Genomic DNA, 116,062 nt, shown 5'->3' with positions numbered 1-116,062 from the left:
TCTGGGAGTGTGGATGATCAAAAACCATCAAACCATATGATGAGAAAAATCTACAAAAAAAAAAAAAAAAAAAAAAAAAAAAAGACTTAGGATGTGTTCTTTGGGAGACAAAGCCCACACCAAGCCTCAAGGAATGCCAGAGGAATGGAGGAATGCAAGCTGGGTCTGTTCCTTTCCTTTATCTCAGAAGGGGAAACCCATCCAAATTAGCTTTTGATAACATATAAGATCAAGAGACAAAATTATAGGACACTTAAGGTTATAACATCACCTCTCTAAAGTGATCTTTTGTTCCACTGGTAAACTAACCTTCTATTTGCAGTAAAACTAAATGGCTTCATAATCTTGAAGGAGAGAAATGTAGCTGAGCTGGCCCAGTTCCATAATAAATTAACAGAAGTGAGATAGTACCTGGGTCCCAGTCTGGGAGGGACAGAAGTGTTTTTGTTTTGCTACAGTGGAATTCTTCAGGAAGGTTAAATAGCAGAGAGAACCCAAACACAGAGAAGTGTATATGGCATAGGCTACAACCTGTGCAATACATAGAGATTTGCATACAAGCCATGGAAATCATTAACACTGCAATTTTAGGCACCTAATTTAACCACCTAGTCTCACTTATAGCCTATAGTAAAAGACAGCTTTTTCTAAAGGGAAATCCAGAGTACAAAGCAGATATCTAAACTGCCCCTGGAACCTTCTTGCTCATGTCCTGTACTGACTATACAAGGAGAATGCAGAGAACAGCCAGCTACATTCAATAAAAAGAAATTTGTTTATATAAATATCCCCCAGTGTGCCTTTCCCGGCCTTACAGCTGTTGAAGATTTCCAAAACAGGGGGTCTATTTTATATACTATCCAAAGTAATCATTTCTCTGCTGGTTTGTGAGATAAGTCAGCCCAAAGAAGTTTTATAGAACTGGCTGTTGCTTTGAAAGTTAGGAGCATCCCAGAAAGTGAGGAAACTAAAAGCTTTTTGAAATGCTATTTTATTGTGCTGTGCACAGTTTCTTGAAGAAAAACTCTTTAAAGTAAGTAAGAAAAAGTTTTGATCTCTTTGGTTGCAGCTGAATTCAATCACAGACTATTTTAAGAGAAGGGTAATTAGAGTAGAATGATTAATTCATACTTAGATTGAGTCAAATTGACTGTTTTGCAAGTGTCTATGAACAAATGGACATTCCTCATGTTTTCTGAGGATTCAAAGAGAAAATTTACAGTGTTTACAAAAAGTGATGTGATGAGTATAAAATTGAAATTACTGAAAGATTCAAATATTTGTGGAAGTTCTTTTGCAGTATTTGTTCAGGCCTAATGAAAAATTCACTTCCAAACTTTTCTAAGGTTGCATTTTACTGCAGTCCTAAATTATGCAATTGTATATAATGCTAATGCACACTAGTACGTATTAATACCTTGGGCATAGTAGGACTTCCCAGTAACCTGAAGTTAACTCCACAGAAAAAACTTTCAAGAACTGAAATAATCATTTAACAATGAGGAGCTTAAAAATATATTTATGCTAACAACCACACTATTCTTTATGAATGTCTTCAAAAAGACATTACAGTTTAGATACAATTAAATATCTAAGTGTGGGCTATATAACCAATTAAGATGTCTGCTTTAAATAACAGCTCTTTAGACTAATTATGCAATGCATATATTAAGAAATGACATGTACATTAAGAAATGTACATGTAGGAAAGATTGTAAGCCTCTACTATGGCCTATCAGATACGTTCACATTGCCTTCTGAATTTGTTAAACATATATTTATTCATTAGATAAATGTGTTAGATCTGTTAAATATATACTTACCTGTTAAAACAGAAGAAATTATTCATAGCTGAATCAGCTTCATATATTATGAAATGTAGAACATGATTCACATAAGACCACCAGTGCACTTTATCAAGTTATCTATATCAGATAAGTGATCATCCTGTTGCTTCAGGCCAGGCTGTGCAGTAGGCAGTGATGGAATAAGTACAAATATGAAGAAAGCCCACTGCTAATTAACAGCACCTCCCTCCGGAAAAGAAAGCGAGAGAGAGAGAGAAGAGGAAAAAACATAATAATAATTTTAACTAAACAACTAAATATTTTATTTCTTCAAAGCAGGAGAATTTCACAGAAGTATATCAGAAATGAAGATAGGGAGATACAACAAAGCAGACTATGGCAGATCCCTAGGCTGCTCAAGTTGCAGTCCAGTCTCAGTCTCTCTCTCCCATACTTAATGTTACAGTATACATCAGTCTCAAGTGATAACCTCATTATTATTAAACAGATATGCAACAGATGCTGCGCTAGTGTATTTGCCTACATTTCTCAAGTGTAAGTACATGGAAATGATCTTTGAAACTTATTTCTGAAACTCGTAAGGAAAGTTAAAGAGGTGTTTTCCCTAACTGACTGATATCTACAAGCAGTCTTTGAAGTAAAATGTTATTTTTCAGTATAAATACTTTTTAAATGCTTCCTTTCAAGCTTGTGCATAAAGTCATGAAGTTTTTCAAGTGTTGCCTATTTTGAAACACACAAAACTCACAAGCCTCCTGGTGTGTGTATATTCTCTTTATCTACTTATAGTTAATTTCATATATTATACCATTTATTGGCATGAGTTTCTCTGCAGGGGTTCTGTTGGACATCCTTGGCCCCCTGCTCACATCCAGGGCTCGGTGCCACCTCCCTCAGTCACAGCAAACATTCCCTTGGCAGAAAGTGACTGGGTGGTCGTTCCTGGCTGCACTTCCCCCAGGCTAGCCCTGTGGGATGGGAAACAGCACTTCTTCCCAGCTCCCAACAAACTCTAGAAGAAACAATCTCCTTCCCAGCCTATGAACTTTGTTTCTAGCACTACCAGCCGGATTTACAATATTTTCCCTTGAGGGGACTTTTAGCATCAGATGTGCCAGGAACTTCATTAAAAGGCAACATTGACTTAACAGCTCAAGTCCCTGGCAGTTTTCCCCAGGAAAAGCTGGCAGAATTGATTCCAGGCTGCTCTTCCATTGCATAACACCCCTATGTTTCCTACACACACCACTGTCTTACAAGGATGCTTTCAACCTGAATTACTCTTCCTATTCAAACAAGACGACAGTTTTAATGTCTGCTAATAATAAAGAAGTATTTTGATGATTCAATGTGGCAGCTGATTCACAGTTCAGTTTGCAGTATTGAATTCAATGCAAATTGTGAGAGAGGACAAAAGTCCTGTGAACATGAGCTTTGAATTGGAAGAGAAGGTTTCCTTCTGGGAAGTGTTAAAGTTAGAAAAAAGCCTACTTTAACTTTTATGACTGAAGGAATGAATGAATATGTTGTTAATAAACATTTCCATGGTCAAGGAGACTCAAAGGCTGTCTGGTCCCTGTGGGGTTGGGGGTGGCAGTGGCTGCCCATGGGGTCCGGCAGGGTCTGGCAGCCAGGGCCCGTCCTAGGCCTCAGCCAGGAGTGGGGCAGCCCCAGGCACCAGGCACCTCCCTGGGGAGGAGAACAGGCCAAGGCCAGGCTGGGACATGGGCCCACATGTGGGCCCAGCTGGCCAGGGCCCATGACCAGACAGGGTAGGGCTGCGGGGAGCTGGAGACTGGCTCTGCTGTGGCCTCACTGGGGCTGAAAAGAAAGCTAACCCAATGATTGCTCCCAGTCCCATGCATCTGACTGCTCAGAGTCTCCATTGTGAAAATATCAGATAACAGCAACTATGGACTCGCAGAATAAAGAATTGCAACTTTGAAATTGGAAGCACTGTGTAAGAAACTGAATCTTGCATGGAAAAACAACACACCCAGATTTGGAGTGATATATGTAATATGTGCACTCATAATTGATTCAACAGACCTTGTTTTTAAATGGACATAAATCTTCCACACAGTGTTGACATTTGCTCTCCCAGAGTGCCTCAGAAACCATGCAGCTTCCCTGAAAGAAAAAAAGTGACACACTGATGGAGAGTTAGAGTTGTGGTTTTTTGTTTGTTTGTTTGTTTGTTTGTTTTTATGCTTTTAAACTAGGTAGTAAGCAGTTCAGAGCAGGGATCTGTAGACTGGAATAAATAGTATTTCGTAATCACCTACTCAAAAAGACATTAATCAGAAATCTCCCAATTTACAGATTAAACCTGTGAGAGAATACAAGCTTTACTTGTTTCATCATTCTCTCTGCAACTACCTGAAAGAAAGTTGTGGTGAGCTGGGGGTCGCCCTCTTCTCACAGATAACTACTGATAGGAAAAGAGGGAATGGCCTCAAGTTGCACCAGGGGAGTTTCATCTTGGAAATTAGGAGAAATTTCTTCTCAGAAAGAGTGATTTGGAATGGGACCATTGGAACGGGTTGCCCAGGGAGGTGGTGGAGTCACCATCCCTGGGGGTGTTCTCTAGTGGCTGTGCAGGTCAAGGACGAGGCTACCCCATGCATCTTCACTAGCCCTAGGGCAGGTGTGTCTGACACTGCTGCTCCTCAGTCCTTCCTGCTGCTTCTGCTTGGTAAAACCTGTAGGTCTGAGAGAGTTCTCCCTTCTTGCTTTCACATCACTGCAAGAGAGGGGAGGCAGGAAAGGAAGGAACAGCAGATTAATTGCAATGTGTTTTCCATGAGAATATGGGAGTAGACTTTCCCAAATTCTGGGCTCTTTCCACTTGCTTCACTATTCTCCTCAGGAACATGAATAGATAGATAGATAGATTAGATAGATAGATAGATAGATAGATAGATAGATAGATAGATAGATAATCCTGTATTTCTGTGTTGTTCTAAACATTTCTGTAAGAAAGCAGTTGGGAGAGGTTGAGAGAGTTGGGGTTGTTCAGCCCAGAGATGAGACAGCTCTAGGGAGACCATCCTGCATGTTTCCAACATATAAAGGTGTCTCATAATAAAGATGGGGAGACTTTTTAGCAGGGCCTGCTGTGACAGGACAAACAACAATGACTTTAAACTGAAAGAGGGTAGATTTAGATTGGATATAAGGAAGAAAATTTTCATCATGATGGTATTGAGACACTGGAATGGGTCGTCCAGAGAAGTCATAAATGCCCCATCACTGGAAGTGTTCAAGGTCAGGTTGGATGGAGCTTTGAGCAAGAAGTGCAAGATGTCCCTGCCTATTGCAGGGGAGTTGGACTAGATGATATTTGAACATTCCTTGCAACCCAAACCATTCTATGGTTCTGATTCAGTCATTTTACCCCGGAGGCAAGGAAATGCAGAAAGCAGACAGTTCTCTTGAGTTTTCTCTCTAAAATGACATGTAGGCTTTCAGCATCCTCACAAGCTTGAATAGAGCAGGAGTCAAAAGCTCATTGCAAAAAATATGTGGAAGTTAGGAGCAAAGATAGTAGATTGTGCAGCAGAGGGAGAACTCAGAACCATTGGGCACACAGAAATAAAATGCATAAAACTGCACAAGTAAAATGTTTAAGTGACTATACTTTCAGTCTAATTATTGTCTTTGGCATTTTATAGTTAGTCCTTATACTGTTGAATAACAGTAGCACCCAGTTCATCAAAACTTCATTTTTAAGGTCATTACCAATATCAATGTGGGGTACATGAAATGTTCCATAAAGTTTCAGAAACACTTCCCAAGTCTTGTAGGAGTACAGACTTGAATCGTCAGAATAAAAAATAAAAATTAAGAGGGTAGGAGGTGGAGGGAAGGGTTGGAAGGAACCTTAAAGATCATCCAGTTCCAACCCCCCTGCTACGGGCAGGGATGCCACCCACCAGATCAGGTTGCCCAGGGCCTCGTCCAACCTGGCCTTGAACACCTCTAGGGATGGGACATCCACGGCTTCTCTGGTCAAGTAGAATCAACACTAGCTTTGTACCATACATATTTGTAGCAAGAGTGGCACTATTACTAACAATTTTGAAGGGAGTTGCCTAGTATTAACTTTTTCGAATAGGGCAGTAATCCTGCTGTGATGGAAGACAATGTTTCTTCAGCTAAGACACATGTTTTGCAATTTCTGAGCTATGAGTCCTCATTGTCTGTCCTTGACAAACCCCATCCAAAGACAGGAAAACTGAGCTCTGCCATCAATTTACATTCAGAACAGACAAGCAAGTGCCCTGTTAAATATTCCTAAGATGAAGAAAATCTTAAAAATAACTACGGGCACTCAAAGGGAAAACATAAATATCAATCCAGATACTTAGAGCATGGAACCTTGTCTAAATAAAAGTCCTGACACTCTGAGAAAAATTGAGTGTACTTTTTCAGGAAGGGTCAATTTAAAATTAAAATATATTTTCTTATTTTAAAATTAATGAAGATCATGATATAAAATATAAGATCCTTCATTTTCTTTCCTAAAAATAGAACTGTAGGAGAGCGGAAGTCATTAACATCTATATAAAATATATAAAAATATATATAAAGCATTAACTGTAAACTAAGAAACAGATAAAAAGAATGCAAACAGTAGCAAGCACAGTCTACTCACTGTTAGGTTGGATACAATATTTGTTTAACAGACATGGGTGCAGAGTTAGGAGGAGAGAAAAAAAAAAAAAAAGAAAAAAAAAAAAAACCTTTGATTTCAGTATACCCAGATGGAAAGGTAGTCATAATACTTACATTTAGGATCCACGTTTCCCTCTCCTTTAGAAAAACCCGAATCTGAAAACTTGCTTCTATTTTATTGCAGATCACAAATATACCAAAACAATATATGTGAAGAGGAAGAAAGAGATTCTGGAATTCCTTCTCCAGCAATGTCTTTGAAATCAATAGTAGGTTTGATCACATAATTTTTTACTGCTGAGTTTCTTAGCCAGGAATAGTCTCTAAGTCAATTATGCAGACCTTTCATGAGCTTAATCAGGCATTTTAAGAACTCCTAGCTAGCAAGGGTTATCCCCACTTATTTATTCTCCAAATTTCTGCCATCTCTGCAGAAATACATGTAAATGTTTCAAAATGGTGACAATGTCACAGTGTTATCCACAAATCCTATCATTCATACGAGTAGCAAATCTTTAGCCAAATACACATTTAGGCGTTTTCAGATCAGCAAGTCTGTACATCCCAACAACATGTATATTTATAACAAAAATATGAACGAACTGCTGACAGTTCTGATTTAGAAGTATATATTTCTGTTGTTGAAATGCAAAAAGAAAAACACCCATTATAAATATAGGCAGTTATACATACAGAGACTATGTGATTTCACTAAATAATTTTCTCTTTGCTCAACAGCATAGTCACCCTTTTTAGTCAATATATCATCTCTCATCTAAAAAGTTCAAACATATACAAATGTTTCTGGTAGAAAAATGCACATATTTTTTCTGTTAGCAACATCCAAAACTAGATCTGTGCAGAAGATTAAAACCTGCAGTGCATCTCAGTATTTGGACAAATAATTGCCAAAATATTCCACATAATTGTCTCATTTGTATTTATTCATACTTCTAAATCCAATACAAGTGAAATAAGTCATAATCTTACATTCCTAGTGACCACTGGAATGACTGCATAAAATGTCATCAATGGAATAATGCATATGGAATAAGCATATACTAATCCCACATTAAAGGAGACGGGAAAAGTGCACTTTCAAACATTTTTCTTTGACATTCTGGCCTACCATACACTTAACCTATAAATAAATGGACGTACTTTTTTTGGAGATTCTATTTCCTCCTTCGAAAATGCACTGATTCATCATTACTATTGTCAAAAATATGTGTGTCTTTCCACAGGGACATATCAACTTGAGGAAAGAAAAAAGAAGCCAGTCAAGAACACCATTAATATGCCAATATCAGATATAAAAGTTTAAATTGAATCCGTTCTCCTTTTGCTTTTTGACCATTACTTAATTCATTGTAGGATTTAAATACACAGTTTTAAATACTCTTATTCTGAAAATATTTTACACATTCACGCAAAGCAACAGATCTTGGAAACTTGGAAATGGTGTACCTTTATGTTCATGCTTTAAATTTTCTAATTTAAAGGAAATTTAAATTTTCCTAAAGGAAATTTAAACATCACATTAGGAGGATTCCATTAATCAATATCATATCTTTCAGTTATGCAAATAGCATATGTTCAGATCTGTCCTGCTGTTATATAATGCATTCAGCTATTGCACCTTGGAATTAAAACATTTGTAAAGGATACCAATTTTGTTAGCTACTACTTCTTGCAGAGTTTTTATTTAATTTTGATTTTGATTTTTACAAATCAGCTTTGGTTTTGACTTCATAGAGGCACAGCAGCTGGAGCAGAATGAGATTCAGGCCCTTTAAATTACTTACACACACCCAAATGATTTATACAGGTGTCCACATACATGTTTTCAATTCTCAAGTTCGGGAATGGAGATTTTTACTGAGATCTAAGGTTTGGATTATTTTTAATGACTTCTTCCTCATTAAATATCAGGCAGACACTATGCTAGCAATTCCTTCTTTTTACTAAAAAGTGAAATATAGGCAAAGGCCCTGGTTTGAAATAGGCACTGTGCTTATAATTGAGAAGATATACAGGCAGAGGGTAATACAGAAGAGCTGAAAATTAGCCCTTTGCAGGAAAATAAGAGAAGGTTTGTGGCACTAAAAAGAAACGTATGCAGCACCCATACATTTTAGCAGATGGCAGCTATTTATTAGTGATCCACAGAACTGTGGTTTCAGCACTGAACTTGCATCTGATTTATCCTAGTAAGCATCTGTATGTGACACTAATTCCTCTGTGTAAAGAAGACTTCTTTGCTATGATAAGAAGGATGCTACTGTATCCTTCTCTCTCTATAAATACCTAGTGTATGCAGCAGTTCAGATGACAGCTTGTTCTGTGTGAGATTTACAATGGGAAGTTAGGCTACAGGAGCCCTAACACATTCTAATATTGTTATAGAAAACAAAAGCTGTGGGCAGCAAACTATAACATAAGGCAACTGGAGTGAGACTGTGTATTTAGAAGTATTTTGTTACCAAAATCTATCCCCTTGAAATTTCAGAACAACATGTATACATTCATTCTGTCTCTTGATTGATGAAAGGTTTTCCAGAAAAGAAAATCCTTGCTTTGTATGAAGCTTTGCACACCAGAGTTGGGCTGGTCAGATAATTTAGAGCAAATGGAATAAGCTCACTTTGAGAGATAGCTGTGTGTGGAGGTCATCCGTTGAGGAAAAAACAAAAAGCCAAACCACGAGTCAGCCTCAAAGGATGTTGAAAAAAGGGGACTCCTGCAGTCTTGTTTTGCATTTTCATAACCTAAACAAAGCTTTTTCTAAATGACGCAGTACAATTTCTCAGCCTTTTTGGTGGCAAAAAGGAAAAGTATGTACAAAAAATAAACTGGAAAAGCAGATCAGCTTCCTAAAGCACCACAAAAATCATGTAATTGTTGGCATTTACAGAAATGAGCTAGCTTGTTTAAAAGCATATATATATAATAAAGTTGCTTTGCAGATGACCAGTTCTCAATTCCTTTGTGTAACCATGCCAATGAAATTCTCAGCTAGTTGGATTAAAGCCTCTGAAAACTGTATCTCATTTACAGCCAGATTGTGCCCTGTTCTGAACCAGTGTCTCAGATTTCCAAGCTTTTTACATGCCTTTTCAGTTCTAGTATGGGTATTAGGCTCCTAGCAGTCACTGAACACAAGTCTGGAAACTAAAATCTCCTACTGAGTATCAGGAAGCATTTCTAGACACAAACTACAATGTAAGGGAATAGAGAGTAGAATAGAGGGAAATAGACATTACAGCATTCAGTTCTCCCACATTGCAAAAGAAAATGCAGGTGCTGGAATCCAGCAGCTCCAGAAGTTACAGATGAGGCACACATGGCGTCAGCTATGGTTAAAAGCTCCATTTTATCCTTCATAGCCTGACAAATGTTGAAAAATGAGTTTTGTTCTTATATTAAATGCAAGGAGCAACAAGCTCCTGACTGAGGTACTAAGAAACAGTTAAAGCTCTAGATGGCAATGACACCACAAGTGCAGGAACAAAACTGTGAACAGAGCATTCACTACTTCCACCATATCCCGGTGCTCTCCTAGAAGTGGAAGATTTTTGATCCTTGCTCTTGACAGTTGTGACACAGATGTGTGAATACAATTTCTAGGACAAAGGAATAGAAATGATAAAATTATACAAAAACTAAATACAAATAAAAGATATAGTAGGTTCAAAAATTCTTCACAATCTCTTCTCTAACAGAGCAGGGAAATACAGCAGCAGAAACAGACTACTTTTCTGGGAGCCATGTCAGTGACATCAGTCCTTGAACCATTTACTCAAATCCTGAGTGATGTCAAAAACAAAAATAAATAAATAAATAATGTATATGCATTCATTATATTGCAAAGAATTTGGCTACTGATAAAAAGCTAAAATATTTTAAATAAATACAATTTAAGACGGAAATCAGGCTTACTCTTTCTGCCAGTAACATGACTTACTGCTTTTTCTGAATCACTCACTGATGATTCAGAAGTCACACTCGCTCCTGAGTGTGTATGCTCAGCTGCCTTAATGGAGCACTCCCAAATCGCTTCATTGAGCTTCTTGCCCAAATCCTTCTAGCCAGATTATGAACAAGTCAGATTCCTCTGTTAATAGAGATAGGGCATATTTTTTAAATGATTGCTGAATGCTGTTGCTCCTTCCCCATAACCACCTCAAGGTTTGATCTACCTTTCCTCCTGGAATATTCCAAGTCCCACATCCAATCCTTCTGCCTTGCTAAAGGTGCTGTTACTGCTCCAGTAGACAGAAAACTCCTTTTGACATCAGTGATTGCAATTCACAGTGCAGGAGATTTCCCAGCAGAATTTTAGTTGCTATAAAACACAAATGGTGAGCTCTTATTCACACTGAACGTAATAGAGAATGACTAAAGTCATCAATGCTTCACATGTTGAAGCTACATACTCTCAACAAAGCTGGCTGAGGATGGCAATGTCACAGGAAAAATTGATTGCATGGTTGTATTTCCCTGGCAATTTACAGACACAAGTGAATCCACTTGTTACTTTCAACACTCCTCAAAATTCTACCAACTGTGCAAACAATATGTCTAACGGCACTAGACTAGCAGAGACTGCTCGAAATTAGATATGTGCTCTGAATAAGATCATTGGAATGCCTGTAACAAAAACTCCTCTGGAACTACAACATAAAGTGAAGTGCGATATGCTCCCCACTATCTTCACTGGAATCAGAGCTACAGTGAGCCCAGCTCCCCAACATCATCAACGCTGAGGAACCTGAACCCGGCTCATACTTTGCAAGAAGTCGCAACCTGTGAGCTAAATCAAAACTGAATATCCAGGAACACTCACTCTGACCTTATGATATACTATTACATGAGAGGTAATTGTTCATGTAATTAGAGTTTCTCTGCACAGATTAAGACACAAGGCTGTGAGCAACATTCACTTTGTGCAGTATTGTGACTTGGATTACACGTCTCTGTAGAGAAGAAGCATCTAGCATTACTACAAGTTGCACATTTAAGACATAAATACAGCACCCTTTTACTCTGATTAAACACAGGTGGGGACACCTTCATTCCCCAGGGCAGGGAAATAGGAGACTGTTGATAAGAGTAAATCTCAGATTGTATACATTTTGCAGCACTACACACACACACACACACACAAAAAAAAAAAAAAAAAAAAAGTGGGAGAAAAATAATGAGGAAAATATCTACATTAGTGACTAGAAAATGCTAATAAATAGGATTCTGAAATCCCACCTCCCCCAAAATTAGAGATATCTCCCTGCAGCATGACTTGCTGGTTTTGCTTGACTGCAGCTGACTTGCTGGGAAGAATGGAATTCATAAGTTGTGAGTCCAGAAGAAGAGACCAAGGAGGACCCTAACACTACAGACCACTTGTTCACCTGCCCTAGAAGAACCTAAGCTTCTGCCATTCCTTCCCAGGAGAGCTACTGTTGCACAAAATGATTACTGAGTAAAATACATACAGGAAAAATACAAGGCTGTGTGCTCTTTTGAAAGGAGTAGCTTAATCACCTTTGAGCATCAGTAGGAATGCAACCTAATTACAAGCCATCAGAAACTACCCCAACAAAGCCTCTAAACTAACAAGAACAATTGCAGTACTACGAATGGAAAATAAGGTGCTGTGAAGTTAACGTTGATGGCAGGTATGCCAAGTTAAGCATATTTCCTAAACCGTAACACAGATACTTCAGTGAAAGAAAATCAATAAACTATACCATCCCACCTCCAATGGGAGGGTCCAGGCTACTTGACAGAAATCTCAAGGTCACTGTTAGAGTTATTCTGGGCTAAAATGATTACAAAAAGCCAATGTCAGGGAATGTTACCTGCTATCAAGTAACTATTGGTATCTAGGTGCAGTGAAAGCTGTTACTTAAAGAGAATCCACAAGGACAAAAGAATCCTAGTAGCCCAGACACAAGTTTCAAGCTTCTGTGTAAACTCCAACATGCTTATACTAGCCAGTCATAGAGCCAAGGAAGACAGAATTCATGTTATCCTGTGTATGTAGCTAAGTGTCCTTATTGGAATGCAAATGCAGAAGAATGTATATCCCAAGTTGTTCATAAAAGAATCTGAGTATCCTACAAAGAGGTATCTCTGAGAAGGCACACTCTTGAATCTGATGATAAGTCTGTCTTCTCAAAGTAAAATACAAACCACTAGGTTTTATCCATAGTTTAAAACAACACATATTTCCAAGGATATTCTCCCAAAGGAAATGAAAGCAACTGTGATCATCCACAGTGAAAAGCTTTAGTAGTCTAATTACAGTCTTTTTCCAATGAGAAATATATTTGATGGCAATTCGGTTTAATTTTAAATGCTTATCATGCTTCTCCAAATATGAGATTCACATTTGCTCATGCTGTGCATTGGATTTCTGTTTGAAAGAGAGAGACAAGAAATATTTATCAGAGTGAATTCATAACATGGACATGTTGTTCCAAAACCTGCAAGCAGAACAAAGGTGTTTCTCTGAAATGAAATGCACTGTCCTAATCAGGAAGCCTCTTTGAATTAAATCTAGGAATAAATTGTACTTTCCGTCCCCCTCCTGTGTTTTCAGTTAAGAAAAAAAAAAAAAATCTTATTTTTTATGATGTCTGTATTTTTGAACTAAAATTGAGATTTAAATATTTATACAAATAGCATTGATATGAGCTGATGTGGGGGAATATTAGCATTTGGGAACTGCCATCGTTGTGTCAATAATTGTTTCAAACACTGCAGAACTTGTATTGCAAGACATAAATCTTTAATCAACAAAAAGTTTGTTATACATTAATTCATATTGAAAACAGCATTCCTATGTCAAAACCAGACAAAGACAGACCTATCACCACATGGAAACCATCTGCACATAACCCAAGTTACCATTGTTTAGCAACAGCCCGATAAACTAGAGGTCCACTTAAGTGTGGGTAAGAGCCGTTTCTTTTCATCACATACTAGTTCTGTCAGACCGACTTTATGACATGAAAAAATGTAACAAGATTATGCAGCACAGCTGGACAGCTCTTCTAGGCTTTCAAACAAAACACTGTGTAAAAGTTATTGTCAAACACACCTGTCCATTCCATTTGCTCCTATGTCAGTGCATAATCAGTGTCTACAAAGCTCCCACTTTGTAGAGCACCTTGAGACACAAGGCTATATTAGAAAGCCAGCTTCTATTTCATGTGAAGTTGATAAAATGATAAAAGTAAAAGCATCTTTCCTTTAAGGAGGTTTGCAGCTATTACAGCAGTGAACAAAGACAGTACTTGGTCTGAATTTGTGCAAGATCACATACTGAGAAATAAAGAACTGCAAGTCACATTCATGTGCAAATGTCCACATTAGCCTTTGTAGATCTGCACGTTACCCCTGCTTTCTTTTACATTTCCCCATTATAATTATTTATCATTCAAAACAGTAAGCATTCCTGCCAATTTTACTTTACCTCTCCTCAGTCTCTGATGTGGAGGTGCTGCTGATATGCCTGCAGGACCTGTTAAGGCTGAGCAGGATTATTTTAAAACAGCTTGTTTGCTCCTGTGTGGTTGCTACAAGAAGGTTGTGATGGACACTTGCATCTGTTCCTTAAAGGCTTTCATGAGTGAAGTCTTACACCTTTCACAATGAGGTTTTACATCTTTCGCTCTCATTCCCTTGCAGATTAACATCCTTGAAACACCAAGAAAAGCATTCAAGCTTTTGTACTTGCAATACAAGTAGATTCAAGGAAATAAATAATGAGCACCTCCTCCCCATATTGCAGACTTAGAGTATTTGAAACATATGGAAGTTGGAGTTATGATTATTTGGAAGATACAAGATCCCTGAGCTTCCAAGGGCCAGTTAAATTTCTGTCCCCTGTCTCCCAGGGAGAGTTTGAACTATTCCAGGGGATCCTTGAGTGTTGCTCTTAATCTCTCCTATTAGAGTAGGTCCGTTTTACATGAAACAAATATCCACCAAGGTAAAAAAGAGAAAAAAAAAATAAACAAAACAACTCAGTTCCTGTCCCTTCTCCTCCAAAAGGTTTAGTATTCTGTGCAACCCTGAACATAATTAACAAGAGTTCTTGAGAAAAATCCACTCTGGAGTAACACATACAACAGCGGTTTGCAAACTGTTGTGAGAGACAGGCTCAAATCCCCTTGAACTGCAAAGGAGATGAATCTGCATTTCTCACATGTTCAACAGGCATTACAGTCTGGAATGGTTAGGTAGGGAGAAGCAAGAGAGTCTTTTCACTGTCTGGATGATTACTGAATAATGTATGTCATTTCTTCATGCTTTTATCACAAATTTGCAAAGATACAGTTGTCAAAGCTTGTCATTTTCTTTTGGACACAATGTTTTGGTGAATCTGGGATTAAATTTGCTGATAGCTTTGACAATACCAAATCTGACAAATGAAATGAAACCCCAAAATATTATTCCTCGTTTCACTTATGTTATTAAAAAGAAAGTGTGCAAGGATTAGATATCTCAAATTTTACTTCTACAAAAATGTGTATGAAGGTAAGGACACTGGAACATATGCATTGCGAATGACTCTCACCTCAACTCCCTGCCCGGCTCTCCTCACATCTCTGAAGGACCAAGAATCTTCTTCCTTTGCCTACCTCAGTCTGGGACACATTTCAGCAGCCATTTTGAAACAAAGACCTACTGACACGCTCCAGCATCCATACATATATTTATCCTGGCACCAAATTGCTGTATTTCTATGCCAGAGCTGAAAGAGTAAGTTTCCAGCCCATCACAGAATTTGACTGTTGGAGATGCAGAAGTTAGAGCTCATTCCTTCTCTTCAGCTCATAGTTCTGCTATAGGACTGAGGCAGAATCACCCTCAGAGTGAGGTTAAAAAGCAGAAAGCAGTCTCCAGAGATCTCATAATTTCACCTTCTGTAATTAGAGCCTGACCTACCTCTTACTTCCAGTCTACACAGACTTAAGAAACAAGTGGTTGGTGTGCAATATGCATAACTGAAGAGCAGATGCAGAAAAGACTTCCAGAATAAGCTTTACTAATGTGTGAAGATTTCTGCTTTCATTAATTAAACTGTTACAACTTGCTTTCCTTTGCAGAGTACTCCCTGCAAAGGGAGTACAGTGGGAGACAACAGCATTTGTCATCATGCAGATCCAGATAAAACCCCAAGTACTTCCCAGAACCCTTTTGCCCTCCCTGGTTGGGCAGGACCTCGCAGCCAGGACCTGCTTCACCACCATGCGTTGAAATATTGACTAGCTGACAAGGAATATATAGTAACTAGTTAGTTACTGCTGCTTCTCAGATCAGGGAAAAATCAAAGAAACAACTTCAGAAACTCTTCTACACTCTCACAGCGCCTCCTGCTATGTCAGTAGTTCAGGGACCATCCCCACAGCCTCAGTGACTGTACTGTGGCCAAGAGACAGAGGGATGTAGCCAATTTATTTATCAGCTGTGCAGGGCCAGTGAAGACAGGCACTGAACTGAGAATAAAAAAAATATCATTTTTCTTACTCTTGTCTCTCCCAACTGCTCACAGCCAAACAGGGTTGAGGAGGAAACCACTAGATTTAAATATTTTCAGCTTTGGTAGTATATTAACTTTTTTTTGTATGTGTAGTTTTCTAGGATTAATAACAAACACAAAGAAAAGCTCCATCATTTAACTCCATATTACTTGCCCATATCAGACCTCACAAGGGTTGATGTATGAGTTTTTAAGTGTGCATCATCTTAAAGCTATTTGACTGCTAGTAATCTTTGGGATCTGTATGGGGTCAGAGGTATCTAAAGCTTCTGTACTCCCAAATACAAGAATATTCCTAAAATCTTTTTTTCCATCTTAGATTTCTTTTGTTCAGTACAATGAAAAATAGACTGCAAGATGGTTTAGTACTTACTATGAGTGCTACATACATTATGTGAAAAATAGGTTTTGCCTGGATTTGTGACCTCTGTAATTTTATTTCATTGTTCTTCTCTTTGCTAAGTCCCCAAAACAACATGATTTGATTTAATATCATTAAATGACTAGCTGTATTGCATGATTAATATAAGCTACCAATGTCTGAGGAAAAAAAATAACACCAGATGAGCGTAAACACCAGGGGATGATTCATTCTTGGTGTAATTTCAGTGTCAATGGAAAATACAACAGGGATAAATCTGGCCCCGTGACGCAGAACTTCCAGGAAACATGAAGCTATTGTAACTAGAGATCTCTGCTGACGTATAAATTGAAAAGCAAAATAGAAATGAAGCAAATTCAGCTGTGGGGAAAAAAAAAAAAAAAAAAAAAAAAAAAAAAAAAGAGTTAAGCCAGCTCTCTTAATTATCCAGCTGAAAGAAAATAAAAGCCTAGATCAAAATAACCTAATGTACAGAAAGAAAAAGATGAAAACATGAAGCAAGAACAGCATGATGACAGATCTGAGAAGCAGAACATAGTAAATAGAATGACTAAAATGGAAAAAGGAAGTGTTTTCCATGACATTCAGCGCAGAAGACAAATCTTTGACTTCTGAGAAATTCAATTCGGACACTGTTCAATGAACTACATCTTTCAATAAACATCTTTTATTTCCATTAATAACCAAAGCAATACTGCATTTGCTAACACCACTCTCATACATAAAATTACGAAGAGATAGCTTTTGATTTGATGAAATTAGGGTAAAGGTGATCTGTTCCTACATAATTGGTACTGTCATTTTCATCACTTTATAAGGGGCACAAGTATCTCAGGATATGCCTTACACTTTCAATTTAAACTCATGTTAGTGTAAAATAAGGGTGTTAGAGCAGGAGAGCAAAGGTATTTTTTTTACAGATAAACCCATTTTACTGCCCCCCCCCCCTTTTTTCTTTCCTAAATATTATCAGAATGTTTCATAATGATCCCCCTTCTGCCCTGTGGGATTTATGGGAGCATGTCACACCATCATACCTCATTTCATCCCTTACCTGCCTGCATTTGCTGCCTGTGGAATGTGGAAAAACGGTGCCACCCAAATCCTCCTCCAATGCAGAGCTAGACACAGCCAAGTGCTGAGGTCTGCCTCTAGCACTTATCCACAGATTCTGCTGTGAAGAGAAGATCATTCAAATCAGAAAACAGCGGTGAAGTTGATGCTATTTTTATGAGAATGGAGTATTTTATTAGGGTTGTTCCTAAACCAAGTAATTTATTAACACTGTCACCATCTATAGTATAAAGCCCTATGTTCCATGCAAGCTGTGACAAGTCAAACTGTAGATTCTCTTTCTGATAGCTTATTAAAGGCAAGAAATGGTATCATTAAAAACTACGAGTGACAAGTTCTCCGACAGCAGTCAGGAGAGGTTTAAGCTCACTTCCAGTCATGTATTACTTCTGTGAAGAATTAACAACCAAAAAGGGAAGGAAAGTGAAGAAGGAAAATAAATCCAAATCTTCATATAGCTTCTCTCATACCAATGACAAGGTAATTAAGTTATGGGTTAAGAATTTACCAATATTATTTTATTAATTTTTGTTAAAAAATGAAGCTGTCCTTCACAATGAAAGCTGAGTACATACAAATGATGTCCCCAATCTCCATCCTTACAGAACTATGCCAAGTAACCATGAGCATAGCCACTGCATGAGCTTAGTAAGCACAAATCAAATTTCCATGGACCAACAATCCCAAAGACACAAACTAGCTGCAATCCGATTTCTTCATGTTCTCCAATATGGGACTAACTTCCAGGGATCATCTAACCATCCCTGACAAGCAGGCATTTTTCAGTTGTATTATTTGAAATGGTGGTATCAGAGAACTAGAACTTTGTGATAGCCTCGTATCAGACTAATATTTACTAGATTGCAGGTCTGGAGTCTGAAATCATTAACAGCCTGTTCATGCCTATCTTTTGGCCTGTAAAAAACTTCTCCAAATAGACATACTTCAGGAGGATTTGGGCAGTAACGACCCTACATCTTTCAAAGTGCTAAAATGTAACTTGCTGTGAATTTGAGTTGACTTCTCAAATAATAGATTTCTAAAAGATAAAGAAAACAGACAGAGATAGAAAATACTGCAATTTTGATCATGGAAATGTTTCCTTCCATCTTGAACAATTAATAGTGCTCTTACTTGTTTTATTGTCATGAATTATCTATCTTTTATGCCATTTGAACTGCAAAACAGATTTCACAATGTTTAACAAGGGATGTTTACCTCTTGATTTTCCATTATCATGTTACTCTCACCTAATTTTTAAAATACTAATAAATAAGGAACAGATTATATTATTCCTGTCAGTCTATCTAAAATAGGACATTTCAGTCCAGCAGGAAAAAAAATATCTAATATATGTTATTAGCTTGGTTGATTTGTTCTCTGACTTATGTTTTACAAGGAACACATGAGGTGTAACAGGCAGTGATTTAGCAAAAGACACTTTCTAAATAAATAACAGTGAATTATTTCCCTGTGGAAACCACCCTAAAGAATATTATATGAAGAATCCAACATAGTTTGATGCTTCTTTTTACTTGATAAATGATGACCATCTGTCCAGGCAAGGATCAGTAGTACAGCTCCTCTTACAAAGTAAAGCAAGGTCAGAAGTTTATTCATCCATCTCTATGTGTCTGAGATAGCAAATAGCATCCTCAATGTACTACATCAGCTTGCACCCCGACCAAAAGTAAAAGAATTGGTGCAAATAATGCTATTTACTACCTGAACAACATGAGCCAATTTTGACAACGACTTGATCCTGAAATCTGTCTTCATGTAGACTCTTAGCATGCCAATGCATATTCATAAAAATATGAACTAGTACCTTCAGCAGCAAAGAACTTGAGGAATATAGCCCTTCTGAACACTTCTATCCTGGATATGACTAACTAACCAACAAATAATCGTTGTTTATATAAGCCCTAAAACCAGCAGTTGGCAAACAAGGGAAATAGTAGGATAGGAAAATAGAATCACAGAATCAGAAAATGTCTTGGGTTGGAAGGGACCTTGAAGATGCTATAATTCCAAACCCCCTGCCATGGGCAGGGACACCTCCCACCAGACCAGGTTGCTCAAAGGCCCATCCAGCCTGGCCTTGAACAATTCCAGGGATGGGGCATCCACCGCTTCTCTGGGCAACCTGTGCCAGCATCTCATCATCCTCACAGTAAATAATTTCTTCCAAATGGCTATTCTAAATCTTCCCACTTTTACTTTTAAACCACTCCCCCTGACAGAGTCCCTCCCCAGCTTTCCTGTAGGCCCCTTTAGGTACTTTAAGGCCTCTATAAGGTCTCCCTGGAGTCTTCTCTTCTCCAGGCTGAACAACCCCAACTCCCTCAGCCTGTCTTCATAAGAGAGATGCTGCAGCCCCTTGATAATCCTCATATCACTCCTCTGGACTCATTCTAATACTTCCATGTCCTTCTTGTGCTGGAGTCCCCAGAGCTGAAGGCAGTACTTAGGTGGAGTCTCATGAGAACAGAGTAGTGGGGGAGAATCACCTCCCCGTTGATGCAGTCCAGGATACAGTCAGCTTTCTGGGCAGCAGGCACATATTGCCGGCTCTTGTTGAGCTTCTTGTCAAGCAACACCCCCAAGTCCTCCTCCTCAGAGCTGCACACCTATCCTACCCCTTTGTAATATGTTTATACAGATGCTTCCACATTTGTTCCCAATACAGGAAGTAGCGGGTAGCTTCCCTACTTTTGCTTACTCTGGGAAGTCCTACATACATACAGATAACTTCTCTGACTGGCCATTTGAATTTTTCCTCCTTCTTTATCTTTTTTAAGTATACATAACTGGGGATGTTTTTCCTACAGTGAATTAACTTGCATTTTTCCAAATGTCCTGTGTTCCTGTAGTCAGAGAAAAAGATCCCATGTAATCTGTGTCAAGTTCTAGACAGAGAATCTTTGTTTTATCTTTGCTTTATCTTTGCTTTTAATAAAGATGTAGTGTTACCACCTTCTGTTTTGGATATGGGCTGTCCTCTTTTATTGATAAAGGCTTGAAGTAGTGCACTTTGTGTCAGAGATGATTCACAGTCCAGTGGTCTGACTTTCTGATGTAAATCAGCACAGCAGTATTGTTGCCTCTTTGTATAGTCTCTTTCCCCTATCCTCACTCCAAAACACTGTCATTGCCAGATATTTTCAAGGCATTTAGCACACAGAGAAAATAATTCTCTCTCCCACGTCTTAGCCACACCTTTAGCTCAATAGATTTCATAACCATGTTATGCCAATGACTGCTGGAGAAGAAGCATCCTACAGCATTTGAGGAACTATTGCTCTGGTTCTAAACAGCACTTTTCTGTCTGAATCACTATTTTTTGTTGACTGCAGTCTCTTTTTTTCTTAGTTACCATATCAAATATCCAAGAATTTCTTCTCTCTGAGATTATAGTATAAACCTACAGCAGGAGATTAAAACCCAGGAGTCTGCCCTACACTGTTTACATCCCTGACATCCAGCAAGACTTTCTACAGAGCACTTATTAAGTGTCTGTCTAGAAAAACCTGCTATGTCACTGTGCAGGAGATGTGCTTTGAGAGACCGGGGATGAACAGTGAACAGAAGATAAAGGAATGGTCACATTAACAACAGATGCATCTCCTAATTATAAAGCAACATCCTTTATTTCAAACACAATTTTCTCTCTGTTAAATATAACTATCATTCTATGTAATCACTACATGAGTAGTGCTGCAGATGAAGCTACCCAAAGGGCTATTTTTCTGTATCTTAACTAATTTATTTTGCCTATATCTGATATTCCTAGGATATTATCTTGCCAACAGACATACAGACACACCATTCCACACAAATCTTGTTGATGGGAGAATCTGTGTCTGAACTAGTGACTGCTAAGAAGTTATCAGTATATTAGCCCTATTTCCTGTGCTTTTTTCAACTAAAGAAATTTATGCCACACTACTCATTAAAAAAAAAAAAAAAAAAAAAAAAAAAAAAAAAAAGAGAGAGAGAGAGAAAAATTAAGGGAGAATAAAACAAGGAAAACATGCAGGTAGAAATAGTAAAAATACAATGATTATTTTCCTCCAAATATAGGTGAATAAAAGGGTATGTGATTAAAATATACAAAGCATGATTGAGAGATGATCAGTGTCAAAGCACAAAATTTTGTTTTGATTTGTTTCAATCAAAACAGAATATCCTCTCACATGATATTTACTCAAACTCTAGAACTACACTTCCAGATGTCACAAAGACCAGCACTGTAGGAAGATGGAAAAGGAGATTATATGTTCAGAGGTAGTATAAGTATGGAAAAGAGCTTACAGCATTTCAGAGGTGATTAATCTTCATGAATCTGAATTCACTATATTCTGAGGTGTCTGAGCTAGCCACTGTAAGACAGAATGGCAGATCAGTCCACCAAACTAGATTGTCATGTTAGATTAAATCTTGGGCTAGTCTTCATCTGCAGGGTAAAAACTTTCTGAAACTGAGTCTCTTGCCTGTAAAAAGCCAGCCCAAACCTACCAATGCATTCACTTTTCCACCCGAGTGTTTTATCTGCCTACTGTCTCATTATTCACGTAGTGAGATTGCATTTACTTCTGTTCAAATTATTGCAAAAAATCTGTTACAAAGAAAAGTTAGAAGGACTAAAAGAATTTAAAAGATTAAAATTATATGCATATACAGATGGAATGAAGATGCATACCTTCACCTGCTGAAACTGAATTTATGTTGGACTCATAACTTCTGTAGGAAACTGGGAAGAGCTACATATGCAAGATATGGGATATAAAATACAGTGCTCTCCACCTTAGAGCCATTTGGTCTGAGTAAATCAGCCATGTGTTATCATCACAAAGAGCTGGAGGGACATCTAGTGGACTTGTTTACAAGAAGGAAGGCGTTGCACCATCATTTCACTGCTCTGCTCCACATCAGAGATTTTTTTTTTTTTTTTTAATGTTGGTCTTTCCACTAAATGAGCATGTGAAATGCTGGAACAGTACTAAAAGCCATGTTATACAGAACAGGCAGCCAGCTATAAAATATATTGCTACCAACTCTAGATATGTAGCCTGATTTTCATATCCAAACCAAACTACAATTTAATCTACAGTTTACCGACACTATTCCATCAGAGCTACATGTTTAAAATACAGACCTTAGGCATTTTAACTATAAATATATATAGCACACATTGTGCCAGTCTTCCTAAAGGTGTTTATGGTTTAACACCTAGGAGATTTCCTTTATAGGCTGCAGGCAAGAGATAATTCTACTTTAAATAGCTTCTTTAAGAGTAAGAGTAAAAACTATCTTCCAACTTTACCCTAATCCTATTGGCTTCAAGAGGAGTAATGCATTTTGGAAAGCTGAATGAGACACACAGCAACATACATTTTATAGAAAAATTATTCTTATCCAAGCTATGAATATTTACTTCCACTGACTTTGCTCAATAATATGCCTGAACATTTTCAAGCTTCTTAAAAATGGAGTTACAAGCATTCTTATATTGTTAGGGAAGTGGACAGAGCAGAGCTGGGGAATGCACTAATCTGGGGAAGTACTCCTAGTAATTTCAAGTATCTCTGAAAATCCAGGAGGCCCTATATTTAAATTTAACTGTTACAGTTTAAACATTTTTGGATCCTAAGTCCAATGGATATATTCCAAAATAGTTTATCAGCTAAACATATATGCATTTAACCATATGTTTTGGTAATCTGCTAATTCCCACTAATTTTATTTTGAGCCTCTTGACCTGTAAATATGTTCAGCTTTGTTCCAGACATGGAAATCTATTTTCTGTTTAACTAACTCTTCAAGTATTCTAGATTAAGAAGCAACTGAGAGAGAATCAGGCAAAAGTGATTTCTCCCTTCTCTTCACCTCAGTGAAAAGCTAAAACTGCTTTACCTGTGTTAAAACTATAGAAACAGAAAAATCCTCCAAATGGTGAACTTCAGTAACATTTTCAGCTTTTCAAATTTAAAAGTTATTTTATTCAGTGGTCCGTTGTGATTAATGTTAAAGAGGCCAATATGAAACTAGAACATTTTTTTAATGGAAATAGTAAGAATGCACTGCAACAGGAACATTGCAACTTCTCCTACCACATTGCCTAATGTGGGGTAAAATTGTATAGACTATAACAGTATAGAAATTAAGTAAGTAGACAGCATTCCTACAGAGAAAGCTCCAAGATGCACATACAGACATTTGCTTTCAACAACATTTTGACTAATTTCCTTTTAGGTTCTTAGATTTGCTTGAATCCAAACATGAAAGCAAAGTTTTTGCAATGTGTACATAAAACTGAAAACAAACTCATACAAATAATAATAATTGAATAATAATAACTTGGAAAAGGGAGGTGGGGGGACAGCAGCCAGATTTCCATAGCTGGATTTCCTAGATATTTTTTTTCACATTTTTCCCTGAATAGACTAATAACGCATGTCACGAATAGAGGCAAAATATCTAACAATCCTTTTTTCCACTGTATTGCTGTCAGACTTTTTGTCCATCTCTCAGTGTTTTAACAGATGGATTTAGGAATTTGCAACAACAGCAGCATTTGACCAATGGATTTTCTAATTAGATCATATAAAAGATGAAAGCTGAAAGCTAGATCAAAAGGCAATTCCATGTATTTAATAACTATGTATGGTTTATGGAAAAGTTATAAGAGGATTAGTAGTTATCCAAAAACTGAAGCTGAGGTTTTCCTTAGGTAAAGATGTTGCGGTGTGCAGTTTAACAGAGAGGCTAATTGTCTCCGTTTTAGAGAGCCTCCATTTGGACTGCAAGAGCATATTGCTGCACTCTGTATTCCTAGATGTTCTAAATCCAAGTCTAGACCTATACTTTATAAGTTAAATTTAATTTATGTGGCATTCAAAATATACAATTAAAATTAATTTTTATAAAAACTTGTAATGAACAAGCCCAAACAAATTGTCCAAATGGCAAAGGTTTAGGCCAGCCTGGAGAAGACAAATAAAATCTACTGCTGATAGCCTTGCTGAAAAAGGCAGCCAACCAGAGCATATTCCCAACTGATTTACAGGTCAGAAATGGTATGATGATGATGATGATGATGATGATGATGATGATGATGATGATGATGATGATGATAATAATAATAATAATAATAATAATAATAAAGTAGAAAATCCTTATCAGGCTTGCAATCCCCTTCAGTGAATAATAAGAGAATTATTATGTCTACCAGTGCACTTCCCATTTTTATTCACATTTCCACCCAACTCAATTCAACAACAAAGGAAAGAAAAAAGAAAAAGCTCTTATCTCTACAGTCTTTAGGATTTAAAGAGCAAAAGATATCTTGTCTCCTGCTTTTTCTTCACATTTCTTTTTAAAAGAGGGAAGATCTCTTTCCATAGAATCACAGAATCCCAATGGCTGAAGTTGGAAGGGAACTCTGAAGATCATCTGGTCCAACCTCCCTGATCAACGCAGGATCAACTAGAGCAGGTTTCTCTGGCCTGAGTCCAGCATTTTGTCCAGAGCAAAGGAATATGATTTTCTAGCCAACAGTATAAGAAACATATCTGGCAGTAAGCCTTGATTTTGTTCTCTAAGACTTAAAAGAGCCATGAAAAGCTCTGTGGAAGAGGCTTGAAGATAAAGACCTCATTTCCCAAGTGAATTCTGGCCAGCAGAGCCACACATCTGTTCAATGTACATGATTTTTCTCTCCTCCTAGTCTTAATTGTTAAATTAGAATATCATTATTCTGATAGGAATGAGAAATCTCATTTGAGGACAAGAGGAAATGAGGTTGGAGGCCAAAAAGCACCTTCTTTGTGACTTGTTCTTTCAAGAGTTACTTCTGGTGGATATGATGCTAGGCCAGTTTACTGCTGGCAGCATGGACATCTAAAGCTAGGTGGGGGGTTTAACACCAGTGGGTAACTAAACACCCCTAGAGGGAGAAAATATAATTTAAAAAATGAAGTTAATGGGTTGAGATAATGACACCCACCATGTTCTTCTCCACAGACTGCAGAGAAACTTTTGCTCCAGCATACGGAGCATTTTCCCTGCCTCTTTCTCCACTGACCTTGGTGTCTGCAGGGCTGATTCTCTCACATTTTCTCACTCCTCTCCCAGTTGCTATTGCGCAGCTTTTTTTTTTTTTTGCTCTTTCTTAAATCTGATCCCACAGCAGTGCAACCAACATCACTCATTGGCTCAGCCAGTGATGGATTCCTTTTTCATTCAGCTGTCTCTTATCTAAATCAGGGCAGCTTCTGGATGGACTCTTCTCACAGAAGACACCCCTGCAGCCCCCTCCCACCCTCACTATTAAAACCTTGCCATGTAAACCCAATAGAAGCTATTGGGTACACCCACGGAGATTTAAAACTTGGGTTGCACTGTGAAGTCGGCACTTAAGTCCTTTTACAGATCTGGTCTTTGTCTCTTATTTCTCCATCTGTAAAGTAGAATAACATCACCTCTCCGAGATATGGGAAGGTCCAGAAGATGTGTACTCCAAGACACTGAAGAAGGCAACATAATTCCCAAAGAAATCACATTGTCAGAGCCTCACTAATGGACCCCACTGTCCTTGTCCAGACACCCTGGAGCCTCCCCTACCTTGCCTATGGCCCAGGACTTCATTTCAAACCCTAGGACCATCAGTCCCTGTCCCAGCACTGGTCTCCAGCTCCCCGCAGCACGGATCCACCAGGCCATGGGCCCCACCAAGCTGGGCCCACTGGCAGGCCACATCCTGGCTGAGGCTCAGTCCATCCCCAGGGACATGCCCAATGCCCAGGACCAGGGCTGGGACATGGGACAGGCTCTATCTGCCTGGCCCTGCCCAGTCACCCTCATAGGGAGCCCCCACCACTCCCAGCCCCTGGAAGCCACCAGCCTGCACTGCACTGGGAAAGATAAATGTGAAGTGAGAGGACATAGGCAAGCTGCTACTGTCCGTTACACAATTCTACTTTATTTAACAGTTCATAGAAAATACAATTCTCTAGTGAACACCATGATATTTTCCCGTGCTTTCTGTTCAATCTTCCTGGTTAATTCACCGCAAATCTGCAAGGGATGATATAAATCCAGACATCCATCTTCATTGCCCGTAGCTGCTAACCACACGTCTCCCTCCGACCGCGGAGCGAAAGCAGCATAATCACCATCGGCGGGCAGCCCTGTGGGGATGCAGGGCGGGAGGGCGACTGCCAGCAGCGGGCTTGAGATTGATCACCCTCCAGCAGCAGCGCTTTGGGAGGGTCAATGGCCACAGGGCGAGCTAAGGAGGGTGTCAGCTCCCCAATAAACACACATACAGGGGCCTGGCTGCTGGATTCGCCTCCCCTTGCCCCCGCTGCCGCCAGGTGGCTCCCTAGGGCCGCGCCGAGGGCAGGCGGGGCCGGGGCCCAGCGGCGGAGGGGCCCCGGGGTGCCCGGGGCTTGGCTGTGCTGGGCCGCGGGGCTTCTCCGGCCTGCTTGTGGAAAGGGCTGGTCCCTCCGGAGCTGGCCAGCCCCACCTGGGAAAGGCGTTTATTTAGCTCCACTTGGCTGCTGTGTCAGCGAGAATCCGGGGAAAGGTCTTTTATTTTTTTATTTATTTATGTTGAATAAAGATGTAGCTGCGGAAAGGCAGTTAGCCTCACTAGGGTTGCTGAGACTTTCGGTTTATTTTCCTGGGCAGGAGCAGATGAAATCCCAGAAATACCATTTCAGATTGTTGCCAAATGATACTGTGCAAATCAAACTGTGGTCATGAGTTGCAACAGTAGGGGACTGTCTCTGGGACAAACCCCTGCAAGAATTTCTATGCTTGAGTAAACAGAAGTTCTGTGGTTTGAAAAAAATGAAGATAGGTTTCATAAAGCTGCTAATTTACAAAAAGATACATTTCCCCTTAAGACACGAGCTTCAGGCGTGATACGACACTACACTACTTATAATTTACTTTTTTTTTTTTTTATTATTTGATGTCAAAGAAATCATATGAACTCTGTCCTTTGTGCATGAGGTAACAAAACTAGAGACAGGTTCAGTGCCTCATTTTAGGTCATAAACCAAGTCACGAGCTGCAATTCAGACATGCCAAATTCCTGTCTTCTGCCCTAACAAATACTAAACTAGCACCTGCAGCTGTTCATGCCCTTCCACATCATACAGTTTGATGCTTTACATCGTGCAGCTTGAATCTCATAGCTACTACTTGTTTTGGCAAGATAACAACCTTGAAAACTTGTCTTTCAAAGGCAGAAAAGAACTGTTATCAGGTTGGGATACTAATTCTAATTTGAAATCTTTGCAGTCCTATGGCAGATATAAAGGTAATACTATGTTAAATCCAATTCCTGCCATTTCAGAGGTACCAGGAATTCATTCACTATGTTCAGTACCCCTGGCGACTGATCTTTTTCTCAGTGCAGAGATCAACCCCCCCTCTAAAAGCACAAATAAATGTAAACAAAATGGCTAAAGAAATATGGTCTCTGCCCATTTTTTTTTAATATATATTTTTTAATTTTTAATGGGTCACTTTTCTGACAAGTAAGGATGTTAAATCAGCTCAGGGTCTTATGTGCGCAAAATGATGCTAGGATGAATAGCGAGATCATGCAAAGGGGAAGCAAGAGGAAAGAAATGCAGGAAATGCTCCTTCAGCTATGATGACTGATCCAAGCCATCCTCAGCCATTAATTTCGCCACCAGTAGCTGTAAAACTGCTTATATAACCTCCTTCTCCATCAGTGAGGATTGGCTTTGGAGCCTGCCACATCTGAACAACTTCCCTTCTGTAGGTTATCTTTGCTTAAAGGTGTAAATGATGTCAGCAGGAGACTATAATATTCAGTCCTTTCACGGGGTCTTATCTTGACATCACCTATTAGAAGACAAAACTCATGTGCAAATAAAACCTACCCTGGCCCCAAGTACATGAAATTATCCTGACTTTAAATATATATTCTCCCCCCACTTTGATGGCAGAACAGTGTTGATTAAACCATTTTCAAAATAATAATAATAAATAAATAAATGGAAGCACTCACTGCTCCTGGATGAAGTAGTCCCATGTTGCAATGGAACTTCCTGTTTTTGATTTTTCTCCAGTTCCTCAGAATTCTGCTTGCACAGGAAGGGTAGCACATAACACTCTTGCTTTTGGCTTTTTTCTTAACCATTCTTGAGAAATCCTTTGGGTTTCTACCAAGACCATCTCACGTTCTCTTGGAAGACAGTAGTACACTTGGCAATGCCATGGATTCTCGTGATGGTAACCGTGACCTCCAGAAATGCAATAGTTTTGCTGAAAGCCACATTCTCTCACACATGGACACTAACCTGCTTGAGTGACATTTTTATTTGCTTGGATGGCAGTACTAACCAGCTACCAGAAGGAGGAACACCCTTTGCTTCTGCATAGCCATATGACTGCACCTAGCACCGTCAATTGTCAAGACACTGGCTGTTCATTAAGATCTGATGTACACTTAAACAGGCAATATCAACCAGAGAGGATCTGCAGAAACAATGGGAATATTGGCAGTGTGGGCTGAAGAATAGAGACAGCAAGTTCAGGCACATCCCTGCTCAGCTGAGCAAATGACAATACCAGCAGAGGGGCTAGCATAGGCCCCTTCCCTGTTGCTGCTGTGGGAGCATGTCCATGTTTTATGGATAAGTCACAAGAACATTGCCTTGTCATTCACAGGTGCAATTTCTGCACTTGTGAAAGGTAGAGCTCATTTACATGACCTAATTGTGTCTTCACCTACTTTTTGACCTATTATAAGGATATGTATCTATAAAAATCTATACCATAGTCTTAAGTGCAATCATTTTTGTCCCATACCTTTGCACATATTTAGATCCCCTGCATGCTTTAGTGGATGCAATAAGCATTTGTTTCATTAGGATCGTGTCTTGGTTTCATTAACCATCCTTTGTATTGCAGCTATAATTTCCATGTTCTTGGCAGCATAGACTTTGATGTGTAAATTCTTGAGAGAGGTTCTTGGAATAAACAACACAGCTTTCTGAAATAACCAAAAATATCTGTTCTGAGCAGAGTGTTGGAATATGTGTGAGAGGCTGGGAGAAGCGGGGAGGCAGCTCAGACTGGTCCCTGGTTAGGGGTTCCCAAACCATGTAAGCAAGTTGCAGTGCACAAGCCATTGCAAATGTTCCTATGTAGGACAGTGCAGAGAGAAAATGCTGCAGCTGCCAAAATGCAGAAGAGGAACTCCCAAGTTTAAACCATTTCTGGGATGATTATGAAGTCAACCAGGTAATTTCTAGTCACCACATAACATGAAAACTCCAGAGGGGGATTCCACTGTCACTGGGATTCCTGTACATAAGCTGAGACAGCCATGGCTTAACACTGCCGAATTTCCTATTCCTGGGAACCCAGCAGACACCCTATTTCTCCCATGTCTGACAGACAACACAGCAACATCACAATTTTTTTTACCAGGAAAAAAAATACTGGTTAATAGATCTTATGAAGGGCATTACCCTTTGTCATTTCCAGTGAAAGAAATTAGATCAGGAAGCTGGTTTATCCATCAAACTCACTTTTTAGCTCTTTTTGTTGTGTTGTTCTCTTTCATCCTCTTTTTAACATACAAAATGTTAATAATTTGCTCAAGTGACTTGCTGTCTGTCCAGGTGTCCTAGTATACAGCATAGCTACAGGTGATGAGGGGTTTCCTTATCCACTGCCAACCGGCTTGGAGAAAAAGAATTTTGTATGGTTCTCAAAAAAAAACCTTGATTTTCAGTGATGATCTGAAAAATAATTTCCAGAAGCAGAGAGCACAATCATCCAAATTAGTGAGCACACAATGTGGTGGCTGCTGTGTTTGTCTGAGGTGATCCCCTACCTCCTGCTTCCACAATTATAGGGGAATACTTGGATTTAGTTTGACACTAGTATATTCTGGCGGTGGTAGTTTGCCTCTGGGGATATTTTTGACATGTATTTTATTTCTTTCCCCCTCCCGTGTTTTCTTTGTCTTAGCCATTTGGTCAATGCATTGCTTGTTACTGAGGAAAAACCTTTTCTTCAAAGCCTGGAGAGCTTAATTTAATTTCCTCAATGTAATTTAATTTCCCCACAGTTCTACATGGGAGTGCAAAACAGTGTGTGCCTGTGCTCATTTGTTAGGGATCCCCAGGGGCTGAGTTTAGCTGAGAGGCTGAGTTGGGCCTTCCTTTTGGCCAGTCAACCCCTGACAGAAAATTTACATGAGTGAGGATACCAGAACTACCATCTCATTGGGCTGCCAGTCAACAGTGAGACTGAAAAAGAAAAACAGTTTTAGAAGTGAGAAGTCATTTTAGCTGCTTGTGTACTTAGGAGCTATGTAGCAGCTCTTGGCATCTCCATGGCCCTCGTACCCAGCCTTACAGTCTCTTTGCCATGTCTATTGGACAGATAACAGTGTGTTTATTTATATTATTTATATATATATATAAATATTCCTTTCTATATAGATATTCTATATAGATACATAGCAGGCATGCACTCTGTGATGGTTCATACCCCACAAGGGTAGACAAAGGACAGACTGTGCCCATAGCAGTTTTCCTTGCTGAGGACAACAGGACAGATCAGGGTAGGCTTCACACTGAAAAACTACCGCTACTTTCATGTGAGTTACCTTAAGAAAATCCCTCAAAGGGCTTCCCTTTTGAGGGATTTTCTGCTGTGAGCAAACTCATAATCTGAAGAACTGAAGGAGAGCAGTGATTACAGGAGTGCTTTGCCAGCTATTATGTCCAGAGGCTTCTGTAAATCAATGTGTCATCAGAGATTTAGGTTTGATCTTTCAAATGTCTTTTTTCACTGACTGCATAGAAACCTTTGATATTCTCTTACACTGCATATAAATAAGAAATGTAAAAAGCATAACATCAACAGAAAATGGTCCATTAAAATATAAAAAATACTCTTATAAACTTGACCATCTTGTAGGTTATGCAACCTGCCATCCTTATAGAGAGTTGATAAATGGTTGGAGACTGACATACCCTCCACTTCCCTTATGGCCATGGCAAAGCAAGGAGACAACCAAAATATGCGATCCAAAATGCAAAGAATAGGCTATGTCCGTCACCTAGAGTTTAGACTACTATGCATATATAGGATTTGTGGGATTTGAGGAAGAATATATAACTGAACTTTTTAAGTTTAGCTAAGAATTTCCAACCACTTTCAGCAAAGTAGATTTTTAAGAAATAGCTTGTCCAGATAGAAACAATGTAGTCAGGAGCTGCTAAGAGTAGAAAAAAAAATGGGGGCAAAGGAAAAAAAAAAGAAAGAAAGAAAGAAAGAAAGAAAGAAAGAAAGAAAGAAAGAAAGAAAGAAAGAAAGAAAGAAAGAAAGAAAGAAAGAAAGAAAGAAAGAAAGAAAGGAAGGAAGGAAGGAAGGAAGGAAGGAAGGAAGGAAGGAAGGAAGGAAGGAAGGAAGGAAGGAAGGAAGGAAGGAAGGAAGGAAGGAAGGAAGGAAGGAAGGAAGGAAGGAAGGAAGGAAGGAAGAAAAAGAAAGAAAAAGAAAGAAAGAAAGAAAGAAAAAGAAAGAAAGAAAGAAAGAAAGAAAGAAAGAAAGAAAGAAAGAAAGAAAGAAAGAAAGAAAGAAAGAAAGAAAGAAAGAAAGAAAGAAAGAAAGAAAAAATGTTTTGTTGTTCAGAATCTGTGACTGTTCACTCTTGATGTTTAAAGACGTCTGATGAAGTTATCCACCAGACTGTTCTAATAATTGCAACACAGACTGATCTGATGCCAGATGCCTGAGTTCAAAAGCTTGACTACCTCCTGGCATTCATAAAATATCTTACTGCTTCTCTCTTTCATTGTCATTGTCTATTATTACTTATCCTGATTAACCTGAGATATGCTACAAAGATCATTCATGAGTTTTCCAGACTATTTCTGGCTCCAGTGCTGAAGGAGCTCACAAAGAACGCCTGTGTCTCAGGCAATACATGCAGTAAAAATACCTGACAGAAATGTACTCAAGCATGATAAAATACAAAATACAAGTTAAATGTTTTATGTCTGCCTCTTGGTCCTTTTCTGTCTCTCTCTAAAGTAAATATTGACAAAAGATTTAACCCCAAAAGGCCTGTTTCTACTCATTAAAATTGCCTAGAATTAGATCATTAGCTCAGTCTACGTGTGATTAAGATACATTCAGAAACTGAGCCTTGTTCATTTTCCAAACAGTGCCTATTTTTTTCCAGTGACTGTAATAAGAGAGCAGACAACCAGCTCTGTGGTAGATGTCTACACCTGATCAAATGAATCCCATTGTCAGCCAAATCATTGCCCCAACTACTAGATTAGAGGATGCTCAATCACTACAATTTTCATTGTGAATACTTGTTTCCTTTTGATCACTCTTCATAGTCGTATTACTTCATTATGCTGGGTGTACAATGGGAAGTGAAGACCTGAAAATGAATCATTTGGGCTTACTTCAATAGACCAAAGTGGATTCTTTTGATTGTGGACTACGATAACATTTCATTTAGATTTTGAAAACAGCTTAAAAACTACTAGAATTTTAATTAAACTTTTGTGGGAAGATCTGTGCTGTGAAGAACTACAAGCTCACGTTTTTTTCTTCATGTGTAACAGAAACACATGTTGAAATGTTGGAATTTTTCTTGGGTTTGAAACTGGGTTCTCTTTAACTGTGCTAAAAACATTAAGTTCAGCCAATTAGGTCATGAAGTTACAAAAGGACATTACAGTAAAGAAGAAGCTACAATACTTAAACAGCTTTGTAGCCCATACTTCTAATTTAAACAGCTCATCCAGCCCATACTTCAGCTTCTCTATGAGGATTTTATGGGGAACAGTGTCAAAGGCTGTACTGAAGTCCAGGAAGAGAATATCTGCTGCTCCCCTCTCATCATCAGGCTGGTGATTTAATTATAGAAGCTTTTCGTGTTGGTCAGGCATGATTTCCACTTGGTAAAGCCATGCTGACTGTTCCTGATGATTTTCATATCCTTCATGTGCTTGAAAATGGTTTCCAAGATTAGCTGTTCCATCATCTTCCCAGGGATTGAGGTGAGGCCTGTAGCTCCCTGGGTCCTCCTTCTTGTCCATTTTGAAAATAGGAGTGACATTTGCCTTCTTCCAATCGTCAGGTACTTCTCCAAGTAGTCACAATCAGGCAAAAATTATAGAGAGTGGTCTTGCAATCACATCTGCCAGCTCCCTCAGCACATGTGGGTGCATCCCATCAGGGCCCAAGGACTTGCAAATGTCCAGTTTGCTCGAGTATTCCCTGACTTGATCCTCATCCATGATACAACTTCCTTGCTCCAGCCATTCAGCTGGATGGGGATTCTCAGCAGGGATGTAGGATTACTGAGGGCCAGTCTTGCTGGCAAAGACTGAAGCATTCTAAGGCATTCAGTATCTCAGCCTTTTCACTGTCCAACATAACTGAGTCTCCTGTTTCCTTCAGAGAAGACCCATATTTTCTCTTGTCTTTCTTTTGTCATTAACGTACTTGTAGAGGCCTTTCTTGTTGCCCTTGATGTCCTCATCCAGGTTCAATTCTATCTCAGCTTTAGGTTTCTTAACTTCATCCCTAGCTGCTCAGACAATGCCTGTGTATTCCTCACAGTTTTCCTGTCCTTGATTCCACTCTCTGTAGGCTTCCTTCTTGTGTTCAGGCTTGGCCAGGAGCACCTTGTTCATCTGTTTTTGTCCAACTTCCTCTTTGCTAGGATGCATCACCCCTGAGCTTGGAGGAGGCGGTTCTTGAGTATTAACTACTTTTCTTGGCCTCCCCTTCCCTCCAGGGCTTTGTCCCACGGTACTCTACTAAGCAGATCCTTGAAAAGGTCAAAGTCTGCTCTCCTGAAGTCCAGGGTTGTGTGTCCTTCTCACTGGCCTGCAGATTTTGAACTTCACCATTTCATGCTCACTACAGCCAAGGTTACTTTTGACCTTCACAATCCCCACAAGCCTCTATTTGTTGGTGAGGACAAGGAGTGCACAGAGGTGACAAGACAGTTTTATAGGCTGAAGTGGCTTAAAGTGGCTTATAGGCTGAAATAGGCCTTTGTGCTGCTCTTCAGTTGCTCATCTGCTGACCTCTAATCCCTCTCTTGGCTCTTGACATCTATTACTGGCACTGGCATCAAACCAATAAAAGCATTCCCTTCCCCTAGCAAATTTAGTTTAAAACTATCTTCATCATCTTGGCAAGCCTGTAGACAAAGATGCTTTTCCTCTTCTCTGACAGATGGACCCCATCATGTGGTCCTCTGGTAGTTCTCAGATACTGTTATTATTCTGTCTGCTGTTTTCAGTTCAGGGTGTCTTAGAGGTGTTTTGCAGTCCATCAGGATATTTTCATAGCCAGCAACGTAGGTTGTGCGTTGCATGCCCAGGGATATGCTATAGGAGCACATGGAGGTGTGTGAGAGGGCCAAAGATGCCAAGGTATTGTGGAAAAAATGTACTGAGAGCCAGAGCCTAGGTAATGTCATATATACTACCTTTTGGGAAAAGAGGCTAGAGTGGTCCCCAGAACTATGTCTGGGCTTCATCCCAGCTGAAGCAGGTCAGAGAGGTCCAAGACAGAGGCACGGAGTTTTCCCTTTCACAGCTAAAAAGAGTGGATGGCCAAAGTCTCTCTCCCTTGCCCTTGTGCATTCAGCATTATACACTTTCAGGTTCTAATAACATATTTATCGATTGTCCATCATCACCTTTGGAAAGTCCCCATGGACTGTAGAATTGTATTCAAGAGTCAAACCACGCTCAGCTCTCAGGTTCCCTAACGCCAAAACTTTCCAGTGTCAAAACAAAATTCACTTTCAAATTTAGAAGAACTGGAGCTGAAGGGAATCCACTATCTCTGTGCGAAGGATAATATAAACCTTTGCTGATCCAAACTGGAGAAATTTTGCATATCTTTTGTAGCCAGGCTTTGGAACAACACTGTGTTGCATGGTAACAAACTGAGGCTATTATCTGTTTTGCAGAGATATGATTTTATTATGGTAGTGCCCAGTGAAGAGTCCCCTATAATAAAGGATTCATAAATGTCTATTTTCAAAAGGCCTTATCTGAACCATAAAATTCATCTTCAGGCATGTGCTATAAAATAAGGCTGTGGCACTCAAGCATGATTGTATATTTTTGGCAGTAGCATAGACAGCACATTTAAATTTGAGTTGGTTTGAACTGATTCAGTCTTTTTTTTTGGGGGGGGTAATTTAAGGGATGTCACAAATTATATCACATTGTTATAGTGTTAAATTTTTTAATAAGATTTCTGGGAAAGAAAAAAAAAAAAAAAAGAAAAAAAAAAGAAAAAAAAAAAAGAAAAGAAAAGAAAAAATAAAGAAAGGAAAAGAAAGAAAGTGTGTTTTATGCCTGTAATTTTTATGGACCAATAAATCTGTGAGATGGACTGGTGTTTCACAGCCAAATTCCAGCACTGTACAAGCATGCTATTTTCATTGTCTTTGTAAAAACACTAATTACTATAACCAAGACTCTGTACAAAAGCTTGTGGATACAGGTTTGTAATCTACTGGGAAACACCCTGAGGAATCACTTTTTTTTTTACACACAGTCTTTTATGTTTAAAGCTTAGCCTGACTGGTGACTCCTCACAGAGAACCATATTTCAAAGCAATGGCAATAAAGAGTGTAATAAATGTGAAATCATTTTGGATCTGTGTGATAGCATCTTCTGTCAGTTAAATGATGATAAGTTCTTCTTTTTTCATGCACAGCAGGCCCTAGCCCAGTCCCTGGGATGGGGGGTGGGTGTGCAGGGACTCCGTTTGCCTGGTAAGGCACACAGAGACATTGACCTCCAGGAACAAGCCCCTGGATTACCCCATTTCCCCAGACAGCTTCAGCACCCCTCATCTGCACCTGAAGCCTACCTCCAAAATCCCCAGTATGCCACTGTATCACCCTCTCTTACACATCACCCAAAATGCCTATTAATACTGGGCCCTCCTACTACTGGCACCTCTCAGCACCTCGCTTACTGCCTCCCACCATCACAGACTGTCTCAGTTCTTAGTCACATGCATAATCCCTCATTGTAAATACAATCACAGAATGGGTTGGGTTGGAATGGACCTTAAAGACCATCTGGTTCCAACCCCCTGCCATGGGCAGGGACACCTCCCACCAGACCAGGTTACTCCAAGCCCCATCCAACCTAGCCTTGAACACCTCCAGGGATGGGGCATCCACAGCTTCTCTGGGCAACCTGTCCCAGTGCCTCACCACTCTCTGAGTGAAGAATTTCCCCCTAACAGCTCATCTGAATCTCCCCTCCTTTAGTTTAATACTGTTCCCCCTTGTCCTGTCACTCTGCCTGTGTAAAAAGTTGCTCTCCATCTTTTTTACAAGCCCCCTCTAAGTGTTGGCCACAATGAGGTCTCCCTGGAGCATTCTTTTCTCCAGGCTGAACATCCCCAGTGCTCAGTTTCAGACAGCTACATGAAACCAAACATAAACAGAGGCTGTAAGATTTGTTTATTATATTGTATAGTTAATAAACAAGCTGCCAAATAACTTGTCTTCACCTCTTCCTCATCCCCAAAATCCCCAGCCACAAAAACACTCTTTACCAATCCTACAAGACTGTGTCTCTGTAATTCAGTTTTATCACCCCTGAATCCATGTATGTCCCACTCTTATTATCGAGATTAAATCAAAGCAGCTAGCTAGAATGGCTTGAAATGTCTCCGGTTTTCCTGTAATTCAGAGTTTGCATAGCGAAAATAGTTTTCTTTTTCTCCTTTTTTTCTCCTATTCCCCCCCTCCCCCTTTGTTTTTTTGTTTTTTTTTTTTTTTTTTTTTTCCAAAGCTGGGCTTCCCATTTTAAAAATTACAAACTTCTGGTCTTGACAGGAGGGATATATAGGAGGGATATATTGAACATCATCTTTCTTTAAACTGCATTGAAGGGAAGGGAAGAAAAGTTGAAAAAGAAGTAGAGATATTATGCTCCTGAGAGAAGAGAAAGAAGATTTTCTGTAAAAAAAAATCATCACTCTGTGAGAAAATGCAGCAGCAGGAGACAGTTCCTTACTGGAAATAGGTACAGAAAAAGAGACGCACAGAGCACATACAAAACACCAAAAGACTGCTTGCCTGAGGCTACCCCTTATAAAACCTTTGGACAGCACATGGGGCTAGTGTTGCTGGAAGGAAATGTTGCCCAGCATGGCAGTGTGATGTTATCCACACTCTGACCCCCAAGCCTATGCCCATCTATGCCACTTTGTAAATTCACATTCACTCCACAGAAGGTGTTTCCTTGTTTATAGGCACTGCTATCTGTACCAGAATAGATAGAATAGCCTGTCATACTTGGCTGTTAAAATGCCTGTTGAATGAAACAACTATGACCTTAACCTCTATTTTTATTTCCCTGTCCCCAGAGGACTTTTCACAGCTTGAATCTGTACAGAAGTTGTTGAGTTTCTTCTGCTGCTGCTGAGATAGGGCTGCTCCTGCTTGAAAAAGAAGCTCACAAAAAAATTATTCCTTCCTATTTAACCCTATAATATAACAAATTGCATTAAGGGTCCTTTATAGAGGCAATACTTTATGAATAGACTTCTACAAATCTGTTTGGCTCAGGGAGGACTCCTGACCACAACATCAGATCTGAAAGTGCACCTAAATGAATATTTAATTCGGGAAAAAAAAAAAAAGAAAAAAAAAAAAAAGAAAAGAAAAAAAAATCCTCTTTCCTCTCTACACCAATGTTGAAATGCGTATTATAGGCATGATCAAGTCTGTCATGATTCAAAATCTAGAAAAAAAAAATTGTTACCCTTTCCTGTTTAGCGTAAGTCTGTCATGGTGATGTATTCGTACATAATTACTTTCAAAAGAAAAAAAAAAAAAGTCATTAGACTGTATATTAGCCAAGGAATAACATGTTTTAATGCTTAGGATTGCAAAATGAGTTCAGCGAACACATGAAAGCTGAGAAGTTCACCCAAAAGAGGAAGTAGCTATTTCTTATCACCTTTGATTTGCTTACGCTCATCTGGCGTACTACTTATCAGCAAGAAATTCCTGTTAAGTGTTTCCATAACTGAGACTGGTGTGTCACCCACCATCCCACAACCTGGCATGAGCTAGCCTGCAAAAAAGCAAATACCTACAACAAACAGAGCGTATCCAGAGTGTGATTGATTTCTTTCTCAACTTACACAGTTAATATGCTTCATTACAAGTGTAAATGCTGGTTCATTCCCTTCACACCCATGTGGAAAGGAGTAATGATAAACCACACAGTTTGGAGTGCATTCAGCATGACTGTCCTCGGCAACCTGGATCTGAGCTCCCTGGAGATCACTTGGAAATGGAACTATTATGGTATCTCCTGACTGCGGCTTAGGAGCAACAGCTCAATGTGTTACTGATCCACTGGCAAACTCCAGATTTCTGAATCAAAATGCCAGCAGGGTTAAATCTGAGAGGGTAATCATAGAATCACAGAATGGCTCAGGTTGGGAGGGACCTTAAAGATCATCTGGTTCCAACCTCTGGCCATGGGCAGGGACACTTCCCACGAGACCAGGTTGTTCCAAACCCCATCCAACCTGGCTGTGGCATCCACAGCTTCACTTTGGCAACCTGTGGCAGTACCTCACCACCCTCTGAGTGAAGAATTTCCTCCTAACATCTAAATATTTTTTCTTTACACCCTTTCTTCCTTGTGCTGTCACTATCTGATTGAGCAAAGAATTGCTCTCCATCTTTTTTAGTACTGAAAAGCTGCAGTTGAGGTCCCTCCAGAGTCGTCGTCTTCTGTAAGGAGAACATCCCCAGCTCTCTCAGACTTTCTTCATAGGACAGCTGCTTGACTGCTCCAGCCCTCTGATCATCTTCATGGCCCTCCTCTGGACTTGCTCTAGCAGGTCCACATCCTTCTTGTGCTGGGAGCCCCAGATCTAGATGCAGCACTCCAAATGGGACCTCACAAAGGCAGAGCAGATGGGGACAATCCCTTCCCTCCCCTGCTGGCCACTCCTCTGTTGATGCAGCCCAGGACACAGTTGGCCTTCTGGGTGGCAAGCACACACTGCTGGCTCATGTTGAGCTTTTTGTCCACCAGAACCCCCAAGTCCTTCTCTGCAGGGCTGCTCTCAATGAGTTCTTCTCCCAGTCTGTTCTCATGTCTGGGATTGCCCCGACCCAGGTGCAGCACCTTGCACTTGGACTGTCGAACCTCATTAGATTCACATGGGCCCACTTCTCAAGCTTGTCTAGGTCCCTTTGGATGGCATCCCTTCCTTCTGTTGTATCAACTGCACCACTCAGCTTGGTGTTGTCTGCAAGCTTGCTGAGGGTGCACTCAATCTCACTGTCTATGTCATTGATGAAGACATTAAACAGTACCAGTCCCAAGATAGACTCCTAAGGGACAGCACTCATCATTGGCCTCCACCCGGAGACAGAGCCATTGACCACCACTCTCTGGGTGTGACTTTCAAGCCAACTCCTTATCCACTCCTTAACCCATCAAATCCACCTCTCCCCAATTTAGAGATCAAGATGTCATGTGGTACCATGTCAAAGGCCTTACAGAAATTCAGGTAGATGATATTGGTCATCCTTCCCTTGTCAACTAATGCAGTCACTCCATCAAAGAAAGCTACCAGATTGGTCAGGCACAATTTGACCTTGGTGAAGCCATGCTAGGTGTCTTGGATGACTTCCTGGTCTTCATTTGCTTTGACATTGCTTCCAGGAGGATCTTTTCCATGATCCCAGGTCCTCCCCTCTACCATTTTTTAAAATGGGAGTGATGTCTCCCTTTTTCCAGTCACCAGGGACCTCGCCTGACTGCCAGTACCCTTCAAATATGATGAAGAGAGGCATTGGCAACTCCATCAGCCAATTCCTTCAGGACCCAGGGATGCATAACCATCACTAGGTGAGGAAGGCCACTGCAAAGCTTTCCGCCTACCATGCAGAAAGCAACCTACTGGAAGGGTAGTTTACAACCATAGGGTATAGGCCAGACAGCGCTACACTAAAGGGCTCCTCTTCTTCTTCCAGATGCCCCAAATACCTAGGGAGTTGAGATACCATCTTCTTGACCTCCTCTGGAAATTTCCTATCCTGCTCACTTCATGGGATAATATAAATGAAAAATAATTTGGACAATAATTTGGTTTTATTCCTCTTTAATTTCATTTCACTACCGTGCAGTTTGAGAAGCTGCTAATTAATTATTAGCACTTAATAATAATGAGAAGAGGATTTGTTGGCATGGAAAATAACAGTGATTTACATCTCTCAGGTTGATCTGAGCTGTCTTTAGGTGCAGTGATTTTTTTCAGTTCTCCCAAAAAAACGTGAAGACCATTCAGATGAGCATAGTCTGAGTAATGGCAGTCCCTCAAGGAGCACAGGAGGATCCCAGCCTTTAAATGACAAAATTTGCTCGGTATTATCTGTGCAAATTCCAAGGGGGGTTCTCATCCAAAGCAAGCCATAGTCAGCAGAGAAGAGGAAGTCATGCTTCCTCACACGCCCACATAATAGATGATTGACACTAATGGCATTTGCTGTAGTTTCTCCTTTTGTCACAATGTACTGCTCTCTGGTTCCATCAGGGGTTCCCAGCACAAGCTGACTTGTTCTTATCATGAAAACATTACTGCAAGCTATCATTCCTGTTAGTATTCTTCACAGAATTCATCATTCATGATTATTGCACCAGTTTTCAGAAATGCTTGTGGAGTGGAAATTCCCAACTTTGAACAAACCTACATGTGTTACAGCTTACATTACATTTGCATAGTTTTCTTATAGGAAACTGGGTGCAGGTTGTGCTTTCAGAATTACCTGGTTTACATTCCTTGGGTTACGTCGTCTGGGAAAAAAAAAAAAAAAAAAAAAAAAAAAAAAAAAAAAAAGAGAGAGAGAGGAGAGAGAGAGAGAGAAAGAGAAGCTGTATTGTAACTGGAAGGTCAACAAGAATAAGCAGTTCTGTAAAGGGTGGTGTATCAGATCATAACCTCGGTGACTGCAGCTTCTGAGTCCAGGCTCAGACCTTTATTGCCTATCAAACATTGTTATTGTTATTAATATTATTCCAGCTAACATTATCACCTGGAAGCACCACTAGGCAGTTCCCTGAAGTGATATAGCCACCATGGCACAGACATTGATTATATGTATTTGCCCCTAATTTCAATTTCGCATAGTTTTCTTGCTCACATAATCTACTTGAAAGAGCACATAGAAGTACCTCAGCATCCTCATATACTACCAGGTTAAGATAAAAAACAAATTCTGGAACAAGAATTTACATTGAAGTGGCTGTTGTTGGTGATGAAGCTCCAGTTAAAAATCAATCCATCAATTCAGCCTGAAGTTAGCACAGTTTAAGGACAACTTTCAAGGAGGCCTAGGAAAAAGGTAAGTGAGGGAAGAGATAAGGAAAGATGAATGATTTCAAGTTTTAGCTTCCTGACTGATAATGAAGCAATTCTGAAAGACAGCCTTGAATAAATTAAAAATCACCTGAAAGACAAACACAGATACTATGACCCTCTTCATACTCAACAACTTATTATGTCTTTCCACATAAACAGTTGGAGGATGCAAATGACTGAAATAAAAAAGATAACTGATAAGAATAAAATACAGAAACTACTTTTGAAGCCAGTTTCTCACCATAAGGAGCAAATAGAGTAAAATAAGCATTTGAAAATCTCTGGCAAAATAAAGGAAGAAGGGAACAAAAATTAAATAAAAGAGGGTGTCATCACAATGTAATAAAACAATATTATGTCTGTGGGCTTTTTCTTCCCCCAGTGGAAGCTAATAGAAGAGCCAGAAAGTGTGCAGAGATGGAAGCAACTCTTTGGGCTGCATGAGTGGATCCATGGGTGAACAGAAGAGGGGATATTTCTTTGTGTAATACAGGGAGAAGCATTAATACAAACTAATTCTTTTATAACTAAGAACATGAAGGAAGTAAAGAGAGCTAATTTTTGATGTCAGGATTCATAGTCCAGCTATTCCCACTCCTTAGAAATTACCTCTTTATGTGTGCACGTGTTGTCCCTGAAGGCTTGCCTCTGCAACTCATACCTCAGTCAATACCTCATAGGAAGGGATAATTTGACAGCAGATAGATCCTTTGTATTTTGTTTCAAAAGGTACCACATTAGTCATAGTTTGCACATTCTTCTCTTTTATGTCATTTTAGCATTCTTCTCTTTTTTTTCCCCGTGCACCTAAGTGGAATTGAGGTTTGTATAGAAAAAGAAAAAAGTGCAAACTCGCATTCAGTTCCCCATTCTTGCCTTTGCAAAGCGGATGGACCTCCCTCAGGGCCTCCAACATTGCTATATTAAAAACCAAAGTCAAGTTAGTCAAAAACTTAGAGTTAAAAGCTGTGAAGTAAAAACGTCAGTACACGCTGTTCTCAATGTGGTTTGTTGTTCAGACGAGGAGAATGCTTTGGGAACACTGGAACTGAAACTGAAGCATCGCGAAAAGAAAATTTGATGACGCTGAGGGTCATCTCCAGTAGATAGAAGTGAGTAGGAAGTGGGTGTTTGAAGAGAGATGGGAAACAAAAGGGATCTGAGAAATTTACTTAGATGCCTTGACAGAAAAATATCAGGGAACTGTGGATTTAAAGCTATGCAGAAACTGTTATGATGATTCACCACCATGTGCTCGTTTTTCCTCTGAAAGCTGTATGTGGAGTAACTCTAGGGAAACCAGAGGAGCCACATCTATGGAGCATGCAGCCAAGCCCTGCAGTCATCACAGCAAAGCCACCACCGTGTTTCATGAAGAAAATAATTCCCAATAAATAATATCGTGACCCCCCACAATATAACTGTTTGATCTGTAATTAGCTTTCATCTGCTTTTACGAACCTGTATTTTTTTGCAATGAAGCAGCAGGGAAGTTGCCTCCAAAGTAATCCCTCCACCTTGAGATGAACAAGTTCTCCTCCAGCAGTAACAGCCCACAAAAAAAAAGCCTCACCTGGGCCTGTTCCCTGTACATCATGTTAATTGAAATTGCATACGTATGTGCTGGATTTATGAAAGGCATGTTAGAACAGGAAGATAGAGCATTTCATGTACCCATTATCTATCCTCTTTTCTAAATAAATGCTTCAGAGACATTTTCCTGGCACAGAGTAGGTTCTCTCAGCCTGCAAGCTGGCCCAGGCCCCAGGTTTTGCAGTCTATTTTCAGCACACATAGCACAAACTTCGCTCTCCTCACCTTCCCAAGAGTCACTCCCAGTAAAGCTGCAGGTACCACAGCACAGACATCTACTCAGGGGCCAGTTCCTGGGCTCTGACTGAAAGACTCACATTCCTTCCCATGAGTTACTGAGATGCAGGGCAAAGACAGCTCAGAGACACAGCAATGCTGAGGTGTTGGCCCTTACAAATCTGCTCTAAGATTGTCTCATCACTTCCCAGAGGGAATTGCCTGCCTTGTTTGTTCTCACTGTACTTCAAGCCCCTACTTTTCATTTATTATTGCATAGGGGCCCCTCTTCCTCCTCCTATTTTCTGTCAGACCCAAAAGGTATTTTGTGTAATTCCCAAGGGGTGGAGGTGTGGCACTGCAAAAAGTCAAGCTGCAGACAAGGCCTGATGTTACAGTTGAGACACACTGGCATTAGCAATCACCTGGCTGTACATCCTACTAAACAAGCTAACTTCCAAACTATCATACTGTCACCTTCAATACTCAAGTGCCCCAAAGAGGGATGGTCTCTGTTTCTTCTTCTCCGTGTCAGTTTTAAGAGGAAAAAGAGTTTGTCACTGCTGAGGAGTCTCACTGGTCCTTGAAAGCACACAGAGAAATATTGTCCAGAGTTTTCCACATAGCCTGTCTTGAAAATCAAAGAGGCTGACAAGGAATGAAAGAATGAATGAATGAGCAAATGAATAAGCAAATGAATAACAAGGTGTCCTGGATATTGCATGCAAAATTTTGCTCTACAGTTTCAGAGGAGCTGTGTGATTGTGGAAGTACATTTCAATTCAGATTGAAATTCCCCCTATCAGACTCCAAAAGCAGCAAAACCTGAGCCTAGGCCCAACAGGTATTCTCCTTCCCTACCAGTTATTACAGGTGAATGCTGCATTCAGTTTTTCACAATTAATCAAATAAATGTTAAACCTATACAGCTGTTAAGAAACACTTGATAAAATCATGTCTGAAAAGGTGAAGGAGAATGACTAATCCAAAGCAAACAGTACTTTGCATAAATTAGGAAATAAATACCTGGAGACATATTATAGATTGCAGATCACTTCCCTTTGGAGCACTTTATGGCTAATTGCAACTCAGAGTAATTCCATTCCACAGTTTTCATTTTTGGCCCCAGCTGTATTATTAAGCAATCTATCTAGAGACAGTGATATCTTCTAGTGACCAAAAAACGAAGATGAGATGGAGAGCATGGAAAAGATATCCAGCAGTTTAAGAAGAATTCATTGATGTGACATTTTTCTGCTTTAGAGATGGTATGTGTTGGTTTCTCAGCTGTTCAACAGGCTTGTAAATAGCCAGGGTACTGATTTAAACCATTTGCTGCTCATCCTAAGATATTTAAGCTAAATATGACAAATTGTAAATGAGTTTCGCAACAGTGAGCAGCTGATGAAAAACTGGTAGGTTACATTCAATGCTAATAAATAATGTGATGTGTGTGGAAAAAAAAAAAAAAATAAATAAATAAATAAATAATAAATCCTAGCTTAAAAGCTACAGAAAACTCCACTGAGACTACCACACCATCATAATTACCACCCCTACCATGAAACCTTAGATACTTACAGAATGTATCCTCTGCTGGCTCATAGTAGCTTAGTAGATTTGTGAGAACAAAAGCTACCATAATGAGTAGGTTGCCAAACTTTTGCATAGCTATCCATCTTGCAGAAAAATATTGCAGTCCACAGTCCATTCATGGTATATTCACATACAGCCTACTGCATCTGCAAAGCTTGCTCTAGGCAGAAGTGATTTGAACTGGAAGATCAGGACCATTTTCTCTTGAAACCTGAATACATAAAGAGCACAGAGTTATAGCAGTGCATGAATGCCACAGGATCCTCTGTCTGGGTCTTCCCTGCATTTTGCACACACAAATATATTAACATGTGTGTTACAAAAAACTGTCTAATACAAGGTAAGTTCCAGCAGTTCTCTCTTTTTCCCTTTCTGCTTTTGTTTAATTAAAGAAATAATATTGAAGCCTTTCTATCTTTGTCCAGTCTACAAGAAGCAAGGTCACAGCATAAAGCTATGGGTTTTGTAACATTACATAGCACTAAACTCTGATTTAGCTATAACCACTAAGAAAGGATATCTCAGATATATAACAGTTCCATGTTATCAACAGAACAGCACAATCATATTGGTTGAAAAAGCTCTAGCTCCAGCCCCACAGTCCTCCCCTAAGACAGACTTGATTTGGAGATAGCAAAAAGGGAAGGTACCCGTCTCATCATACAACACAACATGGAGGAGCAGGTTCATCACAGGACACAGTCCTTGCAAATGTGACAAAGTAGCTGTGCCCCCCGCAAAAAAAAAAATAAAATAAAATAAAAATAAAATAAAATAAATAAATAAATAAATAAAATCAGGACTGCATCCTGCCCTGACTTGTATCAATGGGGAAATAAAGTCAAGCCTTTAGGCAAACTAGCAAGGATGACAGCATGGAAGCTCATAACATCCAAATCCAGTGTCCATCAAAGTTTGTTTACCAAGGAAAAGTCTTAGATTTCTCGTTCTTATTTACTATATACATATCATTTGTACCCTCTGGACAAAACCTATAATTACTCACACTTGAAAAGCTATTTAGAATGTCTCATCATCTCTCAAAGTGCGTTAATTTCCATTTACCTGGAAATGAATCACTGAACATCACTGTAGAAATAAGACATTTTGTTCTCCTGGGAAACAAAACCCAGCACTATGCGTATATTTCCAAGCAAAAGAAAAAAAAAAAAAAAAAAGAGCACAAAAGACAACTGGAATTCACACATGACTGGGATTTACTACTAATTGCTGCAGATGACGTACAGATTAGAGGTGTGCTTTCCTTGGGCTGCACCAAGTCTGTTTTCTTTGTGACAATGCTAAGTGAGCAGTGAACACTGCTGTTTCTGGCAGGCACGGCAACTGTTGCTGTCAGGCAGTGGTTCACAGAGGTTAAATCACAAGAGAAGTTTTCTCTCGATGAAGCTCATTCTTTCTCTCACACATGCACATACACACACCCTTCACAAAAATTCACAACTGCCAGATTAGGGATGGGAACTGCGGTTGTGAACTATATTACAATGAACATTCCTTAAGGGTCCATTCCATTTTGCTAGAGCTTTTCAGAATTGCATAAAATTGCCTATTAAATTCAAAAAAAGTTTCTTTACAGGCCATAAGGTATAGATAAAGGGATGCTGCTACTCCGTATGCTGCATCTAACACAAACTTATCTCCAGGAAAGACCTGATTGAAAAGTTCTTCATTTCTGTGCACTGTAACCAAAATTTAGGGGTGCATAACAGTGAAAGATAATTTAACCTAGTGGGGACCTGAATTAAACTAGACTGTACCATGAGACTTATAAATAACCAGAAACACAGATCGTAGCTCATGTTCTTCAAACACAGTGACTACCTTTCTCTTCTAATAATGCCAGAGCACTGCCAAGCTGCAGTACAGCAGAGCACCCATCCAGGAGTCACAGTGTTCTCTCTCATCTGAGGCAAGAACACCATGGGAACAATTTTGGTATACACATTTAACCATGATACACAATGTCTCTCTCCCAATAAGATAATGACAAGTGCTAAACAGCTCTCACAAATACGTTTACACTGTCTTTGTCATCTTGACCAAGGAGTAAGTCTTGGTTTGAAGTACCAACTTGTGCAGACCAGGTGGCATATATTGCATTCTGGGGCTGTTTCCAGAGCAGATTGGATATATCCACACTCCCTGAAGGGAGGGAAAGTGCCCTAGATCCAAAGATGTACACAAGCCTTGTCTCAGATGGGAAAAGTTGGTTTGCTCAAAATGAAAGCCTTTTAGACAACTAAAATGTATGTAATGTGGATCATCAAAACCCTGAAGTAAACTGGAACAATGAAGTTTTATCCGAGGGACTCGAAAATATTTCGTTGACAAATGAAAAAAAAAATACCCAAAACTTTTGTATTGCCCAAAGACTGAGGGGCATTTCACAATGCTCTTTAAGAGCCAGTTTCCTTAAAGTTGGCCCCATATCATTAAGTTCCTGATAAGACCTTTGTAGCAACTGGAACACATTTACCTCAACATCCTGTTGGTGTTTGTCTCTCCAAAGTATCCCTTTAAGTTAGATCCAGCTGGCTGCAATTGAAAGTGTTGCCTCCTCAGAGGCATTCCACCTCCCAGGACACAAGGAAATATCTGCAAGATTTTACATGGAGAGAAGGGACAAGTTTCTAGCTCTGCAGATGGACAAAACAGGAGGCCAAGAGAGAAAGACAAAAAGTGATTAATAATACATACAAGAACAGATCTCCATTGCCATTTCTGGACAACAGAAAGGCAGAAGAACAAAGCTGTCACTCTGAACTCCAAGAGCTCTGCTCACAGGAGAAAAACAAAAAGTTTGTCAGTGAGGAACAAATACAGGCTTCAGCTGTGAAAGCATGGGTTCTCAATTCGCCCCTGGCCTTTGCCAGACTTTGGAGATGCCACGGAGGCCTAAACCCCTCAAGGTATCCAATGCAAGAACTCGTGAGCTCATTTTCATGTGGAGACCAGATGGAGCATGCAATGGAGCAGCAACCAGGAGTGAGAACTAGCAAACAGCACTGAAAAGCAATGCAACAGGACAGCATCTGAAGGTTTTGAAGTATTTGAAGCAAGAGTTGAAGGACATGAAGTCAAGTAGAAGAAAACCAAGGGTTGGATTTGACTGCAGTATATACAGACAGGCTGGGAAGCCCTCTTGCAACAATTCCCTTTGGGAGTGGGGATGGTGTCTGGTGAGCTGGCCAGCAAGTACTCTAGCTATTTGTTCAATATTCTCCTGGTGGTAAAAGCAGAAGATAAGTCTGATCACCTTGAAGCTTACAAACAAATGTGATTTGTAACAGACCCTTAAGGAGCTTGAAATGGGCCTCTAGAAAGAAACTTGAGGGTCACAGCTGGCAGCATCACAGAAGCCAGCTGCCTGAAAATTGGCCAAAGGAATTGAGTCAGACTAGCTGTTTGTGACAGTTTTCTGCTCATCATTAACTCACAGGAACTTAAAATAAAATAAAGATACCCCAGCTTGAATCACACACACAAACACATACAAAAGATTCTGAAGGAAGGGACCCCAAATGAGGTAGGCCATTTGGCTCTGCTCATATGTTAAATAAGACAAGACAGAAAAAGCTATTTTGGGAAATCCAGCTAATCCAGCTCTAATAACACTATCAAATATAGTGGTATATCCAGAAAAAAAGACTAAAGCTGTGTTTATATGATAAGGTAAGGATAGATACCAGATAGCTGCCTGTACTCTGACTTGGCCAGAGCAAGATATCCTCAATCTGGAAACCATATTATTGCAGTGCTGTGGTCAAGCTGATCTCTCCTGCTTTTCAGTAAGTCTTATTAGTTTAGGCACACTGCCACACAAATGTAGTTAAATGTCTTCCAGGACCCTAACGCACAACCATCTCAGAGCACAGACAAAAAATCTTTTATGATCTAGAAATAACCTGAGACATTCAGACACTCATGGTTGTAAGGTTCAGCAGTATCACCTGGGCAGGGCACACATAAGAAACTGGAGAGGTAAAAGCATACATCAATGGACCATGCAGAACATTTAAGGGTTTTTACAATTTTGGTATCTGCAGACATAGAGAACCATGCCTTCCAGTGCAATATGAAGGCAGTCAGCTGGCCAGGGTATTGCAAACAAACAAACCAAACAACAAAACAAAACAAAAAAATCAATGAATAGAAAGACACATGTAGGAACAGATTCTGGATTTAATAAAAAATGTGAATAGAGAGAAGAGGAATAGCCACTGGAGAGGAAGATGACTGCCATAATATCTGCACTACTGCAAGAGAGGAAGAGATTCATGATAATAAAAAGTAATTAAGGAAAGTGAAAGTTCTACTACTAAAAATAAAGAGAAACTGACAGTAATGTAAAAAATGAAAGAAACGGCTTTGCCAAATGACAGTGCCTTTAAGGGGAAAATGATCACACACAAAATAAACCCTATTCAAATATATGGCTGTTGTGTAACTCTCTCCACCCCTTTGAATTACACCCTTGCTTTCTCTCCCTACTTTTAGGACTGTTATTATTGAAGAAAAAAAAAAAAAACAAACAAAAAAAAAAAAAAAAAAAACAGGTTGTTTCCATGCCCCTTCTAAATCATGCTCTGCATTTAGGAACTGAGGCATAAGACGACTTGCCAAGGACTTGACAAACCCTGAAGCCTTGTGGGTAAGCCCACAAGCATGCTGAAGGGGACTCTGTCAGACAAAGATGTTCTGGGACTGTTCACCTGCCATTCACCATGATGCTGCGCCCCATGAAGGCGAGACAAGATAACACAGGGCAGCAAGGAAGGTGAGAAGCAACCAGGTAGGACTAATGCAAGCGCTGGATGCAGAGCAGGACATGTCTGGTTTGTCTCCACTCACATTCCCATTTTACATGGAGTTTCTTAGTGAGAAGCAGGTCTGACCCAGAAATGTGAATCACACCTGGCTGGCTGGCTTCACCTTCCCCTCTCCTGCCTGACACTCTTTGTCCCTCCAGTCCATCTTTCCAACCTCACCTCCCATCATCCCTGCTTCTGTTGTTGCATGTCCACTTCAGCCTTCAACCTTTATGGGATTCCTTCTGCAGGCTTCACATACACTGCTTCCTCTTGAGTGTTTCTGCCTGCCTGTGCCCAGAGATGGCTGGAAGTACCTTCTCCCCATCTTTTAGCTAGTCATCATATCTCTGGGCCTCTGGGCCTTCTTTTGCCTTTCATCCTTTCTTCTTCCAGATGAATGCCATCAAACTCATGCTAAAACTGCTGGTCAAGCACAAAACAGCTTCAGAATGTACATGATCTACGAGGGAAAAGCTTGGAAACCTCTGCAGAAGGAGTTTAGCCACTCAACATGTACTGTGAAATACATGAGAATAGTGGCCGCTGGCTTAAAGACAACAGTTTTGTGATTATATTGACCTCAGAATGAAAAGGTCCAACACCTGACTGCACTTCTGTGGAGACAGCAATGAGGAACACGATAGAAGCCTGATATGATTTTGAAAACCAGACCTTCAGAAGCTAGATAGGGACTTCCATAGCTTAAAGGCTAATAAATGGTTTAGGTTTCATTAGTCAGCATGTCACTGTTGGCAAGAAATGTATCTTACAAATTCCATCTGTTTAAAGAGGTGGACTAGATAAACGATCATATGTTTTTTTAGTAGATAAACTGTCCTGTTTGTATTGTATCAGGCACATATAAAGGAGCCATTTGGTCCAATGTAAGCTGAAAAGTGGATGAGAACTGTTTTGACACCAACGGCTCCTAGGAAATTGTAATTCCAATAGTTCTTGTGAATCCAAATACAGGAACTTATACTTGTGCATTTAGTCAAAGTTTTGAAAAAGTGACACCTATTGCCACATAAAAGAGTGCAACTTGAGCCAATGGCATAGAGCAGAAGAAAAACAGAAGAGGAATGGGAGTAATAGCTCTCACCACTGCTACTGGACTTGTTCCAGTATGACACTGAACACTGCAGCATTGTTTTTTCTCTAAAGAACTTTTCAGACAAGAGGGAGAAGTTGTCTTCTTAATCCAGGAAATATATTTCTGTGACAACAAAAAACTTGCAGACAATATGAGATATAAGACAAAATCACCATTTTTAAAGGCCAGTCTTTAATAAGATATGAGCAAAGGAGAAATAGCTCATTGAAACCTGTTGAAATAAATCACCAAGCTTCTCCTATTAGCTAAGAACAGCTAAGTGATCAGGTTGCAGTGTTATACTGCCATTCAATCTGCTATCTAATGAACTAAGAGAAGCAGCATCCCTTCCACTTCCTTGTAGCTGGGTTGCTTCCCTTGCGGTGGCTCACATGTGTGACTTTGCAGTTCAGTGACTCAAATCAGCAGAAAACTAACCATACAAAAGTAGTCATTATTTCTTTTCTCATTTATTTCTCTGAAATGGTTTAACAGCAGTTTACTAGAAGGCCAGAAAAGAGATGGGTGGGGAACACAATCTGCAGAGCACTGGATCAGGTCTGCCGTGGCTGTTACTATGGCTTAGTGAATATACAGCTACTCACTAAGATGTGGCAATTCAAGTATGCTGCTCAACTCTAGCTTGCTACCAAGGAAATGTATCCAGAAATGCAAACAAAAGACATCCAAAAACACTGCAGCAGGATCAGTCTGGTTTCCCACACCAGACTAAATGGGGGTATGGCAAGTAAAAATAAATTCCTAATTAGTGGAGGAAAAGTGCTTTAATTTATGCAGTATCTTTAAATGATAGTTTCAAGTTTGTGCAATGTACTAGCCATTACTGACAGTCTTTTGAAAAGATTACTACAGAGCATCCATCATCCCTTTTGCTATACCTCAATGGTAATCTGATATATGCCAATATCTTGGAATAACTGGGACATTGATGCTCTGTGATAATTGAAAGGATGTCCATATGAAATGGAAAGCAAGTAACTGCGATTTTTTTCAAAACAGGGTGGTCCAGCTGGGCTCACAATCAGCAAGAAGGGAATTTCCTTTAATAAACATGGAGGCACTACAGGATTAGTCAAGTCTACAGGCACTCACATAGGAGATTTGGGGATTTGGCTATTGTTGCAGTATCTTGAGTTGTGCATTGGTCAATATTGCAAAACTATTGCATAGTTTGGGTGAGAAAAAGAAAACATTTCACATTTCAGTGTTCAGCTGAATGAAGTGAATGCTTTTAGGGCTGGAAAATATTCTCATACCTGATTCTTTCAGGATTGGCCTACTAATGTCGAAAATGTTTTGTGAAAAAGAAAAATTAACAAATAAAAATAAAAATGTGTTTTTGCATCTGTAGCATCACAAGTATACTAGTGTCTGGTAGCTTAGTAATGCGGAAGTCTAACTACTCTAGAAAAAGCAATATCAGAGTGCAACTCCTTCCAGGCCACTACATGTATAATGCAGTCCTGTTTGAAAGAGCTAGTTTCAGGTGGAGCCAGAATTTTGTAATCAGAAGAGATGATGTTTACCTGAAGCGGTGTATTAGAAACAGAATTCTTGAGGTTCACATTGGGAGTCAATCAGAAGAGCTATCCGCAATTTTCTCAGTATACAAATGCAAACAGGCAGATCTGAGCCAAAGTATGGAAATACAGCTAGGGATTACTTGCAAACATTGCTATAGGCAGGAATGTCAACGGTAAGCATTTAGGCTAAGCTGTCTAGGCTCCCTCAAAAACAAGTGCCAAAGTAGAATATACTAAGTTAAATAAACTTAGGAAGTAGCTATCACTGCGGTGGCAATCATGGGAGTCTGGACTACTACCTATCAGTGAACTGTTAACTTTCAGACATTTAAGTGGCATGTCTGCTACTTTCACCATTCAAGCTTTACTGTGAAGCAGCACCAAAGTGATCAGGACCAGGGCCCATTCTGTTTGGCATTACCATCACTGCAGCCAACAAGGGAAGATTTGACCATCTGATTTAGCATCTGTACAGCCAAAACAGGATCTTAAAATTGAAAGGATCCAGCAACCTCCAGTACAGATATTGTTACTTCAGGACCTTATATGAACTTGTCATCAGAGGTCATATCTTGTCATGGATACACTTTGGTTTTCAGATCCTACCACAGCTGTACAAACTTGATTCATTTTCAGTCTGAGGACATAGACAAAAACATGGTGTTTTTACTTCAGCTGGGAAGCTGAGCTCCACCACAGCCACTCTCTCACTCCCTCTGCTCAAAGTGAAAGGGGGAGAAAATACAATGAAAAGGTAACAAAGGTTAAGATAAGGGCAGGGAGATCATTCAACAATTATAATCACAGGCAAAACAAATTCAGCATAGGGAGATTAATGCAATTTATTACCTATTACTAACAAGCTAGAGGACTGAGAAACTGAAAGCAAATTAAAAACACCTGCCCCCCATCCTTCTTCCACCTCCTCCTCCTAAGCTGTACAGGGGAATGGGGTGTGTGGTCACTGCTGCTTCTTCATGGTCACTCTCTGCCCCTCCTCCAGTGTGGGGTCCCTCCCATGGGATGCTCTCCTTCCTGAACTGACCCTGTGGGTCAGGGAACTGACCCTGTGGGGGCTTCCCACAGGCAGCAGCTCCCCCCAGACCCCTGCTCCTGTGTGGGCTCCTCTCCATGGGCTGCAGCTCTGGCCCGGGGCCTGCTCCTGTGGGGGCTCTCCATGGACTCCAGCCTTCTCCAGGCCGCAGCCACCTGCTCCGCTGGGGGCTCCTCCACCCATGGGGGGGCTGCAGCGTGGAGATCTGCTCCATGTGGGACCCATGGGCTGCAGGGGGACAGCCTGCTCCACCAGGGGCCTCTCCACAGGCCACAGGGGAACAGCTGCTGCCTGCCTGGAGCACCTCCTGCCCTCCTCCTGCCTTGACCTGAGGGTCTGCAGTGCTGGTTCTCACTCTCTCCCAGCTGCTGTTGCACAGCAGTTTTGTTTGTTTGTTTTTGGTTTTGCTTTTCTTAAATCTGCTCTCACAGAGAGCAGATCACTTATTGGCTCGACTTTGCCCAGCAGCAGGTCCCTTTTGGAGCCAGCTGGAACTGGCCCTTATCTGACATGGGGCAGCTTCTGGACTCTTCTCCTACAGGCCACCCCTGCAGTCCCCCACCCCCACTACCAAACCCTTGCCACATAAACCAACCCTTCCTACAGAAAATACTTTTCCACTGGATGAAAGTGAGGAGACTAATGTTACAATGATCTCTCTGTTTAATGTGTTGTTTCTGGCTGCAATTGGAAGGGTATTAAAGGAAAAGCAGATGTCTGACTAGATCGGTGCTTCTGTTTCACAGCCAAAGCAAGTAACCAAATGCTTTAGAGGTGATGCCTTCCTGCCTCTGCATTTGGAGCTGTGGCACTGAATGGAATAAGAATATATCTAGGAGGTATGCACTGTGGACAATTAAGTTTTAGTATTTAAGTTTTAGAGCCAAGCACCATTTGGCCTCTTGAGGGCCACTCAAAAAACTTGTGCTTCAATGTAGCAGCTACATCTCTTACACCATTTGTAAGTCTTCTGTAAATTGTTCCTTTTAAGTCTTGAAACAAAAAAACACATTCAGGTGGAAAATATTTTTTATTGATCAGCTTCTTCTTCCAGACCCTTGCTCCCCACCCATCTTCCTGATCCCACATGAGCAATTCCACATGGTTTCAGGATTTGTTATTAATCATCTTTTAATTGACTTTATTTCCTTGTTACACAACAGGAAGTAAGTATGTTTGACAGGAGTATTCATTGAAATAAAGCCCAAATGTTTGATAATCAGTACAGTGTGTAATATTATTCTCAACTGTTAAGTATAAATACTGATATAATGGGAAAAAAAATACTTCAATTACTTCCACCAAACTGTTTCCTTCTAGGTAGGCTGGATTTTCACATGACAGTTTTAAATAGGTATCAAACTGAAGACATGTACCTCCTCAGACAAATGGGAAAGTCATCTCCAATTCAAATACAAATGCAAACACAGAAAGCAGTTAGATATATTTAAGGAATATGGTCTGTCATGGTGAGGTCATGGCATGAGAAAATGAAGGAAATTACAAAGAAAGACAATGTAACAAAGATGAGAAAACTTCCTCTATTCTTCATTTCCCAAAAACTTTTTGCTTATGGTTTAAAAAGGGAAGTTACAAATAAGAACGTCTGAAATTCTTGTTCCATAGGTACATGAGGTACTGTGAAAGTATTTATTTATAGTATATGATATCAAAAACATCAATTTCAAAGGAAAATGTGAACCTGATTCTCTAACTACATGATCTAAGGGTTCTCTAACTACATGATCTAAGACACGGTTTGTTTTGAAATACTGGGAAATGAGGAATCATAATCCAGCTTCTTTTGGACACATTAAAATAGGCATAACTTGCTAAATTCTTCACCCATTTGAATAATCCCACAGTAATTTGGGGAATTTATTAAGGTGAGAGATAACAGTTTGCAAGTTACACCAAAATACAACTTGATGTTGCAAAGCCACTATGGAAATTGAAAGTGTGTTGTTAACTTCAATGCAAGGAATGCATACTCTTCATTCTGGGGGAGAAACAGAAGAGGTGAGATTTATTTTTTTTCATTTTCTCAGAACTGTGGGAGATTTCATTGCATTTATACTGTTGCAGTTAACAGTAAACTTAACAATTTACCTCTACCTTGAGGACTTGACTGTCACTATCCAAATCACTCAGTCATTTTGAACAAATGAAGAAAAATTAGATGGTTCTTTCTGAATGGTATCTTCTGGCAAGGCAAAAGGCAAAGACTGCCTCAAATCAAAGATGCATATGTTCTGCAGGACTGCATCTTTTTCTCATCTTCAAACAAAGGTTTTTCAGAGCATCTCTACTCTTTATGGAGCTCTAGGTTGCTCTTACTGTTCTAGTTTGCCTCTCAAAGGACTTTCTTGAAGGAAAAGTTTTTGAAAATCTCAGGGTCCTGCCAAGATCATACATACATTGGCTGCATTAATTACCGATTTATTTTTTTTTACTGCATAGGAAAAAAATGCCCTTGTTTCAAAAAGAGTTATGGGAATGAAAAGATACAGTGGAACAGCTGAGCAGATGTATCCAATGAGTGAGAGCACAGAGGGGACTGTGATCTCCCTGCAAATGCTAGGGAAAAAGCAGGAAACAGATGCTAATAATATGAAGGTCATGCTCAGCAAATCTGAGATTGTTCTAGGGTTCTTGAAGTTCATCGCTTTACAATCTTCTTATTTTCACTGGTTAATTGTCTCCTTTAGTCCTCAGTCTTTGGCAGCAAGGTTGCTACCCCTGATGCCAGACTGTATATAGAGAGATCAAGAGGACAGGAAGAGGGGACAGACAGGAACCTGATATTCCTGACAGTAAGTATAAATTTCACTTTGACATTGTTTCTGTTCTTTAGCAAGAGTAATGGTATGTTTTCAGGATTAACAACTCTGTCAACTACTAAGAGTTTTTAAACAATGCATTAAAGAGAATGGCTGAATACCTGTGTGTCATGGCCTTTGCGGGGCTTCCATTACCATATGTGTGTCCACGAAAACCTAAAGAAACAAGTTCAAATGTAAGCTGCCATTGTGTTTTCCTTATGGTTCATATATTTATTTTCACATTAACTTATTCAGGTTATTTTTTGCATTTAGAATATATATGTTTCTTCCTAAATGGGTGAACTAATGTCTCAGAATATTTGGCTGCATTAAACAGAATCCAGAAAAGTGGGCAGAAGAAAAAAAAAAAATGGAAAGGAAAGCAAAGTTTTGCCTTTGGTTTTGAATAACAAAATGTATGTTAATAACATCACTGCTCTTTCAGGCATGCTGGTGCTGCATGGTACCTTTAACATAATGTAGTAATGCTGTCGATTTCTATTTCACAAAAAATGTATATAGTAAGTATTTTCACTATGCCATCATAAGATCGTTTCTCATTTACTTTGACGTTTTATACAATTTAAATTGTCACAAATTATGGACAGATCCCATCTTTAATATTCCCTTTGTCCTTGTGTGGATTGTTTCTCGTAGCATCTTAGGTTCAAAGACACCCTAGATGAAATAGTCTTTAAGAAACTTTCATCATCTCTTGATTTTGAAAAGCTAATACTTGTGAACATTTTTGTTATAGAAAATAAACATTTGAGAATTCAAAACTCTTAGTAGTACACATGACAAAACAAGCAGTTTTGACTCCCAATGAGCTATTAAGAGCACAAGAATTACGTCAATGATCTGGACCCACACAGTTCAGTGTCCCATCACTGATGCTGGCTTGCTCCACCTGTCTCAGAGGGAAGTTTCAGTAATCCCCTCCTGATCAGATGGCAGAGATCAATTCATCCCCCTGCTAATATGGATGGCATTATCCCAAAAATATGAATTTTGGCAGAAGCCATGAAGTGTGTTGCATGTATCCTTCATACAAAAAAGCGATCACATATTACAGTTCTGATGTACTTGATATGCACAGTTTATCTTTTATTTTTTTTCCTCACAATATCAATTTTCACAGTATCTCCACAAATTCTTCATCAGAACAGAGACTAGGATGACAAATTCCACATTTTAATCAAATAACGTCCAAAAAGTTCTTTACTCGATTTTCAGTGTTCCACCATTTTCATTTAATACACAGACCTGTTCTTTCATACTATAAAGCAGCGGGGAATTCCCAGGCTGCCATCTCTGGAGCCTTCTGTTATTTTAGATGCTTTTGTCATATCCTTCGCGTTTGTTAAAAGGAAACTATGAATAAGGAAAATGCATACAGATTACATGAATCACATCACTCAGTATTTAATTGATTCACCTTGAGTGGGCTTGTTATGAGTTTGTAAGTACAGAAAAAAGGGAACTAGTGGTATGCCAGTGCTTGCAGAGATATACAGTTAGACTACAAATTCAAGCCCCCTCCTTTTAAGTATCAGAAAATATGTCATAGAAATTGCTGTTTTTATAATGAACTGGGAGAGACAGTGTTTGCTTGGGTGGGTTTGGGGAGTTTTTTTGGCAATGAGAAGGCTCAGTTTGAGCCTTCTCTCAGCTTGACTCCTTTCAGACTTTTTAATTCTAATCAATCTAATCCTCTGCTCATTGCTATAAACCCCAAAGGCTTTTACTGCAAATTCACTAGCTTTTATAGTGACATACTCTTAGGATTTGGAGATTCAGAATCCTCTGGCATCGTGAGCATATCTGAGTGCACCTCAAATCACAGTAATATCCTCAGAGTGCTTCAGTGGAGAGAACTTCCACCATCCCATTTGCAGAGGTGGAGGATTAACAGTAGGGCTATGCTGCAATCACTACAGTGACAGAACTGTGTGCCTACTTGCCAAGGATTGTTCTTAACTAGTTAACTCATGTACCAACAGCAAGGTAAATATAGGTGTGGTATGCAGAACTTGGCACAGGCTAGAAAATTCAACCAAGAAGCAGAGAAAACACAGCCACACAAGTTGCCCTTGCAGTAGCTAATTAAAAACTACTTCAGGTATGAGTACATTGTCTATAAAGGAAGCTGAGCATATCTAGTTCACATGTAGACATTGACATATAGTCAGAGGAATCCTATCTCAGTTTCTCAATGAAAGCATGCTTCACCTGAGATGCTCTCTTCCGTACAATCAAGACCTAATTTTTCTTTTGTTATCGTTAATACTTACCACAGTGGATATCACAGATCTGCAGTGGAACTGAATAATCTACATCTGTCCTCCAGCCCTTGTAAAAGAAATAATTGAGTCTTATTCCACTTTCAGCAGTACTGTTACTAAATACTTCTGTTGACATAAATAATAAAGCATTGCTTTATTAGTCTACTCAACAGATTGCACTCTTAATCTGTTTTTAAATAAATGCATATGGAGACTGTGGTCTAGTGAGACGCAATCACTTTTAGGTTTCCAGAGGATAAAGCTAATCAGATTTTTTATTTTTTTTTTTTGAGAATTATACTCCAACAATGTATTATTTACACAATAAACAATTTATACTGGAGAATATCAATTTTATCACCGAATCTGACTTTCCACCAGGGAAAGAAAAATAACTCTCCTTGCCAAGAAGGCTTTTGCCAATCTCACTTTCATCCTGTCCTTTTCTTCCTAACAGCAAAAAGTGAAGCTGGCAAGGGCCCTCCAGGGCAGCTGCTGGAGCCTCATAGCTCTGGCTGCCAGTCACTCTTGTCTGGTGTCTGTTGAGAACATTAACTCCAGAGAGGAATAAACCTATCATCTTCATGATCATTTTCTATTAATGTTGTCTTAAAGTAGTTTAGCTACAGCGGTGTAGCATAAATGTCAGAAATTTGCTCTGCTGTGCTTTCAGGAGTGCTAATTCCAGCATACTTTGTACTTAGTGTACTGTTAGCTAACTGCCTAACCTTTCTAGCTAATGTCAATTTTTGAAAGATTCATCTATGATTTGCTTGGATCTTTCAGCTAACTATTACAAAGGAACCTATAAAGACCGGATTAACAATTCCCTGTTGATATTCCTTTATTTGGCACTTACAAAGAGGAAAGATTGTGGAGAGCACCTTCTCTGTTAATTAATATCATCTCAACAAGAGGTGGTGGCAGTGCATCAAGCCATAAATAACGCTCTTTGCCAATTCCATTTGCACAGTGATCAGATCTGGTTAGGAGGAGGAAGCTATGGGAGTTCCAGCTGTTTTTTGTTTGTTTGTTTGTTTGCTTGTTTTATTGGGGGGAAGGGGGGGGAGGGGGAACATGGAGGGAAGGGGATTAATGATGATGTGTTTATTTTGTACATAGTACTTGGCAAAATCAAGACTCATACCTGAATGCAAATTGTTGATCCACACATTTCCTGTGACATAGTGATTGATACAGAATCACCCTAATGAGTAAGAAAGAAAGAAGTTATTTTCCACACCTCAGAACAAAGAAAATGTATTTTTCTTTCCACCTCTCTGGTTCCTTTGCCAATAATAGTACATGTCCTACTATGCTGGAAAATTAATAAAGTATACATTCATTATGGAAGGTTACTTATTTTCAGAAATACCTCTAGCTCTCTATAACCATCAGCAGTTGGTGTCATTTTGCTAAATACAATTTGGACAGCACAGGAAGAGAGCTAATATTCCTGCATTTTGTGAAGTACATAGTATTAAAATGGAGGAGTATTAAAAAAGGGAGTATTAAAACTCCCTGCCAAGCCTGCTGACACCATGTTAGCCACTGAACATCTTCACTTCTATCCCCTGGTGTATGTGAGTTGAAGGAATAACCCTTTCTTTGCAGTTCTTGTGGGTTTCCGATCATATTGTATGCCAAGAACAAGCTCAGCCTTAGGGTAAAATTGTCCTAAATGACTGTCCTGACACTTAACATTTGATTGTTTATGGTTTGTCCTCAAAACAGTGTTAGTTTGTCCACTAATAATTTTGCATCCTACACCGTTTTCTTTAGTGTGGCAAACTCCTAAAATAATTTGGGGTAAATTAGGTGAATGTGTTCTTGCTCAAGCACAACTGAACAGTGATTACTAGAAGGAACATCGGTTTCTGGGAACACAAAGCTAAATCATGATGAAAATTTTGTGTGTATTGCTCACAGTGGTAAGACAGGAACTGTACATAATTTACATTGGTTCCCATAGTGTCAGAGTAGCAGAGGAAATCACAGCTTTGTACCAGAGGGAAGGAAAAAGCCTTTCTAAATGCAGCAGTGCCCTTCATGAAAGACACAGTATAACAGCTGGCTCTGACTTATCAGTGCTCTACCATTACCTTTCTTACTTTGCAATTCACACAGGGAACCTTTAAAACTGAAAGTCTACATTCCACAGATTTTATTTGAAATAAGCCATCTGAAAGGAAGTGCCACTGCTAAGTGTTCACTGAACATAGTCTTTGACAACTCTGGTACTGTAAAGATCTCCATTTCTGCCAGTAATACAGCACTTCCCCAGATATCTTGCCCTGTTAGAACAGACTCTTGATAGTTCCACCTGCGCTCTCAGCTCTGAAATCTCTTGACAGTGCAGTTACCACTTCAGCACATCTTCAGCTTGTGCAACAAAACTCAGAGTTGGAAATCTCTGCTTTTAACAGCTGGTCTGTTACACTTGGAACCAGAGATGTAATAAAAACCAAAACTGATTTATTAGAAAATAAATTCAGTGTCCACCCCTTTGAGTTTAAGAAGTTGCCTGCTTCATAGTTACCTGCTTGTCAACTACCCCTTGGTATGTGCACCCTGCACACTGAAAGGATCAGAGGTACTTCAAAAATCAGTTGCAGCTTATACATGCAGACAGTGACAAACTACAGCTAGAATATATCCTAAAGAGGACAGGTGTAGGAACTACAGTATGCTTGTGTCTTCTATAACACAACCCCATGAAGAGAATTCAATGGACACAACAAGGAATAACAGTACAAATCATAAGATACAGATTTCTCAACTTTCTCAAAATCTGTCATGCAACATCTCATATGCTTCGTAGGCAGGGCAATGGCAAGAGCACACCTTTGGGGGTGGACATAAGACTACTGAGAAGCTGGCAGTTGAAACAGCAGGGTGCCTACAGCTCCTACAAACTATTTTGCTAATATTCTCCTAATAGAAAAATAATGTTATGAGCACTCTTAAGCTCTTTGACCCTGCCTTCCAGATGTACCTCCCAACAGATCACAGGTCAGGCCAACACGGTAATTGGTACGCAGGCCTGAAGGGCAAGGGCAAGCCACAGTGCTGCACTGAAAACATATGGGATACATGCTTAGCTGCAGGAGAGGAATGAGGCTCCCATTTCATGACAAGCTGCTGCCTGAAATAGCAGTCTCACCCTTCAACAATCTTCTCCTCTCTCCCTTCCTTTTGCTGGAAGAAGCAGTTGTGTACTCACACAGTCAGATGGCTCGTACAGTTAATTTGGCTGACTACTCACCTTTTTCTGTATTGAGATTTTTTTGGCAGCCATGAGATTTAGAGTGGCTCAAGATCATTGTGGAAGTATGCCTCAAGTCTTCTATTTCATGAGTGAGATTTGAGATCAGTTGCATCAGTGACCAATATATGAAAAGCTAATAGTTTATATATACATAATACAAAGAGTGCACTACCAAAACGATGTTAAAAGAATAAGAAGGTTCTACTCAATAGTCACTTTCTTTGATGTGACCTATTTGACTTCAGCATCCTTATTTATATTTTGCACAGAGTGAGGTCAGAATTAGAACTACGTGCTTTAAATGTTCTGGTAATTGTTCCAATAAGTACATGCATGTGTTTATCAATGCTTTCAAGCTGCAGAGCAATAAATGGAATAATAAACAAACACAGATTTCATAAAAAGTATGCCAGTCTTGAAGAAATAATATATACAAACCACAGAGACTGAATGGTGCATCCCAAGTGAGTCACATGAGGCCAGCTGTGTCTTGTTACACACAAGCACTGAGAAGTGTGCCTTGGTTTGGGACGTGAAGAAAACTTGTATCTGATCAGCAACTGCAGCAGTTCTCATTTTCCAAGCTGATATTAGGGGGGGAAATACTTATTTTTAGATGTGCAAGACCATATTTTATATTTCAAATTGGTGTATTTAAAACAAAACCTTTTTAATTAGTTGAGTAACTAATGAGAAAGTAACTATTCTCATTACTTTTCTCATTACTTTTTCATTATTATTCTCTTATTACTTCTTCATACTGATAAACACTTAACCTACCGGGAAGTTTATACATACAATTAACAAGCTGTCAAATCTCTTTGCTATAATTTATAAGCTACAGTGATGTGAATACATTTCTAAAGTGAAAGGTTACTTACTGGAGAAGGTGAGTGAGTGATTTATTATTATTATTATTATTATTATTATTATTATTTTAATTTAATAATATGTAGTAAAAAAATGTGCTTACCTGGAAATTCTCCATGTGCGAATGGACATTTAACCCAAGAGCCTTGCTTGGTTGTAAACTGAAACCGGAGAAATTGGTTAGGAAAACTGATTTTTAAATTTCACTCTGTAGCTACAGATTCAAGTAGAGATAATCAGTGCATTCCAAAAAGGTGCAGAAAAAGAATTCACAGCTTTCCTGCTTTATAGTATCTTCCAATACTTGATTTAAATTAGGTCCACAATTCTTCAGACATTTACACACACACTAAATTTTACAGAAACATGTAGTTCCATTGACTTAAAAGTAGCCTAAAAGAAAATAATAATATGCCTATATTAATCTTACGTGGCACTTTTTCTCACCTGGAATAATAAACAGTACTCCAGCAAATGTAGTGTATCGATCATTTTTATTATTGAATATTCAATATGGGCAATATTCCACATTAAGTTTAATGCAAGCTTCAGAGTTTGCATATATGACCTTTTTTTTAAGTGGTGAAAATGGAGGGCACAATCTGACCCATGTCCTATCGTTGCTGCTGCACTTCCAAAGAACCTCCTTGTACTGAGTCTGCAGGGATGGAGTCACCCTTCCCTGCAGCAGCCCACACAGTGCTGTGCTGTACACCTGTAGCTAGAACAGCCCTGGTATCACTCATGTTGTGTCTATTGCTGAGCAGTGCTGGCAACATCAGGACTCCCTCCAAACGCCTGATCCTGCAGGCTGAGGGTGGGCAAGAGGTGGGGAAGGGACATAACCAGGGCAGCTGACCTAAACCAACCAAAGGGATGTTCCATGCCAGATGGTGTCACACTCAGCAGTAAAAGGAGGGAAGGGGGAAGGAGAAGGACGTCTCTCATTATGAAGACGTCTGTCCTCCCAAACAACCACTGTATCAAGGCTCTGCTTCCCAGGATGTGGCCAAACACTGATGGGAAATATAAAATAATGTTTTTTTTCTATCTGCATGCTTCTGTGCAGCCTTGTCTTGTTTTCTTCCTCTTCCTTTTCCCTTTAATTAGATTATCTTAACCTCAAACTATGAGCTTTTTTTCTCTTGCCAGCACACTTTTTTCTCCCCATCTGCTTCTGAGGAGTGGGAATAAGAGAGTGGTTGTGGTGGAGTTCAGCTGCTCAGCTGGGTAAAACCACGACACTGTTATTAATTTAATCTTTCACATTTCTTTCATTCTTACTTCCTAGTCATCAGAGCTATAAAACAAAACATTAATCCTAAAGAATATTAGCAATTCATTTTTTAAAGCTGACAGACAGAGGACAGGAAAGATATCTTGTACAAATAAATCACTGTACCTTCATGCAAAGCCTCGGGTGAGTGTCCACACGAGAATACTTAACCTGCTTGAAAAGACAGCACTTGTCATTAGCTAGTTTCATTGGCTAGTGTCAGAAAATTAATTACCCCAAATTTTCTTGGTTTTATTACTGAGAAAGGAACTGGTTTATTTGCTTTATAAACATCTTAGTAAGTTACTCACATAAAATAGTGAGAAAATTGGGTTACTGAATAATTATCTTCTTTTTATCTGTAATGTAGCATTTTTATAGTCAGCCTGACCCTTTAGAGTTTAATTAATTGATTTTGTGGTGACTCGTACAAAATTCTGGTTACACAGTTGTCTCCTTCCAGTCCCTTTTTTACCACCGATCAACAGTACTGCAGACCATTTAAACATATACTCAACATTGTTGTTGAATTAAGACTTCCACCTTCAGTTTAGAAAATTCTCAATTTTCAGTATCCCTATTCAAGAAAAAACTTAAACATAGACTGAACTTTAGAAACCTAAAAAAAAAAAAAGTCACATTCTTGATTAACAATTGTTTACCTCCCCAAAGGCTTCGCCATAAAAAGCCTTTTCTCATATAAGCCATTAGTACCTATTAAATGATGTTACTATAACAAACACCATTGCTCACGTGACTGAGCACAATGGATCCAACACACAAAACATAGTATCATGACCAAAGTAACACCTCTTTCATGTAGCTTTTTTGAGGACAACACAACGGATGTACTTAGGCTTATCTACAGTAGGTTCACAGAAGATATTTCCATGAGAATCCATTCAGAAGTGGAGACAGAATTGCCATTGATAGAGAAAGCCCCATCCTCATTAGAGAGAACAGTTACATAGCATTTGGGCCTAAAAGTGCATAGTTTTAGAGTGTGCAGCATTGTGTGGATTTACTGGGAAGCTGGTACTATTGGAGGAATCTCTGCAATTGTCTCCAGCACAGTATACAAATGTTCTTCAAGGTTTATAGTATAAGAAATGGACTAAATTTAATGTGTGATTCTGTAATACCAAACTTTTTGCAATGGAATAGAAAAATTCATCCTCTCCAATAATATTTGTTCAGCCATTAAAAGCAATAAGTACAGGAAAACACTCATTGTCTGTAATAAACCAACCTTGCACTGTGTTCTGAGTAATAGATATGACCATTACCAGCCAAATCTCATTATATGCTTCTTTATTTTTCCTTTTCTTTTTTTTTCTACTGCAATGAATGAGCTGTGCTTGTTGTCAGCAGATGATGAATCCCATAGGGACCATTCACATGTGTAAAATTAAATATATTTGTTTTTGCAAGATCAAAGCTTTGCTGAAACACATAACATGGTGAATCTGAACAATCACTGAACACTTGGCCAATCAAAACACTTTCCTAATCAAAAAAGCATTCAAAAGTTTTGAGTCAACTCCCCCAGATCATTTCATCAGAATAAGACTCATAAAGTTTCAAAAATTAAGAATTTGTATTTGATTGGTTTGTTTTTTGAATTGTTACATAAAGTTTACTAGCTCTTCACAATCAAGAAAGCCTGAAACTTACTTTTCAGGATGAAAGCAGGAATTCTAACCATCCTCATAAATCCAATACATTCAGTATTGTGAGATTTATGGTTGAAGTACATAGCAGTTCAAGATAATTGCATTTAAATTCCTTTTCAACTTTAGAATATAAATGCTGGAGGAACTGAGCAATGCCCACAATTTCAAGACATTGAACCCAGGCTGAGGCAGTCATTTCAAAGAGATCTTAATAGAGTATAAAACTACCATGACCTATCAAGGTACCATTACCTCTCCAGTAAGATCTAAGGAGATTTAGATTCATCTCAATTATATTTTAGATGTCTAAATGTTAAATATCCAATCCAATCACAATAGACCCTTGTCATTTGTGAAGAGAAACGTGAAATGAGAAACTCAGTGAAGAGAAATGGGTACCTTCAGAGATGTATCCCTCTGGACTTTTTTATATACCCATCATCAGATGAGAAGAGTTGTCCTTTGAGTATGTCTGCTTCATTTGCTTACTTTAAAGGGAATCTGAGATGAATAGTTCAGATTTGAACACCTATCTTTTAGACAGCAAAGTCAGGGAAGATGAATCATGTCTTTACTATAAATGAAAAGCAGACCCTATTGACCCCAAAGAATTTAGTAAACATTACTAGCTTTATAGTCATCTCCACATTTTATTTGTTAGTAGTGAGTCAGCCATTATTGAGCTTTCTGAATAAATTATGTGGTTAGAGTACAAGAAGAGACTGTGGTTATAAATAGTTTTAAGTATCAGAGAAGAAGAGAGGAATTTGCAACTGCTCTTATTCCAAAGTCTAGCTGTTCATGTTATGCATTGATTTGGTCATGGCCTTCACTCTCAGTGGTTGAATATATCTGCATAGCTCTTACCTTCTCAGGAGAATGTTTGGAAGAGTTTTGTATATCTTCACAGTGGTCATTAGACTTTGTTAATCTGCATAGGTTAACCGTGACAAGCACAGGACAAGCTGGTTCCCAAGCTAGGGTTTGTGTTGCTGGATTATAAACAATATTATCCCATAGCACCTTTGTATCTGTGAGAAAAAGTAGAAACATTGTTCAAAATGTCAAAAAATGAATAAAAACCTTTCCTAAAATTGGTACCTATGTATGTGCTTAAAACTAAAACCATTGCAATTCTGTTCCCTTGTCATTTACACCAATCAGGAGTGTTTCATGCTGTGACAGTGTAAAACAGTAATTCATCCCACTGAAGTGTTGGCATTTGCTGTACAGATCATCTCATCAACCTGAGAGCTTAGCCTGGTCAGTCTCCTACTATGACAGATAGGCATCACCAGGGAATGTTGCTTTAGATCTTAAGTAGGTCACATAAACTCCTGGAATTGCATTCCTTGACTATCAATCATAGAAGGAGTGTAATGCAAGTACATTTCTAGCCAAGGACCTTCAGTATATGGTAGATTCAAATGAATTCATACGCTAATGATTGGAGGTCCTGGCACTGGAGGCTCAGGCTCCATGAGTGTTCTGAAGAACTTACATGCACGTACCGCAATGAATATGTAAGCTATAGAAAGAGCATGAGCGTTCCTGTAAGTGCTCTCCATTGCATAAATAGTGTATTTTCCCTTTTTATTTAGTCAAACTGCACTCCATTGCTGCAAAGGGATGGTACTGTCACAGTCACTATATTCTGCCACAACAAAATAAACCAACAGTGAAGCCTGGGTTAACTGAGGAGGAAATTGCTTCCATTCTAACACAAATGTATTGGTCCTGCAAGAACATGAAAGCATTGCAGTGGATATCTATGCATTTTAATGGAGTTTGGAGGTACTGCTGGAGGTTGATGTTTGTAATTGTTCTCAGAGGTTGTTTTGTTGTGTTTTTTTGTTTGTTTGTTTGTTTTTTAATCAAATACTAAAATCCCTTACTACTCAGCATCATCTGGATCAAAAATATACTAGTACTTATGCTGGACTAAACAAAATAAAACTATTCGTCAGGATGTACTTTTTCTATCTCCTTGGTAGAACTTCTGGTAAAGACCTATACAATATGAGAATTTCATTTTCAGCTGTCATCTCAGACCAAAATCTGACTTTGTTGGAACAATTTATGCAAATAGTTTCCCATTATGTATACGATGTTCCATATGCAGTTAACTGTCATCTTTCTCAATTCCCATTAACTTCCCTTTCTGAATTCCCAATAATCTTCTATTTATTACTGGTTTCCTGTTTGATAACAAAATGTGTTTAAAAACATGTTTTCACCTTCATTCATTTCTTGTTCTTGCTCGTAATGAGCTAGCTTGAGATATCTATTATAATAAATAAGTAGGCAAGCTGATTTTATTGCCTGGTTATCTACTCTCCTATGTGTTATAACTGACACTAGAGAATAAATTTTTAAAAATGCTCCTCTTGACGGGGGGGGGGGGGGGGGGAGGAAAGAGTGACTTTTTCTTCATCTCTCCAGTCTCTCCTTCAAGATAGGTGTCAGGAACCTTCTTCAAATCTTTCTTCAAAGCCCTCTCCTCACGTCAGCATTCCTTGCATGTGACTTCAGAAAATGTGGGAAATGACTAGAAAGTTACTTAGTGTTTATATTGGCAGAAATTTTATGAACAATTTGTTCTGAAAGTTATTTCGTCTACCCACAATATAACAATGTGACGATTTCCTTGCAGTTTTGCAATGCCTGGTTTTCACCTTAGATTAATTTCAAATTGTGACATATTACTGGAACTGCTGAAAAACAGTCAGATAAAGAGTAATCACAAAATACTTGCCATTTTCAAAGGGACAAAGTTGTATCCTCCTTGCATCTGGAACTGCCAGCCAACCCTATAACCCAAAAAGTTTCCGTTAACTAGAGATTTTCAGGAACATGAGTTTTTAACATTTCAGAAAGAATGCGACAGAACAAACATCCCACCAAAGACACGTATGCTATGTTTATTAGTTTGGGGAAGCATTTTTTTAAAGTATATTTTGCACTAGATATCTGTTTTATTGTTCATCATTATGGGGTTCATTATGGAGCTCATAAACTAAGGTGATTTCTTCTACCCCTATATTCCTTCTATTTCTAAGTCATATATTTTAGCCCAATTTCATTTAGGAAGTCTTACAGTTTGATTTTCATTGTTTCTTACACTGTCATTATATTCTAGGGGTAACCAAAAACAATAGAGAATCATAATACAAGATCTCATGGCTTTTGTTATGGTTAAGAATGTATCCCTAAAATCTGAGGACTAATACTTAACCCAATCCTGCAAGTATCTAACGCATGTCTGCTACTATAACCTAATTATTTAGATTCATGTGCAAATATATTTATTACTCACAGTCCCCATCTGTTCTTTCAGCAGTCATATTATGGGATTTTCTATATATATGATAGGAGAAATAATATCTTTCTAGTGATCTCCCACCTTTCAGAGTGAAATAAAACAAAATACACTAGGTTTGGAAGAGACCTCCTGGTTCAACTTGCGTATTTCGCATATCAAGGTATGCGAGATAAGGTGCCTAAAATATATACATCTGAATGTAGATTAAATGCCTAAATTCCTATTACAGTGGCCATATGAAGATGTAGACAATGCAGCCAGTGGAGTCTACAGTTCTATCCAGCTCATCTCAATAAGCAAATACTCTTGGTTCACTGAGTAACTTTATAGGCTCTGCTGATTGCATTAGCCAGATTACCATTGACTAAAGAGCTTGGACATCTAATACAAATGTAGATATCTACATCTGGACATCAAAAATGGACATCATTCCATTTTTGCTAATCATTATTGAATACAGATGCAAGATTTGCCTACATTATTCCATAGAAAGCCTTACATTTACTTTTGTGTTAGCTTAGAATAATCTAGCCCAGTAGACCTTTGTTCAAATTTACATCATGTAAGCATGTTCATTTAATCATCGTATGATGAACTATTACATCTAGATTTTTTTCCTCCGCAGTTAGTTCTAAAGTAGGACTCACAATGGACAAGTTGTTTTATCAGACCACATACACGAACATGGACTTCATACTTCATCCTCCTTCAGTTATTTCACATATGAAGATATCCAGTCTCTTGATTCTCTTCAATTACACCACTCAGCTGCATTTTCAGCAAATCTCATTAACACATTCCCACCTTCTGTGCCCATGTGATCACCCAAAATATTTATATAAGACCCAAGTGTCTTATATAGACCTAAGTGTCTTACATAGACCTTATATAGACAGACCTAAGATCCTTAAATAACCTTTCTACTAGTACTGCCCCATTCAACAGAAGTAGTTTAATTAGCCCTCCATGGAGGTGTTATCTACCATACGAATCTTGTAAGCCCCAGCTTCCTCAGTTCATCTTTTAGTTTCACATGTTTCTACATCAAATTCAGATAAAATTTGCTGTCTTTCCATTACTTATAAAAAATCAAATTAGCCTTACACAATACTTTCCATAAATTAATGTAAATTGTATTCATTTTTCCTTTTATCTCCATTTTTTAATTAGTGTTTTCTGAAAAATCTCCTCTGCATTTACATAACTATAAGGTCAGATGAACCTTAGTCAAAAACATATCTCTAGAGCCTTTTCGTACGGATTTTTCCTCCTTTTTTTTAGCACAAATACCAGATAAAATTTCTTTAATCAGAAACACAAGTACACATAAAATCCAGACTGTTACCTCAATGCAAAGACAAGGAAGTAGCTGAGAATATTTCAGAGAAACTGATTTTAAAGCGTCCTTCCCTTTTATCTGAAATGAAAAAGATGGTCATGAATCCAGGACAGTAAATAACTTTCAATAAAGTTAAATAAATACATAGAAGGTTATTTCTTATACATATGATCTCAGTGAACATTCCTACATACAATTCTCACACAAGTTCAAGAAAGGAATGCTTCAAGCTTTAACTCACCACAGCAAATTGTCCCACATCTTCACAAGTAAACCATTTGTGACACAAACGAACATAATAATCTTGATCTCGAAGAAAGTTGGATACATTCACTGATATGATTTTCTTTGCCCTTTCTACATTATAATCTAACTTTCCAGCTGAAAAATAGAAGTCAAAGGTAGAATTATTACACCTGCTTCTGTATTGCTTTATATATTTCTGACTTCATTATTGCTTTATAAAAGATACAGAATGAATCTTGTAACTTGATAGAGATGAAACTCAACATTTATAGATTCTTACCTAGGATATTTGAATTCATTCTTTTTGTATACTGTTATTCCTAGAGGTCACCTTATTTTATAACATATCATAATTTTCAAGATAAAAACTTTCAATATTACTAATTTTAAATTAACATTGTCAATATTGAGAAGCCAGGACATCTGCTGATTGTACTTCAGCTTCAGTATGAGAAATATTATGTAGATCATATACAAATAATTGAAACAGACACACTAATAACTACTTCAAAAGCTGATTATCCTAAGGCTGAAATCTTGTTTCTTTGAAAATATGTGCAATTATGTCAGATAAATAAAATTTCTTCTTAGTATCTTTTTATTATTATTATTATTCACAAGTACCCCAAAATTAGGATAGCATTTTTGCAAATTAACCTGATTATGAAATCTGTCTATAGACAAAATATGAAACTAGTAATACCAAGTGCATGATAAGGACATAAACCTATTTTCAAAAACTTAAGTATTAAATAGATTGTAAATATTTTTACCTGCTATCTAGCATTTCCAAGTCTATACAGAGAAACACCAAACATTTCCAGGACTTTCACTATCCAATATATAAGTAGCAATAGATGTAAATTGTCTTTTTTTTTTTTTTTCTGCTTATTCAGCTATGAAAACATATCATTGTACAGGTCACCAGAAATATCTCACTGCTTCCAGTTATATAAAAGATCAGCTCACCCAAACAAGCTGGAATATATTTTCCCACGTCACTGTTTTTGCAATCTGTAAAATAGAAGCCAGAAGTTTCTTCAGTGCTGCTTTATTGATACAGATGTGTAACTAAGGCTGCCAAATTATCCAATAGTTTACCAACAGTAAGCCTATCTCATATACCCCTTTTTAAAGACTGATTTACATCAATTTCCAGACAAATGGTGTAGGGGCAGAGGGGCAGTGCAAAAGTACCTTTACTACACACACTGATTACACCTTAACTAGCATTAAGGAGCTATTTCACTAGTGTGGGGTTTCTACTGTAAAATTTCATCAGCAGTTTAATGTGGCAAACTAGGATACAATAATGCACTTCTTTACCCAATACCTAATAATAATATAAGTAATAACAATTTCAGTTATTCTTTCCTTGAAAGTCACTCCAATTGTTTACCAGACTCATTCCTCTGCTATAAACAACTGTGTATTTTTATTATTCTGATTCTCTTCCAGGCTTGCAAAGAATTACTGTATTTAGTTCCTAGGGAGCTTGCTAGAAGTAGAGGCTAGCCAACATTTTCTGAACTAATATCTAATATTTGTATATATGAAATTTAAATCTTGATTTTAAAAAACTAAATGAGTTCATAAGTGCTCTTAACTCAGACCAGTATTTTGCTTTCATTTCCCCACATTGCCGTTTCCCTGAGGAAATATTTTCCTGTGTTTTCATTTGCTTCTTCCTCCTTGTAAAGTGGCTTAAAACTAGGCTTTATAAAGCCTTATTTTTCTCCTCTTCATTCACAAAGTATATATCTACTTCAGTAGTGAATTATGGGGTATTCAAGAAAATGGAAGGATTTCTTGAGCAGCCATAACATGCCTGATACTGTGTGTGAGGGATGATCCTGTACCAAGGGCCATGAGCAAGAGCAGCCCACCTACTGTGGTGATGGGAAGGAAGGACAATTATGGGCAGTGGATTGAGCAAAGGGTCTGACTTCATTTTTTGTACCACCACTTTCCTGCACCAGCCACACTGGTTGGACCACAGTGCCAAATCAACTTTTATATGGTAGGCACTGTGCGCCAAAAAGGAAAAAAAAAAAAAGGACCAATGCTATCTTATCTTACCCGCTTACATTAAAACAGGTGATAGAACAGCTAGCTAATAAACACTTTCTTATTAAGCTTTCCTCAATCTCTGAAATTATCTGGGGCCTAACAGAAGACAGCCTATGTGCAGAGATCATGCAGGGTTGAACCTGCAGGCAGAGAAAGACCACTCTTCAATCACAAGTCAGTCACAAGGTAGCAAACTGGTACAAACATCGAAGAGAGAAGCCTCAAGGCTATCAAAAGGGACTTTAGGGGACTGGGTCGGTTAGTGGATGGAGCGGGAGTGCAGGTGGTGTTTCCGTCCATCCCTACGGTGGCAGGGAGGGGTTCAGAGAGGACACGGAAAGCCCACCTGTTAAACACGTGGCTCCGGGACTGGTGCCAACGCAGAAATCTTGGGTTTTTTGATCATGGGGCACTTTACTCAGCACCTGGCCTGATGGCCGCAGACGGGTCCCTATCTTTTAGGGGAAAAAGGATCCTGGGCCAGGAACTGGCAGGGCTCATTGAGAGGGCTTTAAACTAGGTAGGAAGGGGGATGGGGCTGAGGCTAGGATTGTTGGGGCTGTGCCAGGGGGAACAAGGGCAAGGCCGGAGGATAAGGCAATGGCCCAGCTGAAGTGCATCTACACCAATGCACGCAGCATGGGTAACAAACAGGAGGAGCTGGAAGCCATCGTGCGGCAGGCAGGCTACGACTTGGTTGCCATCACGGAGACGTGGTGGGACCAGTCTCATGACTGGAGTGCTGCAATGCCTGGCTATAAGCTCTATAGAAGGGACAGGCAGCATAGAAGGGGTGGTGGTGTGGCTCTCTATATTAGAGAGTCTTTCGAGGTTGTAGAACTCGAGGTTGGGAATGACAAGGTCGAGTCCCTTTGGGTTAGGATCGGCAGGGACAACAAGGCTAGTGTCCTGGTCGGGGTCTGCTATAGACCGCCGAACCAGGATGAGGAGACGGATGAGGAATTCTACAGGCAGCTGACAGAGGTTGCAAAATCATCAGCTCTTGTACTCGTGGGGGACTTCAACTTCCCTGACATATCCTGGAAGCACAACACAGCCCTGAGAAAGCAGTCTAGGAGGTTTCTGGAGAGCGTGGAAGATAGCTTCCTGACACAGCTGGTTAGTGAGCCTACCAGGGGAGGTGCCCCGCTAGACCTTCTCTTCACAAACAGAGAAGGACTGGTGGAGGACGTGATCGTCGGGAGCTGTCTCGGGCAGAGTGACCACGCAATGGTGGAGGTCACTATTCTTGGCGAGGCCAGGAAGGGGACCAGTAAAACCGCTGTATTGGACTTTCGGAGGGCTGACTTTGAACTGCTCAGGACACTGGTTGGTGGAATCCCTTGGGAGGCGGTTCTGAAGGGCAGAGGGGTCCAGGAAGGCTGGGCGATCTTCAAGAGGGAAGTCTTCATGGCGCAGGAACGGTCTGTACCCACGTGCCCAAAGACGAGCTGGCGGGGAAGAAGACCGGCCTGGCTCAACAGAGAATTGTGGCTTGATCTTAGGAGGAAAAAGAGGGTTTATAAGCTTTGGAAAAGTGGGCAGGCCACTAAGGAGGACTTTAAAGTAGTAGCGAGGCTGTGCAGGGACAAAATTAGGAAGGCCAAAGCTCATCTGGAGCTCAATCTGGCTACTGCCGTTAAAGATAACAAAAAATGTTTCTATAAATACATCAACACAAAAAGGAGGACTAAGGAGAATCTCCATCCTTTACTGGATGCGGGGGGAAACTTAGTTACAAGAGATGAGGAAAAGGCGGAGGTGCTCAATGCCTTCTTTGCCTCAGTCTTTAGCGGCAATACCGGATGTTCTCTGGATACCCAGTACCCTGAGCTGGTGGAAGGGGATGGGGAGCAGGATGTGGCCCTCATTATCCATGAAGAACTGTTTGGTGACCTGCTACGGCACTTAGATGTGCACAAGTCGATGGGGCCGGATGGGATCCACCCAAGGGTACTGAGGGAACTGGCAGAGGAGCTGGCCAAGCCACTGTCCATCATTTATCAACAGTCCTGGCTATCGGGGGAGGTCCCAATCGACTGGCGGCTAGCAAACGTGACGCCCATCTACAAGAAGGGCCGGAGGGCAGACCCGGGAAACTACAGGCCTGTCAGTTTGACCTCAGCGCCAGGAAAGCTCATGGAGCAGATCCTCCTGAGAGTCATCATGCAGCACTTGAAGGGGAAGCAGGCGATCAGGCCCAGTCAGCATGGCTTTATGAAAGGCAGGTCATGCCTGACGAACCTGATCTCCTTCTATGACAGAGTGACGCGCTGGGTGGATGAGGGAAAGGCTGTGGATGTGGTCTACCTTGACTTCAGCAAGGCTTTTGACACTGTTTCCCACAGCATTCTCCTCAAGAAACTGGCTGCTCTTGGCTTGGACTGGCGCATGCTTCGTTGGGTTAGAAACTGGCTGGATAGCCGGGCCCAAAGAGTCGTGGTGAATGGAGCCAAGTCCAGTTGGAGGCCAGTCACTAGTGGCGTCCCCCAGGGCTCGGTGCTGGGGCCGGTCCTCTTTAATATCTTCATCGATGATCTGGACGAGGGCATCGAGTGCACCCTCAGTAAGTTCGCAGATGACACCAAGTTAGGTGCGTGTGTCGATCTGCTTGAGGGTAGGAAAGCTCTGCAGGAGGATCTGGATAGGCTGCACCGATGGGCTGAGGTCAACTGCATGAAGTTTAACAAGGCCAAGTGCCGGGTCCTGCACCTGGGGCGCAATAACCCCAAGCAGAGCTACAGACTGGGAGAGGAATGGTTGGAAAGCTGCCAGGCAGAGAAGGACCTGGGAGTGATGGTGGATAGTCGGCTGAATATGAGCCAGCAGTGTGCTCAGGTGGCCAAGAAGGCCAACGGCATCCTGGCTTGTATTAGGAACAGCGTGACCAGCAGGGCTACGGAGGTGATCGTCCCCCTGTACTCAGCTCTGGTGAGGCCGCACCTCGAGTACTGTGTTCAGTTTTGGGCCCCTCGCTACAAGAAGGACATGGAGGTGCTTGAGCGGGTGCAGAGAAGGGCGACGAAGCTGGTGAGGGGCCTGGAGAACAAGTCCTACGAGGAGCGGCTGAGGGAGCTGGGCTTGTTCAGCCTGGAGAAGAGGAGGCTCAGGGGTGACCTTATCGCTCTTTTTAGGTACCTCAAGGGAGGCTGTAGCGAGGTGGGGGTTGGCCTGTTCTCCCACGTGCCTGGTGACAGGACGAGGGGGAATGGGTTTAAGTTGAGCCAGGGGAGTTTTAGGTTAGATGTTAGGAAGAACTTCTTCACTGAAAGGGTTGTGAGGCACTGGAACAGGCTGCCCAGGGAAGTGGTGGAGTCACCATCCCTGGAAGTCTTCAAAAGACGTTTAGATGTAGAGCTTAGGGATATGGTTTAGTGGAGGGCTGTTAGCGTTAGGTTGGAGGTTGGACTCGATGACCTTGAGGTCTCTTCCAACCTAGGAAATTCTATGATTCTGTGATTCTGTGAAATGCATAGAGTAGTTTAAGATATATTTTGAGATATGAACTCTAGTCTCTTTTTTTTTATACCAAGTCAGACATCTACATCCACTAAATAAATTATGAAAATATAGAATAAAATTGATGCCGGCATACATAGTGTAGTACCACATAGATCAGCCTCTCCCAGAAAGTGAGTTGGCTTTGCATTTGGGTTTGGGGTGGGTTTTTTATTTGTTTGGTTGGTTGTTTTTTGTTTTGTTTTGTTTTGTTTTTGTTTTCTTTTGTTTTTTCTCTTTGAAAAGATATTTCTTGAAAAAAAAAATCTGTTTAAAGATGGTTTCCTACCTTCAACATAGTATTCCTGACTCATCTTGACGTCACAGTAATTTGGTACTGTTTTCATGGTCACATAGATGTGCTGTGCTACATTGACTTCAAAGCAATTGAATTGTACCTGCACCTGTTTAAAACATTTATAAAGCCAGGTTTGTGTGTGAACTCCAGAATACATGAAAAGCACTAGTTATTAGAATTAAGCAAGCAATATTCTTCATTTAAATTGATTTATATTTACAAGGATCATTAAACATCTTCAGATATTGTAGCATTAAGAAAGTAAAAGAAGCAGATGACATTAAACTAAAGGATTTCAAAAAGAATCATTACTTCTAGTATTCTTCACGTCCAGAAATCCAACTATCTACAAACTATCACATAATCCTAAAAGAAATACAGGTGCCCAATGTTCAATGAACTTCAAAAGGATAAAAGTTTTTTTGTACTACCAGATGTCCTAGTTTTGCAAGCATATTACAAGCACAAACAGTTGCAGAACAGGAAAAAGAAAAAATAAAAAAGAAAAAAGAAGAAAGAAAAAAAAGAAAAAAGAAAAAAGAAAAAAGAAAAAAAAAAAAGAAAAAAGAAAAAAGAAAAAAGAAGAAAAAAAAAAAGCTGCTTAAACATTTAACAGCAACTTCAGCAGATTTTTTAATTCCAGTACATTTCTGAGACAGAAAGTATAAAGTATTTTAGGAGGCAAAAGTTGAGGTCCAATTACAGTAGGTCATTCCCTCACTGATAGTGGTAACTACTACATCAGTGAGATGTAGTAGTACATCTCACTGATGTAGTAGTTACCTGGTACAACTAGTACAACTACTACCTCACTGATAGTGGTAACTAACTACCCTACACTTTCACCTGGATATACTTCTATTTGGTACAAATGCCTTTAGAGAGTAACATTAAGTCACATTTATATTCATTCAACTGAAACTAAGAAAATGTTACTACATATGTTTGTTGAGCCATGCCTATAAAACTTACCTTAATCTGAAAGCTACCAGTTGTTTATTGTCAGCCCTGCACTGTCTATAAGGACTTTTGATCATCAAGTGATACAGAGTGTAAAATGCAACTGGAGTTTGGGAGAACTTTGTTTCACACATGCAATCAATATAACGTGACAGATCACATGAAGTAACACATTTTGTATGGGATTAATAACAGTTATCCACCCCTAACTGAAAACAAAAATTATTCTATTTTAAAGAGTGGGTCAAGCATGGCTTTTTTTTTTTTTTCTTTTTCAGTTGCAAATTTTAACAAAGACTTCTGCGTTTAGTTTAGCACATAATTCTACTCTGGTTTTGCAATTATTATCATGAGTTTAGGACAGAAGTGCTTAGGCACTTGGCTGTCTTCTAAATGTGTAAAGTCTGTTGACATGGTTGGACCGAACTAAATCTGTATGCACTTAATGGTCCCTGTGGAATTGTGCTTCTTAGCAATCGGAGGTACAAAGCTTCCCCATAATTTGGTGATCACAAAAAGAAAGCTAACAAAATTGATTTGAAAAGTAGGCTTTGCAGAAACAGCTTCTCTTGATAAAAGGAAAGTGGAAGAAGTGTGAAAATGGTAGAAAATCAAATGTCTGGTTACAAAAGGACATTTTGTCATGGAGTGACAGTCATGGATTTGACAGTGCTGAAGAATATAGTTCATTGCAGTTTTCCACAAAGTCAATCAGAGAATAAAGAGAAATACATTTTTTTTCCCAAAGGCTCATAAACATTTACATGAAAAACAATCCATCCCCCCCAAAAAACTGATGTCTACCTTCTTCCCATTAAGCATCTTGCTTTTTTTCCTGGCAAATCTCACATTTGTGCACTGAGATTGCTGTGTGTCCAGTGAAAGAGAACATATTTCCAGCCCACGAATATTTTCTGAAATGAGTTAAGAATAGATTTCAAATATGTAATTTGAGCAACTTTAACAAAAACAAAACAACAAAAAAAAAACAAAGTGTATCTTAAACTTTCCAAGTGAAAGGCACATGTATTTTAACTGTAAAAAAGAGGGACATATATAACACACAAATGAAGGTGGGAGCAAGGATTAAAAATTACTATAAATTAAAGCTTTAATTATACAAAATCTTATGCAAATGATTAAGCATGAATCACACCAGGAAATATCTAAATGGTAACGCACTAAGCACATGAATGGCAGGATGTTAGTAAAAATAAACTATGCCAAAACATTTCAGTGCCTTTATTTTATTTTGATGCAGAATTATAGAATCATAGAATGACTTGGGTTGGACAAGACCTTAAAGACCATCAAATTTCAACCCCCCTGCCATGGGCAGGGACACCTCCCACCAGATCAGGTTGCTCAAAGCTCCATCCAGCCTGGCCCTGAACATTTCCAGGGATGGGGCATCCACAGCTTCTCTGGGCAGCCTGTGACAGTGCCTCATCACCATCATGGTAAAGAATTTCTTCCAAATAGCTAATCTAAATCCCCCCTGTTTTAGTTTAAAGCCATTATCTCTTGTCCTATCACTGCACTCCCTAACAAAGATTCCCTCTCCAGCTTTCCTGTAGGCCCCCTTTAGGTACCGGAAGAACACTATAAGGTGTCCTCAGCGGCTTTTCTTCTCCAGGCTGAACAACCCTAACTACCTCAGTCTGTCTTCACAGGAGAGCTGCGCCAGCCTTTGACCATCTTTGTGGCACTTCTCTCGATTCAGTCTAATATGTCCGTGTCCTTATATTGGGGGTTCCAGAGCAGAATGCAGTACTTTAGGTGGGGTCTCATGAGAGCAGAGTAGAGGGAGAGAATCACGTCATTCAAGCTGCTGGCCACGCTTCTTTTGATTCAGCCCAAGATATGGATGGTTTTATGGGCTGCAAGCACACATTTCTGGCTCATGTTGAGATTTCCATCAACCAAAACTGCCAGGTCCTTCTCCTCAGGGCTTCTCTCAATACATTTTCCACCAACCTGTGCTTGTGCTTGGGATTGTCCCAACCCAGACCAGTGTAAGACCTTACACTTGGCCTTGTTGCACTTCATGAGATTTGCACAGGCCCACCTCTCAGGCCTGTCATGGTCCCTCTGGATGACATTCCTTCTTTCCAGCACTTTCAACCACACCACACAGCTTGATGTCATTGGAAAAGTTGCTGAGGATCCTACTGTCCATGTCACTAACAAAGATGTTAAAGAGCGACAGTCCCAATACTGACCCCCGAGGAATACCACTCATTACTGATCTCCACCTGGACACTGGCCCGTTCACCACAACTCTTTGACTGCAACCATCCACACAATTCCTTACCCACTAAGGTCCATCCACCAAATCCATGTCTCTCCAATTTAGAGACAGATATCACAGGAGACAGTGCAAAATGCTTTGCACAAGTCCAGGCAGACAATATCGTTTGCTCTTCCCCTATCACCAATGCTGTAACCCCACCATAGAAGGCTACCAGATTTTGGGGGCATGATCTACCTTTAGTGAAGCCATGTTGGCTGTCACCAGTCACCTTCTTATTTTCCATGTGCCTTAGCATAGTTTCCAGGAGGATCTTCTGTATGATCTTGCTGGGCACAGAGGTGAGACTGATTGTCCTCTAGATTCCTAGCTCTTCCTTTTTTCCATTTTAAAAACGGGGTTTATGTTTCCCCTCTTACAGTCAGTAGGAGCTTCATCAGACTGCCACAACTTCTCAAATATGATGGACAGTGGCTTAGTAACTTCATCCACCAGTTCTCTTCAGGACCCATGGATGCATCTCACCAGGTCCCATGGACTTTGGCTATGTGACTGGAGCTCATATTGGTGAAGACTGAGGCAAAAAAGTCATTGAGTACCTCAACCTTCTCCGTATCCCAGGTAAATAGGTCTCCCATTTCCTTACAATTCCCTCCCGGAGAGGGAACTGTAATTTCAGAAGCAAAAACTGTTTCTTCTGTTGGAGCAGATGGAATTTGCGTTTGTGTATGTGTGTAGATATTTGCATGTGAGAGAGCAAGAAATAACAGCAGTATTCTTGGGGCACTGGTAGAGGATAAGTACAGTATGTTAGAAGTAAAAATTAGTTGCATTGAATTCATCTCAGTTCTCATTCCCTTGGGAAATTCATGACCTTTATCCTGGTTTGTAGTTAAACAGTTACACAAAAAATCTTTCTGACACAACTACATGAAAACACCTTGGACACAAGTATTACACTGTGGAACAAAATTTGGCTGAAAAGCTATAAGCAAAAAGTAAGCAGGAATGATTCAGTAGCAAATCTGCTTCCTACCATCCAGACTCAGAGATCCTTTAATGTTTAAATGAAGAGAGCACGGGCTTCCTTGGACACATTTAATCACTGTTGAGATCTTCATGCTTTTCAGTATCGTAGAAGATAAAGATGTAGGAGCAGCATGGCAGAAGCTGTTAAAAATGTCACCTGCAAATGTAAAACACAAAGACAGAGAAATCTCATTGTGTACAGGATATTTCAGTGGCAGAAAACACCAAAGTTAAGCTCCAGCTCTACTGGAATCAGTAGGAAAGTCACCATTGACTTCAGCAAAGCCAGCACTTTACCAAAGATATCAAGGGACCAGAGCAAGTACATAGCTGCTTGACTTCTCTAGCAATGCAGTGGGAAAGAACTACATTACAGATGGGGTTTCATAATAAATTTCCTGGTTTAGGGAAGTGTTAACCCAAAACAGGAAGGAATCATACTTTAAGTCTAGAGTGTAGCTAGATTAATACTGTTTCTAAGTAATCAGATCTGTTAGATCATGACTAGACTAATAATTTAAGTTGTTTGTTTTTGTTTTTTTTTTTAATAAAAAAAAAAAAAACTGCATATTGTGAGCACTCTCATAGGCAATTTTCAATTTTAGGAGGGATTGCCTGATGGTTTCAGATGCTGTTAAAATATAATTTTCACACAAGAGGGCACCATTGCATTCCTAGTCATGGAAAAATCACTCACACCAATGGAATTGTTTTCCCCTTTAGACAGGCACAGCAAGAGATTTATATATATTTATATAGTATATGTGTATGTATATATATATATTATCCAGGCCTTATTTAAGGTGTAAACAGAACTTCTGAACAGAACTACTGATTATCATCTTATTTTCCTATGCCAATTTAGTCATGCTCAAAAGCTTGGGACATGGGTTCATACAGCTGATTTCTGTAGACTAATGCAAAAGAAAAAACAAAAGTCTTAAGGCTCCAGATCTCATCAGTTAGCCATATTTCAACTCTTTCTACTTCTCAGGCTGCTCTGCAAAGAAATTGTTTATGAATTTATTCCATTCATTTATGAATTTATGTTAACACAGTGGATTTAAGCCCCAATGCATTTCTTAGGCTTATCGATCTCATATACATTGTCTGTAGTCCCAAAAGTAGAGTTGAAGAGAGTGTCTTAATGAATAGCCAGGGAATTGGGTTTTGTCCCTTGGCTGTGTGTTTTACAATGCAGAACGCCTCACTTTAGCTGCAACAATGTGACAGCAGTTTCTTTGAAATACTTCCTACCCTATTAACTTCAGTACATAGCATGAAAGTTAAAAGACACCTAAGTAAAAACAAGTATTTCACTTCCCATTCTCCTCCCCCTGGGGAGAGGCTGGAAGAACAAAAAGAAAAAAAGAAAAAACAAAGAAAAAAGAATGAAGAAAAAACAAATGAAAAAAGAAAAAAGAAAAAAGAAAAAAAAAGAAAAAAGAAAAAAGAAAAAGAAAAAGAAAAAGAAAAAAGAAAAAGAAAAAGAAAAAGAAAAAAGAAAAAGAAAAAAAAAAGAAAAAGAAAAAAGGCAAAAAAAAAAAAAGAAAAAGACATTTGACCTTATTAGTCATACTGTTTAACATACTCCTAGAAAGTGCTCAACTATTATGAAGAGCTAGTATGAAACCAGAATGGCATGATACTGTGTTTACCATAAAATACAAGATAACATAGAATCACAGAATCATCTAGGTTGGAAATGACCTTCAAGGTCACAAAGTCCAACCACCAACCTGACCTACTGTAGTGGGTTTAAGTGGCAAGAGTTTGGTAGTGTGGGGACTACAGGGGTGGGTTCTGTAAGAAGAATCCAGAAGGTGCCCCATGTCAGAAAACAACCAGTTCCAGCTGTCCCCAAAGGGACCCGCTGCTGGCCAGAGAGAAGCCAATAAAAGATGTTGGTTGAGCCTCTGTGAGAACAGATTTTAGAAAGGGAAAAGAACTGCTGGGCAACAGCAGCTGGGACAGCAAGGAGTAAGAACTAGCCCTGCAGACACCAAGGTCAGTGCAGAAGGAGGGCAGGAGGTGCTCCAGACACAGAGCAAAAGTTCCTCTGCATCCTGTGGAGAGGCCCCTGGTGGAGCAGGCTGTCCCCCTGCAGCCCATGGGTCCCACATGGAGCAGATCTCCACGCTGCAGCCCGTGGAGGAGCCCCTGGTGGAGCAGGTGGATGTGGCCTGGAGGAGGCTGCACCCCATGGAAAGCCCCCGCAGGAGCAGGCCCCGGGCCAGAGCTGAAGCCCATGGAGAGGAGCCCACGCAGGAGCAGGGCATCTGGGGGAGCTGCCGGGGGACCCATGTTGGAGCAGTTCTTGAAGAGCTGCTGCCTGTGGGCAGCCCCCACAGGATCAGTTTGGGAAGGATGGCATCCCATGGGAGGGACCCCACATGGAGCAGAGGCAGAGAGTGACTGTGAATGAGCAGCAGAGGAAAAGCATTAGGGACTGACTGCAGCCCCCATTCCCCATTCCTCTGCACCACGCAGGGGAGGACGTGGAAGAAGGTGGATGAGGAGAAGGTGTTTTAGTTTGTTTTCTTTGTTTCTCACTTCTCTAGCTTCCTAATAGGCAATACATTTTATTAATCTTCCTACTGAGTCTGCTTTGCCCATCACGATAATTGTTGAGTGATCTCCCTGCCCTTATCTCAACCCTTGAGCCCTTTTTGTTGTATTTTCTCTCTCTTTCCCTTTGAGGAGGAGGAGTGGGAGAGAGGTTGTGGTGGAGCTTGGCTGCCCACCTGAGTAAAACCACCACACCTACTAAGTCCGATCACTAAACTATGTCCCTTAGTGTTATGCCCACCTGTCTCTTGAATACCTCCAGAGATCAGGATTCTAGCACTACTTTTGGCAGCCCATTTCAATGTTTGACCACCATCTCCATGTAGATACTCTTCCTAATGTCCAACGCCCCCTGTCATACAACTTGAGACTGTTTCTTTGCATTCAAACACTCCTACCTCAAATCATGAGGAAAGGGTGCATCCCTCAACATCTAGACAAGAATTATTGTCAAACACAGATGCCCATTGACTCACATAGAAGATGCATTCACAGTTCTCCCAAAGGAAAGGATGCATGGACAGTAGGATGGAGCGATAAAACACATCCTTACTTATCCCTTCAAGCATGAAGGAAAGTGCTATAAATGTAAAGATTAAAAGTATATTAACCTGTACAGGAGCACAAACTTTTAGGGACAGGTGCCTGACTGTAAGCAGGGACATTTTTTTCTAGGTCATGATTTTTACCTTCAAACCAAGAACAAATAAGTAATACACTGGATGAAATGAAAAGACTCTTTCACTTTGGAATTTCTTTCCATTAATTTTAGGATACATCTGAGAATTGCAAAAGATGCTCCAAAATTCATTAATAATAATTTAAATGGGTCAGATCATGCATGGACATATTAGTTTGGATCTCAGTTAATACATAATACAAGGAAGAGTTTACAGAAAATAATTTCCCTTCTCTAAAACATCACAGACACTTCTGGAATCACAAAAGAAGACTCATTTCTGACTATTTCTTCAGTAAACTTCCATTAATACCTTATAATATCCCTTCACTTTCCCACCCCCTTTAAATAGTTTCCTCTGGAGCACGCACCTCCTTCTTTTTCTCACAAGCAGTTTGATCTACACCTCAGTAGACATAAAGGTGTATCTTGCTACACAAACCATCTGCTGAGTAAATCTTGCCTAAATTTTATGTTTGTGAATTATAACTGTAATTAGCCCTACATGAGAGAGGGATTGTTGCTGTAATAAAAGAATCCTTAATTATGGACACATATAAACCCAGGCATAAAGAAGCCAAGTATTATTATTCAGCATGTAGACACTTTCCTTGTACTTTTGCCATCAGCTTAACCACAGCAGATTATTTTTTTATCTGATGATGCAGCAATCAACCCAGAACTGTCACGACAGCAAAACACACCTTGTGTATCCTTGTATAATAGAAGCCAGAGCTGAGCAATGAATACGCAATAGAAATGATTAGATGGATAATTTGAAGCCTCAGGAAAGAAGATGAAATTGGAGAACAGGAAAAAAAATGCAGTGAAACCCCATTAATAACAGGCCCAGGGCAACTCCCATTAGAAACTCCTAACTTTTTTTTTTTTTCTTTTTTTTTTTTTCTGGTATTTGTACCCTACAAGAATTGTAAGAATCTGAACTACTTAGGATAGTGACAGTGCTAAATCTGTTAGAATATCTACTGTGCACTAAAATTGCTTCACTGGGGCATCATTCCATGAGTATAAATTGCAGTAGCATTTTAAACCTATTTGCATATGATTTACCACGTTATCTGCTGCATCTGTGCATTATGATGATTTAACCATCTTCATAAACAAACTAGATATACTGTCCTAAGATAACCACACTGTGCACTTCAGTTAACAAATACCAACATTTGCAACTTAAAATTACTTGCACATTATGAAACAAATTAAAATGCAGCCTCTCTTTTACAATAGATTTCAATGCACAGTAAATTCAAAGAGTTTTAAAGTTGTGCATCCAGAAAGCATTTCAAACTTGCAAGGATAGTGAATGACATGGTGTTATACTGTGCCAAATATATTTTCTGAGTGATTCTTAAATCAGCGGGTCTTGATAAAGTACAGCTAATTTCAAACACTACAGTAGCCATTACGTACTACTAATACTTTGGGAAAATGGGAGGGAAAAGGCAGTCAAAGCTCCATTGTCAAAAGCTAGAGAGCTGATAGCTGCACATTCTGCAGAATAAAGTCATCTTTTTGGTGCAGCTAAAAGCATTGACTACTGGAAGGATGTTTTATTACATGGTTAAGGTCTTTTGAGGTAATTTTGCGTCAAAAAATAAACAAAATGCATGACTGTAGAAAAGGAAGTATGGAAATTAGTACACACCTATTGTTGCACAAGTGAACTAGGATAAAAACTAAAAAAAAATGTTTTTTTTTCATCACTCTTGTAAGGCTGAGTCATCCTACATGTTACTTGTATTAAAGATAGCTGATAAGTCATTTTCAGGCAGCACTGAAAACCTACAACCAGCCCTGCCTCATGTACATCATATTGCAAGATAAGGATCTTCAGTTTACAGATTCTTAAGTGCCTAAAGTCTATATCCAGCTAGGAGTTAAATATCTAGTTTAAGTTTATGTGCATCACCTAAGAACCTTTGGCAGTCAGATAGAGGGAGAACCCCTCTCACTTCCATCCCAGCACGTAATTCACCTTGTCTTAGGATAGGTGGAATGAATCAGCACCTTGTGGTACCAGTAGTAAGTCCCCATTATCTAGATCTGCATTTGTGTAATACCTAGCAATGATTTTAACTCATAACCAACAGTATTGCAAGTGTCCTTCCCTTTCAGGCCATGGTTGAAGGGTTAGGTTTCCTCAGCCTGTGCTGCCCAAAGGTATGAAGACATGCTTCAGCTTGGCGGAGTAAAGATCAATACCCCTGTTTCTCTCTTCTTCTCTTCCATGCAGTTTGTGTAACTAGCAGCTCACCTGTCTGATCCAAATAATACTCATTCGCAGTCCTGGAACCAGCCACTGATGGTTCACTCTGCTTACCAGTAGAAAGCTAATGACTTTTCCATGTGGGACTTTTGACTGCATCCCTTTCAGAGCCACGTTCTTTCTCTCCACCTCAACAGTACATGTTCCACAACATCATGCTTTTGGAGTAAGGCTCAGGACAGCTGATATCCAACTCACTGTTCCACCCCACAGCATTAGAATCTCACTCGCTTGCAATTCAGTGCCAGCACTTCTCCCTTTCTGTGGACGCTCTGCCATGTGGATCCAGGAAAGGCTTGGTGGAGATAAGCAACACTCTGAGCTGGGACTCCAGGTACAACTGTCCTCTAAAAGGCAACAGTCTGTAAGGCACCTGCCTCATACTTCCTTGTCAAGCAAATATGGACACTGGAAGAGTGATTGATGGAGGCTCCACAGTTTAGGAAATTCAAGAGCCTACATTATTACTGTAGCCAAACATAATAAGTAGAAGCAATGAAAACATGTGAGTGAAATGTCAAAGCAAAATCTCCCAAATTTTCCTTATCAAAGCTATGGTAAGGAAAAATACAAAGCAATGATGCACAATTATTAACCTATTATTTACTGCAGCCTACCAATTTCCAGTGTTTTGTACAAGGAAACTTGTAGGAAATACCCTGTCAAATGGCACAGTGATGTGACATGACCAGGAAAGCAGACTTATTATTAGCAATAAATTATCTTTATTTTCAGAAAACAAATGTAGTAAAAAGTGAATGATGTATACTCACTGGAAGGTTTGCTTTTACAATGAACCCCCTGCAAACAGAAACAAAAGTATTACAAAAGCTGTTCTGAGGAAATTAAAAAAATAAACATTACTTAATAATTATAAACAAATATAAACATACCTTAAACAAGTAAGCATATTTATAGACCATAAGAGAAATCACTTCTGAAATGAAAAAAGATTTACAAATACAGTAAAAATGCATGCTACTACCCCATATGATGGCCTGATAAGTTTAGGGACACAAGATCAGTATTAATCTTATTTTCATTTATTTTCAACCAAGGTGTAACTGTTATAACAAGTCTCAGGTTCTATCAAATAAAGATATAATTTTATCATGCACTTCCATTTACACTGACTTTTTTTTTTTTTTTTCACAACAAGGCAAAGAAGCTAAGTGATTGTTTAATGGAAGATATCTATAGCTCTTCTGAATGTTAGACAAGTCTTAGAAGATCACACTAGGCCAATAGAAAGAATTATTATGGCAACTGCAAATGAATTTAAGGAATAAGAGTTGTCATTTTATTTCTGAGAACTATCTGGCTCAGGATCCTGAAAATGAAATTACTCAGGCACAGTGCTTCCCATGTTCAAGTGGGCAAGTGTTTTTGTAAGAGGCAAAGTGAGCTGAAACTGAGATTTGAACAGTTTTCCAGCTATCTTTCTGACGAACTATGACCATTCCCAGTAAAATAAAAACTCAACCACGAACTAAAATTTTATAGAATATAAAAATAGCAAATCTTATTCTGAATACTCTGCATTAAGTGCTAAATACAGGCTATAACTAAACAAATATTTTTTTCTCCTGTTCTGACATTCAAGCATCTGACATAACACTTACACTGGTGTTCCTTACTATATGGCATAAAGTATATTCCCCATTACTTTCCTTTAAAAATCAGTGTCTCATTCACAGAGATGCATTTGCCACACCCACAAAAGGAGCAGGTACCACTTTGACTCCTCTGCTCTCAAATGGACAGGAAGCTCTCAGTCCTCTTAAAGCATTTCACAACCTTGTCAATAAGCCAACAGCCTGCGAGTTTTAGAGTCAGCAAAAGTCTCTTAGTGGACATTGGGAAGTTCTCAAGTTGTAGTAAAATACAAGAGTTGGCAGCCTGGGTAAGTAGTAGCATGACATAAAAATAACTATTGCTTTGTCTTCCACGTGGCCATCATCCACAGGTAGTTTTGTCCTCCCCATAAACACAGCTGTAGAGCAAAATCATATTATTTCTGAAGGTGTGAAATTACAGCTGCACATGTGTATGATCTTACCCTGGGTTAGCTGAAATGTGCACACTTCACGTAAACTTCTATCCTTCATGGCTGCATTTGAGTTTTTAGCTAAATAAGTTTGTTTTCAAAGAAAGCCCTTAGAACACCACTGGCCAGTATCTAACCTGTATTAGTTATCATTCTCTTCTATTCATTTGCTCATTTGGAACTTTTATATTTAATAATCTCTTCTGGGAGTAGGTTATCATCTTTTATAATTGGCAGTTTGTCACTATGACCCATAAAAGTTGTAGAGGCATAAAATATGGTCACTTTTTATAATAAGACAGAGGTGGAACATATTTTTATAAACTGCAAATTACAAAAACTATCTGTGATATTCTTAAAAATATTATTTGGCTGCTTCTATACAACATTACATCTACACTCAAAGAAGGGAATCTAAAGAAAATCAAACTTCTTTACATAACAGTTCTAAAACGGTATTTCTGTTTCAATGGTTTCATAGAATCCTCATTTCTCCCTGAAGGGCTGAAAAATTTAACTGATGTGACCTCATTTCTGTTGCAATGAGCTCATAGAAATATTTGTCATTTATATATTATTTCTGAAGAAAAGCTTCATTTGTAGTTTGCTAATTTTTCTGATGCAGATTCATCAGTAGAAGGAAGACTATAGCTTTCTGACTAACTCAGTTCAACACTAATCCAATAAAAGTGGAACATGCCAGCTCATATAAAACTCCACTGGAATTTTAACTGCAGTTTCAAAGATCTAATTGTGAGTTATTTCTAACCAGACCCTGCACAAGTATGCAGAAGGACAATCTGAATTCAGTGCCTTTTACTTGAGGTCCTCAGTGGCCTTAGGGAATGGAATAGACAAACACACAAACTGAATGCAAAAGAATTCAGTGAGTGAGTGAGTTAGGGAGCTAGCTTTCTTAGTAAGAAAACCTAACTAATGGATCAGCTAATTGCTGAGCCACTGCTCACTGGAAGGAATTAATCTCTCATGAGGTTGATAATTTAGCAAATTACTTCCATATTTTTAATTTGCCATTTTACAGCCAGACTATTGAAAATATTCTAGTCAGGTGGTTTGAGAGAGTTCCCAATTGCCAGTCAAAATTTCTTAGATTGTCTTTGAAATAGTTGGCTATTACTTTCTCTTTAACCCTTCTTTCTGGTTACCATCATAAAAATGTATTAGATAAAAATCAAGATTCCATAGCAGTAAACAATATAAATCTCAAAAAACTTGGAAGATCCAACCTTCACTTAAAGAAGACCAATGTTTCAGATCCCCTGTGTAAGATCTGACCTTAAAAATGCAAATCATATGTAAATCAATTAAGTTGCAGACAAGAAAACAAACCACCAGTTTCTGTGAGGCCATAGGATGTTCAAGAAAACCTCCTATATCTTCTAGTATGTCCAAATTAATTCTCGTTTTTCACTACTGCTCATATCAGTCTTGGTCTCTGATCACACAGTAACATCCAGTGTTTATTTTCACATCTTCTCAAAAAAAATTAAAAAAATTTAAAAAAAATAAAATAAACATATCCAGCACTGATTTTGATTCTGATAGGGAAACATTTAATGGATCTTGGGCACTTAAGTTTTTTCGGGGTGAGGAGTTGTTGGGAAGGTTTACATAAATAATCAAGCATTTGCACAAACACTTGCCAGTTACAGCAAGCATTTGGTCACAGCACAATTCCTTTTTTTTTTATAAGTGATTTCTTTTTATTGTACAATACCATAGTGTTTTGTTTTTTTTTCTCTTTTATAGTCATTTTGCAAAATAGTCAAACCAGACCATTTGTCTCAAAGAAGAACTCAAATAAATTAAACAAGTTCCTCTCCCACTTTCTATATCTTTTGTTTCCAGGAATTTTCAGTGATGAATGCAATAGAAAAACATAACACACTAAACCCAGAATGGAAATTTTCTTCCCCTTTCACAAATGCTGTGGGTGTTTTTTCATGCAAAAATGAGATCCTGAACATGATAGTACATTTTAGTTCAATACAGAGAGCATCTTTGATTCATATCTGCTTTGGCAATGAGCCTAAGCAAAATATACTTACACAATGTACAAACAGTTAGGGATTTTCCTATTTCTCTAGGGTTTTCCCCATTTGTGGTATTACTCAACTGTAGCCAGAGGTTATCTGAACAGACACCACCAACGTGCAGCATTCTGAATAGAAGGTGTGGTGCCAACTTTTTAGCTAGCACAGCAACTTCTCAATCTAAGTCAATTGTAATATCACATTGTGTTGTTTAAAGACTGTAGAGAAGAAAGTGAGACCAACAGAGGAAGACCAGGATTTGGGGGCATGGGGGGTATTTTCATGAAATTAAATTGCTGAGGGAAAGAAACAAAGATTAGACCTACTTTCCATTTTCTCTTATTCCTCCAGGCATTGAAGCAAAAGCAGTATTGTGAAAATTATTCCCTGAATGTTCTGTCAACCCAGGAAAGAGTTTGAGGCAAATTTGATTTCACAGTCTGCCTGCCAGCTGTGTTGTACCTTGTTCATAGGTTCATTCTGTAAGGAGTAGTAATATCCCTTAAAATGCCTTAAAATATATTTTGATCATAATTTGGGGCCATGTTGACAACAGATACTCAGCATTCATTCATTCAAAATACCTACACTAATGTCAGTGAATGTAAAGTGAAAAAAATTTCCCCCTTTTGAGATATCCTCAGCAGAAAAAGCTATTACCTACACTACTATCTAAAGCCAAATTGTCGGAGAGGGCTGAGAAAATAGAACATGACCATATTCTGAAGTTTCCCTCTATTCCAGCAACTTGTGTTCCTTGATCACCATTAAAAGCAAGCAAGAGGCTGTATGTCATCTTACAACACAGTGAGTGAGCTGTCTTAATGTAGTGTGGTCTGCAAGAACCAATGCCCAAATAGTAGCCAAAAGGCTGATAAAGATGACAAATCTAGTCAAGTTGTTTATTATTATTATTATTTCCTGTCAAGAGGGGATACTCTGCACAAATTCATCTTATTCTACATGGAATTAGAAGGGATCTCTCAGATCATTGGGCCTAGTCCCCTGAAAACTGCAGGTGCCACATCACCTATACCTTTCAAAAACATTTTAAAATAAGACGGGCTTTTGTGTGTACTGCTCCAATGCCAAAGCTTTTCTGGAAGCCCTGTTCTCTAACAACAACAAAACTTTTATTTTCAAAGGCAAATGTAATAATGGTTAGTTTTTATTGACTTCTGATTGTGTTTATTACCTTTTCACTTAAACAGATGCTTTCTAACCTGGAATTTACTTCCCATTGATCCACAACCAGTAATACATCTTGTCTCAGATTTTGTTTTGCAAGAGCCAAACTATTTTATTCTCTCTCTCTTTTTTTTTCTTATTTATTGTATTATTTTATTGTAATAAAATAGCCTTTCCTTCTTACCATCCTCCTCCTCACCATTTGTTTCTATTTTAACATGTATTTCCTGATTCCAGGCAGTTGGACCCAATGACCTTAGAAGGTCCCTTCCAACTGCTCTGCTCTGCTCTGCTCTGCTCTGCTCTGCTCTACTCTACTCTACTCTACTCTATTTCTATCCTATCCTATCTATTATCCGTCCTATTACACTCAATTCCCCTAATGGGGTGGCCAGAGCCATTGTACAGTTCTGAAGACAGTTTCCATGAGGGCCATGAGGGTTTATTTGGTGCCTTATAAAGTAGCTCTTTGTGTCAACCAGGAGCACCACAACCATATGGTTATATCAGTAGCCATCCTGAAATACTGACAGAAAGCTGCTGACCTGTTTCCATGTAAGTAATCCAGTATCAGCTTTTGTCCATCAGCTTACCCCACTCAATTTGTGGAAGGACAATCCTACAGATGTTCTGGGCTTTAAGAGTCCCAAATGTTTTCTCATGGCCTTTAGTGAAAAACCAGACAAAGATGATCTGTCACCTCCATAAAGATAAGGTCTTTGAGAGGTGGACAGTCACAGCCAAAGTACTGTGTATCCATGAAGCCTGAGAAATTTGGATAGAAACAGAGCTGTGTCATGAACTCCTCAGACTTCCAACACATTACCATAATTTCTTACAAAGACTTTCAGATACAGAAGTAATCTGGGGAAAACTTCACAAATGGAAACAACTTAATATGCTTTAGATTTTCACAGAGCTATTTTCATACACAAAGGAGATAATGACTTTGCATTTTACATATCCTTGATGCTGGTGAGAACTGGAACCTCAGAGGACTCAGAGGACATTCTATTTTATTTCATTTTAAGTCATGTTTAAATATCACCCTTACCGTAAGAGAAAGCACAGGGATAATATAAAAGTTCCCATCCCCAAAAAAAAAAAAAAAAAAAAAAAAGTCTTAAAAACATCAAGGTCAAGTATTTATGTTAGAAAACATGTTATTAGAAATGGGTGGAAATGAAAAATAATAGGCCAAAAAAATACACTTGGAAATTGAATTAAATTGTGAGGATATTTACTGAGAACTAGAGGAATTATAAGAATTAACATGCTTAATATGAACGCTTAGAACTGTTAAGGATTCATAGTTAGTTTTGATACACTGTCCCTGAAAGACCTTTTCGCAAAAGGCGCATCTCTATTGTTTTGACATCATCTGTAATTACTTTCATTGCCAAGGAAAAACTATCTTTCTGGCAAACAAGGTGGTTCTTCAGCTTCTACTGACACTGTAATCAGATACACATCAATGGCATAGAGTGGAATCAGCTAAGAAAACAATTGGACTGTTATACATGCAGAAAAGAAACAGGCACTAGAAGTTAAGGTAAAGCATTATTTTTGACTACTGTTTCTACAAGACCACCTGGATGTTGCCAGATTTTATTACAGAATGCTAAAAACAAAACATCTGAGTCATGACTACATGTTCTCCGACTCTGAGCAGCAACTCTCTCTGCGAGCATACCAAACTGAACAAAAAACTTCCAATCACATGGGTGCAGTGATGAATCTGAGAGGATAAGCACAACTGAGAAGTGCAATAATGAGCTCAGCCTCAGAACTGGGCTAATTGAAGTCACACATCTTTTGGATAAGAGCTGTTCCATGTCCAACAGCACAAGTTAAATTCTGCCTGCATTAACATCATGTTGACATGCTTCCAATTAAACATTGAGATGGCAATGAACAAACAAGGAAGAGATAATTGGGTTTATTGAAGAATACTGGACAGTCCTCGTCAAGGCTTTACAAGGATCTAAGACATAGCATCTCACCAATCTTTGTATGCTGCACCATTTGCCCTTTAACTAGTATACACAAATGGGCAATGAGCCCACTACTTCTTGTTTGTCAAAACTGAAGGCCAGCATTTCCCTTACAGCCTACCAGTACTTCAGAAATGCAGGAGCATGTGACTAACACAAGACCTTCAGGCTCCTTAGATTTTTGTCTGTTTAACTTCTACTATTCAGGTGTAACAGAGATTTGTGTGTTCAAGACAGCATATACTTCCTCCTGCATTGTATTGATGCAGAAGAACCTTGTTCCTATATTTTAACAAGACTTCCCCATATTTTAACTGGACTGCAAGCGGAATATAACTTCCCCTGACCGTTACTGCAGGACAGAACAAGTGAAAGAGTTGGCAGCACAGAAATTGTATCTCTGGGAACTCTTTGCAGTGGCATGCATTCATCCAATAAGTGAATGTCCAGTCAGAATGGTATTGCTTTGAGGTCTCACAACTGGGAAGAATGTTCCCCCCTTGTATTTTGTTTAAGTGAATTGTACATAAAAATAATGCTGTGATACTAAAAGGGCCTACACGCAAACCAATTGCTTTTAAAATTATTGGACCAAAGGGAGCTATGACAGTCTGAAATAAAAGCTGCCTGATCTATTGTGTGCTTCAACTCCAGGACTAGAAGCAGGATTTGCCTGGAGCAACAGCATGCTCTAGCTTCTTATTTTTTTAAATAAATAAATAAATAAATAAAGTCAAACATTTTGATGTCATGTTTCCTAAAATATTAATACAAGTTGTTAACAAAACAAAATTGCATACAATAGACAAAGTAAAATTAAAATGCACTTTGAATGCCATACCCTCAGCTGGTATAAATCAGCACCATCGCATACATAGAGTGTCAAAAATTTCAGACCACTCAGCTACTTGAAAGGAAAACTAATCTACCAAATCAGCACTTCCAGTCTAACAATGAGACAGGGACATTCTAACACAGCATTAATGGTTATTTCAATGAATGACTGGAGTTCTCATACAGAGGACGATAAAATGGAATCAAGGAAATTTCGGGTGGAAAAGGTCTCTGAAGGTCACTAAGCTTAGCCTCCTACTAGAAGCAGTATTATGGCCAATACTAGATCAAGTTAGGCATGAATTTGACCAGTCGTTGAAAAACTAAAGGACATAGGTTCCACAGCCTCTCCAGATAATTGTTGGTGACCAGTACTTTGAAGTTAGGATGGTATAATGATCTCTGCTGCCCAGAAGAAGGTACAAGAAAAGTTTAGTACAGATCCCTCAGCAACACAGACATCACTGTGACTTGCAGCCACTGGAACCAGTGGGCAGTGAGATTCCACAGAAAAGGAAAAAGAAATAAAATAATGAAAAAAAAATAAAGAAAAGGAAAAGAGCAAGAACTGAAAATTATTAAGGGACCCCGTGGGCTAGATTGGCCCCTCTTGCTGCTGCTGGAGGCAGTGGCTATTTCTTTTGGAAGGCCTTAACATTTTTTATATTCCACTTACTGTCTTCTCATACATCCCAGCACTATTCCTCCGCAAAAGAAGCAATATGTTGCAGGCCTGGCTTTCCCGTGCTCTGGCATACACAGCGAGGCCCTCACCATTTTGCTCTGGGCAGCTATTCATTTTTCTTGTGCTTAGAGTCAGTTCCAGGAGCAGAACACTGCCCTGAAGTACACTATGGCCTTTATAGATGATAAATGTCATCCTCCTCACATTCACAGACTGTGGAAGACTGGTTTTAACTCCAAACCTTTGAAAGTCAGTTAAAATCTTTCCACTCGTTTGAATAAACTTTGGATCAGATCCAAATGTGGGAAAAACTTTTTGCCTATAAAAACTTTTTGCCTATAAAAACTCTGCTCATGAGAAAAGTGCCACTAACACCATTTCCAAGTAAGTCAATTTCTCTTTGTGGATTTTACATTACTACTGGTAGTGAAATGAAGCCATGGTCTGCAGTCATTTGCAAAATGAGATTAAGTCAGCTTTGTGTTCCAAATCTAAAAGAGGCTTTACATGCCTGAAACATCATTTAAGCAAGCTGTAATTACCTCAGCCAAACACCATGATCCATAATACCCCATTAATTGCCACCTAACCCTAGAGGCACCTAAGCTTATTAGGCAGCTCTCTTTCAGACCTGAGAACTACCTGGATGTTTGGGACTTGGTATCTAGTTCAAGACCCATACAGAGCAGGAATTACACCTACCTCATGCCACAGTTATTTGGGATAGCATACATCCACTTGTGAGACAACCATGTCCCCCAGTGTATCAGGTGGCTGGAAGGGATTTCATGGTAGTGGAGATTAAACTAGCAAAGCTCAAGACTAGCTTCCCTTTCAGAATGGGAGCATTAGAAAAGAAAAGCAGAATAAGGGCATGTTCCAGCTGTTATACTCTATCTGTTCAAGTCCAAACCTCAAGGAGAAGCCACATCCTCCTTAACCTGAAGCTGCTCTAACTCTACACAAGTTTTCTTTTTACCATATTGCCCAGTAAATGAGAGTTTCCCAGGCCTCCTGACAAAGCAGTGATACTGTATAGAGATGAAATGAAAGACTAATGGTCTGAGAGAAGGACAGGCAATAGAGAATGAGATTTTAAAGTCAAGTGCTTTCAACATTGAAATGGGAGATCTTTTTCCTACTTCAAAGGCTACTTACATTTTATTTTAAACATTCATCAAGAAAAAAAGAAGGAAAAAAAACTTTGGAAGAGTGTCTCTCAGATGCTACTCTAACTTGGGTATCTGTGCTCCAGAGAGCTGAGTTAAAACTAACCTTGCGCTTAACTTTTTCCCTTGGCTCACTTGAGGCAGAACCCCGCTGAGCATGCAGGTTTCTCATATTGCCCTGACAAATGTTTAATGCTATCTCATGATCTCCATTTTATTTGCATTTAATAACCTAGAGCCATAGGAAAAGAACAGGGTCACAGAATGTGAGAATGTCACACAGATATTATACTGATTTTTATTTTTTATTTTATTTTAACTGGGTAGGGTGGGGAGTAGTTCTTAAAAACAAGAATGAGCTTCCTAATCCCTTCCCAACCCTGCCAGTGTGGTTCACAAAGTCATATCAAAATTTAGAACAAGAAAGCAGACTTGACAAAATTTCTTGTAAAAGTTTCGAGACTTTGGAGGCCATATGTCAGGCCTGAGACACACTTCAATGTCATGGAGAGAAACAAAGGAGCACATGCTTTTGTTGGTTGCAGCTCTCATAAAAATGGTGTTTCTCCCTCTTGTCCTTAGACACGGAAAAATTTTAAATTGAAATAAGCTTAGAAATACTATTGATTACAGCTCTTAGTGTTAAAAAGTATTTTTAAATGTTGATTTTGTTTTTATTCTAGCCTTAGCTTGTTATGCAGTTGTGTAAGGATGTAAGCCCATGCAAATGATCCCTCGGGCCATACTGGAAGCAGTGGTAGAGTAGTCTCAGACGGCAGTCCTGACAGGCCACTGCATTCCTCCTTGGTGCCATATCATCAGTTAAGGAACTGCTTCCATTAAGACTTCATGATAAAGATGATAAAATCATCATGATAGGATCATAGAACGGCTTGGGTTGGAAGCGACCTTAAAGATCATCTAATTCCAACCTACCTGCCATGGGCAAGGATGCCACCCACTAGGTCAGGTTGCCCAAAGCCCTATCCAACCTGGCCTTGAACACCTCCAGGGATGGGGCATCCACAGCTTCTCTGGGCAGCCTGTGCCAGTGCTTCACCACCCTCTGAGTGAAGAATTTCCTCCTAAATTCTAATCTAAATCTCTCTTTTAGTTTAAACCCATTCCCCTTTTACCTGTCATTATCTGGCTGTGTAAAAAGTCATTGTCCATCTTTTTTATAAGCAACCTTCAAGTCATGATAGGCCACAGTGAGGTGTCCCCAAAGCCTTCTCTTCCATAGGCTGAACATCCCCAGTTCTCTCAGACTTTCTTCATAGGACAGCTCCTCCAGCCCTCTGATCATCTTCATGACCCTCCTCTGGACCTGTTTGAACAGCTCCACATACTTCTTGTGCTGAGGGCCTCAGACCCAGATGCAGTACTGAAACTGGAACCTCACAAAGGCAGAGCAGAGCTCCCTTGACCTGCTGGTCACTCTTCTGTTGATGCAGCCCAGGACACAGTTGGCCTTCTGGGTGGCAAGCACACACTGCTGGCTCATATTGAGCTTTTTGTCCACCAGAACCCCCAAGTCCTTCTCTGCAGGGCTGCTCTCAATGAGTTCTCCACTTAGAGAACTCATGTCTGGGATTGCCCTGACCCAGGTGCAGCACCTTGCACTTGGCCTTGTTGAACCTGATTAGGTTCACGTGGGCCCACTTGTCAAGCTTGTCCAGCTCCCTTTTGACAGCATCTAAAATATATGAGTAGTTATAGTTGTGCTTGCTTTTCTTTCTCTAGGAACAGCAGAGAGAGAAAAATTGTCTTAGTGCATGTAGATGAAAAACATTTTTTATTTTTTTTCAGTTTTACACTTGAAAATCTTGGAGATAAAGGATTTATTCCCTAAATACGAATATTTGGATTTTTATGGCATCTGAAATTCTTAATCCTACATCAGAAACCTATACCAGAACCCCTGCATATATGCCTCTCTTGTCAGGAGCAACAAAAGCCAAAAATATATTCCCCTGAAACTGTGTCAGTACCGGAAAATGAAAATAAATAAATAAACAAATAAATTTGCTGTGTAGAAAAGCTCTAATGAAAATATCTATACTATGAATCTATGAATTTTAGTTGCAATATCTGTAATTCGAGATAACTAATATAGGAGCTAGTTATAAATAAATTTAGAGATTCTAAGGAAGAATAAATCTTATAAAATATAAAATAATAAGTAATCACTTTAAAAGTCATTACATAGTCTATTTCTCTTTTAACTATTAATTCTTAATTTTGAGGGAAGGGGGGCTAAAAAAAACCTAAGGGATAATCATCTAGTTTAGGTTTATCTTCTGAATCTTCACAAACTGTAGTTGCTAAAGTTAGCACTGGTCCAATTAAAGGTGGCAAAGGTCCAAAAGAAGTGGTTCCAAAGAGGCAGGATTCCACCAACTTTACAACAGCCACATTGTTTCACCTGACTCTCCTGATCACACAGTTGTCCCTAGAGGCAGCAATAATTCCTGGGCGCGGCCTCAGTTTAATAATCCCATCAGTGTTCAGTACCTTCATATGTTGCTTCACTCTATGTCTCATTTTTAATGATAGCCCTTACTTACTAAAAACCACCCATGCCACACATTCTCCTAAAAAACATACTTTTTTTTTTTCCCAAAGTGGATGAGAGAAATAAACTACAGAGGCAGACTGAATGCTAACACTAATGTGATCACACTCTGTAAAATTATTATACTATATCCTACAGAAAAATAATATATGAAAAACAAGGGGGAAAATTAAAAGAGCTCATGCTACTGACCAAAACTTAGCATGAAGCTTGATACTCTAATGAGAATTGCTAAAATGCAAGAAAAAACTATGAACAGGGAAAATTACAGTACAACAATATCGACATTTAAAAAGCAGTGGAGAGACCTGTCGTTGCAGTCATGGAAGGAAGAACAGCAGGTCAGGGAGATGAGGAAGTGGGAAAAAGATCAAGGAAGTTTGCATATTTAGGAATGAAAGGGGAAAACAAAACTGAGCACAGTGAAATGTATTAACTGCAATAAATTCTATTTCCTCAATGTTTTTCCAAGAAAAGACAATGAATGTACATCTAGCACCATACAATGGTGTTTATATGATTCATACTTTCTGAAAATATGCAGACAAGTAGAGGCAACTCCAAGACCATCAGTTTTCCAGAAGTGATTGAAATTTACCACACATATTCAAAACAACAAGGCTGAAACACTTTTCTGCAGGAGAAAGAGCCACAGATCATTTGCTTTGTAAAACTTAAACTCTGCTCATTTTTACACAGATGCTTCTTTAATGAAAGTGCAAGTTTCATACAGTTTTCCAGTAAGTTGGAACTTTCCCATACTTTGCATACAGAAAGGACAGCATATCCAATACAGTAAGGCAAGTCTTTGGCTCCGTTGACTGTTCCAAAGCAGCAGTAAGTTAAATATGACTTGAAAGACTATCTTTAGATCAAAAAAGAGGAAATTACACATAAAAGAAGAGATATTAAGGTTAGAAAAGAACTCAAGATGCCATCTACTCTAAGTTTTTGCCTTAGGAGGAATTATTTTTATCTGAGACATATCTGAGAGATACTCTTCAAGCATGTGTAGAGATCTCTATAAACTCTGCAGGCAATCTATTCTAGTGCTCAGCATCATTAGTTACTGTGACTTTCCAGATCATTCATGACTTCTCAAAATTCTGGCCCAGTAAATTCATATATCTGTGAAGGCAGGGTCAGAGTTGTGATGTGTCCATATCACATCTGAGTATAAATTAATTTACTGGTTTGGGAATCATTCCTAGCAAAGCATACCAATTCTTAGCCAGAGCTACTCTGGAACTTCCTTTGTAACAAACTACTGCTTGGGAACATTTTCCAGTTTGTGTTTTATTTATGAAGGCAGATAACTATAGTTTTCAAAAAGCAACAAGTAAATGTTAATAAAAGCGGGGGGGGCTGGGGGGGTGTTGGAAATAGGGGGTAAGTTTTACAAAGAAAAATATTTTCCTGAAAGTACAAAAGTACAAAAACTACATCTATGGAGATGATCAAAAGGCTGGAGACCCCATCCCATGAGGAAAGATTTAGGTCAGCCCAGGAGAAAATAGGGCTCATGGGGGACCTCAACACAGTATTCCAGTACTTAAAGGTTAGTTACAAAGAGGACAGTGGCTCGCTCTTCACAAGGAGCCACATGTAGAAAACAAGGGGCAACAGGTACAGCTTTACCAGTAAAGGTTTTACCTTGATATAAGAAAGACTTCACAATGAGAACAATCAGTCACTACAATAACCTCCCCAGGGACATGATGAGTCCCCATCAGTGAAGGTTTTCAATGTGCAATTGGACAGAGTACTAGATGATCTCATTTAGGCTCCCTTTCCCAAAGGATTGACCTGATGATCTTTCAAGGTTCCTGCCAGCCTGGGCTGTTCTATGCTTCTATGACTGATCAGTGCCAAAGCTGATGTATAAAACGTATGCAGCTCATGGGGATGATGGTAACATAGTACATATAACTTTAAATGTGTTCCTGTTTTTTACAGCTTGGTAGCCATTGCACCTCATAATTCCTGGTTCCCAAAACTCAAATGATTTTTAGTCGGGGATAGAAACATTGGACCTCCTTAATTCCAAGTTACCCACCTATCTGGGACTGAGGCCCAGATCCTCAGTGCTGAGGCAAACACCAAACAGGCAGGAGACTATCCAAAACTATCCTTAGAAATAAATTATTTTAAATATCCTCTTGGTCTTTCTCATTTTTGATCACTCCTGATTCTTCCACAAGCAGAGGCATTCTGGCAAAAGTAGGAGAATGAGACTGTATAAATCCATGAGACAAAGTAGTAGGTACAGCATTTCCAGCTCCAGCAGGTGTACAAATTAAGCCAATTCTAGACCTTTCTGCAAGAATTCCATCAAGGTAACAAATTATTACCTCTCTCTGCACAATTTTTCCTGCTTATGTTGTCTCCTTCCCTGGAGATATTCAAAAGACACATGGATGTGGTCCTGGGCAACCTCCTCTAGATGACTCTGCTTGAGCAGGGGGTTTTAGACAAGATGACCTCCAGAAGTCCCTCCTTATCTCAGCCATTCTGCGATTTTGTGATTAGAAGGTACAGTTTAGACCAATTACAAGTAGCTTTCCAACTGCAAAGTAGTCATTCAATGAGCAATATTACACAGATGTGGAAAGCACTTGCTCCTGAATTTTGATATTCCCCATTGAAATTTGAGTCCAAATGAAACTGAAACATATATTCCCTCCCTAAGCTCAGGACTCAAATATATTAATGAGCTAGAATTCCCTGCCAATAATAAAGACCATCTGCTCCCATCTTCTGCTGAACTTATATATTATTTTTTTTTTATTATTATTTCTATCTCCTGGTACAGGTACTGATTGCACACACTTGTGTTGATGTCTGATGGTGATAAAGCTTCTAACACTGCCTTGTGTTTGAACTTCAGGACACCTTGTCAAGTCCAGTGCCAACATCGGTTGACTTTTAGTCCCCAGCTTTCATGACTATCTGTAGTGCCTTGGCTTTTGGTAGTCCAGTGGCTCATTTCTTTCCAGACCTTGCAACCTTTTTCCAGAGTTCTTGAGGAAGGAGGAAGTGGGAAAGAAAAAACAAGAACTACTATTGCAATTTTTGCAAGTCCTGAATTGCAGAGCTTTCTCCATCTCCATCTCTCCTGAAAGAAGTGGTGGTAGTTGCTGTAACTATGAGGAACATTGGAGAGTTTAAGTTTTTATTTGTATCTGTTACTGGCTGTTTTCTTAGTTGGGGGTGACGAAATGGGACGGCAACCAATGAATGGCATAGGACACAGCAGGAAACATTAAAGCTATGTGTCTCATGTTATTGCCAAGCTATTTTTGACCATGTAAAACAAAGACCTAGAGATAAATCACCTAAACTTGCTAAACTGCAACTCTCCTGACTACCAGCAGAAAAGACAAGCCAGGATATCTAAGCAAATGGGTTAATATAGTGACTCAAGATGATTGAGCCCCTTAAGTATGACTGCTTTGACTAATGAAAACTTAATACTTAATTATAGTATTCAAAGTACTTAATTAAAACCTGTAATTAAGACATATCACACAGGAAGGTCAGCACTATTTTGTACTTGTGAAAACTGGAGAGATTAAATTACTTGAATAGGCCCACACAAGTAAGTCAATGACAGGCAGGGATGCAAAACCCAGGCTTTGTATTTAGGCTCCCATAGATTGCACTGCATCACTGCAAACTTTAGCAGAGGATATGATTTACATTTTCATGCATTTCCTCCAGTGATTAAGTATATCTTGGCATTCACAAAAAAACCTGTGGTAAACCATCTTCCCTTCCTGGGACTTCACAGTGGTATCTCCCTCACTTGGTCGCTTTGAGAAAAACAGGTCTCTGATCTTGATCTCCATTTACCACGTCTAAAAACAGGATTTTTTACCATGTCTAAAAACAGTTTTTAGAGAAAAACTGAATTATGTCACCTAGATTCTCATGTGCATTGTTTAAAGTCTTGCTTACCATGATAAAGAAAATGAATGCCAATTTATGTTAGCTGAGTTAGCAGCCTGAGAGCTGTATTGTAACACTGGTTTTGCAATGAGTAGTATTCAGTCAGAATGGTCTGATCCATGGCATAAATATCCAGTCAAGAAACACTACACACTTCACCTACGAATAGCACAAGCAGGCAGCAGCTATATCAAGAATTTGTTGCCAATAATCTTTATAATTGCAGGGGAATACCACATTTAGTTCAGGGTTTTCTTCTTTATTCATAGACTTTGGAAATGTTACTGCATTTAATGGCAGACAATACAAATACTATTTCATAGTTTTCTGGAAAGGTTTGGGGTTTTTTTGTTCTTTTTCTTTTTTTTTCTTTTTTCTTTTTTTTAATGTAGTGCACTTGATCTTTACCAGCTGTTGAGTCAAATTTGGCGTAGGTCTGTTTCTTTCTGTACAGCCTGCAAACAATGTGTATTGTAAAATGAGTAGGGTACAAACCCAATTTCAATTGCAGTATGGGATTCCCCTATGCTTTTACAGGGAAGCATGGTTGATAACTCTATTTGCTATTGGATGAGGCCTGGAGACCAAACCCATTGTAGTTAACCTTTGAATACCAAAATACCATACATGTTCTAAAGCTAAGCCATTAAAATACGGAAGGGAAAAAAAAAAAAGAAAAAAAAAAAAAAAAAAAAAAAAAAGACATAGTACATGATGAAATCTTGGTGTTTCCTTTGCTGACATTCAATCCACAATTGTATATTTTCATGCTGTTTAAATTGCTATGTGATGTTTGCATAAACATCCAATGATCTTTTGTTTTCTCCTTTCTTGTACTGGATAGGAGCAAAGTAATTTGTGGTAGAGTAATGAAACCTGGATATTTTATAAGCCAATGCAAAGATGTCTTGCTGAATACTCCTGGTAAACTAAGAATGATTCATTGAGTTGTAATAGGATCCAAAATCTAAACAGTTGAGTGTGAAGGTTTTATTAGGTCACATACCTCAAAACAGTTATGTCACAATTTCCCTATTACGTACAACTAATGCTTTACTCTGCTAAGTACAAGAAGTTGCTTACAAATACTCAAGGGACACAGTCACCTTAAAATCTAGTCTGATGATCAAACTCAACATTTTCAGCTACTAAGCGTGCTCAAGATCCCCCTTGGCAACACCTAGAGTTTGAAAAATACAAAAAAAATCCAAAAGTTTCCCTATTCTTTTTATGAAGAACCATACAACCTCAGGATTGACTCTGCACAACAGAAACTCACTATATAGACTTACAGGAAAACTTCATAAAGGAAGGAAAAAACCCTGTAACATACACTTATAATAATAGTAGCTACAGAAAGCTTCTGATGGCTTTAAAATTACAATATCTCACTATCTCATTAAGTAAATTGCTAGAAAAGGCAATCCCTTTGACTCTAAATTCTCCAAGTTGTGACCTGATATGCTAGAACAGAAGGCAGTAGACATATGAAGTTCAACAAGGCCAAGTGCCGGGTCCTGCACCTGGGGCGCAATAACCCCAAGCAGAGCTACAGGCTGGGAGAGGAATGGTTGGAAAGCTGCCAGGCAGAGAAGGACCTGGGAGTGATGGTGGATAGTCGGCTGAATATGAGCCAGCAGTGTGCTCAGGTGGCCAAGAAGGCCAACGGCATCCTGGCTTGTATCAGGAACAGTGTGACCATCAGGGCTAGGGAGGTGATCGTCCCCCTGTACTCAGCTCTGATGAGGCCACACCTCGAGTACTGTGTTCAGTTTTGGGCCCCTCGCTACAAGAAGGACATCGAGGTGCTTGAGCGGGTGCAGAGAAGGGCGACGAAGCTGGTGAGGGGCCTGGAGAACAAGTCCTACGAGGAGTGGCTGAGGGAGCTGGGCTTGTTCAGCCTGGAGAAAAGGAGGCTCAGGGGCGACCTTATCGCTCTCTATAGGCACCTCAAGGGAGGCTGTAGCGAGGTGGGGGTTGGTTTGTTCTCCCACGTGCCTGGTGACAGGACGAGGGGGAATGGGTTTAAGTTGAGCCAGGGGAGTTTTAGGTTAGATGTTAGGAAGAACTTCTTCACTGAAAGGGTTGCGAGGCACTGGAACAGGCTGCCCAGGGAAGTGGTGGAGTCACCATCCCTGGAAGTCTTCAAAAGACGTTTGGATGTAGAGCTTAGGGATATGGTTTAGTGGGGACTGCTAGCGTTAGGTCAGAGGTTGGACTCGATGATCTTGAGGTCTCTTCCAACCTAGAAATTCTATGATTCTGTGATTCTGTGATATATTGTGCGTACACTGAGAGCTAAGTTGTAACCTCTGGTTAGTGCCCCTATAAAGAACATTTAGTTGTGAATTATGAAGGTAAACTGCTCCCTTTTAATGTAGCTCAGGTAGGAATGGGATTAAGGCCATGGGATTGTGATGGGTTATGTAGGAAAACTGAGGTTACTTCCAATGGAAAAGGAAGGAGTTTTCTTTAAGAACCTAGTCATGAGACTCTAACATTCATGTGGCTAAAATGCTTTACACTGGATTGAAAATCCTAAGCTGGCAGTAATTTGCCCTGTTGAGATCATTATTGTTTCCAGTGAGAAAACATTTTTGTCTTAAAAAGTCATTAATGCATTCAAGATTCTACTGAATACATCTAGCAGAAATATTACATACAGAACATAAACTGTATTCTGTCTTTTACAATCAGAAATTATATTGATACTTCATTCTATTATACTGGAAATAATGCATTTCCCCTGAAAATTTAAAACAACAACAAAAAAATATTTCTTACTTATCCAGCCTTCAGTGCTGGAAAAGTTGTAAGATAGTATCTTGAAAGCAAAGAAAGGGATCCAGTCTCCCTAACCTCACAACTCTGCCAACATCTTAGGCAACTCGTGAATCTGTCTACCTAACATACATACCTAAGACACAACAGAGAATTGTGCCTTTCAAGGTCCACAGAGGTAAAACCTGTCCCCTAGACTGGACCCACCTTAGAAGCTGTTCTTGCATTTTACATTCTGAGTCTGAGACTTAACCACTCTCCGGAGAAATAAATTAGAAAGGTAAAAGAGATCTATTTTAAACACCCAATGCAGCAGATCAAGGAGACCCATTGCAGCATTGCAAGGTGAATAAATTACTTAAAATGCTTATGTTATTGCACTCATAAACTTAAGTACATAACTGTTGCTGAAGAGTGCTTGGGTACATCAAGAGATTAATCTCTCATTACTATATGTTATTATTTAAAATCATTATCTAAGTGGGGAGAGACTGTGAAGAATTTGAATTCAGAAATATAAAAAACTTTTTAAATATTTTTTCCCCTCAACTCTAGTATTTTATAAGCATCTTTGTTCCATCTTTATTACATTTTAGGATACACACCAAATATAGAATAAAATGCTGTAACATACTAACTTAGTATCTGGGTAGTACCACCACATGTAGACAAAGTCTCGGTTGCCTGTCCTAGGGACTGTGTCATTTTCAAGCAGGACTTTGTACATACAGCCAAACTCTCTCATGCTATGAATTCCACTTCCCCAAAGTAACTACATACTTATCATCCCCTACTCAGACTGAAAATATCAGACACCCTACTCTTTTTATTTTTTTTTTTATTTATCTTTAAATATATTCTCATCTTGAACGTCCGGAATGCCAACAGAAGCAAAATATCTCTATACTGCCCCTTTGTGGGGATATTTGGAAACATTCAAAATTCAAAGCCATTAAAGAGATGGTATGGCTCACACTCCACTTTTATGCACATACATAAGTCATTAAATTTAATAGTCCAGTTACATTCATTCCACAAAATGAAAAACAGGTTTTACTCTTTCTCAAGCTTAATTCATTTATTCACAGAAAAGTCAGTGTTTCCTATATTCCTAACATAATGAGCAACTTCTGAAACCTCCCGTTCCTCCCTGTCATCTATTTGGCACCACATCTTATTGTAAAAACTTAATCTTCAAAGTACTTCATATAAACTAAATCATTTTTATTACCGTTTTTCAAATACAAAAGACAGATTTTAAAAGGTACTAACAACAACAGCAGCTGGAAATTGTGTGAAATGCATTTTCTTATTCCCTTACTAACAGTCATCTTTGCCACTTTATATAGTTAATTGAGAATGACAGGAATATAAATCAAATGGTCAGGATAGTTGAAAGGCTTTTTCTGTTTTTGCTTTCCTTCTCTGCTTACAATTATTTTAGCAGCATACATCTATTATATTAAGCAATAGCAAATAGAAACAAGTAAGAGATTACCTGAGAACATGAAAGTCCACATTCTTCAATCCTGGGAATAATTTGACAATCAGAATTCCACAAAAGAATTATTAGAAGAATCTGAACATGAATATTTATCATCCTAAATTGAAAAAAAAAAAAAAAAAGAAAAAGAAATAAAATCAAAATCAAAACCTCAGAAGAAGTCTTCTACTCTGACAATTCTCTCTCTCATGCCAAAACTTTAATATGAATTTTAGTCCCTCCCACAATACCTCTGAGCTCCTCCCCATTAAAACTTTTTTCAAAGACAGAAAATTGCTAGTTGTGGGAAATAAAAATCATGTTCAACTCATTTCTTGTGTTCCTTAATGAAAAGTGGGAAATATGAATTTCTGACAATCACAATAAAAGCCTTTTCCTTCTGTTTTTCATCATGACTGGTTTGGATGAGTTTTAGTAAATTTCTTTTTCTTTTTTTTTTTTTTTTTGGAAATTCCATATATAAATGAGAATTTTGTTTCCAGTAGTGATGTAGCAGACAGGTTCACTGGAATCCAAATGCATTATTATGCTTGTTTATCTTCCTGGTTTTCTAATGCACCAAATGAATTTTAAAAAATAAATACATAAAAATAAAGATAGAAATAAAAATAAATAAAAATAAAAACATATCTGTGTTTAGGTCAGTATTCATGGAAGATTGGTTTCTTCTTTCTCTTCAGCAAGAAAACCAGCTCCTTTATCCCAGAAATCTGTTGTGAATTTATTTTTTATTATTTAATTTTATCAACAGAAGCCTCTTGTTTATCTCCATTCTCTATTCTATCTCCAGTTCTTGGATTTTCATCATGCTTGGGAAGTATAGTGCTTTGCCAAAAAAGCAGAGTGCCTCCAGCTCTGGAATCAAGGTATGAGGGCTACAGCACCTCAATACTACTTAGATCAGGAATGCATTCCTTGGAGCTACCTTAAACAGTACCAATCACAAGGAAGAAGTACTCTGAAAACCACACTCTCTAGTTCATATAGAGGCTACATGGTGTGTTATGTGGAGCAGAGAAGAATTCCTCTATAGAAGGCTTGCTCAGAAATGAGAGAGAGATCTTCCAGCATATCAGTGCCACAACCAAAGTCCTCAGCGCTGAAGTTGAACCTTTTGTTTCATTTACAGTATGGAATGTACAATTAACACCATCTGCAAGGGTGTAGCTTTACCAATATTTCTTTTAAGAAACAGGTAGAAGACAATGTCTATTCTGCCAATGTATCTACTATACTTGTATTTTAGATAGTGTCATGTGAGTCCAGAATGTCAATTTTCCAATGACACTTTATTTTTGGAAGATGAATGCTGTCACAGTACTGAACAAATTGTCATTAATTTATTTTGGTTAAAAAAATAATAAATTTTGTCATACATCAAATCAAAGATCCACCCAGTCTACTCTCCTGTGACAAGGAGGATCATAGCATATGCTTAGACAAAGTAAGAAAGAAGTTAAATACATTGCTTCCATGGATTACTTTAATAATACATATACATTTGGTAACATAAATGTTACCAAATTCCAGTGACCCACAGCTTATGGATTTCTTAAACTGAAAGCCATGTGCCTGTCACTATTTTTAAGTTATTTTTGGGTCTTTCTTACATGAATTTGTACAATAACACTTTGCATCTATTTATCCTTTTGGTTTTCAAAACATCCTGTGGCAATGAGTTACACAATTAAACTATGTTTGTTTGCTTTGTTTTGAGTTACAGCTGCTTCCAAATACTTCAGATGAGCTCCCCCCTTATTCTTGCATTGGAAGTAACGGAGAATATTCATTGTCATCTCATCTTTGCCGAGACTATCATGTTTTTGTTGATTTCTAATATTCCCTCCTGCCCTCTTTTTTTTCAAGATGAAGAATATGCCTCTGCATTTTCACTATATGCTTTTGTAAGATTTTTGTAAGGTCCTGCACACAATATTCAAGGAGTGACCAGACTGAAGATCATTTATACAATAGCAGACTGATGTTGACTGAATCATCAGCAGCACAATTTCCCTCCACCAAAAATCCATTTTGCCTCTCCCTTAGACATTTACCAGCATGTCTACTGCAGACAAGTCAGTTCAGCACACACCACCGTTAATAGTTTTGCAACTTCAATTTCCACTGCAATTTATGGGACCTTGTAGAATACTGTTTGATTGTGAGACATTTCCTCCAACTTCAGTAAGTTTCCCTGTAATCAACCAGCTTCATTTTTTATTGTTATTAAATGTCTTGAGCATAAGGTGTCCTTTCATATCTCCATTACTAAGTAAGCTCTATAGTCTTTTTAGGGGTCTTCCCTCTCACCTCTGGTTAAAAAATGATGGTATTTACCTTTCTCAGAACTATTGAGACCTGTATATGCATAAATATAGATGGATGGATGGATGGATGGATGGATGGATGGATGGATGGATAGATAGATAGATAGATAGATAGATAGATAGATAGATAGATAGATAGATAGATGGGATAGACATATAACCCTAAGAGCTGCTAAAAGATGTCCTCTTATGGGTGGAGTTTGAGGGAATACCTTTTTATCTCTGAGTTTTCACTGTATTACTTTTAAACAAGTTTCTTGTGCCTAGAAAGCTTATACCCTTTCAATTGCTCCTTTTAATTTCCTTTTTGAGACTTGTTCATTTTATATAGTTTCTTTTTTCCTTATAGATTAGCATAGCACATTTTTTTGGATGTTGAACTTGTGCCACTATTGAAGAGTGTTTTTTTGAGTGGTTGCTTGGAAAGTGACCAGGAGTTCTTTCTCTTCCTATGGGGTCTGTGATTACTTGCTCCAAACAACAGTCATTTATAGTGTTTACAAATTAAGTTCCTGTATCAAGCCTTGAGGTAACACTCCTTCAGTTTCCATAGAAAAGACTGATGTCTCTATTATTAAAGTTTTCTCCTCTCTTACTCTCTCTGATGTTTCTTAACACACCTCTGTCACCATATGAGTAAAGCAGTCGGTAGCACTGCTCTGACAGTATTCTCTTTCAATCCCAAAAGTTTCTGTAATAGCCACTACTAGGTTCAGCAGGCAACAACCTTGTTGTTATTTACTTTATTTGATAGTTTTTTAAAACCATGCTGCAACTGGCACAATTTACTTTTCCATTCTTACATAATTTGTAGCCTGGAATTACAGTGTTCATTCACTGGTTTTATTATGTCAGGTTGCTGAAATCCATTAGGCTAATATTCTCACTAAATGTTGGGCAGTATAATAGACCCATACCATGTGTGCTTTTTTTTAAAACTGTCACTTATGTAGAAGCACCTATGCATGTGAAATCTATATGGGCACTACCTATTTTCTCCCTGCTCCAATGAGACTTTGACTGTCCATAATGATTCTCAGAAAGTTTCTTGATAACAATTTTCTGTTATTCTTTGTTCTTCACTATACCTTACCTACATTTTAGTCAACATTTGTCTTGTGTTTATGACTTTTATTACTTCATCACTGAAGAACACATAATAGCAAATAATATTCTGTCCTGCTTCTACCAGCTTTCCCTTAGCCTTAAAAATGAAAGAGAGAAAGAGAGAAAGAGAGAAAGAGAGAAAGAGAGAAAGAGAGAAAGAGAGAGAGAGAGAGAGAGAGAGAGAGAGAGAAAGAAAGAAAGAAAGAAAGAAAGAAAGAAAGAAAGAAAGAAAGAAAGAAAGAAAGAAAGAAAGAAAGAAAGAAAGAGAGAGAGAGGGAAAAAAAAAAAAGAGAGAGAGAAACTTTAATAGGAAGTGTGTTTGTTTGCACTTTGGCAATAGAGCACTAGTCAAGGATATAGAAAAGACAAAATCTAAACACTTCTCAGTCCATATAGAGTTTGTGTGCAGACCTTGCACATTTCAGAATGGCATTCTGGCTGTTCAGTCTTGGTTGGTTTGGTTTGCTTTGGTTTTTAATAAAATGCAGAGGTAGATGCTGGAGTGTAGAGCAAAGTCCAGTATTTTCCATTCTGCACTCTCTCGTGTCAGGCTTCATCTGTGAACCATCAGCTCAGGTTCCCTCTTCCTAATTCCTCTCTGGCTTTACAAATTTTGCATGCTACACACTGGGTCTGTCTCAGGAGACTACCATTGCTCAAGTGTGTTCAAGCAGCATTATCTGGAAATAAATATTAGGATAGACACATCACCAGAAATATCCAAGCATCCAGGCATGGATATTGTGACTTTTTTTTTGTAGGAGTTTAGGCACAGAAATCTACATAGACTTCTACTTTGGCTACGTATGTACTGACTTTGTTGAGCTGAATATGTCAGTGCCTAGGCGCCTGGGCTGGGAGGCATGTCCCTGTCATATCCACACTGGAGAAGTCCCAGCCTTCTTCGGGGCACAATAGCCACATTCACGCTACATTTTGCAAGAGTATCCTGTGGTACAGCACTACATACTTTCATGTCTCACCAGCACAGGCACACATATCTTCTTATTATTCCAGCTGTCCTGAGATCAAGGGCCGTGGCCTGCAGAGTCCCATGGCTTCCCTTTGAACTTGGTGTGCAGTCACACTGCCTGCACCAGGCCACAGACACCTCGCCTCAGGGTCGCTTGCACCAACCACAAGACAGCTGAGTGTTTATAACTTAACAGCTTCTTGACATGTTAAGCAAGCTTTGGAATAGAGCTGGGTTGGGTGTTACTGTCATCACAACAAAATATTCACAGTAATTCAGAGCTGCTTGGGAGCTGCAGTTTTACAGTTTATCTCCTACCCTGAGTGAGTCTGCACAGCCAGGGCAGGTACTGAGTGGAGGGTAGCACCAGTTAAGTCTTAACTAGCCTAGTTAAGAAGTGATTTACTTCCAAGCTAAACTACTAACCAGGGTATTGTGTCCAGTGCTGTGGCTTCCCTATAAAAACAAGCAAGCCCCTCCTGTGACTAATGTAGTATTTCTCCTTGTACCCACTTCTCCCCATCCAGATACAAAACATGGCATCTTCTGCTTATTCTGCGTACCTTCAAAGAGGAAAAAGGAATCATGAAACCTCATGTCAGTTGAATTCTACAGCTTGAAAGTACTTGTTATAGAGAGGCATAATATGCTTGGATGACAGCAGCCTACCCGTAGTGAGTGCTCTTAGACTTTCAATGTTGTAGCTGCTTAAGCTGCAGTTTAGGCACATTTTCCTCAGAAAGGAATAATAAATTGAGTTAGATACCAGGGCTCCTTTTCTGTTGTATGGAGAGTGTAAAGGTTGAGAAGAGTGTTCAAATCTGCAAGCATCCTGAACAGAACTGCCTAGAGCTAGTCTATCGGCAAATGCTAGGATGGTGTGTTTAAACCCTTTGCCGCCTCAAGAGATGATGGCTGTAAAGATACACTTTGTTCCCACAGTTTGTCTCTTAAAAGGCAAATATATCTTCCCTTCAGGCACTTAAACAATGGAAGTAAAAACAAAGCAGGGCATTTTGCTTTAATAGTGACTAGATTAATACAAAATCACACACAAATAGTGTCAAAGCAGAGACCAGATACATACACACTTCCATGGTGGCATACGATTCAGCCTAGTCATAAAAGGACTGACCATCTGGAGACAGGAGACAGAAATTTAAAAACCCCTCCAAGGTGAGAACAACACTGGCTCCAAGTATTCCTCCTCTCAGATGAGTGCTGTAATCCTCAGACTTATACATGGCCATCGGCACTTCATTTAAAGCAGATACAGACACTTTTAAAATGGGACCTGATCCAAACAGTGCATTAAACATGCTTTTAGAGCAAGGTTTTGGGGCAGAACAGCACCTATTTCTTCCTAGACTCTTGAGAAACGCCGACTTTCAGATGGATCTTTTTGAACTGTTGCAACAGAAGCCAAATTACAGATGCTTAAATTACTTTTTATCTGGTGAAACACGTTATCCTAAAAGGGTTTATCCAAATATAAAGGGAAACAAACTCTACACTCACCATTAGCCTGGATAAATGTTATGCTCCTCATTTCCAGCAGGGGCGTAAGCCTCTTACTTTGATCTATCCCTGGTTAACAGTAGTTTCTACACTTAACTTTTTTTCCCTACGTGCCTCAGCTACATGCACAAAACCTCCAAATAATGCATTTGCTATGCATGTATCATATAGCACTCCGAGAACCTCAATAGCACATGAAATCTTCCACTATAAAATTTTAGATGGCAACAAGTCAGCTCACTTCTTCCTGGTCTTGGCAAACTGCCATAAAAGACACATTGTTATGGTATACTTGGTAATATACTCAGAAAGAAGACCCCTCCTGTAAATCCCAAGGGAACAATGGCAGCAACACAAATTTAATATAAAGTTTGTATACCAACAATTTCAACATGATTAAAAACAGTCAAAATCTCTCTTTATGCTTTTTTGTTTTGTTTTGCTTTTATAAACATTTGCTATGTAAAGTCCTATTCATTGTCCTAATCTTATTTCTAGCCAAGACTTGAATTTAAAGCAGTTAGTGTCAGCAGTGAAAACTTACTGAACAAGAGAATAGTAATGATCAAGTAATTAATTTCTTTTCACTGAGTATGGCAGAACAGCCAGCTGCTCTGTAAATGTCTTCGGCACAAAAGAAACAAGAAAAATTCTGTGCCCCAGGGGTCTTCTGAGTGCATTTCTGTGCAACCCATGCACACAGAAATGTAGCAAATGCTGCAGAGAATTGCTAACACCATCTGCCCAAGGTAAGTTATCACTCACATGACAAGCAATGTCTACTAGTATTCCAGAAGCTCTTCAACCTTCTTCTCATTAAAGCATTCAGAACCTTCAAAATAAACATTTAAAAAGTGATGTTCACAGCATCTTTCAACAATTTGTTTAAGCAGGTATATAATTTGAAAGTCACAAGGAGAGTGCCATATACAAAACAGAATCAACACCAAACTTGAGACAAAAATTAGAATACCCACACACTCCCATCTTTCACCCTGAAAATGACACTTGACACATGACAAATGTTTACCATTCTTCACACGTTGGATGTCTTGAGGCATATATATTGACAATATTGACTACAGACTATATCAAGTGCATAAAAATAGCTTTTGTAAATAGTGAAAAATCCACTCAGCTCTTCCTGACTCAGTGAAGCTCGATTAGATTAAGAATAAATTATCTGTGCACATTTCTAATTTTGCTGGTGTAAGCCAGTCTCCACAATTGCCAAACCCTTCCTGACCATCCACTGAAAGACAGGATTGCCTAGCACTAGGAAAACATTAATATAAATTTGTCCTGGCAATCCAACATTGAAGAGCTCAATATGCGCTTGATTATGGCAGGACTGGAGTTCAAACTCTCTTTCTCATAATTTTCTTCTGATAAACACCTCTTCAGATATCCATCCTGACCTTCACTGGATCAATATTCCTCTCTCCTGAGTAGATTTTTATTTTATTTCTGCAGTTCCCTGGACATCTACTATATCAGTAACCTGCCACCAATCCTCTTTTCCCAGAAAATTTGAAAAATCCTTGAACAGCACAGTTATATCCTGGTTATATCCAAAACACAAGCCTTCACCTCACACTACCCAGGTATGTGTAATCAATTCATTATCTTGTGGAAAGTGCCAGGTCATAAACCGATGCCATATACAGTTGATTAAATGCATAAACACCAAGTCTCTGTGCTTATCCAGCTCTAAAATACCCAGCCTTCATCCCTGATCTAACTGAACTGGAGCTAATGGCAAGGGTTTGTGCTGCTGTCAGTGGAAGCAAGTTTCATTCCTCAAGCTTTCTAAAGAATACTTTGCTTAGCTGGGAGGCATTTTTACATATAAGCTTTTAAGAAGACTGAAGCCACACAAAAGGCAGGAATAGAATTAGGCCAAGGGCAACCTGTGCAACTACATTACGTTATAAAGCAGTATGACTTACTCCAGTACATGCCAGCAGTAGGTAAGTTATATTGTTCCCATAATTCTTGTGTTCTCTCATCAGAAAAATGACCCAATGGATTGCAAAAGAATGGACTAGATGCACTAGACAAACTAAACGTATTCAACTTTCTTTGTTTCAAAAATGAGATGCAAATTACAACAGGAATTCGGGACCCTCACTAGACTTTTCTGATACTTCTTCCTCCATCACTACAATTTTCAGTATATCACTGCAACTATACTATAATTATTATAAGTGTGTACAACTGTGTAAGCAGCTGTGATAGCAATAAATTCAAATTGCAACCATTTTAGTTTCATCAGTGGAAAAAAAAAAAAAAAAAACAAAAAAACAAAAAAAACAGTATTTGTCCCTCAAAAATATATTAATTGCAAGCTATGCCTTGGCTACAAAATATAATATTTCTCAATAAAAATACCTTTATCTGTGTGCACATCTCTCTTGTTGCTTTTTTCTTCAGCCTCCTGTGGTATTCTACTGCTGGCATTTAAACAACCCATTTGAAGAATACAGAAGCTGCTCTATTCTAGAAGTTTCAAAAATAAATCACGTTATTCTCAGTTCTGTTTCATTAAATCTAATCAATACCTCAATAACTCTAAAGGAATTCCTCTGCCTACTTGCCCTCTGGAAATGGAACACTGGCAAATCAATCCTTTGACTAACTCTTAGACTAGCAGGGAAAACATATTCAGTTTGGGCAGAGACACTGGCCTCCTTACTCTAGCTTTTGTCTGAACTATATCAATCTCT

General features: G+C 39.1%; 1 protein-coding gene across 4 annotated transcripts; it reads right to left on the bottom strand.

Moving 5' to 3' along the window:
- Nucleotides 1-54,902: 54,902 nt before the first annotated feature.
- IL17REL (interleukin 17 receptor E like) lies at nucleotides 54,903-107,521 on the bottom strand. 4 transcript variants are annotated; one of them, XM_084495081.1, is made up of 17 exons: nucleotides 107,406-107,521; nucleotides 87,406-87,433; nucleotides 81,106-81,255; nucleotides 78,623-78,732; nucleotides 76,850-76,964; nucleotides 71,962-72,006; nucleotides 70,988-71,127; nucleotides 70,753-70,824; nucleotides 68,841-68,895; nucleotides 66,953-67,116; nucleotides 64,539-64,586; nucleotides 63,240-63,297; nucleotides 62,705-62,850; nucleotides 60,146-60,205; nucleotides 59,008-59,065; nucleotides 56,833-56,887; nucleotides 54,903-55,890 (listed from the first exon to the last, which is right to left on the bottom strand). In XM_084495081.1, exons 1-17 carry the CDS (start codon nucleotides 107,505-107,507, stop codon nucleotides 55,863-55,865), a joined length of 1,434 nt encoding a protein of 477 aa, XP_084351207.1. In that variant the 5' UTR covers nucleotides 107,508-107,521; the 3' UTR covers nucleotides 54,903-55,862. The 4 variants fall into 4 exon arrangements, with proteins under 4 accessions (XP_084351207.1, XP_084351208.1, XP_084351209.1 ...); XM_084495082.1 differs by having other exon boundaries at nucleotides 64,539-64,583; XM_084495083.1 differs by lacking the exon at nucleotides 59,008-59,065.
- Between the last annotated feature and the right edge of the window lie 8,541 nt (nucleotides 107,522-116,062).

The sequence above is a fragment of the Aythya ferina genome, assembly GCF_964211825.1.
Source record: "Aythya ferina genome assembly, chromosome: 1".
NCBI classification, from domain to species: domain Eukaryota; kingdom Metazoa; phylum Chordata; class Aves; order Anseriformes; family Anatidae; genus Aythya; species Aythya ferina.
This window is presented reverse-complemented; position numbering and strand designations above follow the sequence as displayed.

Coding starts and splice junctions, on each gene's coding strand:
- IL17REL (XM_084495081.1), bottom strand. CDS start 107,507: ATGATAAATATTCATGTTCAGATTCTTCTAATAATTCTTTTGTGGAAT. Junction 72,007..76,849: donor TCAGGAATACTATGTTGAAG/GTAGGAAACCAT, acceptor TCTATTTTACAG/ATTGCAAAAACAGTGACGTG. Junction 64,587..66,952: donor CCAAACATTCTCCTGAGAAG/GTAAGAGCTATG, acceptor TGTCTTTTCAAG/CAGGTTAAGTATTCTCGTGT.